The sequence below is a fragment of the Macrotis lagotis genome, chromosome 1 (assembly GCF_037893015.1).
Source record: "Macrotis lagotis isolate mMagLag1 chromosome 1, bilby.v1.9.chrom.fasta, whole genome shotgun sequence".
NCBI classification, from domain to species: domain Eukaryota; kingdom Metazoa; phylum Chordata; class Mammalia; order Peramelemorphia; family Peramelidae; genus Macrotis; species Macrotis lagotis.
This window is the reverse complement of record NC_133658.1, coordinates 248060113-248183454: the sequence shown is the minus strand read 5'-3', so window position 1 is coordinate 248183454 and position 123342 is coordinate 248060113. Positions and strand designations below refer to the sequence as shown.

The 123342-nt window shown below is 38.7% G+C and overlaps 2 protein-coding genes across 4 annotated transcripts; one reads left to right on the top strand and one right to left on the bottom strand.

The window, feature by feature from the left end:
• Positions 1–9528: 9528 nt before the first annotated feature.
• PKIG (cAMP-dependent protein kinase inhibitor gamma) lies at positions 9529–84312 on the top strand. Of its 3 annotated transcripts, XM_074210129.1 has the most exons (5): positions 9529–9665; positions 41989–42087; positions 57357–57424; positions 82878–83051; positions 83305–84312. In XM_074210129.1, exons 4-5 carry the CDS (start codon positions 82901–82903, stop codon positions 83382–83384), a joined length of 231 nt encoding a protein of 76 aa, XP_074066230.1. In that variant the 5' UTR covers positions 9529–9665; positions 41989–42087; positions 57357–57424; positions 82878–82900; the 3' UTR covers positions 83385–84312. The 3 variants fall into 3 exon arrangements, with proteins under 3 accessions (XP_074066230.1, XP_074066228.1, XP_074066229.1); XM_074210127.1 differs by lacking the exon at positions 41989–42087; XM_074210128.1 differs by lacking the exons at positions 9529–9665; positions 41989–42087 and adding an exon at positions 49192–49372.
• Positions 84313–85242: 930 nt separating this feature from the next.
• Positions 85243–112481, bottom strand: ADA (adenosine deaminase). The gene is made up of 12 exons (XM_074210126.1): positions 112375–112481; positions 102558–102619; positions 95311–95433; positions 93244–93387; positions 92426–92541; positions 89334–89461; positions 88663–88734; positions 88479–88580; positions 87687–87751; positions 86726–86855; positions 86154–86251; positions 85243–85640 (listed from the first exon to the last, which is right to left on the bottom strand). The coding sequence occupies exons 1-11, from the start codon at positions 112405–112407 to the stop codon at positions 86165–86167; spliced, it is 1062 nt and encodes a 353-aa protein (XP_074066227.1). The 5' UTR covers positions 112408–112481; the 3' UTR covers positions 85243–85640; positions 86154–86164.
• Positions 112482–123342: the final 10861 nt, after the last annotated feature.

Sequence of the window (123342 nt, the reverse complement as noted above, 5' to 3'; positions counted from 1 at the left end):
ACGCGGCACCCGCCCTGGAGTCAGGAGGACCTGGGTTCAAATCCGCCCTCAGACACATTACCTAGCCGTGTGGCCTTGCAAAAAAAACTAAAAAAAAAAAGCACTAGCTGCTGGCTTCATTCCACCATTCTTCACAATCATGGGCCTTAGAAGTTTGGTTAAACTGGGAATAATCTAAAATTTGAACTCATATCCTATAACTATAAATTCAAGGCTCTTTCTATTTAGTTCATGCTCCCAAGTTCTCTGAGAAGTTAGTCTAGTAGACAATATAAATACTGGCTTCGTTTTCAAAGAGGCCCAATACCATCACGAGGTGATGTTGCGGTCCACTCTGGGCAGCCGGGTCTCAGTTTAATTCACACAACTCTTCGGGGAGCTCCGCTGGACATGTCCCGCATGTTCAATAATGAAAGTCAGCCAGTGAGAGATAAGCAAGGAGTTTATTGCAGGTATATGCTACATCTCTGACTCACATAGTTGAAATAAGGGTATATATAAGCCTAGTCCCCTTGTATCAGCATCCCTCATCTCCAGGCCTGTGGAAGTATAAGGGGCATGCCACAAAAGGTCTGTATCCTGGAAAAATGTGGAATCTTCAATAAGATAAAGATGAAAGGTAGAGAGATAAGGACTAGAACTCCTTCCTGGGACAGTTGAACAATATGAGGATGAAAGGCAGAGGGATAAGGACAAAAGGTCCTTCCTGAGAATATTCAACAAGATAAGGATGAAAGGCAGGAGAACTAAGAGAGAAAAGGGCCAGAGCTCCTTCCTGAGTTCAGAGCACTCTGGTATGGACATTCCTGTTGTCCCAGGTCTCAATGACTCTCAGGATGAACTCCTCATGGCCACATACTCTGTCTATTATCCCCTTACAAGGTGACATCTTGACTTGTCTGTGAATTGGCTTTAATTGGACAAAGTCTTCAGTCACACTCACTCTTCCAGAGTCATCAAAGTCCAGGGGCAAGCCAACATTCAGAATGATTGGATGTTCTAGAAAGCAGTGACCTTAACATATTCAATGTCTTGACCAAACTCTTAAGCTTTTCATACTGATTGCTTCAGCAAGCCTTCATTGGCTTTGAAACAAATTGTTCTTATCAACATTCCACCAGGAGAACATCTTCACAAGCCTGGGGTTAACATCTAAATTTTGAGGCTTATTGGTTACCCTCAATCTGGTTTGGCTCATCTACTGATACAGGTTTACCTGATGTGTCTGCTGCATATAACTATAGCTTTTTGGAGGCACAGGTGAGAGTCAAATAATGAATTCCTTGAAGTGGTTCACAGGTATTCAAATTCACACTGTTCAAATTTATAATTAGATAAAATATAATAATGAGTTCAGACTAGTGTAAACATTAAAGTGCAAATTGAATTTGAATAATGTGATCACTTAGGGGATTATTTGTAGAAATTTTGTGCTAACTATCAGTATCGAAAGGACTACAAATCAGGTAAAGTCTGAGAAAGGGGTGATGGGAATGAGAGAAGTCACTTATGGGAGATTTGACATTTGAGGTTAATTTTTCTAAGAAAGGAAGTCAATAGGCAAGTAGGCTAGGGAGGAAGAAGTATTTCAGGCTGTGACGGGCAAAAGTGCTGACTTTTCAGAAACATAGTGCTAAATTAGTCTAAGCCATAGGCCTCAGTTTCTATTTCTCAAGAATCCGTGAGAACCCGGATCTCAGGGTAGAAAAATTATGTCACCCTAACCATATAAGATGTAAATAAAGACAGACCCTCCTGGGAAAGCTTACCTACACTCCCCTTCTCTTCAGACCATCAAGTTTGACTAATTGTTGTAAGGGTCAGCAGAAGGCGGAGGGGGAATGGATTGTGGTTTTTTTAAACCCTGCTTCAGCTTCTGTAATTTGGCTTTTCCTGCTCTCTCATGAGTTAGGAACTGCCCCACTTCTTTCAAGAACCGAAATAAATTTTAACTCTTTGCTGCCATTTTGAGAGGACTCCCAAGTAGTCATTTTGGATTAGGATCTCAATACCCTGCACAAGGCACTGAGACTGATTGAATAAATAAGTGAATGAAAAGAATATATTATATATTAATGCCAAGTACTATAAGCAAGTTGGACATGGTCCTCAGTCAGGGGTATTTTGGTTGATGAACAGTCTTTAGGGAGTAAATTGATTCACTTATTTTAGTAGTAATAGGAAAGTTTATAGTTTTTTTTTTAACCATTGCAGGACTAGAAAGAAGTAGAGAAAAGATAGACACCATAGCAAGACATACTCGGTCAAAAGATTGTTAGAAAATAGAGTAAAGCATGTTTGAGGTCCTCTGGAAGCACTTATCCATTTAGAACAGTGAGATTCTTGAGGCAGGAGTTGAAAAATAAAGAGGTTAGTGCATATATCATTAGGGAAAGTGAAATTCTATTGTGTTATAAAAAATGATGAGCAGGCAAATTTCAGAAAATACAACACCTGATGCTGAGTGAAGTGAACATAATCAGTAGAACATTGTACACAATAACAGCAACATTCTGTGATATTCATCTATGATAGACTTAGCTCTTCTTAGTAATACAGTGATCCAAGACTTGTGACGAAAACTGCCATCCACATCCAAAGAAAGAACTATGGAGTCTGAATGCAGATCAAAGAATATTATTTTTGTTTTAAAAATTTTTTTTCTTTCTCATAATTTTTCCCTTTTATTCTGATTCTTCTTTCACATGGCTAATATGGAAATTGTTTAACCTGATTATGTATGTATGTATGATCTATATCAAATTGCTTGCTGTCTTGGGGAAGTAGAGGGAGGGAGAAGAAGGGAGTTTAACTATAATTTTCTCAGACTAAAAATGAAGTAACAAAAAGTTAGTTTTATCCATGAAATTTTATTCTCTAGGATCTCACTGAATCCATGGGTGGATGGTATCATTAAAGATATCAACCAAGAACTTAATGAGGAAACAATATTTATAGAAATCACACAAAAGATCATAAAATTTTGGTGACCAATCAATCAGGTTACACATTAGTACATAAAGATGTCATTGATTACTTAATGATTTTTTAACCTATTCATAAGGTCTGTTATATGTCAGAACTGACAAAGATCCATTAGCTACTGGACTGCCATCTCTTCTTCTGACTTGATATTTTATGTTATCAGATATAATATAGATGTAGAAAACACTGGGATTTCTCCCTTTCCAAAATGTCTAAGAATTTATTCAGTCTCTTACAGTATGATCTTTACTCTGTCTACATAACTGTAAAAGCCTACTTTCAGATGCAGTTAGAGAGGGATCAGGCTGTTTCCCACATACAGAGCCTGCTTTCATATTTAAAACTGAAAAGACACAGATCATGAGAAGGGCAGAGGCTAACATTTAAACTTATAAACCCCAATTAGAGGCTGACAAACCAATTTTTGATCAGAAATATAGAATTAAAGAGTATAAGACTTGGGAGAAAAATTTGGAACTCGAAGTTTTACAAAAATGAATGTTGAAAATGACCTTTACATATAATTGGAAAAATATAAAATATGTTAAAATTTTTAAAAATGAGGAAATGGTTTCTAGACTGGACTAGACAACTGCTGAAAGATTTAGGGGGAAGAAGAGAATAGAGTAGAGAGAATGAACAGTCAATACCTTGACCCTGGGGTGAATTTGGGGGTCTGGTAGTAGGAGGTGGTTCCCTGCTGCTAAAGGTTTAAAAGTATCTATAATGGAGTAGAATGAGCCCTGGATTGGAGGAGTCTGGAGTCCTGGACGTTTGTTTCAAATTGCTATGAGAGAATAGTGGTGGGTCTTAAATCAGAAGACTTGGGTTCAAATACTGGTACTATATGTAACAATAATATCTAATTAATATTTATATATCACTTTGAGGTTTGAAAGTATCTTAACACACTAATTCATGGGCAGCTTGCCAACTCCCTAGGAATCCTTTCTCAAAGATTTATACCTACTAGCTAACATTTCTGTAAGTGTTTTAAGGTCTGCAAAGTGCTTTAAATATATTATCTCATTTTACCTCACAACCCAGGGAGATAGGTGGTTTTTTTTAATCCCCATTTTGCAGATGAAGAAACTGAAGCTGACCAACAGGCTAAGTGACTTGCCCAGTGTCACACAGCTGGTAAGTGTCTGAGGTTACCTGTAAATTCAGGTCTTCATGACATCAGGTCAAATACTCTACTATAGCTTTGCAAACCTAAAAAAAAAAATGCTGGTGGCTTCTTGTCCTTCTCTATTGAAGAGGATCAAAATGATGCTGGGCTAGTTCTTGTACTTAATTATTGAAGAGAATCAAAATGATATCACTATGTTAGAGACAAGTTACAATGACTGATTAAACCAATACCAGCTCAGAATACTCTACCACAGGTCAGGCACAAATAGTCTGTGTGAACAACTCTGGTGGAATCTCCTTAGAGTCACACAGTCTATTAGCTGCCAATGTTTGCTACTAGGGTATATCCAGGAAGTTTTGTTACATTTAGGTAAATGCAAGACAGTTTTTGTGATGAGAAATTATGTGATGCACAAGTCTTCAGCAGTAAGTGACCATTTCTGTTGTTGTTTCCAACTCCATTCCTCCCAAGGAATCCCTGCCTTGTATAGTAGTAGATTGAGCCTACCTAGCATTAAAGTCAACCAGAATTATAAGTTTGTTCTCTATTAGTACATTGGTGATAGAGGTCTCTAGGTCTTCATAAAATTTTTCTTAGACTTCATCAGGGTTCATCCTGGTGGGAACTGAGGCACTAATGGTGGCTTAGCAGTTTCCTGCAAGTGGCATTGTCTTGAGCCTATCATTCACTCCTTTTGGTGGGTGTTCAAGTCTGTTGACTAAAGTAGTTTTGTGTGGCCACTCCAGAAAACATGTATCCAACTTCAGCTTCAATAAACACCTTTCTGGAGTAGGCACAGGGGTAAGAGGCATCTTAACTTTTCTGTATTACTTTCAGTAGCTATCACAAGACCCTTCAGGAATGTCTTGATGATATAACTGAAAACCACCTACAAATTCAAGAGCAACTGGATTTCCTAACCACTGAAACTTCACAGAACAGATAGGACCTGGATCTATTGAACTCTGAGAAGGGAGGTCTTTGTTCCTGGATGAATAATGCTTTTATCTTACTCTGTTTGGATTGGTTTGGGATGTAGTTAAAAATAACTGATAGAGCTCATGAATTAGGAAAATATCAGCTTACACCTGGTCTAGTTGGTTTCAGTCTTCCCAAATACTCCCTTGGATCCTTCTCATATTAACCCTATTGATCATAGTCTTTTTGGCACTCTTCTTAGATCTGTAATCTGATATTCTTTAATTTGGAATTAATATTTCTGACCTGCATATTTTGGATTTAAAATTAGTCTCTTAACCTCTAACTAAGGTTATAAATTTCAGTGTTTAAAAATGTCAGTCTGCTACATCCTGTTGATTTGGCCTCTGTCAATACTGCCTTGAAAACTCACCTCAAGATAAGAGAACTTGAGGAGAGAGTCATCCTATTATTATTTGTAAACATTTACTCTCCAGCTTAAGTAGGATTCTTGTCAATAGGAATTTTAAGCAAATTTATAAGATGTGAGAAGATCATATTGTAAAACTATGTTATCTATGTGAAATCATTGGTTACTTAACTCGGTTTTTATTATTCTTTGACCTTTCTGTATAAAATGCCCCTGAACTTTGTATTGAGGTTGACATTTATTAGGATGCAATCCACCCTCCACTATTTGATAAGATTCTAGAGAATAAAACTTCATTTGTAAAACCAACTTTGTTATTTCATTTTTAACCTAAGAAAATTATGGCTAACCAGGTGGTCCTTTGTTTCAGATGCTTAGTCAACATTCCAATATCTCAGCCCAAATCCATGATGTTATTTCAGGCCCAAGGATACTCACAATTCCACCTTTACCCTTTGCTGTACTGATGATATCATCACCCCCACTCAGCTAGAAGCAGCTCCCCTTAGACCTAATCCCCAACTTAATAAAATTAAAAGGAAAACACTGGAATGTTAGATCCAGGTCTGAATTTCATTCTTGCCTAGTAGAGCCCCATTGATTATCCTTTCCTGAGGACACAAATCCTAACCTACAGAGAAACTCCAAACAATGCCTAATCACACCTTGGTTACCCCCAAATAAAACACATCCTCCAAGGAGACCCCAATATCTTCCAGTCCCTCTAGAAACCATACCATCCTGCTTATATCATATCCCATACCCTATTAAAAAACTTGTTCTCCCCACTACCTATTGTTGGAATCTGCTTAGACCCAGCCCTCCTTTTGTTCCTTCTGTATGGGAAAGTTCCTGGTGAAGTCCTCTCAGGGTTAAGAAATGTTTTTGTTAAGAAAACCTTGCATTCCAAAGGATACTCAGAGCCACCTGTTTTATGATGACACTATTTTTACTGATTGGGAGGACATTCTGACCATAGACATCACTTCATTCTAAATATTTATGAAGGTTCTAAGTTACCTCACCATTTGGTGGGAAAAAATATTAGGAAAACATTTCATATTTTCTTTGTGTCTGTTTCTGGGGTAGATTTTCTGCAAAAAATTGTACCCCCAAAAACTCAGCCAATGGACTAAAGGGGAGGAGGGATAGGGTGAAGAGACTGAGGTGATAAGGTCTATAAAAAACCTACTTTGCAGTGCTTTAGGCTCTGTTCTCTGACTTGAGTGTGCCCTCTCTAGAAAAAGTGAATAAAATCTTTCATTTGCTCAGACCCAGACTCTGAAATTTTTCTTTAGTGTATTTTTATCACACACACTTCTGTGTAGGATAAGATTACCCACTTAAATAAAACTCGCAGATTTCTCAAGGTATGAAAAGTTTTATTCAGTTCTCGAGAATTGGACCCCTTGCTCTGCCTTAAACATGGAGAGAGAAAAAGGGGTGCAAGAGCAAGATATCTAAGTTCTATTTATCCTAAAGCAATTCCACTACCCCTCCCCCCACACTGACCCATCCTCATTAGTGAGGATTGTGGTCTTCACAATCTATACCTGTAAATTACTCTAAAGAAAAAGTATGTAATTCAAACAGAGACAGGTTCTCCTCCTCCAGGACAAGGAATGTAAAACCATCTGGACTTCAGTCCAGATAAGACAGGGTCAGTTTACTCTTTACATTCTGGTCAAGGTAATATTAAATTGCTTGTCAGGGGAGGAGGGGCAGAAGGGACATAACACATAGTTTAACTATTTCTAATCTACAATATTCTACTAATGAAATCTCAGACTTTATCCCATTCACTTAATTCAGAAAAGAGCTTTGCATTTACTTCCATTTATAGCCATTGCCATTTATAGCTTACTTTTTACTGAGGGTTCACCTTTTGACCTTTGTTTCCTTTAAATCCCAACTAAAACCCTACCTTCTAGAGGAAGTCTTTCCCAATCTCTTTTAAATACCAATGCTTTTCAGGGGCTATTTTTTTTTTGCAAGGCAAATGGAGTTAAGTGGCTAGCTCAAGGCCACACAGTTATGTAATTATTGTCTTAGGCAGGCTTTGAATTCAGGTCCTCTGGTGCTCTATCCACCCAGCCACCTAGCAGCCCTCTGCTATTTCTTTTTAATACTATACTTGGCTTTCTTTGTATATATTTGCTTGTGTTTTTTTTCTCTCCCACCCCACCCCCATTAATCTGTAACCTCCTTGAGGGTGGACTTTCTCTTTTTGTATTCCCCCCCCCCATATAACTGTGTCTGGCAAATAGAAGGTGCTTAAAAATGTTTTAACTGTTTGAGTCAGGGGGAGTTCAAGTGACTTGCCATGGTTACACTATTGACAAATATCTGAAGGAGGATTCAAACTTAGATCTTTTTCATTCAAGTTGAGTGCCAGTGTAGCCACTCCACAAGATTCAATTTTCCTTGCAGATCCTCATTTCTCAGTAGTTAAATAAGGACAATGGACTGAAGTTTTTGTCCCTCGTTTTCTAAGAAGATCATGACATCAGGGCAAGTAACATGACAGGGGCATGATTGGATTTGAGTGAGAGGTTGCTTTGCTAAGTCACCAGCCTCACTTTTTCCTCCAGAGCTATGGGGATCCAGTGGCCAGATTTGAATCAGGAGGACAGGAGATGGCCCTAGATGAGAGGCAATCAGGGTTAAGTGATTTGCCCACGGTCACTTAGCTAGTGAGAGTAAAGTGTCTGAAGCTGGACTCCAAGGTCAGTGCTCTATCCACTGGACCATCCATCTAGCTACCCTAAGGACACTGGACTAGTTAATTATTAAAGCTCCCAAATGTATGAATGGCAAGACCAAGGGTTAAAATTTTTAGTCTTGGGTGCAGCTAGGTGGTGCAGTGGATGGAGTATGGGCTCTGGAGTTTGGAGGATCTGAGTTCAAATGTGACCTCAGACACTTAATTGCCTAGCAACGTGAGGTTGGGCAGATCACTCTTAAAGCTATTGCCTTAAATAAATATAATTAAAAAAAAAAAGATTTTTCAGTTTCCTCTTCACACTTCCCTTTCATCCATAGGCACAGAGAGGGTACACAGAACTACCCCGTAAAATAACTTTTTAAATGAATTACTGTTATCAATTGATTAATGTGTGAAATGAATCTACCCCCTTAAATAAAATTTGGAGATTTCTCAGGATATAAAGAGAAGTTTTATTCAATTCTGGAGAATTGGACTATGCCTTAAAGCAAGGAGAGACAATGTACAACATGGAAACAAGGTAAAGACTGACGAATTGCTTTCTGTGGGGGGGTGGGGGAGGGAAGTAAGATTAGGGGGAAAATTGTAAAACTCAAACAAAATCTTTAATAAAACAAAGAGATAGCGAGCTAGGGAGCAAGAAATCCAAAATCTATTTATCCTAAAGCGACCCCCCCCACACACACACACTGACCCACCCTCATTAGTGAGGAATGTGGTTTTCACATCTAGACGTCTAAATTAATCTTAGAGGAAAAGCCTATAATTCAAACAGAGACAGGTTCTCCCCCTCCAGGACGAGGAATGCGGAGACACCAGGACTTCAGTCCAGATAAGACAGGGTCATTTTACTCTTTACATTTCAGTCCAGGTAGCATCAAGTGCTTGTCAGGGGAGGAGGGGCGGAAGGGACATAACACGCAGCTCAATTATTTCTAATCTACAATATTCTACTGAAGAAATCTCAGATTCATCCCATTCCTTAATAATATTAATAAATACGAGTTATTGATATTACTTGATAAAACATTAACAAAATAGTCGCATTGGTTATCGGTGTTTAATAGATTCCTATCTAATGTTTTTACTATTTAATAATTGTATTTACTGAAGGGGTCTTCATGCTGTTAATAATTATTGTTATTTTGTTGTTCACGCTCTCATCTTAATTTCCCTGCCCCAGGTTCCCCTTTAGTCCCTAAAACCTCCCTGCGGCTTCCCGCCTCCTGCTTCACAATCCCGGGTGGCGAAGACGGCGAGGAGGAAGAGGGCGGACTGGGCTAATTGCGTCCCACCCCGGCCACCGTCCGGCCCACGCCTCGGGCCTGCGGGAGCGCCGCGTTGCCCGGGCAACGGGCCCCGCCGCCGGAGCCGCGGGTGGCAGCCTGCGGGCGGCGCTGTGAGCCGGAGGCGGCGGAGCGGGCGGCGGGGTCGGGAGGCTCTGCCGGGGGACACCCTCAGCGCCTTCGGGGGTAAGAGCTCCTCCAAGGGTCCGCCTGGGGGGGCGGTCAGGGGCGGGGCGGGGCGCCGGGGGTCGCGGGCCACCCCGGGAGCACCGGAGCCGGCTGCGGGGGCTCGGCGCGGCCCAGCTGCTGTGGAGCCTGCTGGCCGGGGCCGGGGGCGGCCACCAGCCCCGCTGCCCAGCGTCCGGGCGGGACCCGAGGGCGCCCAGGTGTCCGAGGGCATCGCGCTAACGGGCTGCCACCCCCGGGCCCCGGGGCGGCACGGCCAGGTGGCGAGCCCTTAACTCCGAGAGGACGCGTTGGAAGGAATGGGGGGACGCCCCCAGCCTGCCTCCCCCGGGGGCCGCCTCCAGCCTCCTCCGCGGCCCAGCCCCGCTTAGACCCCCCGGAGCGCCCCTCTGCCCATTCTGCTCTTTCAGAGATGAACGTTTTTAGCATCTGAGTACAAAAGTTTCCTGGTTTGCCAAGCAAAGTGCCTCGTTGATACCTGGAATGGTCCAATGAGTTGAAGCTTTATTCAGGAAACTCTCCCAGTTTCTAAAGCGAAAATTGTGTAGATTCGGGGTACACTTGTGCCACTGCCATGGACCCCGATGTAGGGGACCTTGACCAACCGATTGGTTGAGGAAGCCAAAGGGAAATTCCTTGTAAAACAAAAAATTGCAACAACTCAAAATAAATTGGTAAGTGATCCAACAGAGATTATTACCTAATTAAAGTTTTCTCCCCAAGGTAACTATGAAAGTTGATCATACTTGGAAATTAGCTTTGGAGAGAAACCCAGGCAGATATAAAAGCGTTTCTGTTTGGAAATAAATACCCTTTTCTTTGCATGTAAGCCAGCCTTAATAATAATAGGCCGATATTTGTCGAGTTTTTATATTATGGGATCACTGGAAATATCCCCTTAGTGTGAATGGGAAAGCAGGGACAGGTTGGTAGGTTGGAGTCACCCAGATCTTTGTGCCTTGGATACGGAGAAAGAGGTTCTAGCTAGAAATTCAACTCTTAAAATTTAATAGCTATGTGATTTTTTTTTTGGTCAAGTTACTTCCCTTCTCCTAGTTTCAATCTTCCTATCTCTAAAATGGAAATAAATACTTGTCTTTCCTATCTCAAAGCATTTTGTGAACTCTAAAGTATTGGAGCAATGTGAGCTAATAGTGTGATTTTTGTATCCATTTTAACCTTTCACAAATATTTTGCCAAAGTCCCAAGTCCCTATGTTACCTAAGTGTTTAATAAATGCTTGTTAAATTGCATGAATTAATTGGATCTTTTTATTAACAGTAATTAGCTATAACTCAGAATGATCTTAATTTTTTTTTATTTTTAATTACTGTAGCTACTTTTTTGAATTCTGGAAGGAACCTGTTAACTCCTTCATTTTACAGCAAGGAGACTAAGTCCCAGGCAAGTTAAGTGATCCTAGGTCACACAGGTTAGCAAACATTAGATAAGAATTTGAACATAGGTTCTTTGTTTCCAGAGACAATGCTCTTTTTTTTTTTATCACTGTGATAAACTGATTTCCTCCTGTAGCCAGGTACCTATATATCTAAATAATTTTTCCGAAATGACCTTTGGTAAATGTGGTTTTTAAACCATAATTATGTAGTTGCTGTTTCTTTGATATTAGCAACTGAGTCCTGTATTCTATTAACAGTTGGATTTCATTAACTGAAATCTGAATCTGAAAGAAAACATCTGTTTTCAAGAAGAGTAAAAAGATTAGGAAATATCCATAATTTTTGTTTTAAAGGCACTATTGGAAGTGAATACAATCTTTACAATTGCATCTTTAAATTGTCTAGCCCAGAAAATTGACATTATTCATTTTTTTCAAATGATCAGAGGCAACAACCTCATTTTCCTTATTAATTTACTAGGAGATCTCTAACCTTTTTTCAGCCAAGGCCCTCTTATTTTCTTTCAATTTAATACATAAACATGAACCATCTATTATATGCAAACACCCCCTATACTCTGGGGATACCGAGACACTATAAAACTTAGTCCCTGGTTTCCATGACTTAAATATAATTATTTCTTTTCTTTGACAATTCCTCTTTTTCTTTTTTTTCTCATTTTGCCTCTTACATTGTAGGTTTCTCCTCAAGGCATTCATTGTCTTTAGTCCTTTTGTCTTTTCTTTACTTCTATTTAATTTCCCTTCTTCTTTGTTCCTTTTAAAAAAAAGCTATTCCTTTCCAAAATCATATTCTAGCCATATATAGTCTCCTAGTCTCCTGCTGAGACTTAGTGATAACCGCTAAAGATGGGGGGGGAGCCAGGTCGAGGAAGATATTGTGCCCCAAGGTGTGTCATGGTCTGTCATGCCACCTTTGGACACCTCTTAACTATGAGGAAGTATTTCATGATGTAAAGTCTGAAATTACTCCTTTGCAACTTCTATTGTTTGCTCCTAGTACTTTTCTTCTGGATAGAGAAGACAGCTGTTGTCTCCTGTCTTCTCTTTTCTGGTTGAACTATCTTCAGTTCCTTCTTATCTTTATATAGTACTATTCAGAGTCCATGAATATTGGGCTTGCTCCCCTATGAATAATTTTTGGCTTAATTTTAATTTCTAAAAATCTGGCACCTAAAACTGAGCACAGTACCGCTTTGTTTCTAGTCTACCCTGTTTGGTATCCATGCATTGTACTTTTATATACATTTATATAGAGATGTCTGGGACTGGCTTTTATTTCAGTGTAGTCTCTTCTTTAACATTGCCTCCCATGAATTTTTGGTCCTCTTCTCTGTTATTCTTTTATAATTTTTTATTAATTTTTTTTGTTAGGCAGTGGGGTTAAGTGACTTGCCCAAGGTCACACAGCTAGGTAATTATTAAGTGTCTGAGACCAAATTTGAACTCAGGTCCTCCTGACTCCAGGGCTGGTATTATATCCATTATGCTATCTAGCTGCCACTTTTAATTTGTTTTTAAATATTAATTAATATTAAATATTAAATTGTTTAAATTATTTTATTATAAACTTGACAAAAGTGAACATTTCAATGTCCAAGGAACAGAAAAAAGAATATATTATAAAGTTGTGAACTTCTATTCCATTAAAATATGTATTAAATTTTAAAAGATAGTAACAAAATTTCCTAAGCTTGTTTATTCTCTTCTAACCTTTTTTCTTCTCTTGTGTTTATTTTTTAAAATGTTTCATTGATTTTTTCTTTTTTCTTTGTTTCAACTTTATCACTACCCAACAACTTCCTCTTCACAAGTACTTCCAATTAGAAATTTATCTTATAACAAATAGATATAGTTTAGTAAACCAAATTCACATATTGGCCCTGAAAATGTATATCTTATTCTGCATCTCAGAGATGGGAAGCAGCAGGCACTATCATCAGTCATTGAAGTAATAATAGGCTTATAGATTTAGAGCTGGAAAGGATCTTAGAGGCAATCTAATCAACTTTATTCCCCAATGTACAGATGTAGAAACTGAAACCCAGAAAGGTTAAGTGACTTGCCCAAAGCCCTACAGATAATAAGTGAAGCTAGGTAATTTCGTGGATGGAGTTCTAGATTCTCAAGTCTGGAAAATTTGAGTTGAAATACTTCACAGGTACTTACTTAAACCTCTCTTGGCTTTATCTATAAAATGGGAATAATAATAGCACCTACCTGTCTAAGTAAGTAGGTGACCCAGTGGTAGAGGGGTGAGCTTGGAACAAGAAGATTAATTTTCCTGAGTTCAAATCCAGCCTCAGATACTTAACCAGCCTTGGGACCCTGGGCAAGTCATTTAATCCTGTTTGCCTCAGGTTCCTCATCTGTAATTGAGCTAGAGAAGGAAATGGCAAAGAACTCTAGTATCTCTGCCAAGAAAACTCTAGAATGGGGTTGGACAGGACTTAAATGACTGAACAATAATAGCAAACTAAGAGTGGTTTGGAATCAAATGAAGAGAATATATGTAAAGCACTTTGTAAACCTTAAAAGTGCTAAATAAATTTTAGATATTTCTTCTTATTATTAGATATCAAAGTAAGGATTTCATATTTGGACACATTGATCAGAGTTAATGTCTTTTCAAGAATTTATTTTCCTTTAAATTATTGCAATTTGTTCTTTTTCTGCTCACTTAACTATGTATCACATCATATAAATAGCCCTGGGTTTCTCTCCCCTCCCCTTCGTTTTTACAAGTATGGCTTATTTATTTTATATTCTTTTTTTTTTATAATTTTGAATTACACAGTCTCTTCCTACAATCCCTCTCTCACCCATTGAGAATGCAAGCAATATGATGTCATTTATACATGTGAAATCTTCTGAAACATTTCCATAACAGCCCTGTTGCAAACTCCCCCCCCAAAAAAAAAACTACCAAGAAAGATAAAATAAAGTGTTGAAGATATGCCTCAATCTGTACTCGAGTTTTATTGGTAAGTTATCATTGTAAGTACTTCAGAAATGTCTTGTATCATTGTATTGATCAGAGTAACTAAGTCTTTTGCAGTTGATCATCCTTACAAAATTGCTCTTACTATATATAATGTTCTACTCACTTCACTTTGTATCAGTTCATATAAATCTTCTCAGGTTTTTCTGAAATCATCTCCCTTAACAATTCTTTTTTTTTAGTTTTTTTTTTTGCAAGGCAAACGGGGTTAAATGGCTTGCCCAAGGCCACACAGCTAGATAATTATTAAGTGTCTGAGATCGGATTTGAACCCAGGTACTCCTGACTCCAGGGCTGGTGCTTTATCTACTACGCCACCTAGCCACTCCTCCTTAACAGTTCTTAAAGTGCAATTGTGTTCCATCACAATCCCATACCACAACTTCTTCAGTCACTCCTCAAAATATTTTGTACATATGGGTCCTTTCCCCTTTCCCTTTGATATCTTTGGGATTAGATTTCCCTTGAGTGTATGTCAGCATTTCTTACAGTACAATAATATTCCATTACATTAATATATCATAATTCAGGCATCCAATTCCGAAAAAGTAGTTACCCTTTTTTTCAAGTCTTTGCTATGAAAAAAGTTTTATCACAAATATTTTTTTTCATATGAATCCTTTTTCTCTTCAGCGTATTTCTAAGTCAAAGGGTACATTTGCATGGTCCAGACTTTTGAGATAGAGTTTCAAATTGTTTTCCAGAATGATTGGAACAAATCATATCACTATTAACAGTTCATATAAGTTCCTGTCCTCAAGGAGTCTCTCCAATAACTAATTTTTTAGTCAGATGAATTTTCAGTGCTGATTTACTTTTTTTATCTTAATATTATAAGTGATTTGGAACACTGTTAACAGCTTGGATTTTTTCCTTTGAAAATTCTCTTAGCATCCTTGTTCTTAGGTGTTTTGTTTTTTTTTTGCAAGGCAAACAGGGTTAAGTGGCTTGCCCAAGGCCACACGTCTAGGTAATTATTAAGTGTCTGAGACCAGATTTGAACCCAGGTACTCCTGACTCCAAGGTTGGTGCTCTATCCACTATGTCACCTAGCCGCCCCTGACTCTTGTTCTTATATATTTGTATCAATTCCCTCTTTTTTTGAACATCAGAGCTTATCAGAGAAATTTACTGCAAAGATTTTTTTTCCATATAACTTTTCCTTCTAATTCTAAAATGTTTCAATTTTATTTAATCCACCTTGTCGATTAGATCTATTATCATTTCTATTCCTTGTTTGATCTGAAACCCTACTTTCCATTCATAATTGTGAAAATTATTTAGATTCTTTCTCTAATTTGCTTATATCTAGGGCATCTCTCTATTTGGAGTTTATTGTGCTATATGGTATGAGGTCTTGGGTTAAACCCAATCTCTGCCATATTGCTTTCCATTGTTTTTTGAGTCTTTTTTACTTATTTGTTCTATTGATAAATTTTCCAATTTTTTTAACAGTATATAATAATACGAAAATTTTTTTACTATCAACAGACAAATGTGAATATTTCCAAATACAAAGCAGCCCAGAAAGAGGATTGTAAATGAAATCATGACACTATTAAAACATATATACACACACACACGCATATTATAGGTATATGTGTGTGTATGAATTGTGTATATCTACGTATACATATATGTGTCTATGTATATATTCTCATCTTCCTAATCTTATCTCTACCCACATAAATAAGAGTCCTCATTTTAAACAAGTATAGTCAAATAAAACAAATCTGTTGTATTATTCATGTTTGAAAATATATGTGATCCTTTCTCTTTTTTGTTTGCTCAAGAACTCTTCTACTGTCCATAGTTATGAAAGATATCTCCTTCTATTCTCCAATTTATAATTTGACCTCCTTTATTTAGGTCATGTGTCTATTTGGAGTTGATTATGATAGATAGTATAAGAGAATACTGATCTAAGTCTAAATTCTCCCAGTTTGCTTTCCATTTTTTTTTTGTTTTGATCAGTAGTTTAGTCCTTAGCCTAGTAGCTTATGTCCTTGAATTTACTGAATACTATACTACTATGTTCATCTGCCTCTTGATTTGGGGTACCTTATTTGTCCACCTGACTGAATTTCCTCCTTTTTTTTAAAGTACAAAATTTTTTTTTAATCACTATTTTGTTTGATATTTGGTACTATCTAGCAATTTTGTATGGAATTTCTGTTTTCTTTCACAATGCTTTTTTTTTTGGCAACATAAAAAAAGACCATTGATTTTTGTGGGTTTATTTTTTATTTTTTGCTACTTTATTGATTGTTTCTGGTAACTTTTCTAATGAATCTAGGGTTATTTTTTTTTAGCAGATCCTCATATTATTTGTAAAAATCAATAATTTTATTTCTACGTTGGCTGTAGAAATTCCCTCATTTGATTGTTTCATTGCTGTAAAAAGTACGTCTAGAACTAAATCAAATGTAATAGTGGTGACATTAGACATTCTTCTCAAATTCCCCCTTATCTCTAATAGGTCTCTATTTGAGCTGATGCTGACTCTTTAGATGAGTACTATTTACCTTAATAAGGGAAGGACTATTTAATAATATGTCTTTCCTTTTTTTTAAATGCTGTATTTTGTCAAATGTCTTTTCTGCATTTACTTATATAATCATATTTTCATTATAAACCTGGTTTAAGCTTAAAACTTTGCTAATACTGAACCAACCTTGCATTTCTGATATAAATTCACCTTTGACATAGGGTGGTACTACTTTAATATTTTATTATGATCTCTTTTCTAATATTCTAATTTTTTTCACTGATATTAGCAATATTGAGTTAGTCACTCTCTTCGTTTGAGGTTACATTTTATGTATTTGCAAATATCCAGCTATTTCTCAGTTTTGTTGTAATAATTAGGTGAAATATTTAATTTATAATAATTTTATTTCATTTATTATGAATTTTAATTTTTTAATTTTGATAATTTGATTTTAATCATATTAGCTAGAAGTTTGTGTATTACTCTTTTAAAAGTTCCTGGCTTTTTCATTTCATTTTTTTGTTTCTATTTTGTTCTACTTATTTCTTCTTTGATATTCCAGATTTCTGTTTTTGTTTTTCTTTGGGAGTTTTTGATTTGTTGCTTTTCTGCCTTTTTTTAAAGTTGCACATCTAAATCATTGTTCTGTTCTTTCCCTCAAGAAATTATATAGAGATATACACACACACACACACATACATACATACATATATACTTATATACTTTTCTCTAAGAATTGCTTTGACTCTATGCCTAAAATTCCAGTATGTTGTCTCCCTGTCAATTTCTTTAATGCAATTATTGTTTATAATTTGCTCTTTGATTAATACATTATTTAAGATTATAGGGCAACTAGGTGGCACAGTGGATTGAATGATAGAACACCAGCCCTAGAGTCAGGAGTTCCTGAGTTCAAATGGGACCTCAGGCAGTTAATGATTACCTAGCCATATGGCCTTGGGCAAGTCACTTAACCTTATTGCCTTGCAAATCCCCCTCCCCCTCTTTATATTATTTAGTCTATTTTTTGTCCTTCACTTTTTTGTTTTTTGGCTAGGCAATGGGGTTAAGTGGCTTGCCCAAGGCCACACAGTTAGGTAATTATTAAGTGTCTGAGGCCAAATTTGAACTCAGGTACTCCTGACTCCAGGGTTGGTGCTCTATCCACTGCACCACCTAGATGCCCCCATTTAGTCTGTTTAAGTTGTTTTCCTTTCCTTAAGTGCTGTGTATTAGTTTTTTGCTTTAATTTAGTTGTGCTTGTTAAAGGATATTTTATATTTTTATTTTTCTGCATTTGTATGTAAATCTTTTATTCCCTAGCTCATGTTCAATTTCACAAAAATGTCATGCAAACCTGAGAAATATGAATAATTTCACTTCTCATTCTGAGCTATCATCAATAAATCATTGCTAAGTTTTCTAAAATTTCTAAATTTCTAAAATTCACCTACTTAATTTCTTTCTTATTTCTTTTTTGTTAGATATTTTTGTGTTCAAAGGGGGCACACAAAGTACTTTATCGTTTCTTACTTCCTCTCTTCCAAAGGGATATTTTTGTTATCTCTCTTTAGAATATAAGCATTTGATCTTAGGGAAATGATTAACTTTCTTGGTGGCCTGACTATGAAGGTTGCCCAATCTTAAGTTTCCCTCTTCTTAAGTTGCTCCTCAAAGCCTATCATCCTTATAGAATAGTATTTGATTGTTATCTCTTCCTGGACTTTTAGCATCCTGATCATTGTCTTCCTGAGTTTATAATTACTATAGGGGGAAGATAGTCAATGATTTCTTAAAACCTACTACCAAAGGTGACTATAAAGTGAAGTCTGACTACTGTTCTAAAGAAATCTGTCTTTTTATCAGGAATATAATTGTGAAAAAACATTATTATTATTATTATTGATTTTTATTATTCTACTTTGACAGTATATATGCAAAAATATATGAGAATAAATAAAAATATAAGGTAGTTAAAAACAAGGTGGTTTGGGGAAATATTTTTGGGGGGGAAGATCAAAAAAGTCTTTATGTTGAGATGGTGCTTAACTGAAGAGAGACATTCTATGATGTGTAGAAGGGAGAGGCTGGGGGGGGGAATAGACATTGGAATACCATATCTGAAGGATAGAGAGAAGGCCTATTTGACTGGATCTCAGAATCTGGGAGGCTATAAAGATAGGTTGAGATCAGAGTGTAAAGGCTTTAAAAACCAATCAGGAGTTTCTATTTTAGCCTAGAGGCAATAAGGAATTTATTGAGTAGGAATATGTCAGGGTCAGATTCATGCCTAAAGAAGATCAAGCAGTCTGCTAGATGGAGAATAGACTGGAGTAGCAGAGGTTTTAGGCAGGTTGACCACTTGGGAAGCCATTCTAATAAAGTTAGGCTAGAGTGACTAAAGTAGTGGTTTTTTGAATGGAGAGAATGGATAAGATGGAGAGAGAATGTGAAGGTAAAAGGAGAAAGATTTAGCAACTGACTATATTTTTGGATGAAGGAAAATAAGCAGAGAAAACCCTGAGATTATGAACTGGGGAGAGCTGAAGGAAGCTGATGCTTTTGACAGAAAAAGAGAAGTTTGGAAGGATTAAGTTTAGCTTGAAAGATTTTGATGTTTTGAGTTTGAGGCATTAATATGCTGATGTGTTAGTCATCTTCCTAGAGAAGATAGTCAAGGCTGTCCCAGCTGCTGAAGTCACTAAGAAGGAAGAACAGTAGAGACAGAAAAGAAGGTGTCTCTGGACAGAGCTCAGAAAACACCCACAGACAGTCTGGGGGTGTAATGTGGATGATGAGTCAGCTGAGGAGACTGAGAAGGAATAGTTAGACAAGGAGAAGGAAAATCAAAAAAGAATAATCCACAAAATCCAGCCTGGAGAGAAGGAGTATCCAGGAAGAGGCCGGAACCTTGCCTCCTGGCCAGGACTAGTCACTGACATTGGAGTCAGGAGGACTTGAGTTCAAATTTGACCTCATACTCTTGACATGTACTTAGCTGTGTGATCTTGGGCAAGTTACTTAACCCTGATTGCTTCACATCCAGGGCCATCTCCAGTTATCTTGATTCTGGAGGAGAAAGCTTAGTACAGCACCCCCTCACTCAAATCAATTTCATGTGCATGTCATTATATCATCTCTTTAAAAGTCTAGTTTTCTTCAAGAACAAAGGACAATCAGGTAAATGCTAGCCCCCAAGCATACAAGCTCCAGTCAACAAAACAACAAATCCCTTCCCTAACCTGAAAGGATTAAGTCTTTGCACCTCTTCCCATCCCATTTTCTATGTTACAGATATCCCTTGATGGCACTAAATTGACCCCTCACTAGCACTGCCCTAACCTCTTCCCTTACCTCTTTCCCAGCATATACTGAATATAAACCATGATCATCTTCCCTGCTAACTTCTGATTCAGTCTAGTTGTCATACTGGTGGCTGCTGTTATCAGCCTGGTTGCAAATACCCTGGAAACTGCCCTTAATCTCTCTCAGCTTTACTACTTTCTTAGGAAGCTTTAAGGATTTCACAATGAAACATAACCCATGCTCAATTTCCTTGTTACTTTTTTAATATCCATAGTAATACATACATAAACTTCTTATATCCCTAGATTCTTCTGAGTTGAGGTGGATCTTATAAATAAATTCACTTGAACCCCTGAAATCTGCAGCCGGACATATTTTCTGTCAATAAACAGAGCTCTTTTAGCTACATGATGATGGAAGCCAGATTGCAAAAAAGTGTAAAATAAATGAGAGGAGAGGTGAATACAGTGAGGATAAAACAACTTTGACTAGGAGTTTGACTGAGAAAAGGAAGAAAGATAGGGAATGACAAAAGAAGATATAGGAAAAGGGAAAGTCAGATGTAGTGAAGATTTTTATAAGGACAGGGAATGCTTGAAGTGATTGGGGAAGGAATCAGTAAATAAAAAAGTATGAGAACTTTAGTGAGAAACAGATAAAGATTATAGGATCATTTTGCTGGCTGAGGGACAGAGAGGTTGAAATTAAAACCATGTATGATTGATTTTGTTAAGAAGGGTCATTTCCTTATCAGAGATTGAAGAAAAGGAAAGATGGGTGATAGTGTCAAGGAGCTTTGAAATGATGATAGTAGGAGAAAAGGGGAGCTCTTGGCAAAGAGATCATCATTTTATCTCATACTGATTGCTCAGTATTTATCTTTTTAGATTTCTCTTGAAATCTTAGCATTTAGTATAGCAGATTAAGTGTAAGGCCTTGGGATAGAAAATCACTTATTAGCCTCTGACCAAGTCATTTAATCTTTGCCTCAGTTTCCTCAGTTGAAAATGGAAGTAATAATAGCACTCATTTCACCTAGTTGTTGTGAGGATTAAATGAGATGACCTTTGTGAAGACCCAGCATATATACAAGTAGGCATAAATACTTATTCCTTCCCCCCTTCCTATTTATTTTCAAAGATTTATCTGTCTCTAATATTTTCATCAAGAATGCTTTAAAATTCTCTATTAAAGATTCATTTTTCCCTCCATTGGATAATTTTCAGCTTTTACAATATTAAGTTATTCTTGGTTGTAAGCCTTTTTAAATTTTCCCTTTTAGTAGATTGTGTCTTACAATATTTCCTCTTCTTTGTAGTACCTGCAGTATAGCTTTGGATTATCCTATATTTTCTTGATTTCTCTTTCCTAATGCTTCTATAGTTTTTTCCTAGTTCCAGAAGTTCTGAATTTTAGCTATGGCATTCCTGAGCTTGAGGTTTCTTTTCAGTACAATTTGTACATACACACACACACACACACACACACACACACACAAATATATACATAAATGCATATATATAATATATATATATATAATTTGGAGAGAGATGACTTCACATGTTCTAGTTTTTCAGTCTTTTAGCTTTTTTTTTAATCCTTATTCTTTTAAGGAATCATTGATTTTTATTTGCCACATACAGTTTTTGGGGAGTCAGAATCTTAGATCATGTTTTCCATCTCTTGTTATAAGACATTTATTATTCTACTTTTTCCCTTCAGGAATTTTAATTTTATTTTTTAAATCTAAAAATCTCAGATTTCATTTTTTATAATCTCATTTCCTTTCTTCTATCAACTCTTGGAATCATTGTAACCAAGCCATTATTTTTTTCTGAGTTTCCATTTGTATATTGCTGTTGTTCAGTGATTTCATTTGGGATTTTGTTAGCAAAGCTACTGGAGTGGTTTGCCATTTCCTTCTCCAGCTCATTTTACAGATGAAGAAACAGAGGCAAACAGGATTAAGTGACTTGCCCAGGGTCCCACAGCTAATAATAAGTATCTGAGGCCAGATCTGAACTCAGGAAAAAGAATCTTCTGACTCCAGGATTATCCACTGTGCCCTCTAGCTGTTCCCAATTTGTACATACTGTGGAATTATTCTCTTCTTCTGGGTTTAATCCTTGGACTGCCCTTAATTTATAGTGTTTCTTAATTTTATTTGGAGTTTTTTTCTGTTTCATCTGAATCTTCAGTCTCAGCTCCTAAATTGTGACTTCATAGCCTGGACCGCCCTCTCCTATGCTATTGGATGTGGTCCTGTCACTGCTGCAGTCAATGCCTCTGCTGCTTTCTTGCTTCAGTTATAGATAGGGTAGCTGGTTCTTGGTTCTTTTTCCTATCCTTTTTTGGTAGCCCTGGCTTGGGGAAAGGAGCTGGAGTGGGAGCTAGGATCAGACCCTGACATCTGCTTCCATTTCTTGATGGCCCAATTCTGTTACTGGCCTCAATCTTGTCTCCACCTTAAACATTTACTAACCTTTCTGCTGAAGTCTTGATAAATTCCAGCTGTATCTTGGAGATTATGCTGGCATCAGGCTTCCTGGAAAGCTCCAGGGCCTCTCCTCCTTGCTCTTCTAGTGTGACCATCAAATATCATTGATGTTTCTGCTGTCTTGGAGATCATACTCCTCCCAACACACTTCTCCATTTTAGTCTCCTAGTACATTAAACTAATAGGACCTGACTTTTTCTCTTGGTGTAACTCTGACAGGCTAGGAAAAGATCCCAGAATTCAGTCCCCATTTGCCAAATACTGAGCTGTTGTTTGACCCAAAATTCTCTCAACTGGCTTCTGGCAGTCTTCTTTTGCAGAGATGTTTATTGATATTTCTCTCTTATTTGGTTCATTGTTTCATCTCTATTCCTGGGGAATTTCCTAGAGGAGCTGTGTTTGGCTATAATCTTTCATTGTCAACTTTACGGGCAGCTTTCTGATAGTCTTCATATGTTGAACCTGTTAGGTTTGGCAAATCTGTGTGGCCATTTTTCTCCTTCCTCATTCCTTTTCAGTTTAAAACTCACTTGATCTGATTCGTTATTCCCTACCAAGATATCAAGTTTGCCAAATCCACTTGTGTATTTTTCCATTATTTCTTGTCCCTGACCCCTTTTCCCATTGCATCCATATTTGTACAGATTTTTATTGCCTCTCATCTTGACTGTTATATTATAAAAAATCACATAGCTGGTCTCTTGACCTTCATTCTGTTTCCTCTTTCATCTTGCTGTTGAACAAGGGATCATGGCACTCTTCTATTCAAAAAAGCTTCAGGGACTTCTGGCCAAGATGGTGGAGAGAAAACAGGAACTGCTTTAAGCATTCCCTGTGTCCCCTCAAAAATAACATAAAAGAAACCTCTTAACAGAAACTCGATCAGCAAAATCCAGAAAAAGAAGCTAGGAAAAGAACACCTACTAACAAGGTCTGTCTCAGGGGACCATAGGTGAACTGGGAGAGGAGACCAGAGAATCCATTTCTTTGCCACCACAAACAGAGTTTCTATGAATATTTTTGTATGAGTAATGCTTTTACCCTTTTTCATAATCTCTTCAGGATCTAGACCCAGTAGTGGTATTGCTGGATCAAAGGGTATGCACATTTTTTTTTTTGCCTTTTGGGCATAATTCCAAATTGCTCTCCATAAAGGTTGGATGAGTTCACAGCTCCACCAACAATGTATTAAGTGTCCCAGAATTCCCACATCCCTTCCAACATTGATCATTGGGTCTTACACATTCTTTAAAAAAAAATCTAGTGATAGATAACAGAGTAAATAGCAACTTTGAACTCAAGAAGACTCATCTTCCAAGTTCCAACCTGCCTCAGACACTTACTAGCTGTGTGAGCTTTGGCAAGTCACATAATCTTGTTTACTTCAGTTTCCTCACCTATAAAAATGTACTGGAGAAGAAAATGGTAAATTATTCCAATTTTCTTGTTAAAAAAATCTCAAATGGGGTCCCAAAGAGTCAGTCAGGACAAAACATCAAGGCTAGATCCTTTTTTTCCTGAAATGCCATATTTTAAGCATTTTGCTTCTTTTTCATGGTGTCTGATTCTGATTGTGGCTCCTCAGTATTTGAATTCTTTCTTTCTGGCTACTTAAAAAATGTTTTCCTTGATCTGGGAGTTCAGAATCTTGGCTGTAGTATTCCTGGGAATTTTCCTTTTTTTCTCCAGAAGGTACGTGTTAAGACTGTTTCAGTGCTACCTTGCCCTCTGTTTCTAAGATAGCTGGGCAGTTTTCCTTTATGATTTCTTGAAATATGATGTCTAGGTACTTTGTTGGTGTTGTTTGTGGTTTTAAGGTAGTCCCATGATTATTGAATTTTTTCTTTCATTTTCCAGATGAGTTATTTTCCCATGAGAAACTTCATATTTTCTTCTATTTTTTTCAACCTTTTTACTTTTTAAAATTATTATTTCTTGTTTTGTTTCTTTTTCGTAAGATTTTTGTGCCTCTTTTTTTCAAGTTATTGTCTTTTCCTACCTATTTTCCTTTCCTCCTCTTTTCCCATTCTTTCTCTTATTGCTTTCATTTGTTTTTGCAAGGCAGTGGGGTTAAGTGACATTCTCAAGGTCACACAGTTAGTCCTCCTGACTCCAGGGCTGATACTCTATCCACTGTGTCTAGCTGCCCCCCTCATTTGGTTTTTAAAAACTTTTTTTAAGCTTTTTTTTTTTTTAGATTTTTCAAGGCAATGGGTCTTAAGTTAAGCTCCTTCTTTAACTCTTCTAGGAATTCTTATTAGACTTCTGTCTAAGTTGCTTTTTTTTGGTTTAAGGCTTTGCTTATAGATTTTTTCAAGTCATCCTTTTCTTTGTTTATATCTTGAGTGTCCCTGTCTCCATAACAGCCTTTCATGGTTAGATTCTTTTGTTTGTTCATTCTTCTAGCCTACTTCTTCATGATTTGGGATTTTATGTTAGTATTGGACTCTGCACCCTTCTGGGATACCCTTCTGTCTCCCCAGTCTTCTGCTCTTTTATGTCCTTCTACTGCTTTCACAATTCTAGGTGAGGAATTTTGTCCCCAAAAGTGGTATGAGAACATCTGTTCATTACCTCCTGGTTAGAGTTCTGCAAGTTATTGACCACAAGTTTGGTTCTATCTATTGTTTCTGGTTATGAATTTTAGTAGACTGCCACTTGAATTGGTTGCTCTTAGCTTGCAGGGAGGTTCTTCTGAAGGTTCAGAATAACAATTGCTAATTCTCCCCCCCCCCAAAAAAAAAACCTGACTGCTCAAATGTAGATTGGACCAAAATAATAAAAACAACACTCCTGAAGAAACTGACTTACTTAATACTATAACAATCAAACTGCCAAAGGATTACTTTATAGAGCTAGAAAAAAAAAATTCATTTAGAATAACAAAAGGTCAAGAATGTTAAGGGAATTCATGAAAAAAATGGGAAGGAAGAAAATCCAGCAGAATTCAAACTATACTGTAGAATCATAATCATCAGAACAATTTGGTAATAGGTAAGAGAGAAGTAAGTGGTTACAACATACAGAAACAAGTCTAGTAATTCAATGTTTGATAAACCCAAAGATTCTAGCTCTTGGGGCAAGAACTCACTTTTTTCACATAAACTGTTGAGAAAACTGAAAAGAAGTTTGGAGAAGCTATTTTGGACCAATATCTGAAAATATATACCAAGGCATGCTCCAAATAATTACATGATTTGGACATAAAGAAATTAGAAGAGTATGAAAGAAATTACCTGTTAGATCTATGGATAGGGGAAGAGTTCATGATCAAACAAGAGAAATTCTCATGAAATAAATAGATACTTTTCTTTACATAAAATTAATTTTTTTTTCATTTAAGGCAATGGGATTAAGTGACTTGCCAAGGTCACACAGCTAGGCAATTATTAAATGTCTAAGGCTGAATTTGAACTCAGGTCCTCCTGATTCCAGGGCCAGTGCTCTATCCACATTACATAAAATTTTAAAAGTTTGTGGACAAACAAAACCAATCTGTTAAAATTTGAAGAGAAAAGTAGACCGGGCTGGAGGAGAATGTTTTTCTTTGATATGTCTTTCTTTGATTAATGTCTCATTTATAAGATAAGAAACTGGACTCTAATGATACCAAGATAATTAAAAAAAAAGTCATTCTCTTTAAGGAGTTATGGTTGCCCTTAAGTAATTTGACAGGAAAAATATTCAAGATTAATCCTTAAGAAGGAAGAATTACAAAACAATATAAAATATCTTTAGCATGACAGTAACTAAAATTTATAAATCACTTTAAGTTTTACAAAGTACTTTAGTTAAAGTGGTGACACTCAACAGAAATAGAAAAGTTCAAAATATGGATTGATTTTTTTTTTGACGAGGGAAAGATAATGAGTTCTGCTTTGAACATTTGAGTTTGAGGTACTAACAGAATAGCTAACTCAAATGTCCAATGGTGAGGACAGATGTCCAACTAGTGAGACAGGACCTAGGACAAAGATTAGAGATGGCTATGTAGTTATGGGAGTCTTCAGCATAGAGATAATCGTTGAGGGGCGGCTAGGTTGCACAGTGGATAGAGCACTGGCCCTGGAGTCAGGAGTACCTGAGTTCAAATTTGGCCTCAGATACTTAGTAATTACCTAGCTGTGTGGTCTTGGGCAAGCCACTTAACCCCATTTGTCTTGCAAAAAAAAAAAAAGAGACAGAGAGATAATCATTGAATCTATTCCAATCTAATGAAGAGTGAAAGAGAGACAGAGAGAGGGGAGGACCCAGGATAGATCCTTGGGGTACACCCATAGTTAGGGCTTAGGATGATCCAGTAAAAAAGAGTAGTAAGACAGGTAGAACCAAGAATGGACTGTAACATGAAAACTCAAAGTCAAAGTGGAGGGGAGGGACTATTTAAGAATAGATGATGGGGGCAGCTAGGTGGCACAGTGGATAAAGCACCGGCCCTGGAGTCAGGAGTACCTGGGTTCAAATTCAGTCTCAGACACTTAATAATTACCTAGCTGTGTGGCCTTGGGCAAGCCACTTAACCCCATTGCCTTACAAAAACCTAAAAAAAAAAAAAGAAAGAAAGAAAGAAAAACAAGTCAGGGATTTTACTTTGATGGTGACAAAGGACGTCTCTTTAACAGAAACTGGAGTAAAGGAGGAGCAAATTAGGGAAATGTCAAGAAGATTGGAGATTATACACTACACTAGAAATAAAAATGTAGCCAAAAAGAAATGTGAATCCCTGCCTTTTGAGGAGTTTAATGTGGAATGTAAGACATAAAAGGAAGATGAAAAGGATGAGAGGGAAAGGTTCCTCTTGTGGGGGTACAAAGGAGAAATCCAAATAATTGCTGCATAGTGAAAAATGAAAAGATTGATGATTTTGGTGCCCCCCACTCCGATAAAATGAAGATTCTGGGAGCAGTCTTCTACTTGCCAGTCAGAGGGAAGGTCCCTAGGGACAGACATTCTCACTCATTTCTCTCACTTATAAAATTTCAAGTTTCTTTGCCTTGTAAAATATTTTCTTTAGTTCTTATCCCTTATCTCTTGATTCCTAACTCTCCATGAGTCATCTTTTTACTCTGTGGGTCTGAAATGAACTGTCAGGAATCCCAGGAGAGCCACCATTTGGTCTGAGAAATATCCTAGAACAAACAAAATCATGGGAGCATCATTCCATATCTCAATTCTGCCTCTGTACTTGATATGTTGTCTTATTCCATGGTTTTATTTCATCACCCAGCCTTGCTTGCCAGAAATTTTCTATCATCAACATTGATTTATTCATTGCTGCCCTAAAGAGCTTTTCAGGATTAGATTAGAGGTTAGCCATCCAATTGAACATCAGGATTAGAGCTCTTCTGGAGAACTGATGGGTCATCTAAATAGGCAGAGTAAATGATGGACCTACACCTTGTGTGATTTCTAGGGGCTTGGAAAAGTCTTCTAGTTCTTCCCCCACCACAAACTTCTTTACTAGCTGATTGATTTCTGAAATTCTACCACTTGCAGAGCCATTTGTTAGGTTTGAGGTGGTATTCCTTGTTGAGACGCAAACACTACTGTAGGAGAAAACCACTTTATTGTTAATATATTTTCTGCTCTATATATTTTGTACATAAGATTTTGAGTTTTACATTTTTCTCCCCCTCTCAAGTTTTTTGGAATTATCTTATTATTGTACTGCTGAAATGAACAAGTCCATCATAGTTGATTATCACCCAATGACAAACTTTATCTCTTTCACAGTTTTTCAAAGTGTTGATCTATCCCTTGGGTTTCAGCAGCTGTTCTGAAGCATCTTGAGAGTGAAATAATTTGCTTTTAGGGAAAGGCAGATATATTCTTCTGGTCGGAAGCATGAGTTCTCAGATGCATTTGTCCCCTTTAAGTGAGATACACTTTTGTTTTTATTGATATCTTTTGGTTTTTACATCACCTTTATTTCCTAATTAATCTCCCCCTGTCTATTCAGAGAGCCATCCAGTAGGACACTAGAAAAGAGAGTAAAGAAAGTTTAATAAAGCTAACCAGCCTAACAAGTTGGAAACTGTGTTCATCTTTTCAAAGCCTGGCCATTATAATTACAAAATATTCAGTTTTGATTTTTTGTTATTTTTCCACTTACATTGTTGTAGACATTGTGTATATTGTTTTCTGAGACTATACTTAACTTCACTTTGCATTAGTTTATGTCTTGAGATACACAGTTACTAAATAAAATACATACTTATATTTGTAAAAATGTTTATTTCTCAATGATAAAAGCATTTTCACTGTACACAGTATTTTTATGTAAGCAGAAGGGATAAAATCCACATCAACCAAACTGAAAGATAAGGAGATTAAAAATAGTTTTGCTTGTCTGCTGGGGATTAGTAGAGTAGAAACTTTGTAGCAGATTATTATTGTGCCGCTGTACTGTATTATGTTTGACCATCTCTAACATATATAAACAGTACCACCATTTTAATGGAATATTTTACACTTTAAGCACCTACTAAATTTAATCCATCATTTCCTTTACCATTCTCACAAAGTCAGAAATCCATGTTGCTTTTTCTTTAAGTAAAAGGGAAGTTTTTGCTCTCCCTAGTGTTTCAAAGAATTCTAATTATGCAGAGCAACATTGCAACCCCACACACAAGGGCTCAGAGATCTTAGTTTATGGACGCTGTGGGAATAGCTGCTGAGGATTCTGATGGTTATTATAAACTTCTGCAATATTTGTTTAGATAGAGCAATCAGCTGGTATGCTCTGGGTTTATGGGAGTTGCACAAATAAGGGTCCAAAAGTAAATTCCCCAGCTTTCAATCTCAGGAAATATAGGGGACTGGCTTACATCAAAGATTTTAGGAAATGTTGGGACATTAAATGGCAGATATTTACATTGTTGAGCTTCTTTGAATAAGTTTTTGGCCAGAATTCAATTTAATTTATTTGACCATGGGATTTAAGTTTGGAAGAGACCTTAAAGATTGAACTGATTGGGAAACCTGAATTTACAATTTTACAAATTTGGAAACTAAAGCTCAGAGAAGGAAAATGACCTGGCAAACTGACTTTAGTCTCAATCTCTCAATTGAAACTGTTGTCTCTGAAGTTACCAATGATGACCTTTTCTCGGTCTTTATCCTTCTTGACTTCTCTCTCTATAGCATTTGAAACTGTTGACCACTCTCCACTTACATTTTTCTTTGTTTTCCTATCTGATCACTAGTTCTCAGATTGTTTTTTTATTGGATCTCATACTTGTATCCTACTTTTGATTGTGGTTATATACAAGTATTTGTTGGTTGAAATCTCCCTTCTCTTCTTTTTTCCATGTACTCTCTTGCATAGTGACCTCATCAGCTTGAATTCAATTATCATTTAAATGCAGATGACTTTCAGATTTCTATATCCAGGACCATTCTTTGCCCTGTGAGCTCTGGTCTCACATTGTCACCCAATTGAACATCTTGAAACAGATGTCCCATAAGCATCTCAAGATTAACATGTTCAAAAAAGATTGACTTAGCCTTTACCCCAAAACCACTCCTTTTATCAATTTCTCTTTTTCCTCAAGAATACTACCATACTTCAGTGACCTATATTCAGAACCTTCATTTTCATCTCCTCAGCTCTCATTTACCCCACATATCTAATCAAAGGACAAATCTTTCATTTCTTTTCAACAACTTTAACTTTCTTTTCCTTCTCTCCTATTCACATGACCATCACTGTAGTTTGGGCCCAAATAACTTCTAGCTTGGGATGTTTTGATGGCCTCCTAATTGGTTCTTTTTTTTTTTTTTTGGCAAGGCAGTGGGGTTAAATGATTTGTCCAAGGTCACACAGCTCTGTGTGTGTGTGTGTATGTGTGTGTGTCTGAGGCCAGATTTGAATTCAAATGACTCCTGACTCCAGGATTGGTGCTCCATCCACTGTACCACCTAGCTGCTCCTCCAATCCATACAACTAAGGATTTTCCTAGAGAACAGCTCTGACTATGTTTAATCCCCTGCTCATTAAACTCCAATGGTTCCCTGTTAACCTTAGGATCAAATTTAGATGCTTCTCTTTGGTATTTAAAAACCTTTCACAAACCAGTCCTACTTTATTTTTCTAGCCTTATACATTACTGTTCCTCATATATGATACTTAATTTCATATCTCCATTCCATAGTACAGATTCCCTCTTCACTTTTGCCTCTTAAAATCCCTATTTTTCTTCTAGGATCCATTTAAGTTCTACATTTATATGAAATTTTTCTCCGATCTCCCCAGCTACTATTGCTTCCCTAAAGATATATTGTAGATAATTAGGTGAATTAGAATTAAAATAATCCTGAGGTTCCAACTCACTCTTATATTAGCAAAGATGACCAAAAAAGGAAACTGACACTTGGTTTGGGTTTTTTTTTTAGGTTTTTGCAAGGCAAACGGGGTTAAGTGGATTGCCCAAGGCCATACAGCTAGATAATTATTAAGTGTGTGAGACCGGATTTAAACCCAGGTACTCCTGACTCCAGGGCCGGTGCTTTATCCACTTACGCCACCTAGCTGCCCCTAAAATGACACTTGTTGAGGGGGGTCAGAAGATAGTGGAAAAATACACATAGTTCTATACTATTGGAACTACAAATTGGTCTAGCCATTCTGGAATGCAATTTAGAACTATGTTATCAAGAGTCCCTAGATTGTAATCCACCTTTGTCCCAGTACCACTACTAGGATGTATTATAAAAAGATAAAAGAAAGAGGAATAGGATCTTTGTGAACACAAATATTTGTAGTAGCTCTTTTTGTAATAGAAAAGAACTAGAACCAGGGTGGGAAAAGGGGGAAGATACCTGCATATGCTAGGGTAAATGAATATAATGTAATAATATTGTGTATGAAAAGGACAGTTTCAGTATGTTGAGAAGATGTTTATGAACTGATGCAGATTAAGTAAACAGATCAAGAGAACAGTATATTGAGTTATATCAATATTGTAAAGACAATTTGGAAAGACATAAGAACTCTGACAGTGATCAACGATTTAACTCCAGAGGACTGATGGTGAAACATGCTATCTATCTTCTCATAGAGGTGGACTCAAGTTGCAGAATAAGATATTCATGAAAGAACATGGCTGGTGATATATTATGCATATTTTATATAAAAGCTTTACTTTTGAGGGGGTAGGGAGATGGGAAAAAGAGGGAAAAGAAGCTAGGGATAGGGTTGCCCCAAAAAATAAGAAAGAAAAAAGGAAAAGATTGTTGAAACTTATTTTTGAAATATAGAAAAGAAGGGCAGAAAAAATCGCAAGCTGAAAAATTTAAAAAATATTGTGTTGAATTTATTAGATACTTAAAAGATAACAGGCAGGGGAAGCTAGGGCACAGTGAATATAGTTCTGGCCCTGGAGTCAGGAGGTCCTGAATTTAAATTTGGCCTCAGACACTTACTAAATACCTAGCTGTGTGACCTTGAGTAAGTCACTTAACCCCATTGCCTTGCCAACAAAAAAAATCTAAAAAAAGAGAAAGAAAACAAGCTGCACATAATAGTTTCAGTCTCATATTCAAACCTTTCTGACCTATTATAAGTATTAAAATTCCCATTTTAATTGATAGTTAAGTTCAGAAACTTTAAATGGGAGAAAAAGAGACTTTATAACAATATATATGTTAAATTTCTATAGTACTTGCTTTTTATATTTTCTGTTGCCCTGAACTTGCTAAAGGACATTATTGGAAAATAGCCACATTATCACTACCACCAATACCACTACACCACCTTGTATCTGTTTTATTTATACCTAGATATATACTTAATAGCTTCCCGAATAGATGGTGAGCTCTTTGAGGTCAGAGACTATTTTGCTTTTTTTTTGTTTCCATAGTGCTTAGCTTCTTCTTAAAAAAAAAACAGTGACAAAGTGGTGATTTATACTTCAGATAGAGTTTGGGATAGTTACTTTCTAAGTTCTCTTCTAATTCTGAAATTCTGTCTTAATAACTGCACATTTTTATACTATTTTTTTTATTGCTGTTAAATACTTTTGAAATCTAATATTTCATTTGATCCTCACTGAAAAACCCATTAGGTAAAAAAGGGAGGTGACTTTCCCAAGGCCATGAAGTTAAGTGACATTAGGAAGCTTGGGATCCAGGTCTTTTCACTCCTAGTCTAGTGTGTTTTAGATTGCTGTACACTGTTTCTTGTATGCTAACATACAGATTCCCCTCTTTGGTTCTGATTACATATAATTCAAAAATGTTCTTTCTTCTAGTACAGATTGTTTAAGAATTTTATTATAGATACCAATTTCTATTTTTGCTTCACAAATAAGAGTGGGATCACAGTGTATTTTGTTGGTGTCTGTTCTCTTACCACTTAAAAGGAATCAGAATGAACCATGAATAAGAAGACATCCAAGAAATCATGATTTAAAGATGTTAACCACATTTTGAATGTTGGAAAGTTTTTACTTTGAGCAAACTGACAGAAGCCTCTTTTCAGAAAAAAAAACCCTCTAGCTTTTAGAAATTTTGAAAGTAATTTACTTTACTCTGATCCTATTGAGAGGCAGTATTGTGGAGTGAAAAGAAAAAAATAGAATTGGAACCAAACAGCCTGAACTGAAATATAAGTTCTTTGATGTATTAACTTTGTAATCTTGTATAATTCACTTTTATTCTCTGAGCTCTGCTTTCTTCCTTTGTGAAATGGATAGAATAATTTGTATTATCTCATAGGCTTATTTGTAGCTAATCAAAAAACTGTCCTCCCCTTAAGTGCATTCTGCCTCTTTCAGTTTGGTTTAAAGGATTAAGAACCATTTTGTATTTATCTATTTCATGTTCCATCATAACTGAAGAATTCATCACTTAATGGCCAATTTTCCAATGATGGAGTTTGCCAGGTTGGTCTTCTGACAGCAAATATACTATCACCACACAATCTATGTTAGAAATGTTTCCTTAGGAATTGAATTAACCATGTACAACTTCAAACTTAACATATTGACTAACATGACAGAAAATGAGAATGACAAATGCTAGAAGGGATGTAGAAAAATAGGGACTTTAATATTGGTACTGGAGGTGTGAACTGGTCCAGCCATTCTAAGGAACAATTTAAAAATATGTCCAAAAGGCTATTTAAACTGTGCATATACCCTTTGACTCAGCAATACCACTACTAGGTCTATACCCGCAAAAGATCAATGAAAAAAAGAGGAACCTTATGTATTCAAAAATATGTATAGCAGCTCTTTTTTTGTGATAGTAAAAAACTGGAAATTTAGGGGATGCTCATTAATTGGGGAATGACTGAATTAGTTTTAATATAGATGGTTATCTATTGTGCTATAAGAAATAGCAAGCAGGAAAAAAAGAAATAACAAGCAGGGTGGTTTCAAAAAAACTAGAAAGATTTATATGGACTGATACAAAGTGAAGTAAGCAGTATCAGGAGAACATTGTACGCAATAACAGCAATATTGTAACAACAATAAGTTTTGAAAGACTTTAGTTAATATGGTCAACATAATGATCTACAATAATTCCAAAGGATTCATTTTGAAAAATGCTATCTACCTCTATAGAAAGAACCAGTGAATGCAGATTGAAGCATAGTATTATTTATTTTGTTTTTTCTGTATTTTTTGCAACATGGCTAATATGGAAATATGTTTTTATGACTTCATATGTATTGATTATCATTGCTCACTTTCTCAATGGTTGGGAGAGTAGGAGAGAGAAAATTTGGAACCCAAAATTTTTAAAAATGAATGCTAAAAAAAGAATTTAACTTTGGTAGGATTTGATACATGGTACAAGATCTGAAAAAAGGCAGAAAGACAAAACCTAAAAATGTATATAATGACCTCTGTTTTGAGAATGCCAGACTTAATTTTCTAATATGTTTAGCCTGGGATATATCAGATGACTCTAGAATCCCATAGAATCTTCATAAGGTTGTCTCTTCATCTTTCTATTCTTAATGTTACCCCTCTCCCCATTTTCTACAATCTATACTGGGTTACTAGCCACTCTTCACATACAACATTCCATTTCCCATGTCTTTTGCCTTTGCTTTTTATGTAGCTCTACCTCTTGGAAACAATATCTAGTTTTCTTGAACATTTGTTTCAGCATCTCCTATAAGAGACCTTTCCTCAGCCCTCTGCCCCCCAGCTGCTAATGCTTTCCTCTCTAAGGTTACCTTGTATCTGTTCTGTATGTACATGTTGACTCTTGAATTAAGATCAATTCATTCATCAATAAACGCTTATTAAGCCTCTACTGTGTACCAGGCCCTGCAGTAAGACTTGGGAATATAAACAAAGGAAGGCAACAAAACAAAACAAACAAAAATACCCCAATCTCTACTCTCAAAGAGCTAATCTGAGCTGAAGAGAAGATAGAAACAACTATGTACAAATAAGATATACCCAGGATAAATTGGAGATAATCCATATGGGAGATCTGGGAAGGGAGGTAGGATTTTAGCTGGAACTTGAAGGAAGCTAGGGAAGCAAGGAGGGAGAGTATTCCAGATATGAGGTGTTGCCAATGTAAATGACTGGAGTTTGTAGACCTAGTGTCTTGTTTGTGGAACAGCAAAGAGTTTCTGAATTAGAGTATGTGGGAATGAGGGGTAATGTATAAGAAGCCTGGAAAGACAGAAGGGAACCAGCTTGTTAAGGATTTTGAATGTCAAACTGAGGATTTTTTTTATTTGATCCTGGAAGTGATCCAGAACCACTGGATGGTCAAATTAGTTTGAAGACTGAGTGAAGGATAGATGAAAGTGAGAAGAGATTTGAGTCAGGAAGACTGATCAGCAAACTGTGAGAATAGTCCAGGCTTTAAGTGGTGATGGTCTGGACCAGAAAGGTGGTAGTATCAAAAGAGAGAAGGAGGACTATTTGAGAGACGTTACAAAGTTCAAAAGACATTTCAAACTTTTTCTCTCCAGGGAGAGAGGAATTGGAGTCAAAGGTGATACCTAGATTTTGTATGTCTGGGTGACTGAAAGGTGGTGGTACTCTTGCCTGGAATAGGAAGGTCCAGAAGGTGACAGAGATGGATTTGGAGGGAAAGATAATGACTTTTTTATTTTGGATATGTTGAGCTTAAGATTTCTATGGAACATCTAGTTCTAGTACTCTAATATGCAATTGGAGATGTGAGTCTGGATGTTAGAGTTGGATTATGTGGTTCTGAGAATCATCAGCATACAGATGATACTTGAAACAATGGGAGCTGATGAAGTCACCAAGTATAATAGTATAAAGGGAGAAAAGAAGAAAGGCTATGCAGTCTTGGTGGATATCTACTGTTAAGTAATTGGATTGGATGTGGATGAATATTCAGCAAAGGAAACTAAGAAAAGCATGGTCAGCCAGGTAGGAAGAGAGCCAGGAGACAGCAGTGGCATAGAAACCTAGAGAGAAGAGACTTTTAAGGAGAAGAATGTGATTAACAGTGTCAAAAGCTAAAGAGAGAGATCAAAGAGGATGAGAATTGGAAAAAAATCCATCAGATTTTCCAGTTCAGAGCTCATTAGTAACTTTGAAGAGAACAGCTATGGTTGAATTGTAGATATTTAAAGAAGCATAGGCATCTATTGTAGACAACTTGCTCAAAGACTTCAACTACAGAGAGTAGAAGAGATATAGAAGAAATATCTCCATGAAAATTAGTGGAGATGGACAGATCATGGTTCCGATATTCTTTCATTTTTTTTTTTTTAGGTTTTTTAGGTTTTTGTTTTTGGGTTTTTTTTGCAAGGCGAATGGGGTTAAATGGCTTGCCCAAGGCCACACAGCTAGGTCATTATTATTAAGTATCTGAGGCCAGATTTGAACTCAGGTATTCCTGACTCCAGGGCTGGTGCTCTATCCACTGTGCCACCTAGCTGCCGCAAGATATTCTTCCAAAAGCAAAAACACTAACCCTACTCCCCAGTTTGTAAAATGAATTAAATATGGAGGGGGGTGGGAATCAGGTTTATTTTATTGTCTTTTCAAGTCCTCTTATTTTTCTTTTTTTTTAATTGCAAAGAAAAGCTAACTGATTTAAAAAATATTTTATCAAGATAATCTAAAGTACATTTCCGGGAACAACTTGGTGACTATGAATAGAGTGAATAGAGCACCAGCCCTGAAGTCAGGAGGACCTGAGTTCAAACCAGACACTTACTACCTTGCTATGTGACCTTGGGCACTTAACCCCATTGTCTTGCCAAAAAAAAAAAAACCAAACCCAAACCAAAAATAAAGAACATTTCAGGAGAAGTATTTCTACTGTAGAATTGTTTTCTTTAGATCTGACCAACACCTTGATATAAAATCTATAAATATTTTTCTATATATTGACCCACTCTTGATAACATCATCATAAACCCAGGATATACTTGAGTGGGCAGACACACACACACACACACATATGTATACTTGCCAACTTGCCAAAATACATACACACACACACACACACACACACACACACACACACATACACACATGCTTTGTGGCAGCTGGGTGGTACAGTAGATAGAGCACCAGCCTTGGAGTCAGAAGGACCCGAGTTTAATTCTGGCCTCAGACACTGCCTGGCATCTAGGGTCTTCTCCAGTCATTCTGATTCATATCTGACCACTGGACCTAGATGGTTCTGGAGGAGAAATGTGAGGCTGGTGACTTATCACAGTGCACCCTCACTCAAATACAGTACATGGCATCAATCCCTGGTATCATGGTCTTCTTGGAGAACAAAGGATGAACATCATCATCACTTGGTCAGGATCACCTAACAAGAAATCTTCCTTTCTTCCTTCCTCCCTCCCTCCCTTCATTCTTATTTTTTAGGTTTTTTTTTTTTGCAAGGTAAATGGGGTTAAGTGGCTTGCCCAAGACCACACAGCTAGGTAATTATTAAGTGTCTGAGCCCGGATTTGAATCCAGGTACTCCTGACTCCAAGGCTGGTGCTTATTAATCCACTACGCCACCTAGCCACCCCACCCTTCATTCTTTCCATCCTTTCCAAGCAAGTAGATCAGAACAACTAAGACATTCTAGAGATTGACAACTGAAAAATGATGCTCTTATGTTGATTGCAAATTTTAAAATTTAAATTTAATGCTCTAAATTTAAACAACTAGAAATTCTGACTAATTTTAATAGCCAATCAATTTTGACATGGCCTTGGTTTGACTAATAGGCAAATCCATGCTTTTCTTTTTTCAAATGGTTTAGAATTAATTATTCATGTTCTGGGATGTATTACATTTATTTCTAAATTGAATGAGTTAAGCTGTAAAATGATCAGCTGGCAAATGTTAATGTTACATAGTTTAATTTATTAGCAATAATGTTTAGATTCTACTGTTATAAAGTTCGTAACTGTTTCAAACCTTTAATTTAGCTAAATGAGGGCTTGATAGAAAGAGGTTATTTGTTTCATTTGCTGATATTTAACTTTTATTGAAGCCTTTTTTTATAGCAGTCATTTCATAATATATACCTTCACTGAATCTTTCCTTGGAACAAGGAAAAATAATTAAATTAAACCACTTGACAGAATATTTCTGATAGTGTATTCAGTATTCTGGTCTTATAGTTTATACATCTTTACTGATGTGTTTCATTATCTGTTCACCAAGACCAGGACTGATGGCATAGTGTATAGAGGACTGGACTTGAAGTCAGGAAAACTTTCAAATTCTGCTTCACACTCTCAGTTTTGTGACATTGTACAAACAACTTAACCTTTCTTGGCCTCAATTTGCCTATCTATAAAATGGGAATACTATTTTACAGAGTTATTTTAAGGATCAAATGAGATAATTATGTATGAAGCTAATGTAAACCTTAAGGCACTATGTAAAATGTTAGCTATAATTCATACTAATAATAATAAAATAATAAAAAAAATGTTGAATTGAATTAGGAGGAATTCACAATCAGTTAAAAGGGAAGTTAGGTGGTGCAATAGATAGAACACTAGCCTCCCTGGAGTCAAGAGGACTGAAATTCAAATCTGACTCCTGACATTATATTAGCTGTGATCTTGGGCAAGTCATTTAACTCCAATTGCCTCAAAAAAAGGAAACAATCAGGCAATCAAAGTTAGATCTGGAAGGATTTATTTTCTGGCAAATTTTAAAGTCTTTAAATAATCACTATAGTTGGATAGATTAAGAGAATAAATTCCTTAATAAAAGCAAAACAACTTTATATTACCTGGTAGATATGCTCCTTAAAGGCAGGCATTTTGATAAAGAGAAAAATTCGGTGTCCAGTGTGTGTGATCTCTTGGAACACACTATGACCATATGCTCAAACTTTACTTTGTACATATATTAAAGCTTGTATAAATTATAATGAACAATAGAAATCAGTCCAGGAAAGTTGATCAGCTTCTTATAATGAAATTCTGAAGACCCAAAGAAATAAGCCCAATGAAGTAGAAAAGGAAAGATTTTCTAAATACACCAATGCATGTGCCCATGGAACTCAACAGCCAAATATGATTTTTAAGACATGCTCAAAGATAGAATCAAGGGACAGGTGACAGGGTGAGACCAGAACTGTGACTCAGTTCTGTAAGAGTTATCGGAGGATTCAAACTAAGCTGAGGCTGATGAGCAAAACTGAGGGCAAAAACACTGTCTGGGGTTTTGTTGTGGATGTGGGGAGAATTAAAGAAAGTATAAAATCAATGTTCAAGTCAGTTCAACAAGCTTTTATTAAGTATCTCTATGTGCTAAGCACTGGGTAATCAAAGAAAGGCAAAAACCAGTCCCTTCTCTCCAACTCACAGTCTAATGGAGATAAAACCGGAGGAAACAATAACTCAAAAAGGGGAGAAGGTGGAAGGGTTTCTCAACCTATTTTGCTTGTTTTCTCTGCCAAAGAGAATCAAATTTGAATTCAAAGGACAGAACAGGTAAGACAGAAAAGAAGTTGATTGTCAAGAAGAGAGAGCTAGAGCTGCCCTCCATGGGGACAAGTCAATCAATCAATCAACATATTTATCAAAGTTTAATGTGTAAATCCAGTGGGGTTACAAAGTCAGAAATTAAAGCAGTTCCTGAGCTTTTTTTTTCCTAAAGGAAGGTAGCTGCATATATAAATGTAACTATGGTGGATAAAAGAGTTGTTTGAGACCTTCTTTCCTCCTACCCCTTTTTATTTCTGGAGACCAGTGCTTCATCAGTCACACCTGTTATAATAATTAGTTCATTTTAACTTCAGGAGAAATGTAATGGCCTTTCTGGAACATTTTGTTCCCATCTCTGCTGCTTTAAGGACTTTATATTAAATAAAAAGCCCAACAATCACAAATTGTTCAGATAAAATGTTTATTTAGTGCTCACTAGTGCTAAGTACTGGGAATACAAGTACAGGGAAAAAAGATGCTCCCTGCCCTCAAGAAGTTTACATTATAATAGGGGAAGGTCAAACATAAAGGACTAATTGGTGAGGAGGTTGAGCAATATTAAAAGTGAGGGGAACTTGGATAAAATGAGCAAATCTGGACCTTCAGCAAAATGGGTATCTGGGCTAGAGACTCATCAATCAGGAGGGCAAACCCCAAGTGGGGCAGTATCTGCAGACAAGCAAATGTACTGCTAAGGAGGTGCTAAGCACACAATTAAGATAATTCCTAATATTTTAGGCAGTGGTGTAGGTCTCTGTCTTAATTTACATTTTTATTTATCTCTAGTTAACCTATTTGGTTAACTGGTCTCTTTGTGATTCAATTTCCTGGCATGGCACTCTCCAGATTTTACAGGCATGTCACAATGATGTTAGCACATTGGCTCTGAAGAGCTTCAGTTTGGTAGGCAGTCTAATACTTGTTCTTTCCCATACTTACCAACAAGTCCCAGCAAGAAGAGATAGAAAGAGACAGTCCATTTAAAAATAATTACATACATTATAGAATATATGGGCATCTGCCCCAAAATAAAGCTGCCAAGACAAACTCAGAAACTATATGAACTCAAATATAAAGCACTTTACACACAAGTAATCATATTCAAATAATTGAAGAAATACTAATTGCTTATGGGTAGACTGAATCAATATATTAAAAATAACAATTCTGCCTAAATTAATTTACTTATTCAGAGCCATAGAAATCAGTTTACCAAAGAATTATTTTTAGAATTAGAAAAAATAATAATTCATCCAGAAGAACAAATGCCATTATCAAAGGAATCAATGAAAAAATATGAAGGAAGGTGGCCTAAGAGCACTAGATTTTAAACTATATCACAAAGTGGTAATCATCAAAGCAGTCTGTTACTACCTAAGAAACAGAATGATGATCAGTGGAATAGATTAGGTACATAATACACACTAATAAATGGTCATAGTAATCTAGTGTTAGAGAGATTTTGCCCAACAGAAATTGCTGGGAAAACTAGTTTGGCTGAAACCAGGGAAACATAGAAAATTTTACCTGTCAGAAGGAAAGAAACTGAAGAAAATTTAGCAAATTTCTCTGATAAAGTCCTCATTTTCCAACTATGTTGGAAAACTGATTCAAATTCATAAAAAATAAGAGCTGTTTTCTAAGTAATAAATGGTTAATGGATATGAATTAGCAGTTTTCACATGAAGAAATCAAAACTATAGTCATTTGAAAAATTCTCTAAGTCACTATTGATTAGAGAAATAGAAATTAAGAAACACCTTATACCTATAGATACCTATAGACAGAGAAGGAAAATGACAAATGTGGGGGAAATGTGGGGAAAAAATGGAATACATTCATTATTGGTAGTGGTGTGAATTCTAGAGAACAATTTGGAGCTATGCCCAAAGGACAATAAAACAATGCATACTCTTTGACCCAACAATACCACTACTAAGTCTGTATTCCAAAGAAATCAAAGAAAAAAGAAAAGGACCTACATGTACAATAATTTAGATTCCAGCTCTTTTTGTGGTGGCAAAGAATTGGAAATTGAAGAGATGCTTATCAATTGGGGAATGGCTGCATAACTTGTGATTTATGATTGTTACAAAATGTTATCATAAGAAATTATGAGGGGGATGATTTCAGAAAAAATCTGGGAAGACCTATTTGAATTGATGCAGAGTGAATAGGACCAAGTGAACATTGTACAGCACTATTGTAAGGATGATTAAATGTGAAAGATTTAGCTACTCTAATCAATACAATGATCCAAGACAATTCTAAAGAACTCAAGATGAAAAAATGCTATCTACCTCTAGAGAGAACTAATGAACTCTTGAGTGCAAAATGAAATAAACTTTTTTTACTTTTTTTTTTTTGAAAGGTAATGGGGTTAAGTGGCTTGCCCAAGGCCACGCAGCTAGGTAATTACTAAGTGTCTGAGGTCACATTTGAAACTCAGGTACTCCTGACTCCAGGGCTGGTGCTCTATCCACTGCACCACCTAGCTGCCCCCTATTTTTTAAATTTTTTTTGACAACGCAACTAACATGGAAATGTGTTTTGCATGATTTCACATGTGTAATAGATGTAATATTGCTTGCCCTTTCAGTGTGTGGGAGAGCAGCTGGAAGGCAAAGAGAATTTGATACTGAAATTAAAAAATATACATTTTAAAAAAGTTAAAATAAAAATGCTGTTTCTGTTCTCAGATAGCTCACAGACTAATGGAAGAGACAAAAAAGACATATACAGGAAAAATTGAAAATAATCAAAAGAGAGAAGGCCTCAGGAAAGGCTTCCTATAGAAGGTGAGATTTTAAATGGAGCTAAAGGAAGATGGGGAGGCCAGGAAGTATAGATGAAGAGGGAGAGAGCTCCAGGTATGGGAGACAACTAGGGAAAATGTTAGGAATTGGAAGATGGTGTGTTCTGTTCATGTTCAAGTAACTTTAAGGAGATCAGTGCCATTAGACTGTAGAATCAGAAAGGGAGTACTGTTGGGGGGGCGGGAAGAAGGGGTAGTATAAGGTATAAGAAGACTGGGGAAAAAATATAAGGGGAGCAGATTATGAAGGTCTTTGAATGCCAGAACATTTTATATTTGATCCTTGAGGAAATAAGGAACCCCTGGAATTTATTGAATGGAGGTAGAGATGATATGGTCAAATTTATGTTTTAGGAATAGCTGACCAGAGAGGATGGACTGAAATGGGAATAGACTAGGAAACAGCCCAGCCAGAAGGTTGTGAGGGTCTGGACTAGGGTGTTGGTCTGAGAAAGGGGAGAGGACAAGAGATAATATAAACGTAAATTGAACAAGCCTTGGCAGCAGATTGAATATGGGGGATGCAATACTTTAAATTAATGATTGTCCTGGTTTAAAATGTGAGCACACTAAAAGTTTATAAGTGTTATTGTTTATCTTTTAACAAGCTTCATTAGGACTGTGAAGAGATGGGAAAACAAGTTAATCCCTTTGGTAAATGCCACTGTTTTCTTTCTGTATATTAACTGTCAGAAAATACACACTTGTACTCTTAAGCTATTCCTTGTAAGTTTCTCAGGGACTCTCATGTTCCGGCTGTGTGTTAGACCTGGAAACTCCAGCACTTTAGCCAATGTAAATGTTGATTATCAACCATTTTCCCTCCCTTTAGAATTAGACAAAACAGGACTCAGGGGAGAGGCTAATTTGTATTGTATCTTCTACCAGACCTAGGCACTCAGTGAAATCGGCTGATTTTTTTTCAAACCAGTAGGCGAGTGTCTAACTACCTTCTGTGAGTTGAAGCTATACAGAAGGCTCTGGATTTTTTTTTTAATAACTAACCTTTCCACTGAAAGTATTTGCATGCTTTTGGGAGTGGAGGGGAAAGGAGAAATATTACTTTGTATGTACCTGGAGAAGCAGCTGCTGCATTTCACCCTAGATTGGGTGGATGATATACTCCCTCATGTTTATATGTGAGTATATTATTTCATATTGTTTGGGAAAGTATACTGATTGTTATTATTTTTGGAAAAAAACAAGTCTGTAGGTAACCTCATTGTTGCAAAATACAAGGGTCCTCATTCACTGTAGTGTCTTCATTTCAATAGGATGCCTGGAACATATTCAAATATGAACTTTATTGTTACAAGAATGTTTATGTTTGGAGTAGCTGTTGAGCAACTTAAGTGTAATGCCAAGTATTTCATCATTTAATTTTATTAGTTTATAGTGTTTTAAAGTAAAATTACATTAAACATTGGAGTTATAAACTGATACAGGGAATGAGATTCACATATCCTAAAAGAAACTGTGGCAGATTAAAAGAATGGATTTTGCCTCCTGCATGAGACAAGGCAGTTAGATTATTTGATCTCTAAGGTACCTTCCAGAGCTAATGGCTTATGTACAAAAATCCTTTCCAAGTCCAATATTCTCTGTTCTCTGAGCCCTTCTAATTTTGACATTCTGTGTTCTAAAGACCTTTCCAGTTGTATGTATGTGTGCTTGTGTGTGTGTGTGTGTGTGTGTCTGTTTTAACAGAAATTCAAATAAAACTTCATGAGAACAGCATGAGTTGAGGAGTGGTATTAGAGAAAAATAAGGGGAATAAATTTGGTGAAACATTCCAGAAGCAAAACAACTGCTCACTTGAAACATAGAGATTTATCATCCAAATCCAAACAGATTGCCAGGGTTATAAATAGTTTTAGCTGCAAGTAAACAGTTTCTTTCCCCCTTTTGCTGTTGCTGGCCCATTGTTCAGAAGCCTGAGTAACCAAGCCAAGGAAGCAGCATTTTAGCCCAAACTTGGGCTGTCTTCTCTCTGTAGGATTCAAGCTTCTTACCTGAACTGGTAGAATGTCAAGGATTAGACAAGGTTACAATTTGACATTTGTGACCTAAAATGAAATTTGTTTGCTCAACTTTTTCTTCCTCCTTTTACACCATTGCCAACTCTTGCTTGTTACAGAACTGTTTAGATCACAAATTTTATAGATACTATAAAAAGACAGAAGCACATGGCTAATTACTGAGAAGCATATTCCTTTGCCACATACTGCCTCTTTTCAAGGCCAATACGCACATGGCTACTTCCTGAGGGAGGGAATCGCTTTCAGAGCTGTCCTTTAGTGGATCATTGAGCACCCTCCAGCCTAACTAGCTAAATTTTCTGCAAGTTGCATACATCTCAAAAGCCTCTTGAAATAAGCCAAACAAAATTTTGCCCTGAGAACAGTTTTGGACATTCCATAGTTTATTTTAAAAAATTTCCTTTTGGAAAAAATCAGATCCTCCTACATAATTTTCCACTTCTGTTGCATTCATTTGCAAGAGTTCATTATATTGAGCAGTCATGAAAAGGTATTGTTGAGTAGAGTGCTGGACTTTTAGTTAGGGATCCTGGTTCAAATCTTTACTCTGCTCTTTACTATTTATGTGACTTTGAGCAAGAGACTTCCTCTTTCTATGTCTCTTCCTCCTGTCGAAGATGAAGTTGGACTAGATCATAGGTCAGGAACATTTAGCCTGCAATCTGACGCTGCCATGATTTGAAATTCAAGAAATTTAGGAGCCTTTTTAGGGGTAAATTAATTAAAAGTTTGACCAAATGTAGCTGGCGAATGATGTTATATGTATCCAAATGGCCCTTTACAGAGAAGAGGTTTCTCATCCCTGGTAGATGATCTCTAAGCTCTCTTCTAGACCTGTATAGTGCCTTGTACATCGTTGAAGCATAATAAAAGTTTGTGGAATCGAATTTCATTGATTTGAACTTCTGTGATTCTGTGGAACCCTCTACACTACAATTGTCTCTTTCTACACCATACTTCTCTTCCAGGAAAGGAACCTATTTCCTGTACACATAGCTCATGTTGGGACTAAAATGCAGTTTCTTTGGCTCTGTCAGGAAGCAAACTGGTTCATGAAAGGAAGCAAAATTATAGGCATTGTTTCCCCAACCTCTCCATCCCTTGGGTGCTTTCTCCCCCAGGCTAATCTTAATTATACCTGTCTTTGCCAAAATGTCCTCAGTTTGGCATCTGCATTACTGCATGTTGGTGATGTCCATGTGGGCTGAGCTCTAGGAGTTTGTGTGAGGTGGGGGTGGGGTGTTAGGGAGGAGGGATGTCTAGGATCAGAAAGGGTAGTGAGTCTCTTAAAATTAGAAAGAATAATCCAAAGCCTCAGAAAACTTCCCCAGACAGATAGTCTTGAACCCTTTGATGATGGTACTTTTTTTGAGAAACTAGTGTGTTTTCATATCATTACCCAAAGTGGTTTGGTTTAAAAGTATTACTTTTTGAGTTGTGCTACTTATTAATATAGATAAATGAATCCAGGGAAGGACTGGGGAAAGAGAATGATAAGAAAAATCTCTGGGTTATTTTTGTTTGTTTTTTGCAAGTCAGTGAAATTACGTGACTTGCCCAAAATCACACAAGCTAGGTAATTATTAAGTGGCTGAGGTTTTTATATGAACTCAGGTCCTCCTGACTCCAGGGTCTGTGCTCTATCCACTGAGCCACCTAGCTACTATTGGGTTGTGTTTTAAGTTCTTAGCTAATGACCTAGATAGTAATCTGTTGTGGACAAAATAATCAATTAAAATGTTAGGATACCTGATATTTCAATCCCACCTCTGCCATTGACTAACCTGTTATGTGCCTCCTTTTTACTCAGTTTCTCAACTTTTATCATCTTCTGTGTTTAATAAAGTGGCTGGACTGAATGGTTTGAAATTCTGTCTCAATCTTAATGTTGGTGATCCTGTGATTCTTTCGTACCCTTTAAACAGTGAATGTTAAGCCTCACATTTCTTCACCATAAAATTTAAAAATGGATAATAGTCACTGTAGTTCATTTGAAAAAACACTGAATTTGAAATCAGAGTTTGAATTCTGTCTCTGCCTACCTAATATTTCTGTGATCTTGGACTCCTCTCATTTGTAAAAGGAAGACCAGATCTCCAATTTGAGCTCCTGGAATTTTATAAATAAAACATAATTAGGTTACCGAAAGTTTACATATATATTAGCTCATTTGACCCTTACAAACTACTTGATGATCAGGTAAAAATCTTTGTTTTAAAATTCTCTGATAAGGATTTGATGTTGAAAATTATCAAATATGTACACATAGATACATATATATGTGTATGTTTGTGTGAATATATATGTATAATTATTTATATTGACTAAGAGTAGTTTCCCCAATAGACAAAGAATATGAATACCCAGTTCTCAAAAGGACTACAGAGTGAAAACTGTATATTCACAACCATGTGAAAAAAATTTCAAAATCACTAAAAATAAGAGAAATGCACATCAAATCAACCCTGAGTTTTTACTTGAAAATTGATGAAAATGAGAAAAATGTGTCAGTAAGGTAGACATACGTATATTGTTGTTGGAATTTTTTGAAATTGTGTGACCATTCTGGAAAGCAATTTGAAATTATACATTAAAATGATCAAAATGTCCATACCCTTTGAACTAGAGACTCCATTGCTAGGCGTATATCCCAAGGAAGCCATTAATAATTTTAAAAAAAAGTGCCCAAATACTGCAAAGTATTTATCACAACACTTTTTGTTGATATCTAAGAATTGGAAACAGGGGGCAGCTAGGTGGCACAGTGGGTAGAGCACTGGACTCCTGGAATCAGGAGTACCTGAATTCAAATCCTGCTTCAGACACTTAATAATTACCTAGCTGTGTGGCCTTGGGCAAGCCACTTAACCCCATTGCCTTTCAAAAAACTAAAAAAAAAAAAAAAGAATTGGAAACAATACAGATACCCTTTGAATAAGAAATGGCTAAAATTTTAAGAAATGTTGTATACAATGTATACTGTATACATGGAAAGACCTATATGAACTGATGCAGAATGAAATAAGCAGAACCAAAAAAAACCATACACAGTGTTTACAATAATGTAAATAAAAAACAATTTCACACCACAAAAAGTAAATGTAACAAAATTATAAAGATAATGAGGGACTTGAATAAAGAGATATGAGGAAAACTTCTAACCCTTTGTAGAGAGGGGAGGTACACAGATCCACACATACTATATATGTTTTTGGACTATTTTCCAATATATTGATTATCTGTGCTGACCTTTTAAAAAAATTATCCCTTAAAAATACTATTTGTCATATGGGATGGAGCTCTGAGAAATGGGAAAGGGATACTTTAGTGGTATGAGGAAATAGAAAATATCATTAGAGGAACTACTTGAAGGATAGATAGTACAAGTTCTATTCTCTTCATTTTACAGATGAGGACAGTGAGACCTTGAGAAGGGAGTCATTTACTCAAGGTCCACACAAAGTGGGCCTTAAATCTGACTCTAGTGTCCTTCACATTATACCACAAGGGGAGAGTTATGAAGAACAGAACAGTACTTGGAAGTTAGTTCCTGTAAGACAAAGTCAGTTTAAAGTTATGAATGTTTTCCTTCTACAGATAAGTTGATATATGAAGAACAGTTTTCTCTGTGGGGAAAATTTTACAAATTAAGGGTTATAAAAGAAGAAAATGATGACTTTGTTTTTTGTATTTTCCTTAATTTTGGTTAAGTGTTGGTGCATGATTCAGAGCAAAGGGAATAATTCTGTCAGCTGACCTGTCTGGGAACTTTTTTTATTTCTTGAAGTTCTTTCAGTCTGTTGGAATGAAGGCATAATTTACCAATTACAGCATGAATGCAAGTTGCATTTGCTTCTGAGGATACTTTCTATGATATTCAGAAGAATTTTGCTTCATTACTAATAATATTGCTCCATTACTACTAAAAATGTCTTAAATTTATTTAGTGCCTTTTTCAGAGATATCAAAGCTTTTGACTTCCTGGATATTGTTTATTCTCACAGCATCCTTAAGTCATAGAAAGGGAGTTCTAGTATTCTTACTTTATGGGAGGTTAAGGGTTTGGAAAGGAAAACTGAATCATAGAATTCTGCATTTTGTTAGAGCTGAAAATTTCCCTTTATAACAGAATATAGAATATACAAACTGGAAGAAAGCTTAGAATTCATCTGATCCAGTCTCTTCATTTTAAAGACTTGAAATCTGTGCCCCAGAAAAGGAAAATGACTTGCCCTCAATTAACTAATAAATTAGTCACATAGGCAGGACAAAATCCAGCCAGCCCAGGGTTCTGTTGCCATCCAAGAGGCCCTGCAAGATGTACATGAAAGGGGAAAGTCCTTTCTGGTATGAACTCACAAAGTTAACTGTATTCCATCACTTTGCTCAAAGCATTTTAGAATCAATTTATATTTTCATTTCTAAAATCTTCCTCAGCCTGTATCATGTCTTGTATGAGGCATTGTGGCTAGTATAAAGAAATTCAGCTGTGTGAGACCCTGGGGCAAGTTTCTTCTGATTCCCAATTTCTTCACTTGTAAAATGAGGAGAACAGTTACAGCAGTGATTTCATATAATTGTGAGAAAATCCTGAGTTAAATATGAGCCACTGGCAATAAGCACCAGTACATGCTCTGCCGTGGAAGACCTTAATGAACCCTATGGGAAACCAAACAACTTCATTAACTTAACTGGAAGAAGCCCAACTCAAAATGATTGAAATGCTGCAAAGCAGACATGATAAACTAGTCATCAGTCAGTAAAAAACAAAGGACAAGGATACTTGGATCCCAGGCCTAGGGAACTGTGTATAGGAAACCTTTTGTCACTGACGCAGCAGTCCTGAAAATGGAAGGAAGGATGTCCGACGTATGTGGCCAGCCTGGGATGAAGTTACAGCACCCGGCTCATTGTCCTAAGGAAACAAATCTATGCTGTGGACTTTGAGGTGGAAACTAGGCAAATGACTGGTTGACATCATCAGACTGAGCAGTGCATTGCAGCAAATGGGGACTTACTTGGCAAACTTGTGGGAAACTCCCACTAAAGCCTCGAAGTGCGTGCGTTTCTTTTAGGAGATTGAGAGGAAGCAAACTCTCTAATAGCAGGCACTAAAGCAGCCAATCCATCCTTTCTCTTTTGCTGACAGTCAGGCTGGTGACCAGGATTCCTTGCTTTGCTTGCCTAGTTCTCAACTGGATAAGTCCCAGGGCCAGAGAGTTTCATTCTGTAAGTAAAACTTCAAATCCTTTCCAAGGAGAAGCAGAGGCACAGTATAGAGATGAGCTCGCCTCTAGAAAGATTCATAGATGGCACATTGGTAACTGAACAACTGTTTTTATACATGTACTATGTATAGAAATAAATATTTGTTAGCCCTGAAAATGATGACTTTTTCTGAAACTTTTAAGGCTGTTGTGTCATCCAGATGTGTTCCTGTAGGGTTTTGTCTTGAGAAAATGGATATTTAATTTGAGATTAGGAATGTCATTAAGTTTTTTATAAAGTTATATGATTATGTTTTAACTATATGGCCTTGGTATAGTAGAAAGAATATTGGTCTGAGGATCTGAGTTCTAATTCAGGCTCTGCTTGAATCAACTAGATTGATAGACAATGGGATATTAGAAAAGTCACTCTAACCTTTCAGGACTTGTGTTTCTTCAACTATGGAATGAAAGAATGCATATGTAGTTTTTTTTTTAAAAAAAACTAATTAGTGCCTTAAGGCTCCTTCAAGTTATGATGGTCTATATTTTGACGATCCTTCCAATGCAAACTGATTTTTCTCTTTCAAGATGTTCTTTGTCAGACATTTTATGCTTCTAAGGACAAATGTTGAAATAGATGGCATTTACTTTTGCCACATGGTGTTTTCTGTTTTTGCAACTTACTATTTATTTCTGGCAAATAAGCAGAGCATGTAAACTCACGGGTAGTTACCTGTTTTCAGATGTATAAATATAAATAATCACTTTGGTACTGAAAGGGAGGCTTGAATTCATTGTTGATACAAAGCATGGGCAGAGTCATCATGAACTTGCAGATACTGTGGGGATGGATGGATGATATCTTAGGATACTGGGTTTCCCATAAACCATCCATGAAAAGTAGTTTAATTATATTTTGAAAGTTTTGTCATTGAAAAGGCAAAACTTTGAGCCAGAACTCACAGAGACGTTTGTCAGAACTTGAAAGAAATCTGGCTAAAGTGAAGAAAATATTTCTGGTCCCTGAGGGATCTCTACACTGTTTGAATTGACACAGATGTTGGAAACAAATTTCTTGCAGTTTTTCATGTTTCATAGAGGCATGTATATGTCCATGAAACTGTGTTTTTAAAGAGTGAGGGGAAAAAGCAAGGATCAAATAAGATTTTAAGGAGTTGGAAGGGACTTTTAGAGTTCACATAATCCAATTTCCTGACTTTATAGTCAAGGAGGTTGAGGTAAAGTGATTGCCCAAATTCTTTTTGCCAGCAGGTATCTGAATCAGAATTGAAACTGAGGTTGTTTTAATTCTAAATTTTTCATTGTATCAGACTACCTGATTCAAATGTGATGTGTCTATGTCTATGTGTGGAAGGATCATCCCAATTCAAGCTATTGTAATAAGTAAAAGTGGGGCCCTCAAAGTTTTGCCCTGACACAGAGGCCTCCAACTAAGTTAGACCAGACCGACCTCCAAGTACCTCCTATCTCTAAAGGTTCTGTCTTCTGATATCTCATCTAGCTCTAAAGTTCTCTATATATCTAGTCTGTTACCAGTCAGTAAAAATAACCATTCCTTCTTTCCATGAATCATGTATATTTCTTTGCATGGGATTATATTGATCATTGCTGAACTTGAAGAAAGGTATAATCCCAGGGTTTAAATCAGTGGAAATTTGGGGGATTTCTCAGCACTTTGGACCCTGTCCAGTAAGTAAAGACTGGGATAGATTTTGTTGACCTATCAGGAGAAAATGATAAAATTTTAAATTCTTAATTATTATTACTTAGAATGAAAAATGAATTGCTAATAAAAGACTATAGAAACATGAACCAGCATATATATATATATATATATATATATATATATATATATATACACACACATATACATATATATGTTATTATCACATTAATGATAATAGTTTTTTATGGCTGGCAAAGTATTTTTTCAAAACTCAGTGAGATAGATAACATAAATATTAATTTATCCATTTTACAGATGAGGAAACTGAGGTCCAGAGAGTGATTTACCAAAAATCTCAGACTAATAAATTGTAGAGTCAATAATGAATTCTAACATTCTGGCTCCAAATACAGGCATGTTGTACTTGGAAATGGGAAAAGAAAGCAAAGATCAGATAAGTGCTTAGGACCTAGAAGGGTCCTTAGCAAGCTGGTCCTAACTTTGTTTGACTGTCTTTCCCTGTTTTATGCTTTTCACTGCTCCCTACTCCCAATCTATTTTACTATGTTACCTTTGCAGGTTTTTTAGTCATTGGTACAGTTCACATATAGGTTTAGAGAATATGTAAGCTTCAAAGAGGTTAATCCAGGTTTACTGACTGTGATGGTAAATTCCCATCACAAAGCAGGATTTAGAGACTGCTGGTAGTATAGTAACTGTAGGCTGGGATCAGGATTATAAAGCTGAGCCCAAAGCAGAAGTGGATTCCATTCCCCAGAGGCTAGAGAGACCTTTCCTGAAATTATTTAAAGAAGCAGCTAGCAGGTGTTACTTCCTGCATACAATGAAGTACTCAGTTTATTGACCCCTAAACTCTGCTATTTGTATCAGAATAAGAGGTCAGAAGTGATACCAACCTGGAAATTGATCTGAACAGTCTAGATCTTTTGCACAGAACCATGGAATCTGAGTGTAGAGTTGTCTACAGGCCTTTCATAAAAGGCCTTGGTATAGCTTTTGAATATTGTTTCATCAAAGGAGAAGAGTGATGTTTTGGTAGTTACCCTCAGTAGCCACTGAAGGAAGTGATTGTATTAAAGACTAGACAGTCTCTGATCTAATACAGATGAGAGCCAGCATTGACCCATAACCAGAAAGCAAACTCTCCTTCTCCAGAAGAGGTGTGTCCAAGAAGTCATTGAACTTATTAACCTACCTCCCTTCCTCACAGAGTTGTTTGAGGGAAGTGTTTTGTAAAACTTAATGTGCCATAGAAATGTATTTTATCAGTTATTATTAGTTTTGATCCTTTTATTCATAGTAGAGTTATATGGGCAACATGGAGTAGTGGAAAGAGGTCAAGACATGGAGTCAGGAAAACTCAGGTTCAACTCCACTTCCAAAACTCTGTGGTGTGTGTGTGTGTGTGTGTGTGTGTGTGTGTGTGTGTGTGTGTGTGTGTAGCAGTGTGATACTGGTCAAATCATTTAAACTTGTGCCCCAGTTTCCTTATGTAAAATGAGAATATTGATTTTACCCTCTAAGGTTCCTTTCAGTTCTAAATCTGTGATACTTTGAACTTGAAGTTATATATAACTTGTGGCCAAGAACCCCAGCTTCTTTATTTATGTGAATTAGGTTCTGTCTTGAAGGATATCATCCCCAAATCACACTTTTTTTTTTCATGGTGCCACATTTTAGAGTTTCCTATGGGAATTCTCCAGACTATAGCTTATGCAGCTTCTCCACAGATGTAAAGGTACCAAGATCCCATATGAGCACTCAGGGTAACAATTCCATATTGGGTGTAACCTTTATTCAGTAGACCATAAATTGTAGATAGCATTTCCCTTCTTTCTCCAATAGAGTATAGTTCTCTAAATCATAGCAGCCAGTGGTTTATAGTCCCCTCAAAAATGAATAAAGTGAGCTGGAAGTTACTAGGAAAATAGCAACTTACAACATTCTGATATGTCCCCTTTTTACCCCAGAAATTAACAGTTACACATTTTATGATGCTATTCTAAAGGCTTGGGCACCCTTGTATCAGAATTATTAGAGAAACAGGTAATTTCTTTTTTTTAAGTAAGTTTTATTTTTATTAAAGATATTGAGTTTTACAATTTCCCCCCCCACTCTTACTTCCCTCCCTCCCCACCCCCTCACAGAAAGCAATCTGTCAGTCTTTACTTTGTTTCCATGTTGTACCTTGATCCAAATTGAGTGTGATGAGAGAGAAATCATATCCTTAAAGAAGAGACAAGAAGTCTAAGAGGTAGTAATAAGATCAGACAATAAGATATCTGTTTTTTTACTAAATTAAAGGGAATAGTCCTTGAATTTTGTCCAAACTCCATATTTCCTTATCTGGATACAGATGGCACTCTCCTTAGCAGTCGGTCCAAAATTGACCCCGATTGTTGCACTGATGGAATGAGCAAGGCCTTCAAGGTTCATCATCACTCCCATGTTGCTGTTAGGGTATACAGTGTTTTTCTGGTTCTGCTCATCTCACTCAGCATCAGTTAATGCAAACCCCCCAGGCTTCCCTGAAATCTAGTCCCTCCTGGTTTCTAATAGAACAATAGTGTTCCATGACATACATATACCACAGTTTGTTAAGCCATTCCCCAATTGAAGGACATTTACTTGATTTCCAATTCTTTGCCAATGCAAACAGGGCTGCTATAAATATTTTTTACAAGTGATGTTTTTACCTTTTTTCATCATCTCTTCAGGATATAGACCCAGTAGTGGTATTGCTGGGTCAAAGGGTATGCACATTTTTATTGCCCTTTGGGCGTAGTGAAACAGGCAATTTCAACAAGCACTTCCTGAATACCTATTGCATGTCAGACACAGTGCCTTAATAATCATCTCAAAGAGCTGACATTTTCATCATCCCTGAAATGTTCAAACAGCTTATGGTAATAGTGAAAGGCAAAGAACCAGCTTCTTGTACCACCTATTGGAATTTAGAATGTTTCTCCTCTAGTTTGGGGATATGTATGTTATGCTTCTTTCCTCTCTCACTAGAAAATTGGGTTCTGGGACTCTTAAACTTGGAAGTTGCTGGAGAGACATCCCTAGGGTTAGAGCTGATCAGAAAACTCCCTTCCTCTCTCTGGGTGACTGAGATTCAGAAAATCCCATCATGTGGTCATGTGGTTCCCCTCTCCATGACTGTATACCTGGCACTCCTCAGATTATGCCATCGTCATTCAAAGGGTGGGGCCAAAATTTAAGGTCCAGGAACTCCCCTAATTGAACTGCATAGATGAGAACAAATGTGGCCTTTTTTCCCTTCCCCCAAGCCTCTGACCCAAGGTTTCAATTAGCAATGGGACCCAGGTCTAATCTTAGCTATGTTGTTCTCTGGTTTGTGTCCTTTGAACAGAAAAAAAGGCAAAAGGGGGCAGGGCTCTGTAACTGATATCGTCTTATATATCAGCACAAAGAGCTTCTGGACCAAGAAGTTTTATCTTCAGTTAAGGAGTTACGAGGTGCCAAACAAAGATTCATTTCCCTTGAGAATGCTTTGATCAACCTCCTATGTATATAATAGCTATAGTGCAGAAAAAATCATAAAAACATGACAGAGGAACAAAATGCCTTCTGAGATCAGAGAATGAAAACCAAAATTCTGACTTGCAGTAGGATTTGGGGGGGGGGCACAGTGTGGATCAGGAAAGCCTTCATGAAGGAGCTGGAATCACAGCTGAGTCTTAAAGGGGAGGTAGGGTTTTTAAAACTAGAACTTCCAGGTATATATAATAGCATAGGAAAACAGAGGTGGAAAAGTCTGAAATATGAGTGCAGTCATGTTTGACTCTTATAATACTGAGTATAGAATATTGAAGGAAAGTAATGTGAGGCAAGACTGGGAAGGTTAGGTGGCATCAGGTGGTGGAAGGCCCTGAATGCCTGAGGCTTGATAGGCAATAGTCACTAGGTATTAAGGGTTTTCTTGGCAATCTCTCCTTAAAGCAACTCAGAAGAATTTCTAGCAGGGAGGGGTAATGCTCTCTGATTATAGTATCTCATTCATTCTTTTCTATCTTCATCTCTAATCATACCAGTATAACTGTATGATATCAGTGATGATCATATTAGATTTAGTCAAGGAAATTAGGTTCAGATTATTCTGCTTCTGACATTTATTAACTCTGTAATTTTGGAAACCACTTAATTTTCTGGGGTCTCCTCTGTAAAATGAAAAGTTCTTAATCTGGGGAACATGAACTTAAAATATATATATATATATACACATATATATATATGCATTTAGACAGATAACTGTATTTTAATATACTTTAATATAACAAATAATATAATCCTATATATTTTATTTTATGCACTTAACAATGTTGTTCTGAAAAAAGAGTCCTTAGGGTTCACCAGATCTTCAAAGGGGTCCATGATTCAAACAAAGTGAAGAACTCCACAGGACACCTTCCTGTGGACTTTGAAGAAATAAAAGTAGTTTTGCTTACAAAAAAGTCTGGGCGAGTCCTGCTCTAGAAATATCTGAAATTTAAGGCAATTTAGGGGAATGGAATGAAAATACGATACAAAACTATCACTAGATCTTTTAATTTAACCACGGCTTGAATTTCATCCTGGTTCCAGCCATACATTGGCAGTTGCTCAAAGCTACTTATATCTTGTCCTATTGGATACGTGGTGTAGTGGAAAATATTCTGAACTTCAGCTCTTATTCAGGCCACACCACTTACTGATTCCATGACTCTGGACCCTGCCCCAATTTGGATCTTGGTTTCCTTTATCTGTGATTGGATTACACAAGATGACCTCTAAGCTCTTAAGTCTGTTTTCTTTCCTTGAAAATTTTGAACATGTAAATTTAGAATAAGTTAAAAGAGTTGTCTAGAAATGAAATAGAATGTCCTGTATTTGACACCTAATGCAATGCAACTTCCCATACTCCTGAAGTTCTCCTGTAAAATGAAAGATTGACCTAGAAGATCTCTAAAACCTCTTCTAATTCTGACATTTAGTCTCTTCCAGTTCTGACAAGTCCTAAGGTTGCTTCCTAGCTAACATTCAAACCCTCCCTTTGGTTTTTTATTTTTTCTTTGTCTTGTTTTACTCCCTGGGATAAACTATATCTTTTTTCCCTTTTTCATTGAATTTCCTTTCCCCCCCCCCCTTCATTGAATTACAGACCATCCTATTTTACTGTTTCTGCTCTTCCAAGCACTGAGAGAGGCTTACTTGATTGGAATTTCAGAGCATCTGCTTGAGGCATCAAGGGTCTGAGAAGCTGAAAGTTACCACTACTGGATTCTCCAGCAGAGCTTTGAGGAAATGCATTTGTTTGGGTTTATAGGACAAGGGCACAGATATCCCATTGCTTCTGAGAACTGTGAAAATGAATATATAATGTGAAAGAAAGGTCTTTCCTTCCTAAACAGGGGCTTTTACATGGCCCTGACTCAATGTTTATGGATATAAAATATATAAATGTGTGAATAATTATATTATTCACTTTTCTTCTCAATGTTATTGCTAGCTCATTTTTAAAATGAATTGATTGTACTTTTGCTCTCAGGAACCTTTCAGCTCTGATATTCTCTTCTAGCATCTATTCCAGTTGTGATGTTGTGAATTCTAGAGTCCCTTCTACTTCTGATATTTCTGTGACCATAACCCCAAGATAAGGCCTTGGGCATTCTTTTCATTTTTAAAAAGGAAAATTTTATCAATTTAACAGAAAGATAAAGAGATGAGACTCAAGTAAGGTAAGCAAAGCTAACCTTCTCAGTAGTGTAAACCCAACTTTCTGACATCTATCTCAGTCCTAGTTACACTGAATGAACATAGAAACCAAAGGGAAAGTTAAGGCAGTCCTGCCTAATCATTATCAGGTCTTCTTGAAGAGTCAGGCATCTTCTATAGAAAATTTTAGAACATGGGAAGCACTTGTCTGAGAAGTGAGGTTGTTATTTGTCCCAGCTCCTCAATCTGACATTTAAGACCTTCAGTGATCTGGTACCACCCAGTCTCCCTTTGTAGCTTTGTCTTTCACTGCTCCCCTTCATGTACTCTGTACTGCAACTAATCCAGACTATCTAATCTTCCCAATGCATTGCCCTTCATCAAGATTCCCTGTCTCTAGATATTTCTCTTTCTCTGTGACTAGCATGCCTTCCTTGCTTCACAAGTTAAAATTTTATCCATTCTCCAAAATATACAATGCTAGTCACAATGGAAGCATTTAATAAATGTTTGTTGAATTTTACCACTTTTCTCTGATCTTAACTTTTTTTTTTTTTTTTACCCTTTTGTTTCTCAGGTTGTCTATAGTAGTGAGTCAGGCTGAAAATCTGAAGACATGATGGGAAGAGAAGAGAACTAAACCAGGTGGGAGTTTATATAATTTCTAATTCCACAAGTGTTTTCTTAATACTTGTGTTTCTGTTGTAGAAAAAGTGAATTGTCACATGATACTGTCTTGAAAACAAAAAGACAAATTTGATTTTTTTTAGAATTATTAACAATACTTAGATACTTAAAAAGTAAACTCATTTAATTCATGACCAAACATGAGATAGAGATGATCATGGGAGGTAAAAATATATAATTTTGATTACAATACATTAAAAAGGGTTTGAACAAACAAAACCAGTATAGTCAAAATTAGAAGTAAAACTGGTAACTGAAAAAAATTATAGCAAGTTTCTAATGATAAAAGTCTTATTAATCAAATATGTAGGGAAAGCCAGTTTATAAAAATAAGAGTCATTCTTCAATTAATAAATGGTCAAATGACATAAAAAGGCATTTTTAAGAAGAAATCAAAGCCATCTATAGTCATATGAAAAAAGTGCTCTAAATCATTAATAATTAGAAAGATGCATATTAAAGCAGCTCTGAGATAATACCTCACAACTCTTGGACTGATTGACTAACATTACAGAAAAAGAAAATGATTAATTTTGGATGAGATGTGGAAATCAGTGGACCAGTGAACTGGTCCAATCATTCAGAAGAACAATTTGGAATTCTGCTCGAAGGGCTATAAAACTCTGTATCCTCTTTGACCCTTCGATACCACTACCAGGATCTGTACTCCACAGAGATTAAAAGAAAAGGATTTTTTATATACAAAAATATTTATAGACACTTTTTATGGTGGCAAAGAATTGAAAACTGAAGGGATGCCCATCAATTGGGAAATGACCAAACCATAGTATATGATTATATTGGAATATCATTATGCAATAAAAGAAATGACATGCAAAATGATTTTCAAAAAACCCTGGGAAGTCTTATATGAACTGATAACAAAGTAAAATGAGCAGAACCAATACAAGATTATACACAGTGACAGCAATATTGCACTATGATCAATTGTAAAAGATTTAGTTATACTCAACAATAAAATAATCCAAGACAGTTTCAAAGGTTGCATGATGAAAATCTTGATGAAGGGTAATGCACTGGGAAGATTAGATAGTCTGGATTAGTTGCAGTACAGAGTACATGAAGGGGAGCAGTGAAAGACAAGGCTACAAAGGGAGACTGGGTGGTACCAGAGAAAAAAATTGATGAATTCACATTTTTTGCATTTTATTTTTTTCCTGATTATACTTTTTGTAACATGGATAAAATGTAAATATGGTTTATATAACTTCACATGTATAATACATCTTTTCTTGCCTTTTCAATGAATGAGGGGGAAGCATGAGGAAGAAAAAGAATTTAGAACTAAAAGTTAAAAAACAATTTTATAGCCTTGTATACATAGTACTTTAAAGTTTAAAAATTATTATCCCCATTTTACAGTTGAAGAAATTAAAGCTTGGAGAGGTGAAATGCCTTGCCAAAGATTACACAATAGTATTTGATCTGGAATTTGAACTTGGTCTCCTATACAGTCCTCTATTATAGCATGATACCTCAAAAGTTAGTATTTTACCACTGTTTATACCAAATTGATGATGGAATTTGTTTGTTTTCAATTAGGTGAACTATTACCAGATTTATATGCACTTGTTAAGAAAATTTAATAAGATGTTGGTTGAAGAAAATTTATCAGAAAAACTGGGTGTGAAACCAGCTTTCCCTTCATACCAAATGTTTGCAACAAAGTCACTTAAATAAATATTGAGAGAATGGGTGAAAAATGGTGCATAGTAGTGATACTAAAACAGATAAGAACTAGTTTATAGGAATAGACACTCTCCAAATATCTGTGCTAAAACCCCACAGACTTAAGTATGGGTGGATACAGCAATTTGCAAATCATGGTCCAGCTCCATAGAAGTTATTCAGGTGCTATGCAGACTGCTGTTAGGTTAATCTTCATATTATTCATAATTCCATTCTATCACTATAATTACATATTCATCATTATTGATATATATAAACTTTTTTTCTTAAATAAGTTAATAAATTAATAGGATCAGAACTTCCCATTGTAAGCCATAGCATTCTTTTATGAATTTTTGCACATTTTTTTTTGCAAGACTGCTTTACCATAGTAATCTGTGAATGGAAATATTATGAGATAAACAAGTAAATGGAAATATTATGAGATAAACAAATATTTATTAAGTGTCTGATATATATCAATCTCTTTAAAAGACACTGGGGATAGACAGAAAAAAGTGAAAGGAAATCTGTACATGTGTATGTGCATGTGTGTGTGTGTGTGTGTGTGTGTGTGTGTGTGTGTGTGTGCGTGTGTTATAAATTGGTCAGGAGGAAAGCATGGGCAGCTGTGGGGATCAGGAAAAGTCATGTAGGAGGTCCCACTGGAGCTGAGGTTTGAAAGGAATTAGATATTGTAAGAGGAAAAAGTGAAGAGGGAGAGCATCCTTGGTAAAGGTGCAGAAACTGAAGATACATGCTGAAACAAGATCATTTTGGTTGGGTCCAATAAAGGGTGTGAAGGGGTATAATGTGAGACTGGAAAGATATATTGGAGCTAGGTGGTAAAGAGCTTCAAATGCCACATGGAAAAATTTGTATTTGATCCAAGAGACAATTAAGGTACCACTGTAGTTTATTGACCATGGAAGTGATGTGGTCAGACCTGTGTTTCCAGAATATAACTTGGAAAAAAGAGAGAAGGGTGTATTGAATGATTGAAAAAAAAGATACTTATTAAACATATAGTATTAAACATATAGTATAGCAGATGACAACCCCTGTCTGACAAGAGCTTACATTCTAATGTGATAAGTTACCACATAAAGGTCAGGTTGTGGTGATAATTCCTTGATTTCTGCCTGTTCTGGTAAAGATAATGATTCTTAGGCAGGAAACAGTGAGACTCTTAGGGAGCGAATACCTAAGATAAGTCAGGAAATCGTGAAAGCATCCTGCTTTTGATGAGTTCAAATCACTTGGTACAGATGAATGACATCTTCAGGTCCTTAAAGAACTAGCCAACCTGGGTTGGTGATCTTTGAAAGGCTGGGAAGAACAGGAGACATAGTTCACCTAGGTTTTAGTAAAATATCTAGGGGAAAGTCTCTCATGCTATTTTTGTGGGGGGAAAACATGAAATAACAGACTAGATGAGATTACAGTTAGATGGACTCAGAACCCATTGACTATTAGACCTAAAAGATAGTCATTCATGGTTTAATGTCAGCTTGTGAGAAGGTCTCTAGAGGTAGTCTCCAAAGATCTGTTTGTTTTTTGGTAAAATTAGTGTCAGGTAAAAACATAGAAGGTGTACTTATAAAGTGTGCAGGTGAGAAAGTTGGGAGAGAGTTAGCTAGCACATTAAGTAAAGAGTCAAGATCCAAAAAGGTCTTGACAAGCTAAAATAATGGGCCAAATGTAACATGAAATAAAGTGAAGGAATTTTAATAGGGATGATTGCTGAACTGACTTTGAACTATTACCCACCAATCTGAATCCATCTAATTGTTTAATCATTTAATCAATATCTCTTCATCTTTTCCACAAGAATTTTATCAAACGTTTTGCAAAAGTCTGGAAAAATGGGACAGCTAGGTGGTGTAGTGGATAGAGCACTGGCCCTGGAGTCGGGAGTACCTGAGTTCAAATCCAGCCTCAGACACTTAATAATTACCTAGCTGTGTGGTCTTGGGCAAGCCACTTAACCCCATTTGCCTTGGAAAAAAAAAGTCTGGAAAAACTATCTTGTTGTCCTTACCTAAGAGTTTAGTAAGTATGACCTGTTTTTGGTGAATCCCTGACTCTGTAATTACCTTGCCTTCCCTTCTAGATATTTGACCTATTCTAAAATCAAAGACAGGCTCATTAGTTCTGATTATGTTCTCTTTTTTTTTTCAAAAAATAGGATATTTTCTCCTTCTCTCATCTTATGTTCTCTCTCATTTTCCATTATCTTTGAATGTAAAGATTTGTCCAAAGATCAGGAGTGACAAATGGCTGAATAACTCAGGTATAATGTTCCTCCAGCCCCATATTATTTCATGTCTCTTACCTTGAGGTATAAAATATAAATGCTGAATGTTATAATTAATAATAATTAATGATAGACCATTAGTTATTTGAAGGGAGAGGACTGCTTCTTATTTATCTTTGTCTCTCCCTGGTACTAACAATGAGCCCTTTACATAGCTGTCACTTAATAAAAGTTTGTTGAGTGACTGATTGAATGTTACTGAAATTTCAGATTTCTTTCTTTCCTGTGAACTGTGAAGGTTCATCTTGAGCACAGATGTAGAGCCATCAAAGGACTAAAGTGTGATCTGGGAATCTATCCAAATATGTAGAGAGTGTGTGGCCTCTGCAGACCCCTTTTCCATGATGACGCATACCCGGATCATGCCTCTCCCAGGCTGGCAGACTGCTCAGAGACACAGGGTGCTTTTGCCTGCCTGTTGAATCTCCTCTCCATCCCACAGCTGGCAGAGAGAGGAATGAGAACAGAGTGTGTCTAGGCCAGCCCCAACAGGAGTGACCACATCAGCTTTGAGACTACACAGACCCAGAGTGGGAGAGGGGCCTGGGGCCTCCCATCTCAGCCTGACTAGGATGTCTCTTTTGAAGGAGGCACATGGGAACTTGAGAGAAAAGAGGGGAAAATAAAAGTACAAAACCACTGACAAGAGGAATATTGGCCTTTAAGAAGAGCATGTCTGTAGGGCCACAGTTTGGGATGGGAAGCATGCTGGACTCAAGACTGAGAAGTCTTGAGTTCTGATCCTGCCCCAGACCTTTGTGAGGTGAGTGAGCTTGGGCAAGGCACAAATCTTTCCTGAGCCACTCTCTGTTCCTTGGTGAGAAGTCAACACAGATTGGTGAAAAGAGCACTGGGGATCTTGCTTATTTGGAGACTTGCTATGATACCACACACTTGACCAATATCTTCATCTACAAGGAACTGAGATAGTCTTTAAAGGTCTTCCAGTTATGATATTCTATGTTCAATGCTTTAAGATGCATTCCTGGGGGCGGCTAGGTGGCACAGTGGATAGAGCATCGGCTCTTGAGTCAGGAGTACCTGGGTTTAAATTCGACCTCAGACACTTAATAATTACCTAGCTGTGTGGCCTTGGGCAAGCCACTTAACCCCATTTGCCTTGCAAAAAAAACTAAAAAAAAGATGCATTCCTTCAAACTATAGCATTCTGTATTCCAACGATCCTTTGATTTTATAGGATCAGCAAAGTCCTGAGGAATCAGACAAACAGAACCAAAGATTCACCTGAGCATTAAGAAAATGTAAGCTAATTTTTGATGTGCCTCCCAAGAGATCAGTATTCTGAGAAGCCCAAGAAAACTACTTGACCCAATAGAGTTACACCAAGTGGTGAATTATTGCAATACCTATGTTTATAAAGAACTTTATAGTTAGAGTAAGAGACTCATAGACTGTTTAAAGCTGGAAAAATTCCTAGAACATAGGGCATAGGTCAGTGCTGAAATGGATCTTAAAACATAGAATACAGAAAGTTGTTTAAAAAGGGGCTTTAGAGAATATAATTTGCGATGTCAAATATGATGAGACTCTTAGAACCTAGAAGTTTTTGAACTCAAAGGGACCTTGGAGGTTATCTGGTTTAATCCCCTTATTCTGTATATGAGGAAACTGAGGCCCAAAAAAGGGAAATACCCCCAAGATCTCTCTCTCTCTCTCTCTCTCTCTCTCTCTCTCTCACACACACACACACACACACACACACACACACACACACACACACACACTCCGAGTTAATGGTCAAAAGTAGGGACTAGAACCTGCCTCAAGAATCTTCACCCAATATTACTAATTGTACAATGCTGCCTTTTATGTTTTCAAGACCCCTGCTTAAATTCTTTGGGTTTTCAGAACACAGATGCCTCCAACAGAAAACTATATGAATTAATGTTCCACAGAGGACAGTGGTTCTCTGTATATGTAATTTTGTTTATGGTTTATAGACTTAATTGGGGCAATAGACAACAAACCATTATTCCAGCTGCAGTGGGGAAGAAAGAGATGAGAAAACTCCTAGAAATAGAGAGTTGTTGGGATACTATCTGTTACTTTATTTGGTTATTCCAGTTCTGTGTGGGAAACTCAGGGGGGGAGTTACCTTTTATAGATTGGGAAACCACGACTAAGAAATAGGGGATGACTTGCCTAAGAATGGATAATAATTGAATGGCAGAGCTGTTTTGTATAACTTTAAGTTCAGGCCTTCTTAATTGGCAAATTTTCAAATGTGCTTTAAATATGGTCATGAAATTTCATTTAGAATTTTGGTTTCTCTAAGGCTAAAGTCAGGATTTTTTTCTGAGGAATTCCTCTTTATTTGGAAATCTCTCAACTGCCAAATCTTATGAAATTTTTTTAGCCAGTGGTTAAAAAAACAGAATTCTTGTTTTAAGGGGATAGAGGAAAATGTTTTTCCTTTGGTATTAAAGTGATCAGGAAATCAGTACAGGATCATCTTACTGTCATCTGAAACCCAGGGATTGGTTTCTGTTTCATTGGTTTCATACTCTAAAGAGGTGTTCCTATGAAGGATTCAAGTCTTATGGCTGCCAGATTTCCAGAGACGTTTGAGCCACAAGAACCCAAGAGACATAAGTTCAAGGCTCAGTTTGTGTCACTTACTGTGTGACCTTTGAGGGGCCTTAAGACAGAATGTTAGAGATGGAATTGGGATCAGAAATTATAATAAAGAACATCAGAACTGGAAGAAATCTTAGAACATTAGCTGTCAAAGCTAGAAGGGATAACAGATCACCTGTTTCAACCCTCTCATTTTATAGGAGAAAACTGAGACTTTGAGAAGCGAAGTGGTTTGACCAAGATTACGAAGGAAATTGGTAGTAGAGCTGAGCCTAGGACTAAGTTTCAGTGCTTTTTACTAGAGTTCAACTGACTTGACTTCAAATTCCTATTGTTGCCCTCATTGGCCGTAATTGTTTTACTTTGCAATCTCATCATTACAGGCCTGGCCCTTGTCTAGCAGAATGTAGCATGTGTGCTAACCCTGACATTGTCAGGGATCAAAAAGGTTACTCTAGATGATCATGACACTTGTCAGTTGGGCTTCCTTTCTTATGCCATGTCGAAGGCACCAAATAATAGAGCCAACTAGATTATGTTCCCATGGGTTTAATTACCATCTCTATGTTGAAGCTCAAATTTACCTTATCTTGCCCCAGACTCTGTCAATCTCCATTTTCACAGCTTTAATTGCTGTGATTAGATGTCCAGGGGATATCTTAAGATAAACATATACAAAACTAAACTCATTATCTTTCCCCTCAATCCCCCCCCGCCCCCCAAAAAATCGTTACTGTTGCCCCTACTACACAGAAGGCAACAACATCCTCCCAGTCTCTTAGGCTCACAACCTAGGAGACATCCTTGACTATTCACAATCTTAATCCACCCCTCCCCCTTCTACACCCCTCCCCTCATTGTAAAACTGTTGCCAAGGCCTATTTTACTTTACTGGCGCTGCCACCACTCTGGTTCAGGCCCTGGTCACCTCTACCTGGACTATTGCAATAGCCTGCTGGGGGAACTGCTTGTCTCAAGTCTTTCCTTATTCCAATTCCTTTTCCATTCATTCACTAATATAATTTTCCTAAAATAAAGCCCATCTAATCATGTTCTTCACCTTGCCTCTAACCCTCATTCAAGTATCTAACCCCCACTCAAGGTGACTCTCTGTCACCTCTGGGAGCATACAAAATGCTTTGTTTGGCATTCAAAGCCCTTTGTGACCCAACTCCCTTCCCTTGCAAGTTTTCTTATATGTTAATCTCCACATTGTCTAAGTCTGATACTTTTTAATATAGAATTAAATATTTCTGATTAAAAATTGTTTTAAACAGTCTTTTGGGGCAGCTAGGTGGTGCCGTGGGATAGAACACCAGCCCTGAAGTCAAGAGTACCTGAGTTCAAATGCAGCCTCAGACACTTAATAATTCCCTAACTGTGTGACCTTGGGCAGGTCACTTAACCCCGTTGCCTTAAATAAATAAAAATTTTAAAAAATATTTATAGGGGCAGCTAGGTGGCACAGTGGATAGAACACCAGCCCTGGAATCAGGAGTACCTGAGTACCAATCCGGTCTCAGTCACTTATTAATTACTTAGCTGTGTGGCCCTAGGCAAGCCACTTCACTTCATTTGCCTAGCAAAAAAAATGAAATTCATAAACAGTCTTTCAAATGAGTTCTGTGAGTCTGGAATGTTAGTCTTTACCCTCCACAAGGTCTCTTAACTATAAATCTGAAGACAGGCTCTATGTGAAACAGGCTATTTAACCTCTAATTACATCTCTACAGCTCGGTAAGCAATCATCACCATCGCCGTCATCATCATTATCTTCATCACCATCATCATCATCATCATCAATAGTTCTTATTCTTGGTGAAGACCACAACATCAGGGAGGTGATGCCATGACAAGCACATGAACTGGATTTGAGTGAGGGGGTGCTGCTCTAAGTCACCAGCCTCACTTTCTCTTCCAGAACCATCTGGGTCTAATGGCCAGATATGAATCAGGATGACTGGAGATAGCTTTGGATGCTGGGCAGTCGGGGTTTGTCAAGGTCACACAGCTAGTGTCAGAGGATGGATTCAAACTCCGGTCCTCCTGATTCCAAGGCCCATGCTCTATCCACTGCACTATCTGGTTAACTAGATAAGAGACTGAATAAATTCTTATACTTATGACATTTTAGAAATGTCTTTTATCATATCTAATAACTATAAAATATTAAGTCAGAAGAGGAGACCGTCCTGTTACTAATTAATCTTTGACAGTTCTGACTTACAGTTAGAGAAATGTGTAACCTGATTGGTTTGGCTACCAAAATTTTATGGTCCTTTGTTAAAATTCTATAAATATTGTTTATTCATTTGATTCTGGGTTGGCATCTATAAGGATGCCAGCCATCCATGGGTTCTTGGAAAGATCCTAGAGAATAAAACTTCATTTATAAAACTAATTTTTGTTTTATTTTGTTTTATTCTCTAGGATCTTACCAATAACCCATGGGTGGATGGCATCCTTACAAATGCCAAGCCTGATATAAAATTTGGGGGGCATTTTATATAGAAAGGGCAAAGAATCATAAAACTGAGTCAGGTAGCCAATGATATTTCATATATATATAACAGTTCTACAATATGATCATCTTATAACTTTTAATATTTGCTTCAAATTGCTATTGATAAGAATTCCACTTAGACTGGAAAGGAAATATTTACAAATGGCCATAAGATTGCTCTTTCCTCATCCAAGATGTCTCTATCTTGTGGTTTGTTGATCTAGGTAAAGGAATTTATTGGTGCTATCATTAAGCTGATCAGATAGTATTGATACAGGCTTAGTCAACATTTTGGATGTAGGAGACAGGCCTTGACATAACAGACTGATAGTTTTACACACTGAGACATCAGATTTGTAACTATTGGAGATTAAGAGATTTAATTTTTGATCAGAAATATGGAATTAGAGTATCAGACTTAGACATTGGAAAAACTGTAGGTTGACCTGGCAATAGATCGTTAACTTTCCAACTTGATAATGAGCTTCCTTCTCTTTCCAATCCTAAACTTCAAATCCCTCCACCATTGTCACTCTTATTCTTAGAGGAAAAGATGGTTCTGTACTTTGCTAAGGTCATTTATGACCTTTAGCTACCTCCTCCCAAGCTCCTTATAAAAACTACCTACTTTAATCCCCCTTTCTCTAACTCTTTAGTTATCAATCTCCTTATCTTCCAACTCTTTATCTCCTGCTGGCTCCCTATAACCTCTAATAACAAACAGCAGTATCCTTGCTCTCTCTTTCTGAGTGCTCATTTTCATCTCTTTCTCCTTGCTGCAATGGAATAGTGGTTTATAGTCCATCACCCTAACTGAAACCATAGACTACAGGCCACTACTTATAGAGAGAACCTCCCATGTCCTTAAGCTTTTGTTCTCTATCATTAACACAGCAAAGCTCATTTAAAAATATGTTCATATTCTACTTCACCTCCCATTCTACCTATTTGCATTCTGGCTTCTGACTCCTAGGTTACCAGTGATTATTTAATGGTGAAATCTTTCTCAGACTTTATCCTTCCTCTTTGCAGTACTTAACCCTGTTATCCTCTCCTTCCATCTGAATACTTTGTCTTCCTTTGATTTTTATAAAAACTCTTTTTTTTGGGGGGGGTTCTCTTATCGGTTTGATTATTCTTTCTTAGTCTTCTTTGCAGGGTCATCTTTCATGTATGACTTTCAGTCTGTGGGTGTACTCCAGAGTTCTGTATTGAACCCTTCCCACTCTCTATTCTCTTCTTCCTTTTTCCTCTCTTAATAATCTCTCTTGGTGAGCATAAGTTTAGTTATCATCTCTCTTTAGGTAATTACCATATCTATATAGTCCATTCTAATATCTCCCCTGAACTCCAGTCATATTTTGCCAATTGCCACTTGAACATCTCTAACTGAATGTAGTAATAATAATGGGAAATGGCAAAAATATCACTTTAGGAGAGCTTTAAGATTTATGAAACATTTTATTTATGCTGTATCATTTGATCCTCATAACATATCTGTGAAATAGATACTATTATTATCCTCATTTTACAGATGAGGAAACTGAGACTCAGTGATGTCAAATGACTTGCCTAAAGTCATCCAGCCAGTAAGTAAACAAGACAAAATCCAGGTTTTCTTGACTTCAAGTTCAACACTTTGTCCTCTGCACCAATTTACCAGTCTGCACATGTCTCATAGACATTTCAAACTCTAGAGTTGACAAAATTGAACTTATATTTTCCCACAAATCCATCTCTCCTTCTAGCTTCCTAGTTTCTGCCAAGGGAGCAACTCTCTTCTTCTTAAACAGGTTCAAATATTTTGATTTCCTTTATTCTTCTGTCTGCCTCTCATCCTCAGTACCCATGACCAATAGTCAGTTTTCTGGTCTTGTTAATTCTGCCTCCACAGTACTTCTTTCACCTTTCCCCTTCCCTACATTCACACATTAACCTGTAGTGCAGGTCCTCATCCTCTCTCTCCATCTCCTTGGTCTCTTAGGTTCTAGTCACTCTTTGCCTCCAGTTCTTTATCTGCATAGTTGCTGAAACATCATTCCAAAAGCACAATTCTAGCCAACTGCCTTGAGGATCAAAAACAAACTCCTCAGCTTGGCAGTCATAGCCCTTCATGGTCTGGTTCTGACTTATTTTTCTATTCTGATTTCATATTACTCCATCTGGTACACTGTGTTACAACACATTGTTCTTCTTCCTAGCTTCTTTGCTGTTGCGTTCATAACTCTTCCTTTCCATAGTTTTTGCAAGGCAGTGGGGTTAGGTGACTTTCCCAAGGTCACACAACTAGGTGTGACACATTCCACACACTTAAGTGTCAGAAAGGATTTGAATTCAGGTCCTCCTGACTCCAGGGCCAGTGCTCTATCCATTGCACCACTTACCTGTCCCACTTTTCCACATTTTTCACCACCACTTCTTAGAATTCCTTGTTCTCTTCAAGGGTTAGCTTAAGTCATGCCTCTTCCTTCAAGATGCTCTTTCTGATTCACCCATTTGTGAGATCTCCTCTACTTCCACATTCCACCAAAATTGCTTGGTCCTTATTTTGTATAAATTTTGAATGTACATATTGGCTTTCATATTTTTCCCCTGTAGAATGTAAACATCTAAATTAGCTCAAGGATAATTTGGTTTTTCATTGTATCCCCAGAATCAAGCAAATAACTGATATTTGATTGCTACATTGTAGGTGCTTAATGAATGTTTTTGATTTGAATCAAATTTAATTTTGAAGATTTAGGTGACTTTCATGTTTGCATTAAGTGACTACATCAATATTCTGAGAAGTAGTAGGATGTAATAAAAATAGCACCAATCTTGGACTTATAGACCTGTTTTTGAATCTTAGCCTTGCCATTTACTACCTGTGTGACTCAGACAAAATCATTTCCCCTTTTTGAGTATGAATTTCCTCATTTGTCTAAGGATGATAATTATATTACCTACATTACAGAATTTTTTTATGAAAAAAAAGTACTTTGTAAACTATGGTGGACAAGCCATGGCCCAAGGGCTAAAGCAGGCCTACTGCCTATTTTTGAACAACCTGAGCTAAAAATGGGGGTTACATTTAAAAAAATTTTTTTTTATTTAAGGCAATGGGGTTAAATAACTTGCCCAAGGTCACACAGCTAGGCAATTATTGTCTGAGGTCATATTTGAACTCAGGTCTTCCTGATGACTCCAGGGCCAATGCTCTATACACTGTACCATCTAGCTGTCCCTTAACATTTTTTAAAATATAAAAAAAAAAAAATTTTTAAATATAAAAAACATTTTCAGCCCCCAGGTCTTAAAAAAACAAGCAGATAGATTTGGACCATAGTCCCTAGTTTGCCAACCCCTTCCCCATAATGTGTCATCGAATGTGAACTATGTTTATTACACATTTCACCAATGGGGATGACCTTGAGAACTTTCCTGCTAAGAGAAGTCTTTCCCAGTGGGATAAGCCCCTCTTCTGTTGTTCTTGTCCTTTAGAAAATAGATTCTTTTCTCTTTGTGGATTTTGGCAAAAAAAAATTTTTCCCTTAAAGAAACAGGAAATGATGACCTTTCCTGATGTATTTGGAAAACAGTTTTAATATGTAATGGAATTTCTGGTCCAGGAATAAGGATTAATAAACTGCAGTCTGGAAACAGTGCTGTGTCGTTCTTGGCAAACACTAGGGGCTCTTCAGTTTACAAGTTCTTGCATCCCTTGATGAATGGGGTAGAGTATTAAAAGCAGAAGTGGAAGGCAGTTTGATGGGAAGTCTCACAAAATTCCTGCTCTCTGAACCTTAATAGTAGTCTTGACCCAATGATATGAAGTGGCCCATGGAACAAGAGTAAAAAGTCCTTTTTATTTATGAGCTGTGAATGTGGGAAAGATGAAATGTCTCAGAGGTATCTAGACCCTGCAAAACTCTGTGTGTGAAAGCAACAGGAAATCCCTAAGGGCTAGAGAAGGGAGAGCTTTCTTCATTCTTAAATACCACTATGACAGGACTAAGAAATTGACATTGAAGATGGGGGGGGGATTTTAAAATCACAGAATAGTAGAAATTCCTGAAGGAACTTAAAATAGTGAACCAAAAATATTATAGTTGGGGAATGTTTACACTGTTTGTAAGTGTAGTTCAGTAGTTCTGATTTTTTTTGATTTTCAAAATCTGTCACTGAAGTAATCACATCGTTAATTTCAATCCATTTAACATATACATATTAATCTGGTTGTATGAAAAGTGTTATAAATACAAAGATAGTTGCAGAGTTGTCAGTCTAATTAGGGGAAATATATGTGCATAAATAATATATAAGGGAAAATGAGATTTGCAAAAGAAGGGCTACTAAACTTTTTTTTTAAGTCAACCTTAATGAATGGAAATATGGTAAGATGGTTAAATAAGGGGTTATTTACACCCAGCTCCCTCTTGACATCTCAGAACAGCTAAAAAAAAAACCAAACAACAAAAGGTCAGGAAAGGAAAGATATTCTTTCAAGACAATCCTGATGAAAAAAAAAAGGACAAACTAAGAAAATTAACCAGCAAAGCAAAGTACCTAACACAATATTAAGAGGGTACCAGAAACAGAAGGTAGTTAGTTTAGAGGGAAATATTGACAGAACAACTTTGAAGATAATCTGTTAAATTCATTATAAACTTTTTTTTAAAGTAAGCTTGTATGGAATAGATTTTGTTGATTTCACATATCCCCTTTTTGTTGTTCTACGTAGCATATGAAAACTTTTATTTTTTTAGTAATTCGTTAAATTAAAAAATAAAATTTTAAAGAGAGAAAAATATCAGGAGAACTTCTCCTAGAAGAGTCCAAGACTGGTGCTAGAAGACCAGAAAAAAGGAAAGCAATAATCATGAGAATCTCAAGAGATTTTGGAAGATCCAATTTAAAAAAAAAAATTGAAGAGAAGTAGTGAGGAATGAAGGTATAATTTTTTTTTTTTAGGTTTTTGAGGGCAAATGGGTTAATTGGCTTGCCACACAGCTAGGTAATTATTAAGTGTCTGAGGCTAGATTTAAACTCAGGTACTCCTGACTCCAGGGCTGGTCCTCTATCCACTTTGCCACCTAGCTGCCCCAAAGCTATAATTCTAAATGAACAATTGATAATTTGTGACTTATTCCAGAAACTGAACAATTTCCCTCCCTCCCAAAAAAAATGGGAGAGATAACTCAAAAATTAAATACATAAGAAATACCAAAGCAAATACAAAAGAACAAAATTGAAAGGATGCCTGAGATCTACAATGAAAACCAAAAAAAAAAAGTGACTTTGAAAATAGGGTGTGGAGATAGAACTCCTGAGAATACAGAAGTCTGAAAGCTAAGAAAGTCCATGCTAGGTTTTGCAACCAGCTCAGAATCACTGCCCTGAGAATTATAGAGTGACTTTTGGGACTTAGTCTAGCAGTGGCTAAGATAAGAATTCTTGGGCAAGTCTTGTCACATCTGGGCATGAACTTGGTGGAGCCAATTTTATATATAAACTGTTAAACTTAAAAATATATGTATATAAATTCTTCCCAGAGACCAAGGTTGAAAAATGTTTACACTTTTGTTTTTGCAGTATCTTCAGAGTAAATATCCCTTTCTAAAAGTTAATTGATATTAAATGACTGAATAGAACAGGGTATTGTTCAGTTACTGGTACCTAATAGTGGTGGTGGTGAGATACAAGAGGGGACCCAAACTAATGGTAATAGAGAAAAGATGCAGCAAAGCTGAGGGTAGAACCTCCCTGAAAAGAGGAAGATATAACAGGTTTCACTCTGTGTGAATGAGGCCAGATAATACCTAATATATAAGAATGAAACACAAATTTGAATATGTACTATTCAGTTCATTATTTCAGAATTCATGGTTTCAAGAAATCATAAATAGACTGGAAATTTTAGAACCAGAGGGCGAAGTGCACCTTGAGAAATTCACAGAATGCCTACCAGAAAAGACACTCGTAATTAACTCACCCAAAAATTCTACTGCCGAGGTAATACAACTAATAGGACAAAGAGAACGTGTTGACCAGGAAGTGATCAGATACCAGGGAATTCCAGTCATAGTCATACAGGTCTGTCATTGTTTTTCTTTTTAATTTTTTTGCAAGGCAATGGGGTTAAGTGACTTGCCCAAGGTCACACAGCTAGGTAATTTATTAAGTGCCTGAAGTCATATTTGAACTAGGTACTCCTGACTCCAGGGCCTGTGCTTTATCCACTGTGCCACCTAGCCACCCCCCCCCCATCATTGTTTATAAGAAATAAAAGGAAAAACTGGAATATGAGATTCTAAAAAGCAAAGGAAAATGGCTTACACTCAAAAATTATTTATTCTGCTAATGAAAGCCATTCTAGTTACGGGGGTGGGGGGGTGGATTTTGTACAGAATGGATCACTTCTTAGGGAAAATTAGTGTGGGGAGGAATATTTGAAATATGAACTTCCAGGTCATGTTAACAGTAATATGGAGATTTAGACATTTTTTCCCCCTGAGCCTCATGACCTCTCAGATATCTGCAAAAATAGTAATTATGCACAAGAGATAATACAATTTTGGCTGCCTCTACTGTTTAGGTTTCCAAGAATACCCAATGGCAACGATCCAATGAATGAAAGCTCTCACTCAGTACCCCTCCCCCATTGACTACCCAAAGGACAGTGAAGCACAGCTCATCTATGGCTTGTTACAGAACTCATTTCTAATCCCCCTTCCTTCTATGGAAGCCTAAAGGAAGAGTATGGAACCATTGTTTGAATTAGAAATAAGAATTATGAAAGCAAAATTTATGATCTGATCAGCAGAAATAATTGGCATAATAAAAAAACCTAAAAACCATAAACAAAAGAGAGAAAAGATGATTGAAAATGCAAATACACAATAATAAAAGTTTATCTGAAAGAAAAGAAGCAAAAATCAATAACATTAAAAGAAAAAAATGATCTTTATATAAACAAAATATATGACAGAATGGAGGCAAATTGAAGATAGTAAGGCCTCCTTTAAAAACATGTTAAGTCAAAAACTCTGAGCATGCATAATGCAAGAAACAATACAAGAAAACTTCCTAGAATTTCTAAACACAATAAACATGTGCCAGTTGAAAAAAAAAATTCCACAGATCATCTCTAGGGAAAAAAAAATTCTTGTGCTGCTAACTCCAAGACATTGTGATTAAATTTAACAAATAATAAATTCTTTAAGTGACCAGTAGAAAGACTTTCAATTAAAAAAAGTAAGGAAATTCAGGTAATACAAGGTAATTCTTCACTTGCCAGAAACTGTAGGAAGAAACTGAATTATGTATTTGGAAGAGTATGCAGACCAAAACCTAAATTTTGATCAAAAAATTAAATGAAGCATTTGATGCATTCCTAGGGAAAAAGCCAGACCTGGATAAATGTTTTGTAAATAAGTCAACCAACAGAAATACAAAAAAGATAAACTAACAACCAAGAACAACAAAGACAAAATAACAACCCATTAGGAGATTTTTTCCCTAAAATAACAGAAGGAGACAAAGGTTAAATCAGATGTCAAACAGAAATGATGGTGCAGGAATGAGCCTGAAAATCAGACTAAACTTCAAAACAGGTGAACCAGTGTTTTTATGGGACTAAATTACTAAAGGAGACAGCTACATGGTACAGTGAGTATAGAGCTGGAAAGACCTCAATTCAATCTGACCTCAGACACTTAACTAGCTGTGAGGTTTAATTACTTAATCTCTGCTTCAGTTTCTTTATCTGTAAAGTAAGAATAATAATAATATCACCTTCCTCCCAGGTTTGTTAGGAGGATCAAATACTAAGCTGTTATTAAAATGAGAGAAGAGAGAGTAGTAAGATAGGGGGAATTCTGTCTATTGGATCCTAATTAAATCATAGGTCAAATAACATTGAGGAGTCTTTCCTGTAGTCTTTCAGAAGAGAGCCTAAAAAAATAGAAAGGCAAAGGGAGGAATTGAAATGGGGGAAAAACCTTGTTTTGAGGGTGATAGAGGGTACCACTGAGGACTGCTTCCATGGAGATATATAAAGGGAGATAGGGATCTTACAGTGGGTATACCTGCCACCATTTGGTGCTTAGACCACTCATCAGGTAGTGAAAGGTTATATAAACCCAAGGTGCATCTAGGTGGCACAATGGAAAAAGCACTGGAATGAGGAAGATTCATGTCCATGAGTTCAAATCTAGCATCAGACACTTAGCTGAGTGACCTTGGACAAGTCACTTCATCCTGTTTTGCCTCAGTTTCCCCATCTGTAATATGAACTGGAGAAGGAAATGGCAAATCACTCCAATATCTTTGCCAATAAAACCTCAAATGGGGTCACTTAAGACACCTGAAATGGGCCCATGAAATACAAATGCAGCAGATAAAAGAAACTTAAGTAAACAAATTTAAATAACTGAGCCTGTAGAAGGAGACTAGATTACCTCAAACAAAACAAATTAAGGTTGATTACCAGATAGAAGAGACTATGATTTAGATCTGAATTGGGAAGAGCGAGATTAGAACCAGATTTTCATATACATCAGGATTTCACAAGGGGGAAAAACATAACTGAATACGAATGGGATGTGCTTATCCATAAAACAGGAAATGTATAGAAAGAGTTAATAAAATAACATGAAGTATTCTTACAACAGGTTCTTATACAATTGAAATGTGGGGTTGCAGTAAAATTTATGCTGCCTCACCTGAATTTAAACAAGCAGGAAGGGGTCTTCATCTTTGACAAAGTCATCAATAAAGAGGGAAACCACATTGGTCTTGTTAGGAACCAAAGATAATGACCAGCAGTTAACAACATTAAAGACAGGCACCCAGTTTCATCACATCTGAGTATTAAAGGAAAAGCTCGTTGAACTGAAAAAGACCCTGATAGCAAGATGTGCCTTTTTGAACAGTTGTGCCTCTGAGTTAGACGATAGAAAGTCCACTAAGATATTGAAGTTCTGAATGAGTCTTGGCTCAACCATGTGCTGGACCTTTGCTAATTCTTGAAAGGGAATCTTAAAGAGCAGGCCCACTTTCCAGGGTGACAAACAACTGTGCAAAACATGAGCCTTCACCCATAGATGCAGAATATCTGAGGCATGAAATGCCTCTCACACAAGAATAATAACAGCTGGCATTTATTCAGTACTATCAGGTGCTGTGCCAAGCGCAGTTAGGATCTCATTTGAGCCTCAAAACAACTCTGAGAGGTAGGTGCCATTATTGTCCTCATTTTGCAGATAAAGAAACTGAGGCACAGAGGTCACTAACAGGTGTCTGAGGCGGAATTAGCCTCAGGTGTTCCTGCCTCCAGGGTGGACGCGTGCCCACAGCGCCACCCAGCGGCCACGTAGTGCGGCACTAGCATGTATATTTAATAAAAATGGAAACGTTTAAAATAAAAAAATACAGTTACTAGGGAGATGTGAATAAAGGCTAGACACTAAGTAATGAGTAGGTCTCAGAAGCAGCCCCGCTGTATCAGGGGCTTCCCCGGAGTCTCTGGTTTTTTGAGAGGTTGTGCCTGGCCCAGGACCACACAGCCAGAAGGGGGCTTGGAGAGCGTCTGTCCAATTCCCTAATGTTACAGTGGAGACATTGGGTTCTAGAGGGAAGGACACCAGCCCCAAGAGAGTCATCCAAGAGTTCAGAAGAGAGAGGGGTCCTACTTTCTATTCTTTCTATTCCAAAGCTCGCTCTTTGCTGGAATTTGCCTAAAAATCAGTGTGTCCAAAAGCACCAGCAGGATACCCCACTCTGCTGGATTTGGTGTGGGAGGCCAGCTGTGCTCCTGGCACCCCCTGGCAGTATGGCCAAAGCATAGGGCGCCTTCTGCCCAGCCTTCAGATCATCATCAGCACTGTACTTAAGTTGTTTTTTAAATTTAAAATATAACTTTTTTTTTTATACTAGCCTTTCTGTCTTGTTCCCAAAGGAAGACTGGCTTCTAGCAGACTGCCTTACACTGAACAGATATTTTTTGAATGTTTATTCAAGTGAACTGAATTCAGCATGACTAACATGGAAATATGTGGGTAAAATGATTGTACATGTATAATCTATATCAGCCTTCTGTACTAGGGTGGGAGGGAGGAAACTATAGAAATGAGTTTTGAAAATTATCTTTACATATAATTGGAAAAATAAACAAATTAAGTGAATTGATAGACTACCATAGCTTGTTGGCCTTAAAGGTTGGTACCTTTTAAGAATCCAGAGTATCTAAACACCATGATGAAAGCCTGATTCCCTTAACAATAAAATATCTTCTCTGCCCTTTGTGCCATTCTCCCAAGCCCAGCACTATATAAAAACCTAGGGCACTAGCCCTATCTCTCACCTGACTTTGGAAGTCATCTTACATCTTCACTCTTCATTTTAACTTTCTATAAAATGGAAACCATCATATCTTCTCTAGCAAGCATCCAGCTGCTGATGTAGAGCTGATATAAAGCATGACGAGCTTTATAAAAAAAAATCAGTTGTTTTTTCTAAATACAGGCTGCAATGATTATTTTTGTTTTTGTTTTAGTTTTTTCAAGGCAATGGGGTAAAATGATTTGCTTAAGGTCACACAGCTAGGTAAGTGTCTGAAATTGGATATGGACTCTTGGTCCTTCAGACTCCAAGGCCAGTGCTCTATCCACTGTACCACCTAGCTGCCCCTGATTCCTCTTCCTAAAGAAGCGAGAACCTTTCTTTGTCAGAAAGGAAAAACTCCCAAGTGCAGCTCATTTACCCTCATTTTGTGAATTTTTTTTTTTTTAAATTTATCAGTGACAGTGAAACTGAATGTCAATGGAGCATTCCTAGGCATGGCACCTTTATCGTATAGAAAATTATATTAACAGCACCATCTGCTGGAGTATCCTGGCATTGTCTCTGATGGAATTTAAATCTTCCCGAAGACTCCTGATGACATCTCAGAGTTAGAAAATGCTACAGCTAAAAGGAATATTGAGACAATGAATTGGGTTTTTATATTATTTATACTCTGTGATCTTAGATAAGTTATTTTCCCTTTCTGGCTCTCCTTGAACTGTCCAGGTATAGTTCACTGTCTTATACCACAAATTAAGGACAGTAAATAGCTAACGTTGTTTTTGTACATTTACGTTCACATACATATATTTATACATATATATATATATATATTTGAATTTATATTGCTCTATAATAACAAAGCTCTTTTACATTCATCATCAGACACGAGACAGTCAGGGGAAGTGGGATACTCTTTTGCTCCCCATTGCTACTTCCCAGCTCACCACCTACCCCCATCACTCAGCAACTGCTATTCCTTTGAGGTTTACTCAATCCATACCTGCCACAAAATCAGAATTCTAGTAGCTGTTGTCTAGCATCCTCTGGGGCACTCATGTTCTTTTCTTAATGAATTCGGTGCTTGGATCACAGTCTTTCTTCTCCAATTCCTACTTGAAATATTGACATTTCTTCAGGTACCAGTCCTTCATTTATTTTCCATGACCTACTCCTCCACCCCAATGAAGATATACACAGAACTGATCATAGCCCTGATGTGACCATCACTTACAGGTGCACCTTGAACTCTGAAATGCAGTTATTTTGTTACAATCTGTTGTCATTCCAACTTTATCTCTGCCTTGCACCCCCAATCTCTGTTCTTCATTCTCACTGTGACCTTAGTTCCTTATCTTTTTCACAGGCAATCATTCCTACACTGACTACACTCTTTTCCCTTCCATAATTTGACCTCTTGATGAACTAGTTCAGTTCTACCTCTTCTTAAGTCCCTTTCTCCCTTATATCACTGATCTAGTCCTGCCAAGACTCGGTTTAGGTCCCTCCTATCATCTGCTGCCTTGCCTTTGGTCCTACACATATGCTCCTAACCAAAGCTGGAGTAAATCTGAAACCATGATGATTGAGTACACTGCATTTGTGTAACCTGATCTCAACTGGGTCTTCAGTACAACAAGGCAATACTTTTCTTTTCCTCTAAGTGACTCACTATTACATTCTCCCTAGTAATTATTCCAAACCTTTTCATCCCTCTAGACCTTCCAAGTTGTCCTTTCCTAACCCTCTTAGCTGAGAACTTTGCCTCATATTTTACTGGAAAAAAAAGAGCACTATTTGCCAAGAGCTGTCTTATCTCTCCTCTACCTCATTCTCAAAAGACCCAGAAATTTCCAGCTATTCCTGACTTTTCTCCTTGCCAAGGTAAACCCAGTTCAGTACACAGGGGATCCCTTTCTATCCCATCCCATCCCCACTTTATCCCTTATCTTTAATCTTTATCTATTACCTACCAACATAACCAGAACTTCCTCATCCTTAACCTCCCTACCTCTCATTTAATGCATCCATTCCACACTAGCTATAAAATCCCATGTCTTCTTCCTTTTGCAGATAAATTCCTGAAAAAGACTGTCAGTAATTGTTAATTCTGTTTCATTTCCACTCATTCTCTTTAACTTTCTGGCTTCTGATAACCATTCACATGAAACCCCAAATTTGCTATTGATCTCTTAATTGCCAAAAACTAATGACTTTTTCTCAGTCATCATCCTTCTTGATCTTTCTTGACACTATCACTTTTCCTTGATGTTCTCATCTTTCTTGTTTTCCACGAGACTGCTCTGCCCAGCTTCTCCTCCTAGTTACCTAATTGCCCCTCTTACTCTCATTTACTGAATCTTCATTCAGTTCATATCTGATAACTTTGTAGGGTATTTCCCCAAGGACCTATATTATACTTTTCTTTCCCTATACTGTTTTACTTGGTAATTTCATTAGCTCCCATGATTTGCTGAAGATTCTTAGATCTACTTATTTGGCCCTAACTTCTCTCTTGATCTCCAGTCTTGGATCTGCCACTGTTTATTAGATATATCTTGAACTGAGTGCCTCATAGATATTTTGTACTCAACATATCTAAAATGGAACTAATGGTCAAACCCTCCTCTCTTCCTAACTTCACTATTATTGTCTGGTTACCACCATCCTCCCAGATACCTAGACTCTCCATTAGGTGTTATCCTCATTTCTTTACTTTTACCCCTTCCCCTCTACCCCACTCCCACATCCTGTGAAATGTCTGCAACATCTCTCCTATGTTCTTCTGTCCCCTACACTGTCCAGTACCTTATCACCCTTATCAGTATGCATCTGAATTATTGCAATGACCTGTTCTTTATTCTTCTGCCACTTCCTTCACTGTCTGTCTCCTCAGCTAAAATTGCTCTTTCTAAAGAACAAGTTTGACCATGCCTATTGACCATCTTGAACTGCATGTTCTGTGGCTCTCAGAAGTTCATCATATCCAAAACTGAACTCATTATCTTTCCCTTAACCCTTTTCTTAACTTTACTGTTATTAATGTAGGTATCACCATCCTCCCAGTCTCCCATTCTCCCAACCTCGATGTCATCCCCCCATGCTTCACTCTCTTATTCCTCATATCCAATCAGTTGCCAAGTCCTGCTGTTTCTACCTTTGCAGCATCTCTTGTATATGCCCCCTTCTCTCTCTTTTTTAAAAAAATTTTATTTAAGGCAGTGGGGTTAAGTGACTTGCCCAAGGTCACACAGGCAATTAATAAGTGTCTGAGGCCAGATTTGAACTCCAGTCTTCCTGACTTCAGGGCTGGATCTCTATCCACTGTTCCACTTGGTACCATCTGGCTCCCCCCCCCCCCCCCCCCCCCCGCCCACTGCCCTGGTCCAGGCCCACATTATCTCATGCCTGAACTAGTGCCTGCTGTATCGATCTGATCACATAATCCCCTATTCATAAACTCCAGTGGCTACTTCTAACCCCCAGGATCATACATAACAGACATTCAAAGCCCTATACCGCCTGACCCCTCCTATCTTTCCAGTCTTTTTACTCCTCTCTTTCTCCCCATGTACTATTCTATGATCCAGTGATACTGGCTTCCCTGCTGATTCTCAAACAAGACCTTCCAGCTCTCAGCTTAGATAGTTTTTAATGCTCTCCCCACCCCTAGTCTGGAATGTTCTTCCTCCTGGCTTCCTTCAGGTCTTAACTAAAACCTTACCTTCTACAGAAAACCTTTTCCAACTCCTCTGAATTCTAGTCTCTCTCCTCTGTGAGTTATCTCCCATTTATCTAGTCTGTAGTTATTTGCATATAGCTGTTTGCAAATTGTCTCTCTCATTAGATTGTGAGCTCTATGAGAGCAAGGGCATTGTATTTTCTTTGTATTGACATAACTTAGGTAGATGCTACATCACTTTGGTGGGTGCTTAACAAATGATTAGTGACTGATTAACAGAGAACACAATTATTGTTCCTATTTTATAAATGAAGAAACTAAGATGAAGTGGCTTGCCTCAGGTTTGAGCTGGGAATCAAATTCAGGTCATTTGACTCTGACAACATGATTAATATGTTCTCTTCCCATTATTCTGTTGACAAGATCTATGGGATGATTATCCTGGCAGATATTCAGTTCACAAATATTTATCACAACAAACTTATTGAGCATGAAAAGGCAATGGATTGAAGGGCAAGAGAGTGGAGGTGAGAGAGCTACTGCAGCACCCTAAGTGAGGTAGCATTGGAGTGGTAGTGGTTAGAGACAGAGGTGGAAACTTAGATACTGATGAGCTGAGATTTCAGACATTTGTGAAGTAGGTAATGGTGTGGAGGGAGAGACATGCTTCAGGCCATCTACAGTATCACTTGTCACATTCTCCTCTTAACCCCCTCAAATATGGCTTCTAGTCTCCTCATTCAACTGAAACAGCTGTCTTAAAATTTGTTAATATTCCTTTAATTCCAAATCCTATGGTCTTTTCTTAATCCTCATGCTTCTTAACGTCTCTGCTGACCTAGTTTCAGATGTCTGCCTTTCAGACTTCTCAAATTGGATGTCCCATAGACATCTTAAATTCAACATGTCTGAAACTAAACAACTCTTTCCCTTCAAATCTCCTCCCACTTTCTCTATTATTGTTGAGGGCTACTGTTGAGCCCTCAGGCTCACAACCAGGAATCATCCTGAATTTCTCATTATCTCTCACTTCCTTACATCCTCTCACACAATCCAAGCTGTTGCCAACCTGTCAGTTGCACCTAGGCAACATCTTTCAAATGGACCCACTTTGTAGATAGAAAAGGCCAGTTTTCTTGATTGACTATTCCTTTTGGAAGTTAGCAGGCGAAACTCTTGAATGTGCTAAGGGAGGGATCATAGAGAGGATAGACTGTTTAATGGGTGTGGAAAGACTGCATTTTGAAAATTTTTATATTCCCACAACACCCAGCAGAGCCTCACATACAGTAAAATTTTAGAATATCAAGAGTTGTTTTTCATGGTGGCAAAGAATTGGAAATTGAGGGGATATCCATCCATTGAGGAATGGCTGAACAAATTGTGGTACATATGAATGTGATAGAACACTATTGTTCTATAAGAAATCAAGAACAAGACTTCAGAAAGGCCTGAAAGACTTGCATTAATTGATGCTGAGTGAGATGAGCAGAATCAGAAGAACATTCTATATACTAACAACAACATGAGGTAATGATCAACTATGATGAACCTGGTCATTTCAGCGGTACAATAATCAAAGACGGTTCTCTTAAAAGAATTGTGATGGAAAATATCATCCATATCCAGAGAGGGAACTGTTTAGTTTAAATGCAGACCAAAGCTTACCATATTCAATTTTTAAAAGTTGTCTTATGCATTATATCATTTTTACTTCTCTGTTTTTTTTCCTCCTTTTGGATTTGATTCTTCAATCACATGACAAATATGGATCTGTGTTTACCATGATTACACATGTAGAGCCTGTATTAGATTGCTTTCTATCTGGGGAGGGAGAGAGGGAGAAAAAGGTAAAATTCAAAACCTTGCAAAAAAGGATTGATGAAAACTACTGTTGAATGTTGTTAGTAAAATAAATTAAAACTTCAAACTATCAAGAGCTGGCATCTCAGTTGGCAGCAATGCTAACACCCAGCTGAAGCATGAATCTCCCTCCACAACATTCCCTTCAAGTTTTTGCTAAAAGACCTTCAGTTACAGTGACACACCAGTCCACTTCATTAGCTTTAGTAATTAATATTAGTTTATGATATTTATGTGAAATACCCCTCCTTTTAACTCTTCTGTCCTGTTGGCTCTACTTCTTTCAAAAACCAAGTAGTGGGCTTGTCACCTGTTATGAATAATTGATTTCATTGCTCACAGTCCAGAGAACCTCACCCAAGAACGTGCTCGCCTGGACAGCAGTCATGAACAGACTAAGAATGCTTGCTTGTCTCCTCTCCCCTCTCCACAGCCCTGCTCAGCTATGCAAGAGGCATGATGGAGGTTGAATCCTCATACACAGACTTCATCTCCTGTGACAGAACAGGCCGTAGGAATGCTGTCCCTGACATTCAGGATGACTCGGCGGCAGTGAGTGTGAGGAAGCTGACGGGGAACATGGGGGAGCTAGCGCTGGAAGGAGCCGGTGAGTGCCCCCTGGGGCTAGGACAGAACCTTGGGGTAGACCTAACTGAAGACTGGAACCTTCCATGTCACTTTCTAGCACATTGTGTTAGGATAAGGGGCCTTGGAAGTTATCTAGACCAATTTTCTCATTTTAGAGTAGAACACTGAAGCCCATAGCAGGGAAATGACTGGCCCAAGGCCATAAAAAATAGACGTTCCTTTTCATTGGACTGTCCATTCTTTGATTTTAGCCTCCTTTCTCTCTTTTTCAGAAGGGCAAGCAGAGATAAGCACATCAGACAAGGAAGGTGGTACCAGACCTGAAGGGAATGAGGGGACTGCCACATCCTGAGAGTGCAGTGTCTGAAGGAAGGAGCAGCTGCCCAAGAGGCAAACTTTGCAGCATTCTCTCTGAGGACTACTTCCCCCCCCCCTTCAGTAACTCTTTTGGGCACAGCAGCTGTGTGGGCATCCCCAGACTTTCCTTGTCCTTTAGTTTGCCCCCCCCCCCCAACACACACATAGGAACTCTCTGGAAGCAGGTGTGCCCTGTTACAGGGACCTCTGACTGAGGCTAATCTCCAGAGGTGCCTTAAGAGGCCTGCCCTAGCCTTGGGAAACCCTGTGGTTTTGCCTGGCATGACCTCCCCCATTCTTCTATTATTGGCAGTTCAAAATGTCATTTATTTGACTTACACCTGTGGGGTGGGAATAGGGAGGTACCACCTGCTCCCTTCCTCTGGAGGACAGATAAAAGCCAGGTCCCCTCCCACTTTCTCTTAGGGGAAATTTATCAGGCCTCATCCCTCACAGTGGCCCATTCAACCCACTTTATTAAATTTCTTGAGTGCCTATACTGGGCAGGGCTCTGAAAGAAGCCAAAAGATGACTTTAGGAAGTACCCTATCCTCAGGGCTGCTCACTGCTTCATCTCTGACCCTCGGGATCAAGGGAGAGATCCTTCCCAAATCCTCTGGAGTCATTCCTTTTTATTCTTTAAACTTTGACTTTAAATATTATCCACTTGGGGGGGGGGGTAAGGAGGGAGGAAAAGACAGTGAGACACCTGCCTGGAGAGGAGGCAGTGGGGAATTAGAGGGGTGTTTTAATTCATCTGAACTCTTTGACTTGTGTAGCTCAGAGGGAATGATTCCTGAAGTTTTCCAAAACCCTTCTTAAGGGAATCATCTTATTCCCCAATTTTACTAAGTTGTGTCTCCTTTCTAAAAAAGATACTTGATGCCTACCACTTGGAAAATAAATTCAAACCTTTTGTGTGATTGATTTTCCTTTTCTCCCTAAAACGCTAAATATTATCCCTAGGTTGTATTGCCCTGAAACCTATCCCTTACAAAAACTTCAGCTCTAACCTCTCAAACTCCTCAAGAATGGCCAAAGAAATGCCAGTAGTTGTCCCATTGTTACCAGCTGTTTAAGTAGTGGGAAGGACATTGGCAGTATGTCGGAACACTAGGCCTGGAATCAGTTCAAATTTGGCCCCACCCACTCAGCAGCTGTGTGACCCTGAGGGGGTTCCTTCCCCTCTGTCTGCTTCAGTTTCCTTGTCTGTAAAATGGGAATCATATAATAGCACCTGCCTTCCAAGATTGTTGGGAAGATCAGATGCAATACTATTTGTAAAGCTTTTAGTACAGTGCCTAGCACATGGGAAGCACCATAGAAATACACACTTCCCTCTCCTTCCCGTCTCTCCCCTTCTCACCAGATCAGAGCTACCTCACAGTTCACAGATGGGAAAGGGATAGAAAAGATAATGATCCATGTTGGAAGGGTTGTGGGAAATCTGTTGGTGGAGCTGTGAACTCTTCCAACCTTTCTCAAGAGAAATTTGGAACTACACCCAGAGGGCAACAAAAATGTGCATACCCTTTGATCCAGCAACATACATGGGAAAGGGCTGGATCACTAAAACTCAAGGTAGATTTTGTTCCTCCCTGCCTGCTTCCAACAGTGGGAGCCAAACTTTTATCTTTACTCTCCCCTCCCCCCATACCTCCCCAGGGAAGAGCAGCAGGCAATGATAAAGAAAGAGACCTCTTCCTCTTCAGGCCCCGAGCCCAGGGCCAATGGCTGAGCAGTGGGGCAGGACCAGGGTGGCCAATCCATGTCCTGTCTGCCCAGCTGAGCCCTCCCTCCCCAAAGGAACCACGGATATATTTCAATCTGGGGTGAATTTAGCAACACAAAAACTGGATTGGTTAGTTTATTGATTGAGCACCACCACCACCCTTCTCAACTCCCAGCAAATCGTCAGGATCGCATCTTTAGAGTGGCCTTAGATTTGACCTCTGACAATTTGGGCGACTCGGCCAAGTTAAATGATGTATAAGCAAAAGCCCTGAGTCTTGTGGCTGATGAGCAGTCGATAGAAGACAAATGTTTCTGCATCGAGGTATATTAATGCACAGCTGGCTGGATAAGAGTTGATTTGCTAATCAATCTTGCCCCATGAAAGAAAATAGATTAAAATTATAGTCCCCCCACCCCACTGGGAAAGGAGCTTGAATCTGGTTCCTGAGTGTGTGGCAGCTACTGATGTTTTCTGGAATCAGTTGTTTCTCTCTTGTTTTGTTCATTCCAAGAGACACTGTGGGTAGAACAGGGAAGCCAGTTAGAAATTTGTCTCTGCTCCATACTATATATGACTGACACCAGTGTTTACACAGAAGCCCTTGATTTCCTCATCTGTACAATGTGGTGGTGGTGGTGGTGGTGGTGGTGGTGGTGGTGGGGAACCTTGAACTAGATCTCCCAATTTTATTGTCTTATGACTCAGATAATATAATAATGAGTCCCAGCTAACCCCACAACATGCACCAGAATGGACCTATATTTGGTTCACCACAAACTCTTTCCCCTTTAAGGGTCACTCACCACAAACTCTTTCCCCTTTAAGGGACATGCATTTATCTATTTCTAAATTTGTTTAACCCCTCCCTTGGAAATATTGCCCCTCTCCAGGGAGAGAACACTGCCCTAGAGAGCTCCAATGCCTTTTTCCTTCTCAAGGACAGCTTAAGGAAAGAACATGGGTCCCTGGAGGAGTTTCTGAGAATGGTCAAAGGAGAGTAGTAGACACCAAGCCAGGAAATAAACCTACCTTTAGATCAGCTATATCTCATAGTCCTTGTGCAGTTGATCAAGGAGTTCCTTTTTCTCACTGTCTGGAAGGAAGCTGGATTTGGCTGCATTGATATTCTGGCAAACAGTGTCAGAATTAGACTCACACACCAAAGTCCAAACCCCCTCATTTTATATAGGAAATAGCAGACTCAAGCCAAGTGACATGAGGTTGCAGTTAGCAATATAAAAAGGGAAACTAGCTTACAGGTCATCACCTGGTCTAGGGCTATGTCCATCATGCTCTGCTCTAGAGAGATATAAGAAACTTTGGTGCAAGCCAAGAAAAGGTTAAGGGCTTGGGTATAAGATGACATCTCTGAATCCCTTGGTCTTTAGTATGGCAAATAACATCTCAAAATGGGAGAGTAGCTTCAGCTTCCAGGGGTTGCTCAAAGTGGACATCTCTAAAAGTAGAGCTTTGGAGCAACCCTAGTTTGAAGAAACAAGCAGCAGTCCCTAGACCCTTGGGGGGGGGGGGCTGGAGCATAGTCCTGCTGGTTCATTCTCTTCACACCATCACCCTCATATTACTTGCCCCTAGTTACTCACCAGTCTCATAAACTCCTCCTCGGTAAAGCCCATTTGCTTTTTTGTCATATTATAATCTGTGTTAATGGTAGATTTGAAGATGAGGGGGTCATCTGTGTTGAGCGAATAGTTAGCTTTATCATCTTTAAAACTGAACGATGAAGAGGAAAAAGAAACAAGCCAAAGGTGAATCCCTGATAGAAAACAGCCATGGCCCTATGCTGCTCACCCCCATAGACTCAGGCCAGAGCTTTGTCTGTCCAGCTCTCACTGCCCTTATGCTGCTTCTGCCCTGAAGAAAACTAGACTTGCCTACCCTCTCTCCTTTTCTGGGCCAATCATGAATTCAAACATGTATGAAGCATATACTGTTTTGCAGAGTGCTACATCTACAAAAGACAATCCCTTGTCTCACAGATGTGGTTAAACCGCTATCATATAATGTGTATTACAGGTTAGTGAATTAGTCCCCTCCTTCTCCAAAGCCATGGGACATATGGCATTTCCAGAACAGTGGACACATGTGGGAGGCAGTGCTCTCTAGATGCAAGAATGAAGATGCCACGAGGAGAGAATATGAAGGCTCAGAGTCCCTAGGAAACTATCTGAAGGTATAGGAAGCAGGGAATGAAAAAAGTTCAATTTAAGAATTGGAGGCAGGAAATTGGAGCCAATGTATAGGCAAGACCCCCACCATATGTTCATGGAGGCCATCTCATCAGAAAGGAATTGGGCTTCAAGGCAGGCACTTGACACTATTATACAAGAAGCCACCACTTGGATCTGTATCACTGACCTGGCAGGACAGATGCTCCAGGGATTGAGACAAGCCTCCCAAGGCTATAATGAGGTGCTACTAGCCTACAGATTACAGTCATCAACTGAGGGCAAAGTTAGCCCCAACCATGCACATAAATGAAGCTACCCCAGGTAATCAGACATTCCCTGCTTCCCTGGAAGAGATCAGAAGAGTGCTACTTACCGTATGACCGCATGTGGAGTGCCTTCTTTCCAGGCTCCTGTGAGATAGCTTGACCAGGGGCACACCTGGGTGAGAAATGATAACTTGAAGGAGAAACACTATTGGGGAAATGTGAGATGCCGTCCATATCTGGAAGAAGGCTTAAAGAAATTATTTAATCCATCCCCTTCATTTTACAGATAAGGAAAATGAAACCCAAAAAGGCAATGCAATGGAATTCAGAGTCCAAACACATGGATTCAAATTCTGATTCTTCTACTTATTTATGACTTTGTCCAACTCATTTTCCCTGTATAGTTCTCTACCTGTAAATATCTGTAAAAGGAGATGGTTAGACTAAATGATCTTTAATGTCTTTTAGTTCTATTTAAGAACTAATAAAATGACTTGCTTGGGTCACACAGTGAGGAAGTATCAAAGCTAGCATTCAAACCCAGGTGCTACCTCCAAATCAGTGTATTTTTCTGTTACATGAAAGGAAACCTTCAGCTTGTTATATCCACCCCAAGATAGAAGGGGACCTGCTTAGGTTTCCTTTGCCCCAAAACTTAGTACATGGATGGGGAAGTGAGGATGCCACATTGTAGGCATTTAAATACACAAAAAGCACCCCCAAATCTATATTAGAAGGCTCAACCTCAGGGTAGCTAGGTGGCACAATGAAGAGAGCACGGGCCCTGCGGTCTCAGGCACATTATACTTACTTAGCATTGTGATCTTGGGCAAGTCACTTAACCCCAGTGCCTTGCAAAAAAAAAATATAAGAAGGCTCAGCCTAGCCAACCCACTCACCTCAAAGTGCATATTCTCTTGCAGCAATTTATTATACAGGGTACTGTCTTCCAAAGTGTGGTAACCATGGCCTATCCTCTCAGCATGGAGAATATCCACTGCCTATAGTAGAGGGGAGGATGAGAGTGAGTCTCAGACCCAGATAAGGACACCCCCAGCCTCTCTTCCCTACTCCTAGCCTTACCTGCTGTACATTACTGGCAGGCCCCACTTCTCCGGCATGAACTGTCCGATGAATGCCATTTTTCACAGCCTCCTATAAAGCCACAGGAAGGGGAAAGAAAAGGTTGAGTCTGAAAGAGTAGGGACCAAGAGAAAGCTTTTAAGCAGGCTGCACTTCTCTCCAAGGACCTCTCAGCCCAGAGAGATCATAGGGGATGTAGATCTACAAAGATCCATATTGTTTCACTTTAGTCTGGATTTGAGAGGGCCTGGAACTTCAGTGTTTCAGAAGTTCTTGCTGTTACTCATGGTAGTCGATACAGTCTCCTGTATTAATTCATAACAGAAAAATTGACCTTGGAGTGAGGAAGAGAAGGTATGGATAGTCAGGATGTTTGGGAAAATGAGGAAATTGAGAAATTAGAATAGAAGAGTAGAGACAGAAGGGACCTTAAAAGTTATTTGACCAAAACTGACTTCTAGGTCATGTAACTAGTCAATGGCAGAGCCAGGATACCAACCTAGGTAGTCTAGGATTTGTTCTTCCACAATACAGAGCCTCACCTTCACAGCTTACAGAAAGATTGGCAGCAAACAGAATTCAAATGCTCCATATCCTCTGAACTGCTCATGTATCTTATAACTTATTCCATTATAAACCACTGCCACTCCCCACCCCCAATCTTTACTCACCTCATAGGCTTTTACATGCCCAGAGAATTGTGTACTGTCCTGGATGGTCTCATCCCCAGCTAGGTCGATGCCCACCACCGTGTGATGGTGATACTTCTTACAGAGTTCCACCACCTCAGGGGACCATTCTGCAGACAAGATCCATGCCATGTGTCAGTGGTCTGGCAGGGGAGCCCCAAGGGCTGAGGTCTGTAGATCACCAGAGTCAGCTAAGCCCAACCCCAACACATAAATGAAATTATGTAGGACTGTGCCAAACATCTATACTGCCCATTGCCATTTCTGCCCATGGAAACAGCATGGTTCAGGAGAAAACAAACTCAAATCCTATAATCTCAGCATTGATGGGATCTTTGAGGCCACCCAGCTTATCACAGGAATCCCTTCTATAGTACTCCCATCTGGCCTCTGCTTGAATGTCTGCAAGAGGGAACCAAGGGACTGCTAAGTGGTACAATGGATAAAGCACAGGCCCTAAATTCAAATGTGACCTCAGACACTTAGTTCTCTTGTCATTTCCTCTAATTCACCCCAGCCTGATCCACACAAATCAATCCTGCCTTGCAGGTACTGGTACCACCAAATTTCAAGTTCTACCAGCTTTGCATTTAAAGAACCAGCACAGTTTTGTAACCTGGGGACATTTTTCTGCTTTCAGCTAAACTGAAGAAATAAGAAACCATTACCAGTCTGTGGGATGATAGAAAACAATAGTTCACAGTTAGAGATCAAAGAGCTCTGTGACTTTGAATCATTTTCTCCCTGAGACTCAGTCTTCTTATCTGTAAAATGGGGGCAGGAATGCATGATCTTTGAGATCCCTTCTCATAGAGAAAGCATAATCTGATTCAAAAGAAAGCATGACCATGAGACCAGAACAAGTCAATGTTGGGGCATGTAGCCTAATCCCTGGGCTCTGGCTTCCTCAGATGGACCCTGACTCTAACTCAAACTCAGTAAGACTAGAACAGAGTATCTGCACCAAACCTAGAAGCATCTGGCCAGGGAGCTTGAGAATTTTGGAAAACTACACCCACATCCACTACTGCTCAGAGAAAGGCATCTCTGCAAGTGATCCCAGCACTCAGTCCTCTTATGGAAGGGGGCAGGGGTGGGACTGGCAGCCAGAAAAAGCCTTCAATCCTTTCCTTGGGGAGCTTATTATCAGAAAGCATCAGGTATTGTGGTCAAGACAGGAAGAAAAGATAATATGGCCCTGAGAGCCACTATCTCTGCTGGCCAAGAGCAGACAGGGTAGGATGTTGGAAATGAGAAAAACACCAGGGTAAAATAACACCACCCTCCCCAACTGAACCAGAGAGCATTGGGGATGATGAGACAGAGAAAACCCTGCTTATAGATCTGCTCACAGACAAATACGGGAGAGAAACTTCCCAACTTCCAATTCTATCAGACAGCTTTCATTGTGGCTCTAGGAATATATATTAATAAATACACACACACATCAATATATAAATGTATATCTATATAGTTAACTATATATATGTATATACATGCCCACAGAGAGATTCAGATCTATGTGAGTTCTTCCCACAGTCATGAGTATCATCAGTTCACAGGATCAGAATATGGAAGCAGGCATCAATCTGATGGGTCAGATAAGGCTAACTTTCTCACTTTACAAATCAGTCAATAATCACTGCTGGAGAGTCCAAGTGACAATGAGCTGGGCATTCTGCCTGCACTGAGGTTGATGAAAAACAAAAACCCCACAAGCCTAGAAGGCAGGGAAATGGTTTCCCCAAGGTTGCATAGACCTGGGGCAGAACTGGGGATCTAAACCTGGGTCTTTTGATACCCTATAGCATTTTGCCTCCTCACTAAGTCACGCGAACTCCTGTGTTTCCCTAAATCTCTCTTTGGCATATCTGCCAAATAGGTTTCTTTGTGGTAGGTCCAGAAGAGCCTTTTTATAGAGAAGAATAAGAACTATAAAATTCCTTTTTATTTTTAATTTTAAAAAAATTGATCATGGGGCAACTAGATGGTGGAGTGAGTAGCTCATCAGTCCTGGAATCAGGAGGACCTGAGTTCAAATCCGACCTCTCTCTAAGACAGAGCACCAACTGCCGGCTGGGTTAGAGTTGATCACAGGCCCCACACTTACCTGTGTGACCTTGGGCAAGTCAGTTAACCCCACTGCCTTGCAAAAATTTTTTAAAAATTGATCAGAACCTCAAAAACTTTCTAGTAGATGACAAGATTAGCAGATCCCCTTTCCCCCATTTTCCTGTCTCATCTGTCTCAAAGCTGTGAGCTGCTATAGTGCTTCACACTAGTGTTGGCAACTCAGACTCTAAAGAGACAAAGGAGGGTTTAGGAAGCTCCCAGGATCCCCCAGCCAGAGTCACCCATCTCCTCCAGCCTCTTCCAACTCTGAGTAGTCCATCCTGAATGGAGAGAGGCAGAAGGAATATGAAGAGGCACAAGATATGAAGGAGACTATCTAAAGGCTGTAGGAATATATGTGTAAGTGAAGGAGACAAGGCAGTTCAGAGAAAAGACACAGGCATGGCTCCCTAGCAGAAGAACCCATCTGACTGTTTTGAGCCTAAGGATCTGTTCTCAGGGCTAGGGGCTCCTAGAGAAGAAGCTGGAAGGGGAATAACCAAAAGGGAGCAATAAAGAAGAGGGAATGGGGCCCCAAATGGTAAGGGAAGCAGAGGGATGTAAGGAAAAAGGAAGGGAAAGAAGGAAGGGAGAGCAGATGGAGGGGATAGATGGACCGATGGATGGATGAGCTATAAAGCATTTACTAAAACTTACTATGTGGCAAGAACTAAGGATACAAATTGAAAAGTACTGAGTTCTCAGGTTGCTCAGATTCTAAGACAGGAGACAATATACATTGGCAGTTTCAACTGGAAAAGTCCAATGATCCTTAGAGAGACAAGAAGAAAGGATGGAGAGGAAAGAAGAGAGGAAGAAATAAACAGGTTAGAAGGGTTAGAAAGAGAGATGTGGGAAAGGAAGACAGAAAAGAGGAAAGGAAGACAGGAAGGAAGGAAAGAGGGAAAGAAGGAAGGAAAAGGGGATGATCAGGACTAGACAGAGGACTCATAATACGTTACTTGGCATGTGACGCATGCAGCATAGAATAGACCTGACTTTGATGTTAAAGTCTCGTTCGCCCTCCTGCAGGCCCTGGTTGACGAGGAACACGACGTCATCAGGGGTGACATCGCCCCTGTATGGAAAGAAAGATCCCAAAAGAGCAGGTGAGGCTACCAGGCAGGGGAGGAGTGCACCCTCAGCTGGAGGTCTAAGACAGAGCACCAACTGCAGGCTGGGTCAGAGTTGATCACAGACCCCAGGCAGGGAAGGAAGGTTTTTGTAGGTCAGTGGGGGTGAGGGGCATTTTTCTTGGCATCAGAAGATTGGGACTAATGAACAAGATTGCAGCTGGGTCTATATCCACCCTCCCCTGCTATCTCTTGTTTTTGGGGAAAAGTGGCTAAATTGATACTATATGGGGAGCCAAGAGGCTTGATACATTTCTGATAGAATATTATAGGAAACTCTCTATATTGGGAAAGTCTCTCTGGGAGAGTAGAGGTGAGATGGTATGAAAACAAGATTAATAAAAATTCATTTTTTTAAAAAAAAGAATATTAGTGGAACAGGGCAAGCGATCACTGGTTTGGGGAAAGAGCCATGGTTCAAGTCCAGATTCTGCTATTGCCTCACTATGTGACCCTGGGTAAGTCACTTTTCTTTTCTGGACCCCAATTTCCTCATCTGTAAATTGAGGACCATTTCTGTGGTCATTTCCCACTCTAAATCTTAAAGTGGTTTTAGGGTTCATTCTCCAGTCCATTCAGAATTCTAGCTTGCCCAAGTCCACCAACCAAACCCTCCACACAGCTCTGACCCATCTCTATTCACTTACTCAGCCTGATTCCAAGGAATAGGATCCACCTTGGAGTTGGCCAGCAGGTGGGGACTGTACCTCACCTCCACATACTTCACATTTTCCTTGGACTTCATCTCCACAAACTCGTAGGCCACTCGCTTGATAGCCTCCCGGTCACCCCTGTGAAGATGAGGACAGGAGAAAGATAGGGTTCAAGATAATCTCCATTTCTGGGGAGGGGAGGAAAGAAAGGGGAAGGCCTTTGTTGTTTAGTCATTTTTAGTCCTGTCTAACTTTTCATGATCCCGTTTGGGATTTTCTTGGCAATGATTTTAATTCGTTTGTCATTTCCTTCTCCAGCTTATTTACAGTTGAGGAAACTGAGGCAAATAGGGTGAAGAAATTTGGCCAGGGTCATACTGCTAGTAATGTCTGAGACCAGATTTGAACTTAGGAAGATGAGTTTTCCTGACTCTAGGTCCAGCACACTATCTATTGTGCTACCTAGCTGCCTACATACACATAAGCAAACAAAAGGATATGATATGACATTATTTGTATGTAGGATGTGTGTGTGTGTGTGTGTGTGTGTGTGTGTGTGTGTGTGTGTGTGTGTGTGTGTATGTGTGTGTGTGTGTGTGTGTTAGAGTGTGCTTGGTTGTGGGAGGAGACAAATGTCTTTTCTTGTTGCCATTTGTGTGAAAACCAGTATCCAGGGAAGACAGTGTCTTCATCCTGTTACAAACACAGGGGGGCAAAGCAAACTAAAAGCCTGTTTCCCCTTGGTGGAGCCAAGGGAAGGGGCAGGGATAAAAATGCTTGGGGGTGCATTGAGAAAGAATAAAGCCTAGGCAACAAGGAAGAAAAAAACCTCAAGGCCTAGGTTTTTGAGCCTTTCCTACAGGTGCCAGTAGGTCTGGCTATCAGGCAATGCCATTCAAGTGCCTCCATTCTATTCTTCTCTATGTCCTTTAAAAACACATCATGCTCCCTCTCTTGGTATGGTACAAAAAGCCTAGGCTTAGTCAGAGGTTCAAACTCTGAACTTCTGTTCAGAGTCTCAGTTTTCTCACCTATAAAGTGAGGGGTTTGGACTTTATCTCTGATCCTAAAAATAGTTTCTATCACCATGATGGAAGACTACATTTTTCATCCTGCCTGGAGGCTTCTGAATCTCCTTTCCAGCCCAGACTAGCCCTCATGACTTGCCCCAAGGCTTATCTTCTCCCTGACCACCCCAAATCATCAGAACCTTTCTCTAGAGCACAGTAGTCCAACCTTGCTTTTAAAAGTTTTTATTGAAACAACAGACAATATATTTTGATTTGCCGTTTTAGTGAGAGCTCTGTGGTAGCTCAGCTTCTTTTATTAAAGCATTTAGTAACCCCACAGTGGGGCTGCATCAAATCACACTGGCTGCATTGTGGACAGCTTTGCTCTAGAGCGGGAGTGGGGAGCTTTTTTTCATCCAAGGGTCATTTGGGTATTTATAACATCATTTGCGGGCTGGGCAAAATTATCAACTTAAAAAATAGCTTGCTATATCTGGTGAAACATTTAATTAATTCATGCCTAAAAAGCTCCTAGATTTATTGAATTTCAAATCCCCACCTGTGGTGGCCATGGTGGCAGAACAAATGACTTTTTGTATGATTCTGTTCTAGAGCATTCTTTCCAAATCTATGAGTTTCACAAGAGTTAGTACTGAGTCTTTTCCATTTTGTGTTCCTCAAAGGGTACAGTAATACAGCAGACCTTAACTGATAATTAAGAAGGCAGCAGGTAGAGTGGAAATAATCTGTACCTATTTTGTAGGAGTATACCTTTGGGCAAATAAGACCTTTCTGATCTTTAATAAAATCTGGATTCTCCTGCTGGCTCTCCCTCCCTCAGGACTGTTGGGAGGATGACTTGAGTTCATGGTTTGGAAAGTATTCTATGAGCTATAAAGAGATGCATGAATCCAAGCTGTACAAACAGATGTAGTAAACTGAACTGGAGAAGACTGGACTAGTTGACCTCAGCTCACAGCACTAATTGACCATTTCTTTAATCTTATGAACCTTTCATTCTCACAAGGATACTGGGGACCAGGAAACTCACGCAATGGCTGGCATGTACAAGTCAAACTTGGCCAAGAACTCTGGGAGGCTTAGGGGTTTGTCCATGCCGATCAATTCCCGAAGTTCCTCCACTGTTTTGACAGGAAATGAGATTCCTCTCTTCCTGGAAGCAAAAAGCAAAGCACATGGTCATTAGACAGCCACACGATATGGGAAGAGAACCTGGGACTGTAGTGCAGAGGTCCTAGCCTTCCTTTTTGGCCCAGGAACCATAATTCCATGAAGGCAAATTCTGTACTGTGGAAAGAACACTAGATTTAGTATTCCTAAAGGTCCTGGATTCAAATGCTGACCTCAATTACTTATTGAGTGATTTGGGACAAGTTACTTTACTTCTCTTTGGCCTTTTCAACTTGTTTGGGGAAAAAAAAGACATCTTCAACAGTTTCTTCAATCTGTAAAGTGAGGGGGTTGAATTAGGTAGTTTTAGGAGTTCCCTCCCAGATCAGGACCATCCCTTCTGTTTTATTCCTCCAATTTCTTCTTGTATCCACTACCCCTTCATAAATCCATCCTTCCTACAATATTCCTATTCTGCTCTATAACTATCCATGACTCTCTCCTATCTAATGAGAAAATAAATTTCCAAGCTGACAGTTTGAGGACCTCTACAACTTGACACCATTCTATCTTCTTAGCTTCATTCTCACAAGATTCCCTTTCATACACTAGGTGCCAACAGAACTGAACCTGATATCTACTTCTTCCTGCCCCTATCCATGCCCAGAATGGTCTCTCTTTGGGTAGGTAGTATAGTAAATAGAGTGCAGGGTCAGGAGTGAGGAAGACCTGACTCAGACACTTAACTGGTTGTGTGACCTTTCACTTTAACCTTTGCCTGCCTCAGTTTCCTCATCTGTAAAATGGGGCTAACTTTACTTCTCCAGGATTGTTGTGAGAATCAAATGAGATCATATTTGTAAAGTGCTTGAGACATACTAGGCCTTAATAAAATACTAGTTTCTTACCTCCTTTATATCCCCACTTTGTGAAATTTTGCAACTCTTCTAGAAAGATTTTTCTAATCCTTTTCTTCATTTCTCACTTGGTCTTTATAGAACAAATGATCTGATTTTTTAAGCACTTATTATGTAACACAATGGTTGCTGTCCTTTGTTCTCCTGACTTGCAAATAAATTGGATTTAAGTTAGGGAAGGCTGTGCAAAGTCATCAGTCTCACCTCTCTCCTTTGGAGCCAGCTGGGACTAGTGGCAAGATGTAGATCAGGACAACTGGAGATGGCTCTGGATGTTGTAATTAATTTTTTGTGTGTCTTGAACTATGAGGACAAGGACAATGTCTTATCTGATTTTTGTATCTCATAAAGGGCACCTTAAAATTTTATTTTATTTTAAAATTCCCTATTTTCCTTAACTCTTTCTGTTTTCACATCAAATTTGTTTCTGAATATCTCCTTCCCCCAACCAGTGAGCCAAAGATTAAAAAAGCAGAAAAAAAAGATAATTCAGCAAAACTAACCAATGTCAACCATGTCTAAGGAGTATATACTACATGGACTATATCCATGGTACATCTACTTCTTCAAATAAAGGAGATGGTATATTTTCTCAACTCTTTTCTAGAACCAAGGTTGGTCATTATAATTCTGTATGTTGGTGTTATTCTTTCCACTGACCTTGTTATAGTCACATATACTGCTCTCCTGGTCTGCTTGCTTCAAGCCTGCAGGGGTTCATGTCTTCTGATGTTTCTAAGTTCTTCATATTTGATGCTTCTTATAGTTTCCACTATATTCACATACTGTAATTTGTTTAGTCATTCCCCAATTTTATAACTTCTGTTTCCAATTTATTTTCCAAAACAAATTATTTGACTATTTGGGTTCAAATGAATCTTTCATTTTATAATTGGCCATCTTGGAGTACGGGAAATTTGGAACTAAGAGTATGGACATTTTAATCACTTTCTTACCATAACCTTAAATTGTTTTCCATATGGTTGGAATAATTCACAGCTCTACCAAGAGTAAATACATTAGTGTGTATATATTTCCAATGCTGATTATTTCCATTTTTGGTCACTTTTGCCAATTTTCTAGGACTTATAATAAATTCTTGAATTAGTTTGTATTATAAGCCTGGACTGGAACAGGAAAAGATAGAGATGGACATCAGGACAAGCGAATGCTTGTGGAGTGTGTGTGTGTGTGTGTGTGTGTGTGTGTGTGTGTGTGTGTGTGTGTATGAGGGAGGGAGGGAGAAAGAGAGAGAGAGAGAGAGAAAGGGATCATCAAATCCTCCCTTCATGGAACTCTTAAAGGGAAGGGTCCATGTGAACTGAGAGAATCAAGTAATTCATCAGAAGTTCTATAAATCATTCATTAAATCACACTCTACATCATTGCTGATGTACAGGTCTTTCCCTCCCAAGTGGGAGGGACTTAGCTTGCCTGCAAGCTTTCTTCTCAGTATAAGAAGGTGTGACCTCTGGGAAGGGACATGGTCCTGCCTGGCTTCATGCCAGGAAGAGACTGACTTATCAGGGTACTGATTGCTGACTCTACAATTCCTGGGGCCTGAGCAGGTGCCACATACTTCCTCTGCCTCCCTCACAAGCTATTGTCACCCCCCCCACCCCCCACTTGGGAATCTAACAAAGAGCCCTGCAGTCCTTAATCTGACCAGGCTCTTCTAAGGGCAAAGTACAAGGGATGCTGTGGATGGGGCTATTTACCCTGTCTTCTCACTTTCCTTTTACAAATTGCCTTGGCATAACCCATCATCACCCACTGATGGCCTCTGTCTAGAGTTGATTCTGAGTCCAGGTTCAGACTGGCATCTTTCTCCCATTCTCTCTTTCTGGATCCTTGCTTGGCAGAGACCAGAGAAATCATTTATCCCAACCTTCTTATTTTACAGATGAGAGAACTGAGACTCAGAAAGAATTATTCCAAATCCCAAAATCACAAGATTCAAGCCCAGGTCTTCTTAATTCCAAATCCAATGCTCTTCTCACTCTGACCAGTTATTTTCTTTCCTGCATTATCAGATCTCAAATCTAGAGATGAAAGAGACCCCTAGAGACCCTCTAGTTCATATATGACCTTACTGAAGAAATCTAATATATTTCCTGTTAAAAATTATTACAGATCCAGAAGATAATTTATGAATTATTGGTCTACCTGAAAGTCAAAATCAGAAGAACCTGGACAATAACATTTAAGAAAGAAGAAGAAAGCGGAGGCATTAGAGAATAATGAGCACTTCATGAAGAGGCACAAAAGATCTATTATAGAAGAGGGAAAAGAAGGGAGAGTATAAACACTGAATAAATCTTACTCAACAGATTTGTTTAACTTACTCTCAATACATTCCCAATTGGGTAATAAAAAGTTTTTTGCACTAATAAAATCAATGCAACCAAGATTTGAAGGAATGAAGAAAGCTGGGAAACATTTTACAGCTAGCGTTTCTAAAAAAGGACTTATTTCTAAAATATATAGAGAACTGAATCAAGGTTATAAGAATACAAGTCATTCCCTAATTGATAAATGATCAAAGGATATGAATAGGCAATTTTCAAGAGAAGAAACTAAAGTTTTCTATAAGCATTTGAAAAATGCTCCAAATCATTAGTAATCAGAGAAATGAAAATTAAAAAAATTCTGAGATATCACCTCACACCTTGGCATAGATGACAAAAAAGGAAAATGACCAACATTGGAGAAATGTGAGAAAACTGGGATACTATTGTATTATTGATGGATTTGTGAATTTATCTAACCATTCCAGAGGGCAATTTGGAACTATGCCCAAAGGACAAAAAACAAAACCAAACTGCATATTCTTTTCCAGCAATATTACCACTAGGTTTATATCCTAAAGAATCATTTAAAAAAAGAGGAAAAAGGTCCACATTTACAAAAATATTTATAGAAGTTCCTTTTGTAGTGGTAAATAATTGAAAATTGGGGGAATGCCTATCAATTGGGGAAAGGCTGAATTAGTTATGGTATATGAATGCTAAAGACTACTATTGTTATAAGAAATCACCAGCAGCTGGCTTTAGAAAAACCTGAATAAACTTGCATGAACTGATGCTGAGTGAAGTGAGTAGAACCAGGAGAACATTGTATACATTAATAGCAATATTGTGAAATGATCAGCTATGATGCACACAATTCCTTTTGGCAGTTCAGTGATCAAGGATAATCCTGAGAGACCTGTTATGAAAAATGTCATCTACCTCTAGAAAAAAAAATTATGGGTTCTGAATTCAGAGCAAAACATTTTAAAACTTCTTTCAGGGGCGGCTAGGTGGTGCAGTGGATAGAGCACCAACCCTGGAGTCAGGAGTACCTGAGTTCAAATGCGGCCTCAGACACTTAATAATTACCTAGCTGTGGCCTTGGGCAAGCCAATTAACCCCATTGCCTTGCAAAAGCTAAAAACAAAAAAAAAAAACTTCTTTCATGTGGAAATATTTTAACCCATATCATATTGTTTACTATCATGGGGAGGGGGGGAGGGAAAGGAGAGTGATAGAAAAATGTGGAACTCCAAAGTATGCAAAAGGAGAAATGTTGAAAACTAACTTTGCATGTAATTGGAAATATATATATATATATATATATATATATGTATAAGCATATACACACACACACACACACACACACACACACACACACACACAAAGAAAATTTTTTTTAAAAAGAAATTATTACGAACCTTTGAATAGGATGACAACATTAGCTTCATTGCAAAATACCATACTGGCTACAAGAATTCAAAGAAATGTTTAAGTAGTTATGCCAAAATTCAATTCTGATCATAAAAAAAATTGAAAACAAAGTATTCCTACCCAGAATACTTTAAAGATAATCTGATCACATCCTATGTATAATTCTTTTTTAAAATAAAGGGTTTTTTTTAAGTAAATAAGGAAAGCTATTTTTTCAAGTACTTTTTCAATGGAAAAATTTTTACAGACAGGCTAATGGTGATTTGTCAAGAGAAGGGGAAAAAACCCCAGAGCATAAGCTACACATTGAAGTTATGGGATATGGCACCTCAAGTTAGCAGGCATCATTTTACAGATGAGGAAAATGGGGTTCAGTGAGGTTAAATGATTAATCCATAATCAATGAACTAGAAAGTTTTTCTGACCCCAAGGGCCTGACTCCTATGCATTATGTCTTATTGGTCCTTCAGTGTAAGTTATCATTATCTTCATGTTACAGGTGGAGAAACTGAGGCATAGAAGTTAAGTGACTTACCCAGAAACACACAGAGACTAAGCATCAGAGCCCAGTTCAACAAATAGGATTCAAATTCAGACCTTTCCAGACTCTTAAGTAGAATTCTTTCTACTACCCAAAGTTGTCTCTTCTTCAACATCACAGGGGTAACTTGGCCATTCCAGACCCACAGGAAAGAGGGAGAGAATTTGTATCCCATTCAGACTGAATACACAAAAAGTGATATTATGAATATTTTGACACATATGGGGTTTTCTTTCTATTGACATTAGACTCATGTCCTGTCTGTTTCCTTAAAGCTCATTGACATACCTGATTTCTAATCTCTTTGACTGCCAGACCTCAACTGCCTTCCTAGAGGCCAAATCTCCTACTCCTACTGTTACAAGGTCCTGCCCCCATGCTTTGTTAGCCTTCCTTGGATTCCAGAAAAACAATGTAGTTTTGACTTCTAATAATCAACTACCCTTTAACCCTGGGTGGGCAGGTTTAGGATTCAGATTACTCTCCACCCCATCTGAAGAGGGAAATTTAGAAATAAATCAATTAGTTTATTCTAAGGGAAACCCTCTTTCCTTCTTCCTGACCCAAGGTCTAATTACTTTTCTTATCTCCATAAAGAGGGTTCTAGGCTTTTCTTATTCCCTTAATGATGTTTCTCTATCTTATCTCTTAGAGGCTTTCCTTCCCTTTGGGTCCCATCTCAGTTATCAATAGCTGCCACTAATGACCTGATTAAGATCAGTACAGGGGCTGTGCGCAGTGGATTAAAGCACCAGCCCTGGAGTCAGGAGTACCTGGGTTCAAATCCAGTCTCAGACACTTAATAATTACCTAGCCATGTGGCCTTGGGCAAGCCACTTAACCCTTGCAAAAACCTTTAAAAAAAAAAAAGACCAGTACAATTTACTGCTTAGCCTAGATGGGTTAAGGATAAAGAGAGACAACCCAACCCCTTCTCCTTGTAAGGCTCCTCCCTATCTGGTCTGGGTGGGTAAATCTAGCTACTACCAGATACTGCCCTTTGAAACCTTACTCTGGTTTCCAGTCACATTTAGGATAACAGCAAACACAGCAATCTAGTCCTAGTTCTCACTGAGCCACTAACTTTCTATGTAAACCTTTTCCCCTCATTCCGACTCTCTGAACCAGTTTTCCCATTTGTAAAATGGAGATAATACCCCCTGTCTCAGTACACTCTTATGCCAGGAAAGGTGAAATGTATCATGGTTTTGTGACTCTGGTTGCTGATGGGCTCTGGACATTCTCCACTTCATTCATTGACCCAGTGGCCTTGGGATCAAGAAATGTTCCAAAATTGTAGCTGAACCTTTTCTACCAGGCTATCCAAGCAAGTCATATAGTCCCATGGACTCAGGAATCTATATCCACATGGCAGCAGGGGACAGCAGAGGTCAAAATCATGGCAGACACAAAGGAATAGGGGTTCTGGAGAAAAAAGACTTCTGCAAACTCCTTGCAGGTCATATCACCTCCATAGTCTAATACTCTCCCAGCAACAGGTTCCTCAATTCCTTTTAGCTTCTTAGATTTCAGTATCCACTTCCAAGACCCTAGGACCATCCCAATTAACTTTTAAAAGAATTACATTTTAAACTTTATTTTTATTTTTTACATTCATCTTCTACTCCAAGTGGGCATTGGAACATTTGTCAAAAGTGGTTCAGGTCTCACCTCTGAAACATACTGTTTGGTCATTCTTTGAGAGATCACTTAATTTTCAGTGTTCTAACAGCTTCTTGAGAGTTTAAGTTACAAGGGAAAGTGATAAACTGCATGAATAAAGTTTCTCCATCTGCTAAATTCCCTGTATCAGTGCAGTCCCTATCTCATATAAGATAAATCCAAACAAATTTCAGGGAGGAGACACTAAATAGCAGATCATATTGGCTCCTTGACAAGTAGCTGGGGCAAGGAGGTATAAATTCTTGTCTTAATCCCTCCCACCAGCTGAGGCAATTAACCCTCCTCCCCTTCATGAACTTACTGGCCAAAGTACCAGATGGTCTCAGGCTTGATTGCTCCATCCAAATGAACATGAAGTTCTACCTACAAGAGAGAAAGAACTGTTAAGTCGTCATGGTAGAAAGACCATGGTGCCAGGAGGCTGGGAATGTCAAGAGAATGAAGCAAAGGAGTAAAGAAGAGGGGAAAAAAAGGCGACAAGAATTCCTGGTCCCACTCCTCAGCTCCATCCAAATCAGTGTTCTGGATTTGAGTCTAGGTCTGAGAAAAGTCTGTCCAACTGAAAGCTTGGGGAATGGCAGTAGACTCATTTCCCACTGCAGGCCATGTTGGAAGATATATCTTCAACTATGCATCTTTGTGGTTCTGACCAGGGGGAAAAAATCACTTAACTTCTCTCAAGCTATTATATCTGGAAAACAGGATTAATAATACTAATATTACATGAGAATCTGATTTCACTATTATGAGGAACTCTAGGAGGAGGAAAAACCCTTTACTAATACAGGTTGACCTATTCTCTTCAACTTACAAAGTTAGGGTTGCTAAGAACCTGGAGAAATGAAATATCTTTTTTTTTAGGTTTTTTTTTTTTTTTTGCAAGGCAAATGGAGTTAAGTGGCTTGCCCAAGGCCACACAGCTAGGTAATTATTAAGTGTCTGAGACCAGATTTGAACCCAGGTACTCCTGACTCCAGGGCCAGTGCTCTATCCACTATGCCACCTAGCTGCCCCGAAATGAAATATCTTGAGCAGAGTTACACAGTCAGGATGCAAAGGAAAATGTTGCAGAAATATTACACTACCATATGTGCATGAATTGTTATGAACAATAACAAAAGTATCCTTAACTTCCTCCAAGGCTAAGGTCAAGAATTACTTCCTACAAAAGGCCTTACTCTCCACCCTGACTTCCCTCATTACTCTATGTTAACTTATTTTTGTAGCATAATGGAAAAAGAGTTGGGTCTTCCTGGGGTCAAAAAGATCTGTGTTCCAGTCTAGCCAGTAGATATATACTACTAGCTGGGTTATTCTGGGAAGGCCTTTTAACCTCATAGTACTCCGGGCAGCAGTTTAAGACTAAAAGGTGCTGACTTGTTTTCATAAAGGGTGTTTCTTCACTCTGATGTTTCCTATTCCAATGAAATCACAGGTCCAGTGTCTATCTTGAAGAATAATATAAAGATGAACTATTCTTAGTATTATTTGATGCAAAGGAGAGGTCCAGACAAAGTACCCAAAGTACCTGAGGAGAGTTAAGAATTCCAGGTGGAGGAACGTTAAGGAAGACTTTCCAGAATCAGAAATTTTAGAATTAGAAGGGATCTTAGAGCTCATTTAGTCTGGCAGTTCCTAATCTCTTGTGAGTCTTGGAGCCTCTTTTGAAGCCTTCTCAAAATAATATGGACCCTTATTAAAAAAAAAAACAACGATTCACAATGCAGGAAATCTATTCCTAAATTAGACTTATTTCACCACAATATAAGATCTTTGAAGGCAAGGGATGATTTCATTTTTATCTGTCTTCCAAGTTTCACAGTGCCTGAAATGTGATGTGCACTTAATAAATACTAGTTGAATGAATGAATGGTTACAATTGAAGGGGAAGGTGGGGGTTGGATTCCAGCAGTGGAATACCCAAGGAATGAGGAGGACCCTGGAAAGTTCCTTCCAATAGATTTGACTCATTAGAATATTAGAACAGAGTTCACCAGCTTCACTAAAATGTCACTTGGGGAGTCAGACAAGTTGAAACAAGCTTATTTTGATTAAAAGGAGTTTAAAAAGCTTATATGTATTGAAAGAGACCCATAGGATTCCCTATTTATTGCCCACCCTGATACCACTACATGGATTCTCTGGGTTCATAAGGATCAGTCTCCTGCTAAGTCAATTTGTTATCCTGTTTCGTGATTATTAACCCTAGACCCTTCCTTCAGGTGAAATCTCACATCTCTCCATCCACAAATCTCTAACTCCATCTAGCCATTTCAAAGGTCTATGAGAGGTAAGTTGGACTAAAAGAGTAGAGAATGGGGGAATGGCAGCAGACTCAAAGTCAGCCTCACTGGGGGGACTAAAGAAACACCAACTCGACTGTTGATGTGACTGGTTAAACCTGTTCCATGATACAATAATCATCAAGGCTCTTAGTTCCTAACTTTGGGGGACAGGAAAAGGAGGACATAACTCCCTCTTGCTATCTTTGTGCCCAGCTCCCACTCCATGCAAGGAGGAGACTGTCTCTCTCTAGCTAAGCAGCCTCACTGGGGGCAGGAAGTGTTCAACACCTGCAGGTCAGAGCAATTTAACCAAAAACTCTTCCTGGTCTCTAGGAACCAATGGGAACCCAGAGCAGGGGATGCTCTAAACACATACAACGTTCCAAGTACCAAGAGGAGAATAAGGCAGGGGGTGCATCAAAATGATTGCTCTAATAGCAAGATCCTTAGTGTAATGGAAGAGCTCACAGTTGGAAGTCAGGAGGCCTGAGTTAAAGTCCTGCCTCTGCTACTAATGCTGTGACCTTGGGTAGGTCATCTTCATTCCTCTGGGCTCATTTTCTTTGTCTCTCAAATGAGGAGTGTGGAAGAAATTTTGAATCATATAAAATGTTTCAGGAACGGAGTTCTAAAGTAAGATTTTCTGGCAGCTAGGTGGCACAGTGGATAAAGCACCAGCCCTGGAGTCAGGAGTACCTGGGTTCAAATCTGGTCTCAGACACTTAATAATTACCTAGCTGTTGTGGCCTTGGGCAAGCCACTTAACCCCGTTTGCCTTGCAAAAAAAAAAGAAAGAAAGAAAAACCTTAAAGTGAGGTTTTTATCAGAACCTAAAATGGGTTTGGGATAGAGTGTACCTTTTCTTTTTTTCCTGAAAGGGCCTGAGCAATGGGCCACGTTAAGGAGGTCAGGACATTCAGTGACTGTAATCAGTTCTAAATCCTTAAGAGGAAACCTTTCATCACTAGATCAGTCTCCCAGAGCACCCGCATGGCATCAACTCCAGGGACAGGTGATAACTATTGAGAAAGGAATTTTTTTCCTATGAATCTAAGGGGTCAGGGCGAGAGAGTCCACTACTCTTCATGGGGCATGGTGCCAAAGAATCACAGGAAACATGATTATAGAGAACATTGAATACAGAAGCTTCCCTCAATCAAGGGGGCACCCTGCCTGGGCACTGTCCCAGGACAGGGAATGTGAAGGAGGAAGGAAGTCTGAGGGCATTGAAAGTCTTGCAGAGATAAGCAGAAGGAAGCCAGACACTGGAGGAGAGGGGGGAATTATTGGCAAGGAGACCTAGTCAATTGAGTATATGCCCAACTATAACTGGGGATCCCCAACTCTGGCTTCTCAGTCTGGGCACTGTTTAACTAGATGGTGACACAGCTGCATCTGGGTTGGCAGAGGCTCAGGAGCAGCTGGCCTGGTTCATTTCCAGCCACCACCTGCAGGAAGAAGATCCTCTGAGTTGGCTCCCTCTCACTGGGAAGGGTACTTGCCCCTCAGAGTTGGAATTCCAAGGAAGGGAGAATCAGGGCAGGAACAGATGGTATTCTCCTCCTACTTCCCCTTCTTCCCTGAAGCCTGGGTATCACATATCCTATCATTTCAGATTCAGGTTTGAGTAGTTGGTCCTCCAACTTTCCATCCTGAAAAATTTCCTGGCAGATCCTCTCATTTCAGAGGAGAAAAGAGAAGGAAAGTAACCTGACCAATACTGCTCAGTCTGTGATGAGACTCCATGATGAGATCTAGGACAAGAATCCAGGTTTTTTTGAAACCAAATCCCAAGTTCTTTCCATGATTCCATCACAGAGGACAATGTGATGTTCCTGAAGAATAGGGTCAGTGGGTGGACAATAAATCAGTCAATTGCCAGAACAAGAATCAGAAGATTTCTGGACTCCTTGATACTCTGACACATAGTGTGACTTTTGGGGGTTCTTAAGTGCTTAGGATAGGGTACAGGAAATCTCTTCTTTCTTCCTCACAGCTTAATTCCCTTTGAGTCTCAATTCCCATGAGGTTCTCCCTAAATCCCACAGAGCCCTAGGCATACCTGGAAGGATCTTATAGGCCATCAAGCTCCATCCCCTTATTTTCAAAAGATGGAAATCAGAAAGTGGAAAGGTCTTCCCAAGGTAGTAAGGTTATGCTCTCCAGACTTCTGAACTAAATCACCTACCCATCTTCATTTGTGGTGTGTATATGTGTGCATGTATGTGCATCTGCTTGGCTAGACTGCCTGCCCAGTGGAGGAAGAGTAATGATTTCTTCTGAGGATAGATTTGCTACCTTTATTTTATAGATGAGCAAAAGTCCAGAGAAAGGAGAGGTCTATATGTTCCCTTCCAGCTCCAAATCCTAGGAAAAGGAGACTTTCTAGAGGTGGGTCACCTGGGATTGCTTTGGAGAGGTCACAAGGCAGACAAAGTCTGCTAAACCCTGAAGATTCGTGACTGGCTTCTGAGATCACCACAAGCCGGGGGTTCAGTCTAGACAGGCCAAGAAGTTGCTCTGAACAGGCCAGATATCCGCTTGCCTTCCTGATCTCATTTTCTGCAAACAATACATTGGTCTAGGGCCAGAGTTTGGAAGTTCAGAGTTGGCTGAGGGTCTTTCAAGAGGTCCCTAGTGTGGACAGGAGTTGAGCAGGAGGCAGGAGAGAATGTAGACAATTGAGAGGGAAGAAGGGCAATTTTGGAGGAGTCTATTATCAATTCAACTGGTCAAACATTTATTAAGGTCCTCCTATGTGCTTAATGTGCTCAGTGCTGGGGATACAAAGATAACATTCCTTGCTTTCAAAGAGCTTATGATCTAATGAGAGAAAACAACATGTATACTAATAAAGTAGACTGCAATGAAATAATGTGTCTAAAAGTTTTACAAACTTTAAAGTATAGCAAATGAAAGACAGTGTGACTCTGTGAAAAGAGAGCTTGACTAAAAATCCAGGAGACCTAGGTTGATTCCTGCACCTAATAGATACTGGTTGTTTAACTTTAGGTAAGTCATTGACCTGAGTGACTCTCTAAGACAGAACATGCTGGTTTACATTGTTAGAAGAAATTTCTTCACCCAAAATTTTTTTGTTAACTAGATCACAGTTCAAAACTCCTGTGCTGAAGTGTTACACATATGTGAACAATTCTTAATATTAGAAATACTAAGAATAAGCTAGGTAGTATTGAATCTGTAGTCAGAAAACCTGAGTTTGAATCCAGCCTCTGTCACTTAATAACTGGACTCTGGACAAGTCACTTAACCTTGGTCTGCCTCAATTTCCTCAAATGTAAAATAAGGATCATAATAGCATTGACCTCCCAGGGTTGTTGGTGAGGATCAAGTGAGATGGTATTTATAAAGAGCTTAGAACAGTGCCTAACATGTGATAGGAACTAAATAAACACTTGTTTCCTTTCTTCCATATTTAAGAACAAAGACTAGAGAAATGTGAGGAGAGAAATCAGTTTTAGGTGGAAAGTTATGGAAGGCTTCTAGGATCAAAGAAATTTTGGAATCTATCTCATTTCTGATGGGGAATCAATCAAGGGGAAATGACTCATCCAAGGTCATATAGCTGAAGTTGGTGGCAGAGCTGAAGCTGAAAACTAGGCCTTCAGATTCCCACTGAAGGTCCCTTTCCACTAGGCCATGCTGCCCCTTTTACAGAGGCTGAAGCCAATTCAAAAGGGGGTTCAAATTCCATCCTGAAATGAAACTATAAGCCATATAAGATTTTAAACTGATAAGCATTTTAGTTATTTATTGTTATTCAGTTGTTTCAGTCTTAACTCTCAGTGATCTCATTTGGGCTTTTCTTGGCAGAGATAAATCACTGGAGTGATTTGCCATTTCCTTCTCTGCTCATTTTACAGATGAAGAAACTGAAGCAAATAGGTGACTTGCCCAGGACACATAGCTAATGTCTCAGTCCAGATTTGAACACAGGATGATGAATCTTCCTGACTGCATACCCAGTATTCTATCCACTAGGCCTAGCTGCCCTATTTCAGTTATAGTGAGTTTATATCATCAATCAACATCATTACTGTTGACATTTATAAAGAACTCGGTATACTTCAGAGCTGGAAAGACCTTGGAATAGATTGTCAGAGCTGGAATGGACATTGGAACAATTATACATAGAACGTCAGAACTGAAAGAGACCTCATTTTACAGTCTTGTCCTCCCAACAAGACTTGTTGCTACCTGAAGGCATGGACTTGGTCTTCTGCTTTTCTAGATCTTCTGAAGTGTAGCCTAGCACTAGGGTAGTAGTAATAGTCACAATAACCAAATAAGAGTCCTCCAATCTGGTTGCCTTGGATATCCTTCAAATATCATCCTTCTAACTCACTTTGAACACACACACATACCCAGTGACTCAAAACAAAGCTTCTTCCTTCTTTTTTTTCTGTAGGCATGTTTCTGGACTTTTGTCTTCCATTGGAGAAAAGCAGATCACATAGACCAGGACTGTCAAATAGCCCCAGATATGGTCCATGCTTCAATGATGTGGTATCATGATGCCATACACATACAGATAGAATATAATTCAGAAATGTAATAGCTTCTCTCCAAGTCATTTCTTCCACCTTCTCAAGTCATGGGTACCCCCAGCCTCACTCTTGTATATTTTGAACCACTGCCAATATAAATAGATCTTGTCATGTCATTACTCTGCATAAAAATCATCAATGACTCTCTGTTACTCATGAGAAAAGTTTAGTTTCTTCTGTCTGGAGTTCACAAACCAGTTCCAAGTTTCTGTTCCAATTTTATCTTACCACCCCCCCCCTTAATTTGCTCTACATTTCAACCAAACTGTATATAATTTTCTATTCATTGCACACATCCAGTGTTGTTTTTTTCTATTCTATTCTATTGTATTTTCTATTCTATTCTATTCTTCTTCAATGCCCAGACTGGTCTCTATGCCTAGAATATCCTTCGTCTCCATCTTTGCCTGTTAAAATTCCACCCATCTTTTTAATTATTAAATGATACCTTTTAGAATCTAGAATTCATGAGTTGGTAAAAAAAAATTCCTTTCCTAGAATTAATTGCTTTTGAAAATGTTTATTGATATCTTGTTTTTCCATCACCTTCATTGCCCAATAGATAATTGCATTTTATAGATCTCCTGAAGATAAAAGGTCTTCCAGAGCTAAAGAAATTAATTTTTAAGAGTGGAATTTGAGGTAGTCACTGATGCAAGCAGTGGGGGGGGGGGTGTAGACTTGTCACATCATGCCCCAGAAGCAGCTTTTTATTCTGTTCCATTCTGTCCACTTTTCCCTGCCCCTCCCCCCCCTCCCAACTCAGGACCCTTCATAGTGAACCCTGGGAACATGAACTAGCTCAACTCAGTCTCAACCCCAATTCTCCCAAGGGGAGTAGAGAAGTCAATCAGTCTCCATTTGGCTGAAATCTAGATCTTTTCCACATTTGGAGCTGAGAATTTCCTGGGTTCAGACTAACTCCAAAGCATCTGGTCCGTGATATAGAGAATTTCTCCAGATACTTGTATCCCTGGTCCAGCAGGCCACCACCCTTGGCAGAAAATGTTGAACACAATTTGTAAATATAAACCTTTCCTGTTATGATTAGGGTTTAGGTATTGTACAAGTCCCTCTGGATTGAACACTTCTTCCCTGTTCCCTGCCCTGAGTCACAGGGAAGTCCCACCCTCCTGATACCCTCCATTTTCCTCCTACTATCATGCTATTCCAAATCTACTTTTGACTGCTCCAAGTGCTTTTACCATCCAGTGACATCCAGTTCTATCTGGTTTTCTCACAAGATAATACATTTGATCAAATTCAAACTCTGACACAATTTGTGTGACCATGGCCAAATCACCTCCCTAGACCTCAGTTTCCCCATCTATAAAATAAATGAAAAGGATACGGCTAGATGGCCTTAATAACCCCTTCTGGATCTAAAACTATGATCCTTAGGGATTTATCCCTGTTTTTACAAATAAGGAAACTAAAGGCAAGAGAAGTACCAGAATTATAACAGCTGATATTTCCAAACCCAAAGTGCTCTCTTTGCAACAACACTGTGAGATGCACAGGGAGATTAAAGATTGTTATCTCAGTTTTACCAGAATCTGAAACCCAGAAAGTAGATAACTTGATCAAGGTAATGTAGTCAATCAGTGACAGAGGGAGGGTTTGAAATGGGGACTTTAGGGGCAGCTAGGTGGCACAGTGGATAGATGTGCTCTGAAGTCTTGGAGTCAGGAGTACTTGGGTTCAAATTCGGCCTCAGACACTTAATAATTACCTAGCTGTGTGGCCTTGGGCAAGTCACTTAACCCTATCGCCTTGCAAAAAAACCTAAAAAGGAAAAAAAAAGAAATGGGGACTTTAGACTCCCCAATATAACACTTTACCCAAAGAAACCCTCAAAAGCATTCAGTCCAACTCCTTCATTTTACAACTGAGGAAACTGAGAACCAGACAGGGAAATATTCCTGCCAAAGGCCAAAATGGGAGTTCCTGGCAAAACTGGAATTAAAACTCAAATATCCTGATTCTGCTACAAAGTAAAATGATTCATGAGAAATGTTAAACTTAGGGATCTCTTAAGATACTCTCAGTTACTTTTCATTCCCATCCTAAACTGGATAGGCGAGGGCACACTCAAGCAGGTTTGTGCCTCCTTATTCCTATAAAGGGAAGAAAAGGAAATAGGGGAAATAGCATCTACTGTGTCAGACACTTTTGCAACTAATATCTCATTTGATCCTCATAACAATCCTGAGAAGTATGTAGTTATCAGACCCTTTTTACAATAGAGGCAAACAGAGGTTTAGTACCTAAAGATCACACACCTAATAAGTGTCTGAGATCAGAGTTGAATTCAAGTCTTGCTGATTCTAGGACCAGCATTCTGTCTACCACTATCTACCTATATTTAAAGAGATGGAATTAGCTTGCTGATCTTTACCAGCTGGATTATTTTTCTGTTCTCTCCTAGTTACTTACTATAGGATATATTGGGGGGGTATGGTTTATTAGAAAGAGCCTGGGGTTACAGAACAACCCTCCCCTCCCCAGTGATGTTAGTCAAATTATTTCTATTCCCTGAACCTCAGTTTCTGTAGTTGTAAAACAAGGGAGTTGGATTAGATGATCCTTAACATCTCTTCTGCCTCTAGCATTTTAAGTTTGGTCTGAGGGCTCATTCAGCACTTAGATTCTTTCTTTATACAGGGTCATAGAACTAAAGAACTGAAAGGGACCCTTGACATATAATGCATTCCCCACAGTAAAGCTGAGACAAACCATATGGGATTCAAACCCAAGTCTTCTGACTCAAAGCCCAAGCTTATAGAGCGATTACACCCGGTGCTCTCTGTTCTCAAGTCCCTCCCAGTCCTAACATTCAATGCTCTTTGTTCTAATATTCTCCGGCCCCTGACTCGGACAGTCAGTGCTAACACTCAAACGTTCTGTATTGCAATATTTCCCAGCTCTGACAGTTTCTTCTCCAGGGTCCCTTCCAGCCCGAACACGGATTGTCCATGGTAACAGTCTCTGCAGCTAATGTTTATGGTTTGAAAGGTCCCCGCCAGAAAGCCAATTCTCCACCCCAGTAGTGGGTTCAAACAACAAATAGCTCCTTCCCAGCCCTGAATGCAAAGAGAGGGGCCAGGACTAGGGGGAAGGGAGCGGAGAGCTTCCTCCCCAGTCTCCCTCAGACCAGGGGTGGGATCCACCGGGCTCCAGGAACCCGCAATGGGGACCCGGGCTCCCCAGTCCTTGGTTCTTCCCTTTCCCATTCACGCCGCCACCCCGGACTCCCCGCGCTCACTTTAGACTTGTTAAACACTTGCGGCTGGCTCATGGTGACAGGTCCGTCCGTGGGGTCAGCACGCTTTCTCTCCAGGGTTCCCGTCTTGGCCTCATGAGCCGTCACCCCAGTTTTAACCTGGCTCTCGGGGAGCTGGGCCCCGCCTCCTTCACGCCCCACTCCTAGCTCGCCCCTCCTCCTCTCTTTCTCTCTCTCTTCCTCCGCCCCAGCCCCGGGCCTTGGGCGCTCCCTCCCTTGCTAGCTCCGGTCGCCACCCCCACCCCGGTGGGTTCCTACCACTCAGCCTCCCGGATCTGGAATCTCGCTTCTGGAGGAAAAAGTCGACTGTCTCGGTCTGACCGATACCTGAAGGTTTCCAGGAAATTCAGCCTCTGGTCTGGCGCCCCGGGACCAGGGCCAGGACTAAGGCCACGTGGGTCTATAGAAGAGGCTGTGAAGATGATGCCCCCTATACGGAAGCGGTGGCATCCCTGCTGTCAGAGGAGGACCGTGTAGCGCCAGAGCCCTGTCGTTAATGTTATTACGGTGCTATCTGTCCTTTGACGTGTCCTGGGACCTCAGTTTCCTCTTCTCTAAAATGATGTGGTTCAATAAGACCCTCTCTAAGGGCCCTTTTTAAGCACCAGATTCTATTAGAACTGATTTATCAGACCTTCAATTCCTATCATTATACAGTGGAAGATACTTGCCCAAGATAATAGAGTAAAACTGACAGTCAAATTCGAACCCAGGCCTTCTGTCACCTTTATTCTCTCTCTCTCTCTCTCTCTCTCTCTCTCTCTCTCTCTCTCTCTCTCTCTCTCCATATATATATATATATATACATATATCTGTGTGTGACCTTTATTATATATATGTCACCTTTATTATATATATTCTATATACTTGCCTTTCTCTGTGTCTCCAGTGTTTAGCAAAGTGCCAGCACATAGTAGGCACAAAACATGTTAATGACTGACTGAGCAGACCACACAATCACTGATACCATTGGTAAAAGCCCTACCTTCTAGATAGAATTCAGTGGCCTGTTTTAGGCCCACCAATCTTGTCAGCCCCAGAGCAGAGGATTATGCAAATTAATGCTAATGAGGCCTCTTTAGGTCTAGCGAACCTGGCCCGGCTGTTGCAGTTGAAATATTATAATCTGATCTTCAGATCTTTGCAAAGTTTGTCCTCACTTCCAGAGCTGACATTCCATATTCTATGAAATCTGATTAAAATGCAGAGAAGGGTGATGAGGCTGAAGGAGCTTGGACCCGATTTCCGGATAGTATTAAAATAATAATTCACATTCCTAATGGCTTTGAGATTAGAAAATCTTTGCAAAGCACTTAATGACTCCAAAGTTAAAGAATACTGATAAAGTGGAGTTTGGATGGGGTGGGGCTGGTGCAATTAGGATGGAGAAAGGCCTTGGGTTGCATCATAAAAAAAATGCAGTTAAAGAATCTGTGAGTATATAGTTTTATTCATTGATTGTCCTTTGTCATGTCAGAAAGGTATTGTCATGACATGCAAGTGAATTGGATTTAAAGGACACGGGTATGCAGCCACACTCCTCTGGAACCTTCTGGGTTCAGTGGCAAGATATAGATCAGAATGAGTGGAGATGGCCCCCAAGGTAGTGAATGCCTTTTTGAGCTACATCTTTCCTTGGTCTCAGTTTGACGGAGGCAACCTCATTGAGTGATTAAGGCTAAGAAAGAAAAGAGGCATAAAATGGCCTCTTTTATCTAGTCAAAAAAAAATCACTCTGGAAGAGGATGACTCTTAGCGTTTCTAGTCAAAACAGAAACAATTCGCACTCACTCATGTTAGTATCTATTATCAGCCAGTCAATGGAAGCCAGAGTGATTTAGGTTTAAGGCATGGTCTTTAAAAAAGAAATCTATGCTTAAACCCCAAGATATATCTTGAGGTTTCAGAGATCAAAATTTATATTCCTTTGGGCAGAGGACCCAGTGAGGGAAGCAAGGAAGGGAAGGAGGATAGAAAAGAAGGAAGGTCCCCAGTGGGGTAACCATCACTGCTCATAGATTGTTATTCAAAAAGGTGATGTCATTGATGAGGGTCCCAATTAATGAGCCCCCTCCCTCACATTCAGATGCACTGTGTGTATCTTCCAGAATTCTTGTTAGAATCAGAATTCTAACTATGTCTTAATTACTGGTCCTAAAATCCAAACCCAAGGTCTTCTGTTTGTTTACTATCAATATCCATTGCTTAAGGTTATTTATTTATTTATTTTTATTTTTTATTTTTTTGCAAGGCAAATGGGGTTAAGCGGCTTGCCCAAGACCACACAGCTAGGTAATTATTAAGTGTCTGAGACCGGTTTTGAACCCAGGTACTCCTCACTCCAGGGGCCTGTGCTCTATCCACTGCACACCTAGCCACCCCGCTTAAGGTTATTTTTAACCCTTTAACCTTATGCCAGAATCTGCCTAGAGACTTAATCACTTCCTATCATACCTGGGGTCTTTGATATGCAAAAAGCCCTTCTTACAAGCATGTTTTATAACTCAATTAAAAGTTCTGTGCTTTCTAACTGTCCCTTAGTGGTCCTTTAGGACCTCCCTTACTATTTCAAACTACCTGAAATCATTTCTTCTCTCTTCTTCCTTCTTTTCTCCTTATAAATATGAGAACATTTCAGATCCCTCTTTGCTAGAGAATCTCCCTTCTCTACCCAGCTATATTACACAGTAAATAAATGCCTCCTTTGTCTAGGAGATAGCCCATCATCTCGTGAATTTGTTCTCAGACCTTCTAAGCCTGCTTTCTTCCTCATCCTCTGGAGGAATGTGGGGTGTTGTGTTGTTGGTCTCCAAAGGGTGGAGGCTGACTAAGAAATTGCCCCAGTCAATCACAAAATCTCATCCCAAAATTGACAGCCTAAGATTAGGAGAAACCGGTCTCCAATCAGTCAAGAGTGACCTATGCAGCTGAGTTTGCCAATTATGGAGCTATTACACCCTATGCTCTCTGTTCTAAAGTCCCTCCCAGTCCTAACATTCAATGCTCTTGATTCTAATATTCTCCTGATCCTGACTCAGACAGTCATTGCTAACATTCAAATGTTCTCTTATCTCACATACTACCCCCCCCATTATTGAAGTTCATTACCATAACATGCATGGGGGGGTCACATTAGACTTGTCATGGGATTCGGACCTCTTAGACTGTTACTCTAATGGTGAGAGCCTATGAAAATTCAGGTGGGAGAAGAGTTTCCAAAACTATATAATAATGGACATTACTACACCTTGGGGTGCCTCATGTTAGGGGGGCTTGTAAGATCCATGAATAGAAAGTTCAATTCTTCTCTCTCTCCAGCAGATTTATTTCTTTTATAGATAACAATAATCATGATTTACAAGTGAGTCAGGGGTGTGCAAAGTCATCATTCTTTCTCTTCTGGAGCCATCTTGGTCTAGTGGCAAGATTTAGATCCTAATGGAGACCTGATAGTTATCTTCAAATATTTGCAGGGCTGCTATGTTTTATTTGACCCTAGTGGGCAGAACCAGGGGCAATGAGTGGGAGAACAAAGAGGCAGTAGACTTGTCTTTCCAGACAATGAGAAAACTCCCCGTGGAGTTTCTATCAATGGAGACCAATACCTGTTTGGAACAAAATAGAAAGTCACATTAAAAGTCACTGAGGGGTCACTGAGAATTTAAGGCATTTACCATTGGTCACATAACCCCTAAGTATTCACAGCAGGACTTGAAACCAGGGTTTCCTGACTCTTCGATACCCCAGGCAGCCTCTCTTAACAGAATTATCCCAAATGGATATGGAATGGACAGCCTTGGGATGGGAAGAGTTCTAGCTCATTGGAGGTCTTGAAGTAGGTGGCTGAATGATTGTTTGTCAGGTTAGTTATAGTGGAGATTCCTTTACTGGTATATATAGTACTCAATGGGTGCTGAGGTCCCTTCTCACTCCAAATTCTGTGAGTCACTATGTTCAATAATTATCTCAATAATCCTGTAACCAAGATAGTGAAGTAGGGGAAATAATGATCAGAGAAATAGTTTTATGTATGGTCCCATCCCACAGGTTGGCACAAATTGGCCATGTGAACACCTGGGGAAGTTACCCTAAACTTATGTATCTAATGTTTCCTTTGAGCTGCTTCAATTCTACCTTGCTCGTAGAGCACAGAACCCTCTCTGATGAGGGCACTATGCTAGGTGGTCCTGTGCCAGTGTCTCCCATGCTGCATAATCAATTCCAAAGTTCTTAAGAGAGACCTTCAGGGTATTTTTTTTGCAAGGAAAAGGAGTTAAGGTAACTTGCCCAAGACCACACAGCTAGGTAATTATTAATTTGAATTAATTAATTTGAACTCACATTCTCCTGACTCCAGGGCCATGCCCTATCCACTGTACCACCTAGCAACCCCTCAGGCTATTCTTAAAACATTTCTTCTCACATATTCATCCTTCCCTTCCCCCCACCACCATGAGTACTTGCCCTGTGAGTTCTCTATAAAATTTTGGGAAGCATACACCTAACATTCAAACATCATGGCCAGCCCATTGTAGTTGCTCTCACTATAGTAGCATTTAAACATTTGGCAGTTTAGCTCGAGAAAGGACCTCAGTGTCTGGTATTGCCTCCTGCCAGATGATCTTCAGAATCTTCCTAAGACAATTTAAATGGAAGCGATTCAGTTTCCTAACATGGGGCTACTAGGCTGTCCAGGTTTCACAGACATAAAGCATGAGATCAGCACAAAGGCTCTATAGACCTTCAGTTTGGTAGTTGGTCTAGTACCTCTTCTCTCCTATACTTTCTTTTGGAGTCTCCCAAATACTGAGCTAGCTCTGGCAATGTGTGTGTAAACCTTGTTATTAATGTATACAGCCCTGGAAAGGACACTGCCAAGGTAAGTGAACTTGTCCACAGTACTCAAAATTTCTCCATTAGCTGTAATCAATGGTTCTACATAAGGATGTTTTGATGTTGGCTGATGGAGCCCCTGTGTTTTCTTGGGATTAATGTAAGTCCAAAGTTAGCATAAGCAGCAGAGAATCGAGCCATTACTTTGGTGCATCTTAGTTTCAGAGGCCGCATTGAGTGCACAATCATCTGCAAATAGAAGATCATGAACCAATACTCCCTCCACTTTGGTCTTGGCTTATAGCCTTTTCAAGTGAGAATTTGCTGGCAGTTCAGTAGCTGATTTTGACACTGTGATCATCCTCAGTGAAGGCATCTTATAACATGACTGAAAACCTCATGCTAAAAAGCATGAGTGCAAGGACACAGCCTTGTTTCACTCCATTGGTGAGCAGGAAAGAGCATTGGACAAGCATACCATAATGAAACTGATGTACAATACTGATGAACCATTGACTACAGCTAATGACTATAGTATTGACACAGGTGAAGTCAACATTATGGGAGACAGGCCTTGCACAGCAGACTAGCATTTTACAACTCTTAGTTAAAGGTTAAGAGACTAACTTCTGATCAGATCTATATTATTCAAGAAATATTAATTCCATCTCAAGGAATATCAGGTTAGACAGGGCCTTTGTCAGATCTACAAATGTTGTGTACAGACCTCTGTTTTGCTCTTGGCATTTTTCCTGCAGTTGTCAGGCCACAAATACCATATTAACTATTCTTGATCCTTTCTGAAGCCATTTTGACTTTCAGGGAGTTGATCATCTTCCAGGTGAAATCTATTGAGAAGGATTCTGGCAAGAATTTTGCCAGCAATGACTAAGTGAGAAACACCCTTGATTGTCACAGAACAATCTATTCTCTTTATAAAGATGAATGATGGAGACATCCTTGAATTCCTGGGGGATAACCTCCTCATGCCATATAACCTGGTTAATTTCAGTCAACTTTTATATGAGCAATGGACCCCTAACTGTAAATTTCAGATGGAATAGAATTGGTACCAGATGCTTTGTCACATGAAAGGAGCCCAACATTCAAAACCTCTTCTTCAGTTGGAACTTCAGCTAGGAATGGATTGGCTTTCACTTGGGGTAAGCAGTCAATGACTTCTGCATTGATCGATGATGATCTGTTAAGAACTCTATAGAAGGGGCAGCTAGGTGGCCCAGTGGATGGAGCACTGGCCCTGGAGTCAGGAGTACTTGAGTTCAAATCCAGCTTCAGACACTTAATAATTACTTAGCTGTGTGGCCTTGGGCAAGCCACTTAACCCCATTTGCTTTGCTAAAACTAAACCCCCCCCCAAAAAAAACTATAAACTCTAGGATCTTGTGCCTATCACTAATCAATGTGACTTCCTCAGTTAAATAATTGAGATGCACCACAGATCTTCGCTATTTCTCCATCATTTTCATCAAACCAGTCTTGATGTTTGTGAGTGTTCTGACCCAGTTGAGTAAATGCAGTGCTGTACACAAAATCTTTGAAAGTGTTGGCTCAACTTTCCCTCCAAGTTAACAACAAATTGTTTCCTCTTCCAATATCTTGGCTTTAATTCTAGTAGTCACTTTGCCTTGGGGCTGCTTCTTCAGTTGAATGTAGCTATTTAACTTGGAGAGGATGAGTCCAGCACTCTGTGCCATTCATTGCCTTTGCCACTCTCATATCCTGTCTCTCTCTTCTCCATATAATCACATAGTCTCTTAGATGCCAGTGTTTGCTGAGGGGTTGTTTGAAAAGGTTTTGAGATGTGCAAGTCTTCAGTAGTAGGTCACTATTGCTGTTGCTGCTTCCAACTCCATTTCTCCTAAGGACTCCCAGCTATGTCTGGTAGTCAGAACCTACTCTAGCATTAGTCACCCAATTATAAGTTTGTCTTCCTTTGATCCATTGGTAAGGATCTCCAGGTCTTCATAAAAGTTTTTTTTGACTTCATCAGGGTTCACCATGGGGGAGCATAGACTCTAATGATGGTGAAATGGCATTTTCCTGCAAGTGGCAATCTCATTGTCATGAGTCTGTTGTTCACTCCTTTTTGGTACACATTCAAGCTTATTGACTAGATTAGTTTTGTTTGTAAAACCTACCCCAGTTTCATTCCTCTTCACTGCAGCCCCTCAAGAAAAATGTGAATCCAACTCTGACTTCAGTAAGCTGGCCTTCATTTGCCAGCCTTGTTTCACTCAGAGCTGCTATTTGGATGTGATACCTGCTGAGTTCTCTTGTAATAAAAGTTGTTTGCATTTCAGGTCTAATGCATCTTATATTGTTTATGAATTTGTACATATTCCGTGAGTGGAATCTTCTTTGAAAAGGTTTTTGTACAATTTTTTTGTTTCAATCACAGGGTAGGATCCTCCCCTGCCTTGGTAATTATACCAGGACTGGGTAAGCAGACAAATTTTAGGGTTCTAGTCCCTTCCTCACACCAGGAGAGCTGCTGAGAACCCAGCAGGCTATTGAGTCCCATTGCTACTTCAAGTGAGGAAATGACCCTATGATCTGGGCCACTTGTGTGCAGGATTGTGACTACAACTCCCAATGTATCTGTACCCACTACTTCTTCATTTGCTTGTCATCACAATTCTTTGAGATAGAAATGCTAAAGTGTTTTGGGTGAAGTCTTGATTTGTGTATAAATTGTATATAAGTGAGACAGAGTTGCACAAAGTCATCAGCCTCACTCTCTCCTCCAAAGTCCACTAGCAACACAGATTCAAGTCAACTGGTGATGGCTCTAGATGCAGCAGATGACCTTGGTGTCTTTGATATCTAAGCAAATTCTAAGCACTCCACAGCATCTGCTTCAGCTGCATTTGGGAACCATTGGAACAAATTGTTTTCATACGCTCATTCTACCAGAGGTAGACTTAACATGCTTGGAGTAGACACCTCCCCCAACTCACAGATGGGTTTGAGACCTCTGAGTTATTTTCAACCTGGTGTAGTTTATCTGCTGAAATGGTTTATTGGGGTGTGACTACTGGCTTAGGTGGATATAAAAGGTGGAAAGCAACCCTGAAAAGGGATCAGCAGCCTTCATACCAGAGGTACTAGTCTTCCTTGAACACATCCTATACCCCACCTATGTCCTCCTGAGTTGAGCTCACCTTCCTTTGGAGAACAAGCCACTCTGGTTGGGGGGGGGAGCATCATCCCCCAAATTCTCCTACCCCTTTGCCTTTCTATACTATTCAGTTTGTCTACTCATTGACTATTTGTCTTGCTTCACAGAAAGGGGAAGTGTGATTCCCCAAACTCTCCACACTCTTTTTACTTCTACTGAAATTCATTATATTGCTGTTTCTCCAAAGAAGCTGTGAACTTTTTGTAGTAAATTGTAAACTGTTTGAGCAACCTGTGAATTAGTCTGTCTTTCTTACCTCCCTGAGTCAGTTCTTCACAAAAAAATGAACCCCCATAGATCAATCTTTTAAGCCCCTTTCCCAAAGCCCATTTCCTTCCTTCTTCAGCAGGACTTTTATTTTCTTCATTTCAAAGATGAGGAAAGTGAGCAAATAAGTATGTTTCCTCCTTTCATGAAATGTGAAATGTTAGACTTGATGATTTCTAAGGTCTCTCCAGTTTTTAATCTTCTGGTGTGTCTTGAGTTCATGGCTAATAAATAGGGGCTGGATTAGAACTGAGGTCTCCAGAGTATTTGGTCCCAGTGTTCTTTATCTAACTGGCTGCCTCCCTGGACACAAGGGTCCTTCTCATTCTGAATCAAGGTTTATTGAATTGGTGTAACTTTGGAGGGAAGGAGAGGGGCCCAGGGGCCCCTGAGGTCCTTTCTGACTGTCAGAAGAAGGAAGATAAAACCTAGGAAGAGTCAAGAGTACTTTGCACTCTCTTGCCCCTCTTTCCTTTTGTGTCAGCCAAAAATCCCCACAGCAACCACTGAGCAAGAATTTCAAGCTGAACTTCCCCAGCTTGGTGGGATGAGAGAGCTTCACAAAGGCAAGCTGTGGGGCAGATTGAGAGCCAAGTGCTCCTAGGGGAGGCAAGACAAAGGAAGTGAGGATTTCCCCAATCCTTCCTGAAGTTCACTTGATTGACTTCTCACACCCTGTTCTGAGGGGGTTCATTGCTTCTGCTCTGCATCACTCCCTTCTCCAGCCCAACTGGACCTGGCACTTTGGTGTGTAGTCTTTTTTTTTTTTTAATATATATATATATATATATATATATATATATATATATATATATATATTTAGTTTTTTGCAAGGCAAATGGGGTTAAGTGGCTTGCCCAAGGCCACACAGCTAGGTAATTATTAAGTGTCTGAGACTGGATTTGAACCCAGGTACTCCTGACTCCAATCAACTACACCACCTAGCCGCCCCCAGCCTGTAGTCTTTAAAGGAGATTCATCATTCTTTCTTATCTTCCATGGCAGCAGAGGGTGTTGTATCAACCATATGAAGGGAAGAAGGAGCCTTAAGAGGAAGAAGTAGGGTTTAGTAGAAATAGCATTCATTCATTCCACAGTCATTTATTATACTGATATTAAGCAATATTAAAACAGCTACACTGGAGCTCATATGGCAGAAACCCCATCATTGTAATCCACAACATTACAGTAAAAAAATAAGAAAGAGGTCTAAAGTCCTGGGGGAGTTCCAAAGGATCTTAGCTCTAGATTGGGAGTTGTAAGGGACTTCAGAGCCATCTAGGACAACCTATCACTTTACAGATAGAGAACCTGTGGCCTTTGGAGCTTAGTGGACTTGTCTAATCCCTCTCAGCTGTTACTTCACAGAAGTTTCTGTTCTGGAGTCTCCCTGATTTTGCTTCAGAAGGAGGACTGACTGATTGACTCTGATTGATGTCTGATGGTTTCGTCTTAAAACCATTACTCCTGAAAGTGTCAGGGGTAAGATTTGAATGGTTTCCTCTGACTTTGGAGCTAGTGTCACTAAGCTGAGGAAGGGCTAATGGAGACTTTGGCATTTGAGTAAGACTTTCACATCAGCTTACTAGCTGTGACTTTGGACAAGTCACTTGACCCTGACACTTGCTTCATATTCAGGGCCATTTCCAGTTGTCCTGATTCATATCTGGCCACTGGGCCCAGACAGCTCTAAAGGAGAAAATGAGACTAGTGGTTTATCACAACACCCTCTCACTCAAATCCAATTCATGTGCTTCTCATGTTATCACCTCCCTGATATCATGGTCTTCTTTGAGAATGAAGGACAACATCATGGCCTTCAAATTAACCAATCAGCATTTATTACATGCCAATTACTGTGCTACTTGCTGAAAATACAAATACAAGCAGAAAGACAGTTCATATCCTCAAGGAGTTTCCTTTCAGTATGTATTGCAATACATTCAGAGTTTGTATTGGTAAATTGTATTGTATTATAAACATTAAGAGTTTGTATTAGTTAAATTCATACTGTATATTTCCATTGGGTTGGAAACTTATGACTATTTTTACATAATAGTGTAAATCTGAAAATATGTAACTACTTCACAGATTTCTTCAGGACCTAGTTGAAAAAGGAACCTGAAAAGGGGAAGAAAAGAGGAAAAAGGCAATGGACCTAGCTCCAGATATGGTAGAGGAACTCTAGTCATCAGCCTAGAAAGCAATGAGACCTAGCTAGTTATCTAAATAAAGGTTCTAATCAGAGGGAGCAGCTGAAGGGGCAGAGGAGCTGTCTAATGTATGATTTCCAGAGCTAGATAGGAATTTAAAAGGAAAAAATGATAATGGGGAATGGGGCCAGGTAGGAAGATGCTAGGATTGAATCCTGTCACTGTATGAATGCTAGATTTGAAGCCATAGGGTCAGAGATGGCATCACAGCAACATAGGTCCAGAGCTGAAAGGAACCTCAGAGACAATAATCAATGACCTTAAGTCAACAAGCATTTATTAGGGACCTACTATGAGCCAAGGAACTGTACTAAGTATTGGACAGGAAAATATAGTTCAGACAGAGACAGATGAAAGACAGAGAGACAGAGAGACAAAGAGAGAAGGCTAAACAGCTTGACCAATGTAATATACACACTTATTCACTGGCAAAGCTGG

Excerpts from the sequence above, each read along its gene's own strand:
- PKIG (XM_074210127.1), top strand. The coding sequence starts at position 82,901 with ATGATGGAGGTTGAATCCTCATACACAGACTTCATCTCCTGTGACAGA. Across the intron at positions 83,052-83,304 it reads GCTAGCGCTGGAAGGAGCCG|AAGGGCAAGCAGAGATAAGC; the intron begins GTGAGTGCCCCC and ends TCTCTTTTTCAG.
- ADA (XM_074210126.1), bottom strand. The coding sequence starts at position 112,407 with ATGAGCCAGCCGCAAGTGTTTAACAAGTCTAAA. Across the intron at positions 95,434-102,557 it reads ACCATCTGGTACTTTGGCCA|GAAGAGAGGAATCTCATTTC; the intron begins GTAAGTTCATGA and ends TTTTGCTTCCAG. Across the intron at positions 86,252-86,725 it reads AGGAGGAGTTTATGAGACTG|AATATCAATGCAGCCAAATC; the intron begins GTGAGTAACTAG and ends ACTGTTTGCCAG.